At 41.8% G+C, this 144,179-nt stretch overlaps 5 protein-coding genes and 2 long non-coding RNA genes across 10 annotated transcripts; 4 read left to right on the plus strand and 3 right to left on the minus strand.

Annotated features, from left to right (window-relative positions):
* The first annotated feature begins 724 nt into the window (after positions 1-724).
* On the plus strand, positions 725-13,981 carry LOC128440430 (eukaryotic translation initiation factor 4 gamma 3). 2 transcript variants are annotated; one of them, XM_053423131.1, is made up of 26 exons: positions 725-1,076; positions 1,281-1,348; positions 1,570-1,731; positions 2,035-2,190; positions 2,487-2,684; positions 3,389-3,535; positions 3,623-3,856; positions 4,427-4,531; positions 4,995-5,133; positions 5,469-5,734; positions 6,466-6,550; positions 6,998-7,115; positions 7,416-7,519; positions 7,633-7,742; positions 7,861-8,033; positions 8,618-8,743; positions 8,868-8,949; positions 9,376-9,474; positions 9,675-9,756; positions 10,137-10,530; positions 10,842-11,071; positions 11,452-11,845; positions 12,038-12,350; positions 12,806-12,887; positions 13,003-13,146; positions 13,676-13,981. In XM_053423131.1, the coding sequence occupies exons 3-26, from the start codon at positions 1,684-1,686 to the stop codon at positions 13,834-13,836; spliced, it is 3,990 nt and encodes a 1,329-aa protein (XP_053279106.1). In that variant the 5' UTR covers positions 725-1,076; positions 1,281-1,348; positions 1,570-1,683; the 3' UTR covers positions 13,837-13,981. The 2 variants fall into 2 exon arrangements, with proteins under 2 accessions (XP_053279106.1, XP_053279105.1); XM_053423130.1 differs by having other exon boundaries at positions 6,995-7,115; positions 13,676-13,980.
* Positions 13,982-31,128: 17,147 nt separating this feature from the next.
* mmp13b (matrix metallopeptidase 13b) lies at positions 31,129-34,897 on the minus strand. Its single transcript, XM_053422889.1, has 11 exons — positions 34,792-34,897; positions 34,551-34,661; positions 34,240-34,367; positions 33,957-34,105; positions 33,694-33,819; positions 33,450-33,605; positions 33,236-33,356; positions 32,546-32,679; positions 32,099-32,258; positions 31,911-32,014; positions 31,129-31,805 (listed from the first exon to the last, which is right to left on the minus strand). The coding sequence occupies exons 1-11, from the start codon at positions 34,879-34,881 to the stop codon at positions 31,705-31,707; spliced, it is 1,380 nt and encodes a 459-aa protein (XP_053278864.1). The 5' UTR covers positions 34,882-34,897; the 3' UTR covers positions 31,129-31,704.
* A 7,365-nt stretch (positions 34,898-42,262) lies between these two features.
* On the plus strand, positions 42,263-49,016 carry LOC128440011 (matrix metalloproteinase-20). The gene is made up of 10 exons (XM_053422577.1): positions 42,263-42,397; positions 43,000-43,238; positions 43,686-43,834; positions 44,121-44,246; positions 44,536-44,694; positions 44,836-45,007; positions 46,214-46,347; positions 47,082-47,238; positions 48,298-48,401; positions 48,888-49,016. Exons 1-10 carry the CDS (start codon positions 42,263-42,265, stop codon positions 48,986-48,988), a joined length of 1,476 nt encoding a protein of 491 aa, XP_053278552.1. The 3' UTR covers positions 48,989-49,016.
* Positions 49,017-50,478: 1,462 nt separating this feature from the next.
* Positions 50,479-79,841, plus strand: tbrg1 (transforming growth factor beta regulator 1). The gene is given in 31 exon segments (XM_053422576.1): positions 50,479-50,660; positions 51,170-51,318; positions 51,445-51,570; positions 52,502-52,663; positions 52,769-52,880; positions 52,964-53,106; positions 53,323-53,479; positions 54,667-54,790; positions 57,230-57,283; positions 57,435-57,551; positions 57,867-57,994; positions 66,207-66,355; positions 66,566-66,691; positions 66,929-67,090; positions 67,645-67,831; positions 67,928-68,052; positions 68,155-68,320; positions 68,460-68,600; positions 72,452-72,577; positions 73,408-73,465; positions 73,579-73,661; positions 73,840-73,876; positions 74,829-75,065; positions 75,172-75,242; positions 75,497-75,738; positions 75,861-75,997; positions 76,157-76,303; positions 76,950-77,047; positions 77,420-77,530; positions 78,295-78,440; positions 79,338-79,841. Coding segments are annotated over 31 exon segments (4,083 nt in total). The 5' UTR covers positions 50,479-50,487; the 3' UTR covers positions 79,427-79,841.
* A 135-nt stretch (positions 79,842-79,976) lies between these two features.
* siae (sialic acid acetylesterase) lies at positions 79,977-87,696 on the minus strand. The gene is made up of 9 exons (XM_053422138.1): positions 86,939-87,696; positions 85,849-86,010; positions 85,357-85,511; positions 85,046-85,184; positions 82,739-82,916; positions 82,512-82,587; positions 82,026-82,180; positions 81,325-81,511; positions 79,977-80,478 (listed from the first exon to the last, which is right to left on the minus strand). The coding sequence occupies exons 1-9, from the start codon at positions 87,687-87,689 to the stop codon at positions 80,230-80,232; spliced, it is 2,052 nt and encodes a 683-aa protein (XP_053278113.1). The 5' UTR covers positions 87,690-87,696; the 3' UTR covers positions 79,977-80,229.
* Positions 87,697-111,515: 23,819 nt separating this feature from the next.
* On the plus strand, positions 111,516-113,778 carry LOC128440618 (uncharacterized). Of its 3 annotated transcripts, XR_008338545.1 has the most exons (5): positions 111,516-111,587; positions 111,996-112,175; positions 112,788-112,874; positions 113,002-113,066; positions 113,637-113,778. It is a non-coding gene; the product is annotated as an uncharacterized LOC128440618 (long non-coding RNA). The 3 variants fall into 3 exon arrangements; XR_008338544.1 differs by having other exon boundaries at positions 113,002-113,778; XR_008338546.1 differs by lacking the exon at positions 113,002-113,066.
* Positions 113,779-118,087: 4,309 nt separating this feature from the next.
* On the minus strand, positions 118,088-120,228 carry LOC128440592 (uncharacterized). Its single transcript, XR_008338543.1, has 3 exons — positions 119,595-120,228; positions 118,889-118,975; positions 118,088-118,761 (listed from the first exon to the last, which is right to left on the minus strand). It is a non-coding gene; the product is annotated as an uncharacterized LOC128440592 (long non-coding RNA).
* Positions 120,229-144,179: the final 23,951 nt, after the last annotated feature.

Genomic DNA, 144,179 nt, shown 5'->3' on the forward strand with positions numbered 1-144,179 from the left:
TAAGTTTATAGGCAGATATTTTTTCTCTCCAGAGTGATGCTCTCTGTTCTATAATGTGCTCTGTTATTCCTTTGACGTTTATTTGTCATCATTCCTTCTCTCCCTCATTGCTGGACATCTACTCACAACCCACCAGTTTGCTACAGTCACGACAGACGCATCATCTGGTAATTTACCCAACTGTAAGTTCCCTCCTGCTTCTCTTTTTCCACCATCATCATCATAACCATATCTTTTTCCAGTGTCAGAAGACAAAGATATAAGGGAATGTCTTTAGTTATTCAATTATTGATGAGAATTATATTACGATAATTATTGATATCATTTTTGTATCTAGCTCCCTGTACTATTTGCCAACTTTGGCTTTTGACTTTGCCCACTAAAGATCAAGGGCTAGGTGATATATCAGGAATTATCATGATAAATGACACAATTCATTTTTTTTTGTAAGTTTATTGGCAGATATTTTTTCTCTCCAGAGTGATGCTCTCTGTTCTATAATGTGCTCTGTTATTCCTTTGACGTTTATTTGTCATCATTCCTTCTCTCCCTCATTGCTGGACATCTACTCACAACCCACCAGTTTGCTACAATCACGACAGACGCATCATCTGGTAATTTACCCAACTGTAAGTTCCCTCCTGCTTCTCTTTTTCCACCATCATCATCATAACCATATCTTTTTCCAGTGTCAGAAGACAAAGATATAAGGGAATGTCTTTAGTTATTCAATTATTGATGAGAATTATATTACGATAATTATTGATATCATTTTTGTATCTAGCTCCCTGTACTATTTGCCAACTTTGGCTTTTGACTTTGCCCACTAAAGATCAAGGGCTAGGTGATATATCAGGAATTATCATGATAAATGACACAATTCATTTTTTTTTGTAAGTTTATTGGCAGATATTTTTTCTCTCCAGAGTGATGCTCTCTGTTCTATAATGTGCTCTGTTATTCCTTTGACGTTTATTTGTCATCATTCCTTCTCTCCCTCATTGCTGGACATCTACTCACAACCCACCAGTTTGCTACAATCACGACAGACGCATCATCTGGTAATTTACCCAACTGTAAGTTCCCTCCTGCTTCTCTTTTTCCACCATCATCATCATAACCATATCTTTTCCCAGTGTCAGAAGACAAAGATATAAGGGAATGTCTTTAGTTATTCAATTATTGATGAGAATTATATTACGATAATTATTGATATGGTTTTTGTGCCTAGCTCCCTGTACTATTTGCTAAACTTTGGCTTTTGACTTTGTCCACTAAAGATCAAGGGCTAGGTGATATATCAGAAACCCAACAGATTGCTACTGAGACGTGACAGACACATCATCAGGTAATTATTCCCTGGTTATTCGTAAAACTTTTTGGAATTGTATATAATGTTATTTAATAGATGTCCATCTGAACTTTGACTTAAACATAAGAAGAATAGTCGTCTAAAAAACTGAACTTGTTTGTACTTTAGATCAAAGCATGGCAGCCTGCAGAAATGAGTCAGCTGTCTCTGGGATCATTCTTAATGTCTTCTGTGTTTCTCTCCCATCTTACCTACAGTTTTTCCAGAGGACTCAGATACAGACTGCTAGGCCCACCATCCCGACAAACACGTCTTCCAAACAGCCTGTCTCACAGACTCCTCTAGCCGTCTACCCCACTAATCAGCCAATCATGAAGCCCATGGCACCCATGCCTTTCCCTTCCCTGCGGGCTGCACAGGTGAAAGAAACACACTGACCTGTTTACAGTTGATGGTTGCTCTCATTCAGGGGTAGGGGAACCTTTTTTTCTATCAAGGGCCATTTCAATATTTAGAATCTCCTTCAAGGGCCATGCTAAATATTGATCACATATCACCCTAGCCTTTCTCTCTTTTTCTATCTATTTTCGACCCTTTTATTTTTGTATCTACCCATTCTTCCGACCTTGGTCTTCATTCTCTCTGGCTCCCCCCTGTCTTTTTCTTTAAAAGATATTGAGTCATGGTAATAATACTGTTTTTCCCTTTTTTCCTGTGTTAAGCTTAAAAACCTTGGGGCCCGGCGACCACCACCCAGGAAGATCATCATGGGCCTGTCTTTGCACGACGATGTTCAGCTGAAGAAATCAGAGAATGCCTGGAAACCAGGCATGAAGAGGGAAAGCCTCCCAGCGGAACCAGAGTCCAACAAAACACAGGTACGACCAAATATACACAATCTGAAATCCACAAAGCAGTGGGCATATATAGAAATGACATATACAGAGTTTTCTGATAATAAATGTTAGTCTGCGTGATTGAAGATTTTCAAAGTATTGGGAATTCCAGTAAAAATGTTGTTTAAATCTGTAAATATAGGAAATCATTGCGAGTATTTAATTTCCGTATTACTAGTAGCTTTACAACAGGAGTAGTTTTTCATGTGGAGTGAGAGATTGGTGTTTGTGATCGATGACCTCAGAGTTTAAGTACCTGTTATGACCTACTCCCTCAGGACCTGTTCAAGAAGGTCCGCAGCATCCTAAACAAGCTGACGCCGGAGAAGTTCAGCCAGCTGGTGAAGCAGGTCTGGGACCTGACCATCGACACTGAGGAGCGGCTCAAAGGAGTCATCGACCTGGTGTTTGAAAAGGCCATCGACGAGCCCAGCTTCTCGGTGGCCTACGGGAAAATGTGCCGCTGCCTCGCCACGGTAAGCTGGTCGCTTAGTTGAGCAGAGAAGTGTGTCGACTTTGGAACGAGAGAGTCTTGTGTTTGCAATGTAATTGTTTGAATTGGATTTGGAGAAGTACTTAAATATAGCTTTTTCGTAAACTGCCGCATTCATCAGATGCAAAAACACGATGGAGGAATTAAGTGTAATCTTTAAACCATCTATTGGAGGGGTGTGCACACTGTGTCTCAATATATAGTCAACAATTTGCTAAATGTTTATGCAGCAAATGGATCAATTGGTTCATATTCAGCTCTGCCTTGATGCAGAATAATGCTGTGAAAAGCAACACAATTCAGTACAATGTGATGATGAGGTTTTATTGTTTTGATGCCTCTAGAGTGTACACCAGACGACACTATTTATTAAGGAGTTTGAAAATCAGTCACAAATAATCCTTTAAAACACAATTTATTAAACGTGCATATCCTTAATTATAGACACTATTAACAAGAGTTCTAGAGAAACTATTACATTTTCTGTCTTCCATCATTTGATAACATAACCTTAAAACTATATCACTCATTAAAATCTAAATAATCCAGATACGAAAATATTAATGTGCGAAATATAAAAAGAAATGTTAAACCGCTGAAAGCTTTTTTCACGGTTAGTTCATTACTTATTTTATTCTAATGCTTATGTTCTCTACTGAATTCATTCCACTTACTTTTCATGTGCAGCTCAAAGTGCCCATCACTGACGCTCCCAACAACACAGTGAACTTTCAAAAGCTGCTGCTAAGCCGCTGCCAGAAGGAATTTGAGAAAGACAAGGGGGATGATGTGGTGTTTGAGAGGAAGCAGAAGGAGCTGGACTCTGCTGCATCGGTAAGTGTGACACCGGATCTTTACCAAAACATGTTTTAGTTTCTGTTTCAACTCTGTTCAAGAGGTTTGTTTCCTTGGTCCCATTAGACGGATCGTGACCGACTTCAGGTAGAGCTGCAGGAGGCCAAGGACATTGCCCGGCGGCGATCCATCAGCAACATAAAGTTCATTGGTGAACTGTTCAAGCTAAAGATGCTAACGGAGGCCATCATGCATGACTGCGTGGTGAAGCTGCTGGGGAACCACGACGAAGATTCCCTGGAGTGTCTCTGCAGACTGCTCACCACCATCGGCAAGGACTTTGATTTAGTGAAGGCCAAGGTGAGCTGATGGTTGTACATTTTACATAAATCTTAAATTTCTTTTATTACGGTCTTAGAAAGGTCTGAGGGGCTACAGATTGAAAACTTTGAATATAATCTACAGGATAATATGCGGCTTGTTTCCCTTTCAAATTAAATATTAAGAGAAATGCATTGTTTGCAGGGATGAAGATATGATGAGAACTTTTTGTCAGCAGTGTTTTTGACATTAGGGCAGCCAAAGATCAGTTCATGTCTCTGCTTTCATCCCACTAAGATGTTTTCTTCTGGAAATGTCAAATAAGTGATTTAGTAGGTGATTCTGATTTACAATCCCACAGCAGCTGCTTACAAGTAGGTTGTGGTCGTTTCCTCAGCACGGAAGCTTTACGGCTTTTACGGCTGTTGATGAAATGTTCCTGTTTCATCTCAAGCGGTCAGGACTGTTCCAAGTGATAAACTGGACAATTGGTCAACTCTGTAGAATAATAGTATCTGCAACCTGCTGTCTGGTAGATTGAATGGAGACATGCTGAACATGACTTTCATGTCTCAAATTAACCATCTCTCTCCCTCTGTGTCTCACCAGCCTCGGATGGATCACTATTTTAAGCAGATGGAAAAAATCATCAGAGAGGGGAAGACGTCTTCACGGACAAGGTTCATGTTGCAGGATACCATAGACCTGAGATTGGTGAGTTGGTCTTCGTGATTTTTCTTTCATTTGCACAGTTGTAAAGAGTCCAAGAATCAAATTCTTAACCGTAAGATGCATTTTACCAGAGAGATTTATTTCATCGATCTCTCTGATGACCAGGAACAATATACAATATATTCTGGTCATATTCTGTTTAATGAATATCTACACTGCTGTTGTTAAGGAGATCTAATGCTTTTTAGAAGGACTGATATAGATAGATACATAGATAATGGCGAAGAAATGTAAGAAAATTCCATAGAAACAACGAACAGGGAAAAATGGTTGAAACCTGATGAATACGTGATAACTATTGATCTTTAATGAATTCATCAGTGTGTCCCCAGTCATTATAATTTTCCTCTGTGATTGACTGAGCTAAGACATCTGTTTAACACTACAGAATCTGTCTGATTCAGGTTTGAAGTCATTGTTGTTCTGTACATTTGTTTTTCTTCAGCACAAATGGGTGTCAAGAAGAGCCAACCAGGGTCCAAAGACAATTGATCAGATCCACGAGGAGGCAAAGCTTGAAGAGGAAGAGGAGCAGAGAAAAGTGCAGCAGCAACTGTACTTCAAGGACACCAGGAGACGGCCAGGTCAGGCCTGCAGTCTAAATCCTCTTTAAGGTTTAGAATTACATTGGCACAGCTATAGTGACTCAGGAAGACAGGCTGTAGACTTCCTGTCCCTATAGCCTGCAGAGATGCTATTGTGCCCAACAGCAGACAGAAAGCCCCCTAGCTCCCTCCCATCTGCTAGCTGACCTATAATATTTCATCTTGTAACGCAGCATGCCACTAAAACAGTCAGAAATGTCACTCTGTCTGCCACTTTCACAGCCGTTTGACTCCACTGTATTTCCTGTGAACTAATCTTAAACCTGTATTTCCCTGTTTGTTTCTTGTTTTTTTGTTTGGGTGTGTCTCCACAGATCCAAGGGAGCAGAGAGAGCAGAGAGAGCAGAGGGCGCAGAGGGAGCAGAGAGAGCAGAGACAGCAGAGAGAGCAGAGACAGCAGAGAGAGCAGAGAGAGCAGAGACAGCAGAGAGAGCAGAGGGATCAGAGGGAGCAGAGGGATCAGAGGGAGCAGAGAGAGCAGAGAGATCCGCAAGTACAGGGAGAGGAGACCTGGAACACTGTGCCCATGAGGAAGAATGGCAGGACCATCGACCCCAACAAGATCCCAAAGATCTCCAAGGTGAGACGAGCTTTCCGAGGCTTCGACACAGATCTTACCATTTTACCTTTTTCTTACCTTCTACTGTGAGGTTTGTACAAATGCACTGCTACAGGAGACATGAAGCTGCTATTTCCTTTCTGTCCCTCATAGTTGATTTGCTCATATCTCTACATTGGAATCACAAAAACAATGACAAACAATTACCATTCAGTAACTGGTCGTGTTCCATGGAAACTTAAGCCGTTGTCAGGCGTGACCTCCGGGTAAAATCTGGAGAATTGGCTACAGACTTTAAATATTTAAATAACTTAACTAATTTTGATTTAATGATAGTTTGATCTGAGAGATTTGAAATTTGAATTTGAATTAAAGCTGGAACCTAAAGCAGAGTCAGGACTTGTTAAGTTTCTCTTGTATAATCAGAAATATGTAATATTTTATGATTCATACAGATATTGGTAAACAAGTTTCTTAGATTTTCTACTTATTACTGATAAAAGATTCATAACAGGGGCATTTGTGTCGATTTGTTCCTGCTTCTCCCTTACGCCCACGATTTCAATATACAATATACATAATGATTTGTATAATGAGTTTAATAATGTAAAACAATTTCAAAACAAGAGAAGCTGAATAAAGTATATTTTGTGAAATCAGCAGTGACCTCTGAGTAGAAACTGATCACAGACAACGTGAAAAGTTGTAAGGCTCATTTTTTGGTGCCTGATGGTCTGTTTCTCTTTCTGCAGATGGACGAGAAGATCCAGCTGGGCCCCCGGGCTCAAGTCACATGGGTGAAGGGCAGCGGTGGAGGAGCCAAGGCCAGTGACTCAGGTGAGGTCACACCACATGACTTTTAAAGCTGTCGGATCACTGTGCAGTTCACACTACATGACCTGCTGATCAGGAGTCTTGTAACTGTTTGGAGTTCATACTACACTTAACGATGGAAGGGTGTCACACACTTCACAATGTTACGACTGTTCCGCTCTGTTTAGCTGTAGTTGTCACTGATTCATCTAAGATATTAAGCCTGTTAAAAATCTGGGAGTGTGATAGTCTTTCATATCTATTACATTTTACGAGAATTTCCTTCATTATGTTCTTAAAAAGGTTTTAAAATGTAACTTGATGAAACCCTGATATAAAACTGTAACTTACAATATATCCTGTATACAGGGTCAGGTGACGTATCTTCCTCTTAATGACTGGACCTTGACTCTGATCATCCACAATCGTTATTTTTCACTTATCTTTCTTATGATTTCATCTCTGTAGCAGAACTTTCACGCACAGCGGTCCTCAACCGCTTCTCGGTGCTGCAGTTCGACCCCTCACCTCAACCCTCCACCACTCCTCCACAGAACCCAGACTTCGACGCCGGGACAACTCACGGAAGGTATGAGATGACAACGCTGTCTGATTTGAAAGATCCTGTTGGTGTTAGGTTTCTCTGAAACATGAGGAGAGTGTCTCTGCGATCCTGATATTTATCTCTCCTGCTATCAGGATATTTATAACTCTGATTAACTAGTTTCCATTGACTTAAAAAATAAATCAGTTTTGTTATTAGGGTTTTGTTTCCTCTCTGTTTATGGCAGTGATAATAATTTGTAGTAGTTTCCAAATTGGTTAGAAAGCTTTATGTTCATTTACACTGACATCCTTCCTGACTCTTTGTTTATCCGTTCCCCACCAGTCGTAGCTGTACAGAAAAAAAGCGCAGCAACAAGCCACTGATCTCTGCACCGAATGTCACCGAGATCGAATCTGAGCCAGAGCGTAGCAGAGTCCGAGAGCCTGGTGAGACACACGTTGCTGCCCAACTCCGGAGTGACAAGACAATAACACTGACACATTCACTCTGTGCCATTAATCACACTGTTGTGACTGTGGTTGTTTATTTGCATCGACAGTGAAACCTGAGCCTGTCCAGACGATGGAGGAACCTGCTCGGTCTGAGGAGGAGATCAAGAGGAAGTGCAAGTCCATCATCAACGAGTTCCTGCACCTTAAAGATTTCAAGGTGCTGAGATCCAGTCAACTGATAACTGATTTTTTTCATTTCAATTTCATAGAATAAACCTTCTTAAAGGGAAAAATTTAAGTATAAGTCTTGAACATGTGTCTTTGTTTTGTTGCAGGAGGCTGTCCAGTGTGTGGTGGAACTTGATCTGGGCTCTCAGTTGCACATCTTCGTACGCGTGGGGGTGGAGTCGACTCTGGAGCGCAGTCAGATCACACGGGACCACTTGGGCCAGCTCCTCTTCCAGCTGGCGCAGAAGGGAATCCTGCCCAAACCCCAGTTCTACAAAGGGTCAGTTCCCCTGCTCAGTTCTACTTAGGGTTGCAAAATTCCGGGAATATTAAAAGCTGGAAACTTTCCATGGGAATATACAATAATATACGGGAATATACGGGATAAACTGGAAATTGTGTGGCTAATTTATACTAACTGTATTTACCTTGTCATATACAGACATAAATATAAACATTTTGTTTTGTCATAGGCTGATTTGAGCCCTGAGGAAACTTTTGGCACTTGACTATATGCTTCTGCATCTGTGTGTCATTCTTAACAGAGGTCTTTGCATAGTATTTGCAAATGTACACAGCCTTTCCTTCTACATTGGCTGGGGTGAAATAAAAAGATTTATTTGATGTTGTCCAGCCATTTATCTTCCTGCTAATTATTTTCAAAACATGTCGATACCAAAATAAGCGAGAATGACGGTCAATTTTCCGTGGTTTTGGGTTTTCTGAAAGACCATGTTGTCGTTCTTTTATTTCTTTGGGGAACATGTAAACATTTTCTGCTTCTTAACTTACTGAATTTATATTGACTATGTTTTTCGGAGCGGCTCTTTTTCCTAACCACAACGTCCTTGTTTCTTTTCCCAGGTTTGCAGACACGCTGGAGCAAGCGGACGACATGGCCATCGACGTTCCCCACATCTGGCTGTACCTGGCCGAGCTGCTCAGCCCTGTGCTGAAGGAGGGGGGCTTCTCTATGAGAGAGCTCTTTAGGTACGAGACCATAAACGTGTTGACTGTGATGAACTCTGCTCTAAACTAAGCTGTGTATGAAGTAAAGATCTGCTCAGACCTTCAAGATTTATTTAAATTTCTGTCATGTTCTGCTTGTTCACAGTGAATTAAGCAAACCTTTGCTTCCTGTGGGAAAAGCTGGGATCTTGATCTCTGAAATACTGCTCATACTATGCAAACAAATGGTAAGAAGCACTTCAGTCTGTTCTTCACTCTTTTTTCCTGGTACCTGTTCTCATTATGAAGCAGGTGGATTATAACCAGTGACTCAGCTGTAGATATAATTTAAATACACATAGATTATTGACTTGTATACAATCTATATTGAAATATTTTACTGTTGCACTGCACTGGAGTTCACTGTAGCATTTTTTTTGTATTATTCATTCGGTGTTATTATAATGATTCTGTTATAATTATTATAAACCAGTAAAATGAAAAATCTCATTGAAATCAACTAGGCTGATTTGATCTTTTGATTTAAAGCAAATATTTTCTAATTCATTAAGTAAGTTTATGAATGAAATATTTCTCCCTGCTGTAAATTAGACATAATAGAAAAGACATTTCAGAGCATAGGTTTGTGACGTTGTCCGGTCTCGTGTCCACAGGGCCATCGTACTGTGGCTTCTCTGTGGGAAGAATCCGGCCTCAACTGGACTCACCTTCTGCCGGAGGAAGAGGACGTCCAGGCTTTCATCTCACAACAGGTCAGTGATGAAGGTCAACACTCATCAAGGCTCAAGAAATATCAATGGCGGGAAACCCTCTGTTACCATCTATCAGCTGTTTGAAGACTTTTTAACTAATTGAGACAAATAAGAACTTTCTAATGTTTTTTGTATTGTTTCCACGCCGTCCTTCTCTTCTATACTTCCTCACCATATCAATGTTGTCTCCACTCGAACAGAAACTCCATTTTCTTCAGCCACAGAGTCCGAATGTCTCAGAGCACAAACCTGAGCCAGAGGGCAGCAGTGTCCGAGAGCCTGGTGAGACACACGTCACTGTCCAACACCGGACAGACAGGACGACAATACTGACACATTCACTCTCTGCCATTAATCACACTGTTGTGACTGTGGTTGTTTATTTCTCATGTTAAAGGAGATATGACCAGTCAAAGTCAGATTACCCCTAAATAATCATCTTGGAAAGCCCATATCTCCATTAATTAAGATCTGTGATATGACAAATTTCAGTTCCATGTGTTTCTCATGTGACCAAATCAGCACATTCAATTTAATTAAGATCTGTAACTGTTTGGCCCATTTCACATTACTTATATGTGAAGAACTATTAAGTGTAAATATTACCTTTTGCTGATTGAATTCTGAAGACATGTATTCATCTGTACTTTTCCTTCTTCCAGAGGATGCGCCAAACATGCAGGCCAACCCACCTGAAGCGGCCAACTCAAGTGAGCTTCCCTCAGCCAAGGAACCAGCCTCTTCTCACTTGTCCTCAGTCGAGGAGCTGAAACCCTCTTTGGTGCTACCTCAGACTCTGAACACAGACAAGCCTCTCTTAGACGCCCCTAGAACTCTGGCTGCCTTGTCTGGAGCAGCCCCCACGGCTTTGAACAGCCTTGCAGAGTCAGAGACTGAGCTGGAGACAGCCGCCGTTGAGCCTTCTCTCATGCCCCCCGCTTCACTACAGCCCCAAGCCTCTAGTCCTGCTTACAGAGAGGCCGCCTCTGAAACTTTGCCTGCTGACACCACTCCTCAACAGAACCCCAACTTCGATGCCGGGACAACTCTGGGAAGGTATGAGATGACAACGCTGTCTGATTTGAAAGATCCTGTTGGTGTTAGGTTTCTCTGAAGCATGAGGAGAGTGTCTGTGATTCTGATATTTATCTCTCCTGCTAGCAGGATATTTATAACTCTGATTAACTAGTTTCCTTTGACTTAAAAAAATCCGTTTTGTTATTAGGGTTTTATTTGGCTTCTGTTTAGGTCACTGATAATAATTTGTAGTATCTTCCAAATTGGTTGAAAAGCTTGATGTTCAGAGTTTCTCATTTACACTGACATCCTTCCTGACTCTTTGTTTATTCGTCCCCCACCACTCGTAGCCGTACAGGCAGGAAGCGCAGGAAGAACAGAAAGCGCAGCGCAAAGCCGCTGAGCTCTGCACCGTCTCAGCCTGATCTGTACACCAGGGGAAGCAGCTCAAAGGAGCTGCTGGAGAGTCCAACCCCGGAGGAGCCGCCAAGAGACAGCGAGCCAGAGGGAGCTGTGCCTAGGAGACCGAATGTCTCTGAGCACAAACCTGAGCCAGAGGGCAGCAGTGTCCGAGAGCCTGGTGAGACGCACGTCGCTGTCCAACACCGGACAGACAGGACGATAATACTGACACATTCACTCTCTGCCATTAATCACACTGTTGTGATTGTGGTTGTTTATTTCTCATGTTAAAGGAGATATGACCAGTCAAAGTCAGATTACCCCTAAATAATCATCTTGGAAAGCCCATATCTTCATTAGATAAGATCTGTGATATGACACATTTCAGTTCCATGTGTTTCTCATGTGACCAAATCAGCACATTCAATTTAATTAAGATCTGTAACTGTTTGGCCCATTTCACATTACTTATATGTGAAGAACTGTTAAGTGTAAATATTACCTTTTGCTGATTGAATTCTGAAGACATGTATTAATCTGTACTTTTCCTTCTTCCAGATGATGCGCCAAAACAGCAGGCCAACCCACCTGAAGCGGCCAACTCAAGTGAGCTTCCCTCAGCCAAGGAACCAGCCTCTTCTCACTTGTCCTCAGTCGAGGAGCTGAAACCCTCTTTGGTGCTACCTCAGACTCTGAACACAGACAAGCCTCTCTTAGACGCCCCTAGAACTCTGGCTGCCTTGTCTGGAGCAGCCCCCACGGCTTTGAACAGCCTTGCAGAGTCAGAGACTGAGCTGGAGACAGCCGCCGTTGAGCCTTCTCTCATGCCCCCCGCTTCACTACAGCCCCAAGCCTCTAGTCCTGCTTACAGAGAGGCCGCCTCTGAAACTTTGCCTGCTGACACCACTCCTCTACAGAACCCAGACATCGAAGCCAGGACAACTCTGGGAAGGTATGAGATGACAACGCTGTCTGATTTGAAAGATCCTGTTGGTGTTAGGTTTCTCTGAAGCATGAGGAGAGTGTCTGTGATTCTGATATTTATCTCTCCTGCTAGCAGGATATTTATAACTCTGATTAACTAGTTTCCATTGACTTAAAAAATATGCTTATGTTTTTTTTATTCGTCCCCCACCACTTGTAGCCGTACAGGCAGGAAGCGCAGGAAGAACAGAAAGCGCAGCGCAAAGCCGCTGAGCTCTGCATCGTCTCAGCCGGATCTCTTCACCGGGGGAAGCAGCTCAAAGGAGCTGCTGGAGAGTCCGACCCCGGAGGAGCCGCCAAGAGACAGCGAGCCAGACGGAGCCGTGCCTAGGAGACCGAATGTCTCTGAGGAAGAATCTGAGCCAGAGGGCAGCAGTGTCTCTAGTCCTGCTTACAGAGAGCCCGCCTCTGAAACTTTGCCTTCTGACACCACTCCTCAACAGGACCCCAACTTCGAAGCCAAATGTGTGAAGGTACGAAAAGTGAAATCAACCAGTCTCTGCGAGTTAGTAGTAAAAATCCTGAAGGGCAGACAGAGTGGGGCTAAGTTACACCTTGTTGTAAAGTAACTGAATATAATTATATTTCGGACCTTGAAGCTAATGTTGGTCCACGACTGTTGGTAAGATCTCATCAATACAATTCCTGGATCCACCTGTGCTCCAAAATTTTACGGTTTCCTCCCTGGGTCCACAAATATTCATCGAAATCATTTCAGTAGCTTTTGATGAATCCTGCTGACAAACTGACTAAACAAATGAAAACATAAGCTCCAGTTCTAGACCAGAAATCCGTTAGTTACACATCTACATACTTTGAACTCTGTGTTTACTGCTCTTCAGTGTCATCACTTCTGAGCTGATTCTTGTGAATTTGACAGACGCTGTGTTTTTACTCCTCCTCCTCCTCTGATCTCTCTGTTTCTCAGGAGAACCTGGCTGAATCTCACCTGAGCTCGTCTCCCTACCTGAGGGCGTTGATGACGGCTGTCTGTAAGGCAGCAGTGAAAAGTAAGCTCTCCACCAGCCGGAGCAAAGACTCCTCTGCTCAAATCGCACCGCTGATTACAATATTTATTGTCTGCCGAGCGAATGAATTTAATCTGCCTCCTTCTTCACTGTGCAGATAACACCAACTGTCGAGTGCACACGGCCCTCATTCAAAAGAGATTACCTGTATTGATCCAGTACCGGAACTCAGAGAGTGAGCGACAGCTGCATGCTCTTCAGGAACTTCAGTCGCTGATCGTCGCCCTCGATCATCCTCCAAGTAAGTTCTGCGTCAGAGTTCACTCCAAATGAAACTCACACATCATCCCTTTTCTTTGTTTCTTAAGAATAAACTGTGTAACAAGTTCTCAGTTGTGATCCAACCAGTGGAACAGTTCAATCTCACTACAAGGTCCATTTAGTAGCTTTTCTGGAGCTTTAGTTCTTGTCACATGATTCTCATCAGCAGAAGAACTTCGCCTTGTGATATGGAATTGGAGATTTTCATATTTCCGTCTATTTTTTAAGGACATTTGAAAAGTTTGGATTAAAACTTTGAATCTCAAATTTTTTCTGCACTGACATTAACTTGATTTGTTCATTTGAGGAACATCACTCCAAATAACTTTTGCCAAACACAATGCCGTCTTCAGTTATTTCTAATACATCAATTTTTGGTTTCTTATCTAGATACAAATCCCATTACTTGAATTGATAACATTAGGAATTGGTCTCACCTCACAGAAAAATGAGATTTATTTCAGTTTCGTCACAGCTGAAACGATGACTGACATGTATTTGTTCTCCAGACCTCCTCCAGATATTCTTCGAGTGTATGTACGAAGAGGACACATTCTGCAAGTCGGGGACGAGAAAAGACCCGGCTAATCAGCTGGATAAGGGCGTGGCCCTGAAGACCGTCACAGCCTTCTTCACCTGGCTTCGGGAGGCGGAGTCAGAAGACAATTGACGAGATTGGATTCCGAACTCGTCAATTTGGAATTTTTCTTTTTCTTTTGCAACGTTCCGCACTTTTTAATTTATTAATAATAAAAGGAAGTTAAAAATGCTCGTTCTCATGATTAGTTCTTTCCATGGTTTGGTGCTTAAAGGGGATACGACTCAGTGTGTGTGTGTGTGTGTGTCTGTGTGTGATGAACTGAGACAGTTGTGTTGTGTTGGAAGTTGCCATAGCATCGTCAGATGACCTGTGTGATCAGACCAGGAGAAGCAGCTGAGCGATGAGCTGCCGGCTCCTCAGGATCAATGACACAGGTTCCACTCGTTTGGTCTGTTTAGTCGTCGAAGCCCAAACAATCAAACAGCACCGTGTCTTTGAAAGTGTCTCAGCAGCTTTTCGCCTCATATATTTCTTATTTGTACTATCTTTTGTATGTGTGTATCTAGATTGTGTGTTTATGAAGCCATGACATGTTTGAGTGTTGCCCGGCATAATGTGGTCACGTGACCACCAGATCGCCCAAAACACACCCACTGTGAACATGGATACCGGAGACGTATTGGTTAACTGATGATTCAATTTATTGGCAATTATTTAGGTAATGTCCAAGCAATAATCCTGCACTGTTAAATATGACTGTATATAATTGTTTCACAGGTATTTTCAAGAACTGAAGATTAGACACAAAACCCTGAAATATTCACTTTACAGTTAAATACGACAAAAGTGGTAAAAGGCTGAAATATGAAAATATTGTACAAATGTTTTATATTATCACTGTTGCTTTTTCTCAGTGAAGGTTAAAGGCTCATGTTTCAGGATATGAGTTCTCTGTTCAGTGTGTGTGTGTTCTTAAGGGGTTTGTTTTTTTACTCTTGAAACAAGTGACTTATGTTTACAGATACAAAACGGTTTTCTACCACTGCTGATCACAAGAAGTTGTTTTGTTGTGTCATCATTAGACAGAGGTAACCAGATGTTTGTTCCACTTTATTTCCCATGAAGGTTTTCTTTTATCGGTTTTTACTGGAGTTGTAAGTCTATATTCACAGTTTATTAAGTTCAATATGTTGGTCTACCCATGGCTGGATTACCAACTGAGCAAAGTGGGAAACTAACACAAGGATCCCAAAAGCCAAAGGTTTTCCCTCCATGGCATCACTACATAATTTAATTCATTGAAGGTTTCTTTCCAGTTTGCACCAGTGAAGAAGAATATCATCTATGTAGGATCTTCCATAAACCATTTAATGGTGATATGTTTTTAAACTAGTTTTAAGACTAATATTGTTTCAGTTAATGTTTGTGTTGATTTTATTTTATCAAATTGCTTCAATTGTTTCTCTGTGACAAGAAGTTAAACACTCACCGAACCTCAGGCACAGTTGTATTAGTAACCAGCCAGTTTCAGTTTCAGTTAGTTATAGTTAGATAGTTAAATAATTTAAACTTGTCAACAAGCTGTCAAAAAACAAACTCCAAGAAAACTGAGAAACCAGCAAATTATCAGATTGAAGAAACAACGGTTTCTTTCCTTTTAACAAAGACCTTTATTCACTGATCATTGTCTACGAATTGATTAATCATCTAATCAGGGAGCTGGTTGGTTTCTGTGTGTCTGAGGAAATCAGTTAATGATTCTTCTATTGTAACAGATGAGGCCTCTCAGACTTCACCAAGGTTAAATTAGTTTGTATAGTTTTGGTGAAGAACTCCAGCTCCCATGAGTCTTAGCAGACAGGCATCCTATCAAAATGTATCAGAGGTAGATAGTTTCAGGGTTCAAGGGTTTTCATTATCTTCATATTCAATTACAATGAACCTGAAGGATGCTTCTCTCTCCAAGATATCTATATATACATGTAAAGATGTATAGACATTTTTTTTTTCATATTCATACATGTTTTGTAATTATGATATGGCTATATTTCATTAGATTTGTTTTAATTATTTTAAACCTAGGTTTTAATAGTTCAATTCATATATTTTTTATAAAATTTCACATTTTTAGATTTTTATTTTCTCTTAAAATATATACCTATATTTTTTATTAATTAGATGGTTAATTTTTTTATTAGATTCAATTGTATTATTGTATCATAGCAGCCCACAAATCCAAGATCATTAGATTATTCTTTAGACGCATTTGTTCCAGAAATGAGGAATAACTTAAAACCAAGATGACATTTGTCGAATCAGTTAATCGACACAAAGCTGCACATAGAATAAGATTCCTCGTATATTTATCTATATGTTTAATCAGGTGGTTTAAATAAGCATCTGTTGAATGACACATACACTGTGAGTTGAATTAAAAACGCATAAATATCAGTATTATATTGAAAATGGCTCCTCACACTTGCACCGTGTTTTTGAATACATTTTAAACTTTGGAGGGGAAACAGCGCCCCCCGGCGGCCGGCCGGCGCCACAACTATGGGACACCTGGTCGTAATGGGGCGGGGCCGCTGAGCAGGAATCTAAATAAAGGATCGTGCAGGATTCAAACTACAAACTCTTTCACTTTTCCACCGACTCTTGAGGTGAGTTCGTCCCGCGGTGTCGTTCGTTGTTCGCACAGATGCACGGAGCCGGTACCGGAGAACACGCAGGGGCCGCTGGGTGTCCGCTCCTTTCCCCCCACCCCCCTACTCCGGGCAAAGTGAAATAAATTTTATCTTTTATCCTTTTGGCTAATGCTAACGCTGGAGTCCTTGTGTAACAGAGTTAAGAATGCACTGTATTTATTTTATTTATAATTTGTATTTGTGAATTTTATTAAGTTATTATTTTATTTTGATAGTGCTACTTGTGGAGGTGATGTCGTTGTGCACCACCTTTTGTGCTCCCCAAAAGTTTGTTACTTCCTGTTAGCCCTTCTCTCCCTCAGTTTAGTTTTTCATCACTGAGGGTGAGTCACCTGTGTAGAAGCTCTGTGCTGTTTTGTAGTTTTCCTTGAAGGAATGACCGTTGGGGATTGTATGTTGCGTGTATGAGTACAGTGTGCTGTTGTTTTGAATGTTTATATGTTTTGACAATGTTGTGGTTTGAAATCCACGGAGATGTTATTTACATAATGCGGCCGCCATTTTGTTTTCGCTCCGCAGATTTCGGCAGCCTTTGATGTCAATTTGTTCTGTTTTGTAGACTTTTGTATGGAGAAAAAGGAGGTTTTAACAGCAAACCTATGTTGTTGTCTGCAGGTATGTGAGTTTCTTTTTGGATCTAATAACTGTTTCACCAATAATGTGTTACTGAGCAGTTTAGTTTTTCATCACTGAGGAGAGTTCGTCCCGCGGTGTCGTTCGTTGGAGAAAAAAGAGGTTTTAACAGCAAACCGATGTTGTTGTCTGCAGGTGTCTGCAGTTTTTGTAGGTGAATAAAGACCCAAAAACCAAGTCCTGAGTCACATTTCTACATCCGTTACACTGGTGCCGTGACCTTTCGGATCATCAGACCAGCTTGATGCTCGTCGCCGTGGATGCTGTGCTGCCATCCTGATCCACGTCTCAAGATTATAGTGCGGTCAGACCTGTAGAAGACCCTTGATTGGGGCATAGCGATTTATATATACATATATTTTTTTTTTTCTCTTCCCCTCCAGTGTGTTGACAACTGTTTTCATTTCTAAATATCTGTGTACTTCTTATTAACCTTTCTTTTTACATTTTTTTTTATATACATATATATATATTATTATTATTATTATTTTTTTATTTTTTTATACACAACGCAAGTACATTTCATGGTCAAGAGTTGTTTTAATTAACAATGGATGATTTTTCTAGTCCTATTCTGCCAAAAGGTAGAGGTGCATGGATAAGTGCTATTAATAACAGTAGGGATGTGGGACGCTCAACAGCAATGCCAGATGGCTATGCAGATACTGGGTTAGGTCAGATCCCAAGTTATACTCCCACTAGTGTGCCTACAGGGGGGGGTCCACATACTTCCACTCCTGGCAGTGATGTTGATGCCATTCACCATCTCACAGACATGGTAGGACAGTTAGGAGCTCAGATTGGTGAGTCTATTGTAGCAAAGCTGATGTCGGCTGGTGTTGTAAGCTTAAATAGTGGTAATCATACTGCTCCTATGACTGAGAACAGACCTAGTGACACTACCAGACATGATGTTCCACAAGTGACTGTACGTGTTAAGCCTGACAGAGAACCACAGACTTTCAGAGGTGACAGCACTGACAAAAACTCAGTCCAGGACTGGATTGACATGACTAAGACTTACCTCAGAAAGCAAGATGTTCCTATACAAGACCAGGCAGAGGAAATTATAAGTCACTTAATGGGCAAGGCCAGGGATGTTGTGAAAATCGCCCTACGCAGTAACCCAGCTCTTGACGTACGACAGAAACCAGAACCGGTGTATGACATTCTTCTCCAGTATTTTAGTGATGCTTCGTCATGTCTTCCTCTGGCAGACTTTTACGCCACTCTGCCAAAGCACAAAGAGAACCCAGTCGATTACTGGATAAGACTGAATAAGGCAGCAGATCAAGCCAATGAGGGCCTGCGCAGGCAAGGGAAGCAGACGGTGGACATGGCTGATGAAGTGGCCCTGATGTTTGTCAAGCATTGTCCAGACCCAGAGCTCACGAGCATCCTCAAGTGTAAACCAGTCCACGAGTGGAACTCGCGTGATGTTCAGCTGAGGATTGATGACTATCAGAGGGAGTTGAGAGCTAGTAGCAGAACCACCAGTGCTAGTCAGCTAAAAAGCCACACTGCCTCTGTAGCTCCTGAGCAATCCACATTAGCAGTGTCCGAGCAGCATCACACCCTTTGCCCCTCTTCAGCGTCGGAAACAATTCAAGGTGAATCCCGTCCGGCTCAGAATTATGCCCCTGTGCCAGCTGTGGCACAAAATCTACAACAGTCAGAAGATAGGCTCCTCACTCGCGTAGCGGACATGTTTCAGGAGATGATGGAGAGAATGCAGCAGCGCAGTATTAACCGCCCGACTCGAGGAAGTAAGTTTCAATATAACCCTCGCGACAGACGTTCCAGAGAGGCGTTTTGCAGAGTGTGTAACGACTCTAGCCACACCACCACTTCGCATTGCATGGCCGAGATACTGTGTTTTGGCTGCTACGCCCCTGGCCACACCCGACCAAATTGTCCTGTCAAAAGCTCCTCCCCTCCTCACGCTGAGGGAAACTAACTGGCCTGTATTTGGAGGGAGGCAGTACAGGTTTCACCAAAAACTTCCAAACTGAAGATATGTCTGATGCTGAGACTGTTTACATATCTGCGAAAGACTCATGTAATAACTCTACAGTTGTTTATCAAAATATTCACAGAATTGGCAATAGTGACAGTCTTTTCTACACACCTGCAGTGGTGAATGGATTAGTGATAGGTGGTATGTTGGACAGTGGTTCTATGGCCTGCAGTATTAATGAAAAGGCTGAGATGAAACTGAGAAATGCTGGGTCAATTACAGATCAGACGTGTGTTGACGTGAATGTAGTCCTTGTTGGTTGCGGCGGGCTTCGTGTTAAACCCAAATGTGCTTTTGATGTGGAGATGGAAGTGTATGGCTGTAGGATGTTGGTTCCCACACTAGTTGTTCCAGGACAGCATGACGAGTTGATCATAGGAACTAATGTCATAAAACACGTCATGCATCAGTCTAAGCAGCGTGAATTATATTGGGACACCATGTCTGGTCCCTGCTCAACCGTTGACTCAGAAACGGTAAATTTCCTGTCTATGCTCTCTGGTGTGAACCCTTGGAAAGGGGATGCAGTTCCTGACAAAGTTGGAATGGTGAGGTGTAACTCAGCCACATGTCTCGAGCCTGGTCGGGAATATCTCATCTGGGGAAAATTGCAGAAAAACACTGTTGTTTCACCTGGCAGTGCTGTCATGTCAGAGCCTACGTCATCACGATCAATTCCTAGAGGCATTATGGTTGTGAGCCTTGTAACTACACTCTGGGGAGACAGATGGGTCCCACTCAAGCTAGTCAACACAACAAGCAAGTCTATAGTGCTGAGGCGCAACGCAAAACTGGCTGACATCTTCTCCTGTGTAGCACTTGAGGATATAGATGTTGCTGATAGCCCTGAGGTTGCCCTCCCCAGTTACACTCAGTCAACTGTGCCACTTGCTCCTGAAGCAGATTCTGTCAAAGACCGGCTCATGTCAGTTAGACTCAGTAATGTTGACATTGAGTCATGTGAGGTGTCAGCGGATTGCAAGAGAAAAATTACCGATCTTGTCTTGCAGTATGAGGACATATTTTCAAAACACCACCTAGACTGTGGTGAGGCGAAAGGTTTTGTTCACCGTATATACCTGTCCGACAACAGACCATTTAGACTCCCATACAGAAGAGTGCCCCCTGGTCAATACCAGAAACTTCGCCAAGTGTTGAACGAGATGGAGGAGAAAGAAATCATTAGAAAGTCATCCAGTGAATATGCATCGCCTCTGGTGCTTGTGTGGAAGAAGAACAGAGATCTCCGCATCTGTACAGCCTTTCGGTGGTTGAATAGGAGAACCCTGAAGGACGCCCACCCTCTTCCTCATCAAGGGGACTGTTTGGCAGCGCTTGGAGGCAACTGCCTGTTCAGTACAATGGATCTGACCTCCGGCTTTTACAACATGCCCCTTCACGAGGATGATAGGAAGTATTCTGCCTTCACCACACCCATGGGCCTGTTCGAATACAACCGTTTGCCACAAGGTCTTTGTAACAGCCCAGGGAGCTTCATGCGCATGATGACCAGCATCTTTGGTGACCAAAATTATCTGAGTCTGCTGTGCTACTTGGATGATCTGCTGGTGTTTGCACCCGACGAGAAGACTGCCTTGCAACGGCTGGAGCTGGTGTTTAGTAGGTTGCGTGGTCATAACCTAAAGTTGTCCCCTAAGAAATGCTTCTTCCTCAGGAGATCCGTAAAATTTCTTGGTCACATTATAGACGAGAATGGCGTTTCAACAGACCCATCTAAGGTTGACAGCATCACAAGCATGACGAGCAAAGACTTGATGGAGCCTGATGGCAAGACACCTTCTCAGAAGAGAATTAGGTCCTTTTTAGGGATGGTGAATTACTACCAACACTTTGTGCCCAGGTTCTCCGCCATCGCCAAGCCGCTTTTTGATCTGCTGAAAGGTGGAAAAAGGAAAGGCAAACAGCTCAAGATCAAATTGTCAAGTAGGAAGCTACATGAAACTGACTGGACTAGAGAGCAGGACCGAGCTTTTGAAGACCTGAAGGACTTGCTAGTTGGAAGTGTCGCCTTGGCCCACCCTGACTTCACCCGACCCTTCATGCTGTCAACTGATGCATCACTGGATGGCTTGGGAGCTGTGTTGTCCCAAATCCAGGAAGGCGATACGCGTGCCAGACCTATTGCTTTTGCCAGTAAGTCATTGTCTCAGTCCCAAAAGAACTATCCAGCCCACCGGTTAGAGTTTCTCGCTTTGAAATGGTCAGTTTGTGACAAATTCAGTCACTGGCTAAAAGGCCACAAATTCACAGTTTGGACAGACAACAACCCGCTGACTCACATCCTGACTAAGCCGAAACTAGACTGTTGTGAGCAACGCTGGGTAGCAAAGCTGGCTAGTTATGAATTTGATATTAAGTACGTCCCGGGTCGGCAGAACATTGTAGCTGATGCTCTTAGCCGTATACCATTTGTCAGAGAGGATGTTGGTCACAGACTGCTTGCTGAGCCTTACGAAGGTCTTCTTAACGAGGTCTCAAATGTGTCTAGTGCTTCTGTTCAGAGAGCCTTCAAATCTTCCAGTGGTCACCATACATCCCATTTGGATAGGAATGACATTCAGTCCACGTGCACTCCAGTTCATATGCAAGTTCAGTCTGTTGTGATGTAGGACGTGTCTGCCGTGCTGCAGTCACACATTGAGTGGGACACATGTTCAAGGGTCCGTGCAGCTGAAGTGTTGCAGCATCTACCTCAGTTGATTCCGCCTGGGCTGGACGCCTTACCTGCTTACACCGAGAAAGAACTTCGCGATAAACAGTTGGAGGATGAGGCCCTCTCCCGTGTTTTGTTCTATGTTGAGAGGCATCGGAGGCCTTCCAGAAGAGAAAGGTTTAAAGAGTCTGTCTCTGTTACAAGGTACTTGAAGCATTGGGATAGGCTGAGTGTCAGTAACGGTGTGTTGTACAGGGTTTCTAAGGACCACAAAACTAAGGCAAAGCGTTTTCAGTACATTGTCCCTGATTCACTGAGGTCTGTGCTCCTGCAAGGTGTTCATGACAGAGCAGGTCACCAGGCTCAGTTCAGGACTCTAAGTCTGACTAGACATAGGTTTTTCTGGACAAATCTTGATAGAGACGTGAGAGATTATGTTCGTCATTGTCAGCGATGCATTGTTAGCAAGAAGGTTGAGCCTGAGGGTAGAGCCCAGTTAGAGAGCATCACATCTACAAGGCCGTTAGAATTAGTTTGTATTGACTTTTGGTCAGCCGAGGATTCCAAGAACAAGTCCATTGACGTCTTAGTGGTTACGGACCATTTCACAAAAATGGCTCAGGCATTTCCATGTAGGGATCAGACAGCCAAACAGGTCGGAAGAGTTCTCTGGGATCGTTACTTTTGTGTATTTGGTTTTCCCGAAAAGATCCACAGTGACCAGGGTGCTAACTTCGAGAGTCACCTGATTAGTGAGCTTCTCAGAGTCTCAGGCATCCGGAAATCACACACTACCCCCTACCATCCTATGGGAAATGGGAGTGTAGAACCGTACCTTGGGTGGCATGATCCGTGCATTGTCCCCTGATGAAAAAAGTGATTAGCCAAGGCGCTTGCAGACTCTGACGTTCATGTACAACTGCACTGCCCACGAAACAACGGGTTATGCACCCTTTTACCTAATGTTCGGACGTGTCCCCCGTCTGCCTGTTGATGTTCTTTTTCGTACTGTGCTCCATGACTCTGCAGTGACAAGCTATGAAAAGTACGTTACATGTCTCACTGAAGATCTGAAGGAAGCGATGGAGATTGCCAAAGACCATGCTGGTAGAGAGCAGTACAGGCATGCACAGTTGTACAACAGGAAAGTGAAAGGTTCCGACATTAACATCGGTGACAGAGTGCTCATGGCCAACAAGAAAGACAGGGGTAAAAAGAAGCTTGCTGATAGATGGGACTCAACCATTTATACTGTAGTGGACATGAATGAAGGGACACACACGTACAGGATCCGTGACAGGATCAGTGGTCAAGAGAAGGTTATCCATAGGAACTTACTGATGCCAGTCAATTTCCTCCCTGTTGGGGACACAAGTGAAACCTCTGAACCTGCCTCGTCTGAGTCTGTTATGGGATCGTCAGTGTCAGGAACTGTTAATGTGGAAGGAGCCGGAGAGACCCAGTTTGAGAGTGACAGTGTGTCTTTTATTGCCAGTGGCAGTCTTGATGCTGACGATGACAAAGATTCACCTGCATCTGATGTACTTAGTCAGGGTGTATCGACTGAACTAGAACCTGTAGATTCTGAGAGGAGGACCATAGATTGGATCACTCAACTGTCGACGCCATGTCCATCAGTAGTGGCTATTTCTGACCACCAGAGCGTGACCTTTGGTTCCCAAGAATCCTCGGTTTTACAAGAGGACAATCTGTTAGCTGACTCAGTTATTTGTAATGTCAGCCCTGTGACTGCTGTGGACAATTCAGCACATGTGAGGGAGTCGGACTGTGATATTGTGACAAAGACTTCTCATACTGACGTGGTACATACTGTAGACCAGACTTCACAAATACCCTGTGACCACTCTTTTGCACAAACTCAGGTTAGATCTAGATTTGGTCGGCTGGTTAAACCTGTTAACAGGTTCCTACAAACCATGTCTAGGCAGGATGTTGTTCAGGACAAGTTTGGTGTGTAGTCTATGTTCCAAGCTTTCAATGATTAGGGTTGTATTCAGCTAGTCTACGCCTTAATAAGTCTGAATGTTTTGTTTTGGTTTAATACTCCATTGTTTTTGTTTTCTGCTATGCACAAGTTGCATTACACAATGTGTTAGGGTCTTGTGGGGTGTACAAGGCACCCCGTTGCCAGTTGATGGACCTGCCAAAGACAATGATGGTGCACTTCTACACCTGCATCATCGAGTCCATCCTCACCTCCTCCATCTCCATCTGGTTCGCTGCTGCCACTGCCAACGACAAAAGGAGGCTGCAGCGGATCATCCGTTCTGCTGAGAAGGTGATCGGCTGCAATCTGCCATCTCTTCAGGACCTGTTTGCCTCTAGGACCCTGAGGCGGGCAGGTAAGATTGTGGCTGATCCCTCCCACCCGGGTCACAAACTATTTGAGGTTCTTCCCTCGGGCAGGAGGCTGCGGGCCATCAGGACCGAAACCTCCCGCCACAAGACCAGCTTCTTCCCGGCTGCAGTTGGCCTCATAAACAAGGCCCGGGACCCCCACCTGACTCAGACTTTTATTCCGCCCCCTCACCTTTAAGATGTGTTAAATTAACACATTACATCATATTATACTATACTGCATCACATTGCATATTGCAATCGCACACTGTTTACTGTTTTGCATTTTGCATATCACTTTTTACATTTTTTATCTTTTATATATTTTTATTCAGTAATGTTTATGTCGAAATAAATGTTACTTTGTATAGATATTGGAAAAAAATGAGTAAATAAGAAGTAAACAGTGAGTAAATATATACTGGTTTTCTATTTTTCATTGCTTACCTATGTATGTTGTATTTATTGCGTTTTTATGTTTCTATGTTAATTGTAAGCACCTATTACCATAGCAAATTCCTTGTAGGTGTAAACCTACTTGGCAATAAAATACTTCTGATTCTGATTCTGATTCTGAACCTGCCCTCATGCCACTTCATCCTTATGGGATACTTTTAATGATGGTTTTCTTTAAGATGTCCCTCAGATATTTGTTAAATTGTAGTGTATGATGGGTACGTACTGTGTAGTTGGTGCTTCACTTCGATAAAATTCAGTGGGGGTGGGTGTAACAGAGTTAAGAATGCACTGTATTTATTTTATTTATAATTTGTATTTGTGAATTTTATTAAGTTATTATTTTATTTTGATAGTGCTACTTGTGGAGATGATGTCGTTGTGCACCACCTTTTGTGCTCCCCAAAAGTTTGTTACTTCCTGTTAGCCCTTCCCTCCCTCAGTTTAGTTTTTCATCACTGAGGGTGAGTCACCTGTGTAGAAGCTCTGTGCTGTTTTGTAGTTTTCCTTGAAGGAATGACCGTTGTGGATTGTATGTTGCGTGTATGAGTACAGTGTGCTGTTGTTTTGAATGTTTATATGTTTTGACAATGTTGTGGTTTGAAATCCACGGAGATGTTATTTACATAATGCGGCCGCCATTTTGTTTTCGCTCCGCGGATTTCGGCAGCCTTTGATGTCAATTTGTTCTGTTTTGTAGACTTTTGTATGGAGAAAAAGGAGGTTTTAACAGCAAACCTATGTTGTTGTCTGCAGGTATGTGAGTTTCTTTTTGGATCTAATAACTGTTTCACCAATAATGTGTTACTGAGCAGTTTAGTTTTTCATCACTGAGGACTTTTGTATGGAGAAAAAGGAGGTTTTAACAGCAAACCTATGTTGTTGTCTGCAGGTGTCTGCAGTTTTTGTAGGTGAATAAAGACCCAAAAACCAAGTCCTGAGTCACATTTCTACATCCGTTACACTTGCACCGCCCGACCGCGCTCCCTGTTTCACCAGAAACAAACGCACCCCTTTGTTTGTGTTTTTCTCGTGTTTTCGTGCACTGGGCCTCAATGAATGAAACCCGGTCCGGGCAGCGTCACCGTGTTTCCGCCTCTCACGCTCACTTCAGCACCTACTCTAGACCCAGAGGTTTTAGCTAATTACAGACCAATATCAAATCTCCCCTTCATGTCTAAAATCTTAGAAAAAGTGCTAGCCAATCAGCTTTGTGAGTTTCTCCAGGAAAATAATATATATGAAAACTTTCAGTCGGGGTTTAGAGCCAATCACAGTACAGAGACAGCCTTGGCAAAAGTCACTAATGACCTTTTAATAGCCTCAGATCAGGGACTTGTGTCTGTCCTGGTTCTGTTAGATCTCAGTGCAGCATTCTACACAATTGACCATCAAATTCTATTACAAAGACTCAAACAGTCAATTAACATTAATGGAACCGCCCTTAACTGGTTTAAATCGTACTTTTCTGATCGCAACCAATTCGTGCAAATTAATGATGAGTCATCTGTGCGCACCAAAGTTAATCATGGTGTTCCACAGGGCTCTGTGCTCGGCCAAATTTTATTCTCATTATATACGCTTCCACTAGGAAACATTATCAGGACACACTCGGTAAATTTCCACTGCTATGTGGATAACACCCAGTTATACTTATCAATAAAGCCTGAACAAAGTAATCAATTAACTAAACTTCGAGCATGTCTCAAGGACATAAAAACCTGGATGACCCGCAATTTTCTCTTATCAAACTCAGACAAAACAGAGGTTATAATACTTGGCCCCAAACACCTTAGAGATACATTATCTAATGATATAGCTACGCTAGATGACATTGCCCTTGCTTCAAATGAAACAGTCAGGAACTTGGGAGTGATCTTCGATCCTGATTTATCCTTTAATAGTCACTTAAAACCAATTTCTAGAACCGCCTTTTTCCACTTGCGTTATATCTCAAAAATTAGACATGTCCTTTCGCAAAAAGATGCAGAAAAACTAGTCCACGCCTTTGTTACATCGAGACTGGACTATTGTAATTCATTATTATCAGGCTCCAGCAGGAAGTCGTTAAAGACTCTACAGCTTGTCCAAAATGCCGCAGCACGTATCCTAACGAGAACAAAGAGAAGAGGGCACATTTCTCCAGTATTAGCATCGCTACACTGGCTTCCAGTTAAATCTAGAATAGAATTTAAAGTTCTTCTCCTCACCTTCAAGGCCCTTAATAATATAGCGCCTTTTTACCTTAAAGAGCTGTTAGTACCTTATAAACCCACTAGAGCACTCCGCTCCCAGAGTTCAGGCCTTCTTGTCGTCACTAAAGTCTCTAAAAGTAGAGTAGGAGCCAGAGCTTTTAGCCATCAAGCCCCTCGGCTGTGGAATAATCTACCACTTTCAGTTCGGGAGGCAGACACCATCTGTTCGTTTAAGAGTAGGCTCAAAACCTTCCTTTTTGTTAAAGCTTATAGTTAGAGCTAATTAGCGCGTCAGAACGTTACTTGTTCTATTTTATGACACATGACACACAGAGCTTCTCTTTCCAGCTTCTCCTTCCTCTTCTCCATCCCTATCCCCCTTCCCCGGAATCCCTTTGCTTTATCACCCGCAGATCCAGGGCCTCTGTGGCCGCACCATGGATTGCAGTTTGTTGATCGCTCACCGGGGTCGTGGTGGTGGATTCAGTGTGGCGGATTCTATGTCATGTGGGCTGATCGTGGTGGCGGACCCTGTGTCGCGTTGGCATCGGGTACGGGCATTGGACCAGGACCGCGGTGGTGGCTCGTGGTGGGTGGCGGTGGACGGTGACTGAGGACTGGAGTTGCGTCTGGTCTGGATGGTGGATCGTGGTCCTGCTGGTTGCTGACCATGGACTGTGATCATAGCGGAACTACTTGGCATGTCATGTTGGGGTTGTCCTTCGGGATGTTTACCCTCATCAAATGCTGCTAGAGACTTTAGTCTTTAATCTTGAAAACTTTAATCTTGATGATGTTTTCCTGCACGTGGCATCTATTGTACTTCTGTCTGTCCTGGGAGAGGGATCCTTCACATGTGGCTCTCTCTGAGGTTTCTACGTATTTTTACCCTGTTAAAAGGGTTTTTAGTAGTTTTTCCTTACTCTTGCTGAGGGTTAAGGACAGAGGATGTCACACCCTGTTAAAGCCCTATGAGACGAATTGTAATTTGTGAATATGGGCTATACAAATAAAATTTGATTGATTGATTGATTGTTCTCCTCCATGCAGATTCATCTCGTGTGCGTGATCCCGATACGCCGAGCAGCAGCGCCTCCGACCCAGGAGAAGGCCTCCTCCGCTGCCGCAGAGAAAGGTGAGGCCCCCGGGGTCGAGCATCACCTGAGCTCCAGAGCTCTCCTTTCATCAACTTCCACGAGTTATCCCCTGAGAAAACACTAAGACTGCCAACAGATGAATATCTCGGGCTAGAGCGGTCGTCCTCTGACCAGAAGGTTACCAGTACAATCCCAGTCTTCCCCATTTGTATGCCTTAGTGTCCTTGGGCCAGGTGCTAAATCCCCAAATTTGCACCTTCTCATCTTGAAAGTGCTGCATGTTGATGTGTGAATTGTTGAATGGCAAGAACAGTACTAAAGCACTTTGAGAGGTCATCAAGACTAGAAAACAACTATACAGATATAGACCATAAAGAAAATGATCATAAATCAGTTTTTTCCATTGTTAGGGTTCAATTAAATGTTAATTTGCTCCAAATGTAATTGGTTCTTCTCTGACCCCATCTGCTTCTTTCCACTTAGTGTGCTGCTCCCCCTTTGCAGTTGTAATTTGACAGCGGTGAAAACATGGATGGTGTCTTTAATTATCTCATTTTGTCACAACTGAACATCTCTACCAGTGGATACAAAAATACTTAAAGGGTCCTCTGTTCACTATTAACTATAATTTAAGTTTAAAAAAAGAGGGCAGCTCATTCTTGTCTCCCCCTCAGAGCCCGAAGCCACGGAGGAGGAGCCGGCAGCATCTTCAACCAAGGAGGCTGAGACTAAGGAGGGTGACAGCAAGGCGGGGGCAGGCGATGCAGGGCCCACAAAGAACGGAGAGCAGAAGGCCGATGACGAAGCCGGGGAGGAGAAGGAAGGAAAGGGCACAGAGAAGAAAGAGTGAGTCTCAACCAGAGACAGGGCCGGGTCTAGGAAGGGGCAAGAGGGGGCCTGGCCCCCTCAAATAAATGTTGTGCCCCCTCAAACTAAATAGGGTTAGGGTTAGGGTTAGGCACAATGCCCCCTCAAGATTTGTGGCTGCCCCCTCATACATGCCTGTCTAGACCCGGCCCTGACCAGAGAACGAGTTTGTCAACTCTGAACACTGCGATATTTCACTTTGATATCACTTTTATATGTTTATATGATCCTTACCTTTGCTGGATAACTGCAGACTGCTCCTCATGGTCGCAGCGTTGCATTTCCACAAGATTACATTACATTACATTTAGCTGACGCTATTATCCAAACAGACTTACAATAAGTGCATTCAACCCTGAGGGTACAAACCTAGAACAACAAGAATCAAGAAAGTACAATTTCTTCAAAAATAAAGCAAAACTACAAAGTGCTATAAGTAAGTGCATTTTAAGTGCTACTAAATTGTTAGTTTCAAATTTTTATTCAAGGTATAGTCGGAAGAGGTTTTTAGTTTGCGGCAGATGTGTGAACTTTCTGGTGTCCGGATGTCGAGTGGGAGCTCATTCCACCATTTAGGAGCCAGGACAGCAAACAGTCGTGATTTTGATATATGACCTGTCACCGACACACTCATCCCCCTCTTTACAGTTTAGAAATGATTATAATCTGCACACACCGGTGTTGTAAACCGTTCTAATATTAAGTATATAATTATGTCTTCAGAGAGAAGTGGAGAGACTTGATGTGGACTGTTATCAACAGCTCTGTGGGAGATTATCACCTTGAATATTACAGATGAGGTAGAAAGACATTTTATCTATTTGTACAATGTTTTATTTCTTTCAATACGTTTATCCAAAGCGTCTTACAATATGTGCATTTAACCATGAGGGTACAAACCCAGAGCCCAGTACATCGGTTCTGTTTGAAAATCTGTGGTGCTTCCACCTGCTGAACACAGAATAAACTATAAGAACCAGATGGAACATACACAACACATAACATTATTTTATAGTGAGTTTCTCCTTTTCATTAACATGGGAATTGACCCCTTCTTGGAGCCAGCCACTAGTGGCCACCCAGTGAACTGCAGCTTGTCCAAGATGCGCCTCGGCTTAAAGGCAGATTTTTCTTTGTCCTATAATGTGCTATGTTATTCCTTTGACGTTTATTTGTCATCATTCCTTCTCTCCCTCATTGCTGGACATCTACTCACAAACCACAAGGTAGTCACGACAGACGCATCATCAGGTAATTTACTAGGGATGCACCGATTTATCGGCCGAACATCGGTAGTCGCCGATATACGCCTCGTTTACTGATATCGGCTTATCGGTAATAAACTTGACTTGACGTCGCCCTCCTCTCCGCGGCCAGAGGCTCAGTGTGCGGCACCGGGAGGTCCTAATCCGGTGGCGCCTAACGGCGTCGCTGGTGCGGGGGCTTTCTTTCTCTTGGACCGCGGGGCGGGGTCCATCGCCGGCGCGGAAGGCGGGCCGCTGGAGGGGACCGGGTACGGCGGTCAGCGGCGGCCACTCTGGACGCGTGTCGGGCCCTTCTCGCGGATCACCTCAGCTACGGCGACCGCTGGGGGAACCCTCCGGCTGGCGCCTAGCAGCTCACTGAGAACTGGTGCGGACCAGGGGAATCCGACTGTTTAATTAAAACAAGCATCGCGAAGGGCCACGGTCGGTGTTGACGCGATGTGATTTCTGCCCGACACTAAAAACAGGTCAAACTGAGGAGGGCTTGTTAAGTTATCTTGACTCACGCAGTGTAACTTGGCGTAAAAAGTATGAGCGTAGCGTCTGTTTAAGTATTTTATTCTCATGTGCATCGGCTCTATTCATCCGTCTCATGCACAGGTAACAAGGGAATTGACAACATATGTCATACACACAGAAGCCGTAACACCTCTAATAAACGGGCAATACTGCTACCGTAAAAGAATGAGAAGAGCGTTCTCTATAATGATACTTTAACAGGGCTGTTTTAGACAGGGTAAAAAGGTGCTGTTTTAAATAATCCTTGTGGTATTTTGACCAAAATATGTTAGTCATTTCATTAATATCCCAAGAAACCATTTCAACTTGCGGAAAAATGGTCATTATATGTCTCTGTTAAATGCCACAATCCTCTGCAGGGGTTGTAGTTTCCATGAAGGCTCCATCTAACTTCCTATACAAAACAATAGTACCTACATTAGCAGAATAAGGCCGATATTAAAGTTAACACATTTATTAAATAATAATTATGATTATTATTAACGTTAAATTATTATTAGCAGTAGCATATTTGATCACCATATTGAATTATGATCGCATACTTATAACGTGTACACAGAAATCATTAAACACAGGAAAATATGCTTTCTCTGATGTAGCTGGAAAGAATATTGACTCAGTTTCACATGCAGCATTTTTATTTATACATACACTTTTGAAATTACTGACAATAAAATTCACAGAAATATTTCAGTGCTACTTCAAATTCAATCTTTTAAATGACAACACAAGCTCTTTAACAGTGACGTCATTATTACCCAGGACAAGTACGGTTTGTATTCACCTGCTGAGCTCTATCTGTTAAAATAACAGTGTATTAGTCTAACAAAAATTCTAATATGGACTTCACAAGTCAGATTAGCCAGACCCACATTCACTGATGAACCCTGTCCAGTGTGGCATCCGTTGTACAGATAGATTTTTTAAATAAATAGTAAATATTAGGAAATATACATACAAAATTAATATTCCATGAGTCTTTCTGACACTTTACATGAGCTGACTTATGTCCAGCACTAGTGGAAATAAAGAATTATCATGTGTTCCCTGCACGTGTCCATTTCCCTGCTCACTCCCTGGACTCCGTCCTCCTACGTCTCATTTCAACATGTCTGAATGTTTGTGTATGTTGTGTTGTTTCTTGCCATATAGCCAGCTATATTGATAGATATTTCTATGCCATGGTAGGTCAGTCACACACCGCCTCATCAGCAGTTGAGAATGGAGTTGGTCCACATGATGCGTACGACCTTCCTCGAGGTGTAGCTGTATTCATACTGCACGTGTTCATGGAAGAAATACAAGTATCCTGAAGGGCAGAGGGGGAGCAGTGTTAGAAATAAACTCAATACAGACATGGAAAATAATCTTTTTGTATATTGATGAAAATTTGATATTAAAGGCTTCACAGTACCGTGTTGATAAAGAGCAGCATCAACCTCGTCATCCATTCCAGGAAAATCGTCCTCAATGGTTCGTGGGTAGCCGCTGTCCATGGTGCCTGTTGCTTCATCGTAGCTGTTGGTAAAGAATAACAGGAAAAGTTCTACAGGAATTCTGTACTGTGCAGGTTTATCAACTCTTACATTAATCTGTACATACCTCCAGTATTCCTCGTCAGTGAAGAACAGAGTCTTGCCGGTGTCTTTGATGTGCACGGCCGCATCCACTTTCCTCACGGTTTTGGGGAGGCCGAGTTTGTGGATGTATTTAGGGTAACCATCCACGAGGTTGTATCCGTTCAAAGCCCACATTCGGATCCCTGTTGAAGAAAAAGTAACAACAATAGCGCCTAAAACAACAACAATAACTAGAAATCCACTCAGTAGAGCACATACTTCCACCAAGGCCCAACAATCCCCTGACAAAACTTTCCATCTGGATTTCTATTTGGATCTACACCAAATTGAACACATAATTTTTCACCAAGATCCGTGAAATATTGTCAAGGGAAATGCCACCAAGTGTTGTGGTAATCCGTCCAGTAGTTTTAATGTAATCCTGCTAACTGACAGTCAAAAACATTCCTTGGTCGAGGTCATGACCCACCACTGAATATGATGACCAGGTCCTTCTCTGGGTTCTCGTAAGCTGCGTCCACCTTGTTGGGGAGGGAGGGCCACGTGAACTTGATCAGAGTCTGTTCAGGCTCAGGCATCTGAGGATGGAGACGCCAGTAGAATCTGGAACAAGATAAAGCATAGAGTTAATGTGGTCTCTCTCTCTCTTCTCTCCCCTCTTTTCCACCCATCTCTCTCCTCTCCCTTTTTTCTCCTCAACCCAACCAGTCGCCCACATTGAGTCTGGTTGTGCTAGAGGTCTCTTCCAGTTGATAAGTTTTATCTCTCCACAGTTGCCAGAGTGCTGCTCATTAAAACTGTTGGGTTTATCTATATTTAAAGGTCTTGACCCCACTAGGTAAAGTAACTTGAGATAATGTATATTAGGATTTGGCGCTATACAGATACAATTTAATAATGTATAATATTAACTGATATACTGATTACTACTAATACTAATTATTCCCTAAAATATTTTGCTCTCTCTCTCTCTCTCTCTTTAATGTATGTTATGATTACACAAACAAAATTGAATTGGGTTATGATGTATAGTGAATTTAAAGGTGTGGATTTTGGGTGGAACGTGGACACATGGTGTTTAGGAATCACATGTTAAGTTTCGTCATTGATGATAAAGATCTGAAGTTTGGGTATGACTGTGTGTGTATGAACCATGTACCTGTCTTTGAAGATTATGGTCTCCCCCCTGAGTTCTGTGGCAGCATCAAAACTCAACTTGGGGTCACACTTGTCTGGGGCATCAGGCTTTGGCTTCACCTTCTTGTCGTCTGGGTTTGGACCTGAGATTGAACATCTGGCATTAATGCACCGTTCACAGTAATGTTTCCATGATGTTATTAATAGCATTTATAGGTGAGATTTGTCTGAATCACCGTAGAGAGCTTGAATGCCTTCGATGTCATCCTCAGCCAGAACGAAGCCGGTGCTGTATGAATAGATGGGAAACATCAGGGCCCCGGCGTCTGTGGAGTGGGACATACCGAGGGCGTGGCCCAACTCGTGGGCTGCCACTATAAACAGGTTGTAGGCTGTGGAGAAAAGATATATCCTGTCCAATATATATATATTTTGTTCAGATAAGAGGTGTTTAATGTCGATCGTGCGCCTAAGTCTTACCGGATGAATCTTTGGTCCAGTGTTCATCCTCATCAAAGTGAGTGTCTCCTCCGATGCCTTGGCCCGGTGGGTAGGCGTGAGCCAGCAGACCATCAGGCCCATCAAACGGGTTGAAGTCTCCATGCTCTGCAGGATTCAGGTGTCCGTTTAAATATACTGAGCAGAATGTTCACAGTCTCCCCTTTAGAGCATGCAATTACCCTTCCAGCCAAAGTCAAGCATGCTTACTGTATATCACAATTAATGCCGTAGGTTTTTTCTACCTTTTGACCCAAAACTGATCATAATGTCAGCGATGCCATTGTGCAGCTTCTTGAAGGTCAGAGGCGTGACATCAGACCAAACGTTCAGCGCAGTGCGAATGGCTCTGTCCACGTCAGACTTCTTCAGATCTGGAGTGTAATTTAGGATCCTGAAACATCCGAGGACAAATAAAAATTGTGAATATGAAAAGTAAATCAGTAAAAAATCTTAATCCTGCTCAATAACAAACAAACACAGACAAAAACATGAACTTCCTTAGTGGAGGTAATTTTTAATGCCAACCTGAATGTGACGTCGTTATTTGGCCATTTGAGGTCTCGAGGGAAGTGGTTGTACTCCCCGATGTCAGGGACGCCACATCGGGGAAGATTCATAAACTCCAGCGTGTTGTCATCCAGATTCCCTGTCACCTGGAAATGAACACCATGAATAAGTAAGTCATTTTTGATAAGAGCATTTTATAGCATTAACATAATTAATAAATAAAAGACCTCCATCACTTGAAATACATTTTTCTTTTAAGTGTATGACTTCGAAGAGAAACTCTCCTCCCTTAATCCAGGTATAATAAGTTATTCCCTTCATCGGGTCACCTTGAGTTTGAAGAAACTCTGCATCTCCTTGATCTTGGTCTTGAAGGCGCCTGATGTCCCCTGTCTCCCCTGAAGACCGGCTGGAAGACCATAGAAGCGACGGAGGTATTTCTATTTCAGAGAGAAAAATCAAAGAGGCATGAAAAGTGCTCCATATTAGATTGTGAGCACTGTGATGATTCTTGTCATGATTACATTTAATATGCCATTTAAAGCCAGTTTAAAAGGTGTCAGATCTTACCTCTGCTTTAAGCCAGTTGTCTTTGTTCTCAGACGGCAGAGGCAGTGCAGAGGTGTGAGCGACCAGCGCCAGCAGCAGCAAAGCTATCATTGTTGCTGTCCTTGTGTTTTCCTAAGCAGTCATTGGGCTCAAGGAGTGCTAAAGGGTATTTATAGTGTTTTGGGAACGTGTTTTTTTCTTCTCTCAAAGGGTCCCTGTGATTCATGTAAAAGTACCTAGCCACTTCCTCCTGCAGCCATCGAGAATGTGCTTGTATGTGTAAAATGTGCAGTGACTGTGGTTTGAGTGTTCTCCTTTGACCCCATTGGAAATGCTTTGATGAAACATTTTGCCAAATTGCAATGTCTTGAGGAGTTTGCCAACATATTCACTGAAAATGTCCAAGAGGCAAAAACGAATAGGAGTCTTTTTTTCATGTCAGCAGATTTACAAGAATGAACAGGTCAGGTTTAATATGTGATGTCGCATCATTACTGATCTGCCAATCTTCTTTAGGTTAAAAAAAGAAAATAAATGCTGCTCTATGCGAAAAAAGTCGGGGATTTGGGGAATGGTTTCATGCTGTTGCTTGTCTCATGATAGTGATTCTGTGTCTTGCTATTTTAGGTGAAGACGTTTTAGGAGACGTGACTAACAGACACACATCATAGTTAACAAGGAGAAGATGAAAACATCAAATCTAAAACATGTGATTTCCACTTGGTTCAATGTTGTATATGACTGTGGTCCCCCCCGCCCCCATTACTGCATCTACATCTATCTATCTGTCTATCTATTTATCTATCTATCTATCTATTCTATCTATCTATCTATCTATCTATCTATCTATCTATCTATCTATCTATCTATCTATCTATCTACCTATCTGCCTACCTACCTACCTACCTATCTATCTATCTATCTATCTATCTATCTATCTATGTATAAAATAAATATATATATATATAGATATATATAAAACCCTGACAGTATTGCTCCAGAGATTTGCTGAGTGGGTTTTGAATCAGTCAGTGGAGCCAAGGCAGGTGAAGACATGCTTCTTAATACTGCGTCTACTCCGTCACTGTCTGTGTCTGACAACAATGCTGTATAATTATTACCTCCTGACACATCACTGGAATTCCTTCACTTCCACACACTCAGAGAAGACTCTGCTCAGAGGCCCCTAGAACAGTACTTTTACAAATGTTTCTGCAATTACCTTAAATCAAGTAAATCACATAATGGTATTGTTTACACATCTGGAAACAGTTCAACTTAACAACGCTGCCCTGACGACAATTACATACCAAAGATTTGATAGGACGATTTGACAGTGACATGATACTAGTGTTTATCAGCATACCTTTAGAAATATGTCTCATAATAACATGATGACAGTGTTTTGATGAATATGAGACTGTCCGTGTCACGTTTTGCAGTCTAAGTAGCAGGCTGCTGTGCTGCCGGAGAAATCAGACACTGTATTAAGTCAGTGAGGGGGAGGCAGCGTGCTAACAGACAGTCTGTGGACCGGGATGAACTTCTTCCTCTTCTGTATCCTCTGATGAACTACAGCAGTGTATAATTTTTATATTTAGATTTTTTTTTATTTCACCATATCAGACTGAGACCGACATAGACAGACTGACCTGTGACAGGGACAGATTCTTCATCATGGCAGCAACATTCATAGAATCACGTCAAAGCACCACCAAAATGTTTGTTTGGTCTCTGCGATGCTTTATATCGATCTGAATTACAGAGCTATTTATTTGAAAATTTGTGAACTTGTGTCTGAAGATTGTGTCGATTGCTTAACAGACATCTGAAATAGCCGACATGTGATATTTAAAAGTAACAGCCGTTAAGTAAATCATTCAAACTCATATATAAACCACACATGTGAACAGTAATGTAATGCTTTATTAAATTTAAGCATTGACTATAAAATCTTCAGTACAAATAAACATGGTATGATAAACACAAAGTCCAGCACGCAAACAATAAATAGTTACAGTATATTGTAGAATTGAGGAGGACTCACTAATGACAAAGAAGAATTCTGAAGTAGCTCCAGAGCTTTAACATAGAACATGACAGCAGACAGATCCAGAACAGGCATTGCTGTAGTCAAGGTTAATAAAGGATTCCTAGATACAGTGGCAGCGATGTGTGGATTAAAAACGTTTAATTACTCCTACACTTTGCTCTTGACAAATACAAATATGTTAATTGCTGTGTATAATACGTTTGTTTATGATTTTAATTATTCTACACAAACATCACAGATGTTAGTGATGTGTACATGTAACGTGTAACAAACTTTGTATCCAAACACTTCAGCAGCCTGTGTTGACAAATATTTTAGGAGTAACATCATCAAGGTTTAGACAGTGGTGAGCACGGTGCTCCTGAGTCATGACCGGGGGAAGTTGGCAGTTTGGGGGATTTTTTATGCTATTTTAAAATGGTCAATGAAACACCCAAACACACACTGGATCACAACACACACACAAAGTGTGTGTGTTGTGATCCAGTTGTTGTATACAGACAGTCAAATTTCCTAAAGATTGTATTGTATCTACATTATGGCATCTGAAGACTCAAAGACTCAAACCTGTCAGGCTGATAATCTCCTTGTGTTTTGAGTAGTTTTGTATATTTGGAATTATGTTTGCAATATTGAGTTTGTTGTTTCCTGTTTTATTTTGAAACTTGTGTGTCCCTCTTCATTTGCTTCCTGTTTTTGCCTACGACAAGCTCCGCCTTCATTATCTTCACCTGTGGCATGTCAAATTTGACTACTTATTCTCTGTGTTTCTTTGTTCTGTTTCAGTGTGTTTGTGAGTTCTCCAGTATTTTGAATCATCATCATAATTTATACTACCAACATTTATGTTTAACCAACTTAAATGTTATGACTTTTCTTTCCAAGGTTTTGGATTCTAATGTCGGCCTGTTGACCTACTCGTGAGTCTGAATACTGACTGCTCATTGGTCTGTGCTGATTTGGCATCTGCATTTGGGCCCTCACCTCATTCTATACACAAGAGTTTTTCACATTAGACTAGCTAGGCACTTGATGTTTCCTTTCCATTTGTTTGTTTGTTTGTATGTTTGTTTGTAAGCAAGATTACGCAGAAGCTACAGGACAGATTGCCACAAACACAAGGCTGGGTTATCGGTCACATAAGAACACATTCAATATTGGTGCAGATGCAGATCCAGGATATGTCTTCACCTTCTTTAACATAGTGAGATGAGGTGTTTTTCCACAGAATAACTGCAAAAAAACAAATGTGTCATGTTTATGGGAATAATGTGAGTGTGTAATATGGTGATGCTTGATTTAATTTAAAGGGACTTTTGGGCCTTGATGGAGGTTTGTGCTTCTGGGTCTATGGTTTTAGTTGTTGGTATACAAAAATCTCAACGTACCTAAATGTCTTATACAAATGAATTGACACAGTGCATATGATGTAACACTTTTTAAGAGACACAAAACTCATTTAAATCAGATTGTTTATTCACAACTATTTGGTTACATTTCTTATGCTATGATCCTTCTACATTTCCTTTGTGGATGACCAATCACAACAACGTCAAAGATTGAGTATATTTTATTATCTTTCCCATGTGAACAAACCTACTACAAATGAGTATTTTGAATACAGAGCTTCTGTACCTCCCTCAGCCAACAGGAAAGTGGCGGATGTCTTTGCTGGAGCATGACTCTGCCACTTTGTGGGTTATTGTCTTGATTCCCTCTTTGGTCATTCTCCACACAGATCAGCACTTTAATGATGTACAACCCAAAGCCTTTTTTGGGGTTTGGTTGTTGAAACTGCCATGAAGCAGCTGCCCACTACTGGTCAGGAAATCATTCACTTTCTAAATTGTCACTGTTGTGCTGCTTGGTCATACTCTTTAGGTATTGGACATGGGGCAGGGTTCGTTGAGGGACCACACAACCACCCTGCTGTGTCTGGACGTAGTGAGAACAACAGATCTGCTGTGGAAGCAATGATTTAAAGCCTTATCTGAAACTGCTTTCATACCTTTCACATAAGATGCTGGTTTAGTTTCACTTGGTTTCTACTGGGGAAATAATTGTATTTGTATTGAGACCAGATCCATAAATGTTCATGTTTTAGAATCTGCAGTCATTGATTTATGGTTTGGTCATAGCCGTCGTCCTTTCATATATATAGTACAATCATACTTAACATGCTATAACATTCTCAATAGCTGAGAGTGGGGAAATGATCAGCTCATATTTGGAAGAAGTTTACTTTTAATGATCTGTGGGGGGGACCTGTGCTGGGGTATTAAATGTATGATGTGGATGTTGCCTGGATAATGAAATGTCATGGGTATAATATACTGTTTGCAGTGTATTTTATCAACATCTCTAACTGATGTAGCTCAGCTTTTTCTTTGACTGTTTAGTCTTAAAGAAAGTGATCATAATTAAGCGATCTCTACTTTTACATGTTTTGTGAATGGGTGTTTTTTAAAAACACAATAGAAAATTGAATTACAAAAAAGACAGAAACTAATTCTGAGTGTTAGAATTCACTGGATAAGACAAATAGTGTGTGTGCAATAATGATACAGAAGCACCCAGCTGAACTGCTGACCATGATGACTCACTAGAGGGCACAAGTACACTCTTTGTGATTCTACAGTCAATTCTGGGCAGTTGAAAAAAACTAAAAATATCCAGTGTAGTGACCCAGTTATGAAGCTTTCCTACTTTTGATCTCCCTACAAATGTACGAATCTACACTTTAAGCTTTATTCTGTCCATCAGTATTGATTTGACTGGTTATTAACGGAATTTATGTTGTTTCTACATCAGACAAGCTTTATAATAAATTTCCTCTTGGAGAAGCAATACAAGAGATGTTCTAAGAGACGATTCAAGTGTTTTGCTTTTAATATTCATACTTATTACACTCATTTCTTTTTGGAATATGTTAAGTCTACATTCAAATTATTTACAATGAGGGATATACATGTAGCATAAATTGTTTTAACGAGTATGTCTGTTTCCATTGAATGCATAAGTTGTATTGCTTCATCATCGCTTCAGAAGTGGAATAGCTAAATATCATCGTATTCAGTGTGACAGTGGGCAGCTGCTGTGTGAATGTGTGTCAGGAGACGCCAGAGTCACTGTGGCGTTATTTAGCTGAAAAGACTTAAATGAGTCTGTATATACGGACTATAGAGCAACTGGATCATAAAACACAGTAAGACATATTAACATAAGTGCCGGCTACATACCGTGGACATACCAACATTTTGATCGATTTAATATGAACACATGGGAAGTTCACAAATAAAGTACGAAAAACATCAGTGACTGGAGAAGCTAAGATCAGGCCCATGTTTAGGAAAGACACAGGGCGAAGAGCTGCCACAAGGGGGCAGCAGAGGCTCTAACAGGAGAGCCTCTGCTGCTATCTTGTATTGCTATCTTGTATTGTCTATTAGTTTGCAAGTCTTCCATTTTTTTTTCTGTCTATCTTGTAGTGGCCACTAAATCTGTCTGTACGTTAAAGCTTAATTAATATTCCTACACCCAAAATATGAATTGCAGAACTGTAGTAAAGTGTCTTCTCAGAGAAAATGTACTGACAATGCTAATAAATGTGTATAATATGATCTACAGGCCATAAATAAGGTTTAAAAATGCACACTGATTTATGCTAAACTTGTGGGTGCTCACAAATGCATGTTCAAATCCACACACAACTACAGAGCAGATTGTGCACATGTTAAACAGTTAAACAAGGACGTATATCCAAACTATATGATAACAATATTTTTGACATTCTTTGTATTCATACACAGATACATTGCATTCACTCTCATCCAGGTCAGGGCTGGAGGAGTTGGGAGGTAAAACACTTCAGTCTACCACAGTCACTTTTTGATTGTACCACTAGAAGGGGCCAAAGTCAGATATTATTCAAGTCGACACCTGGGGGCTTTAAAGGCACCTTCACGTGTTTCCGTTTGGTTTAATTTATTGTTAGAGGTTATGGTTAAATAGTGGATGTGCCCTTTCAAAAGAAAACATCATGCAATATTTGTGATGATTTAAAAAATAAGAGCAGTGATCAAGTAATGATGGATTTTCATGTTTGATGACTGAGAAAGATTTTTTTCTGAGTGAACCATGAAATTAAGTTGATATATTATTGCTTTGATATCATTGATTAATGCAATTGATAGCATTTTTTGGTTTAGCATTAAAAATAAACTTGAGTTTTCTCATCTCACTTTTGCCTCACAGTTGCTGCCTGAGTCCATTTTGTACTTTAAAGATGTTCACTGTCTTGAAGAACATTGTTCCAGAGACAGATCTGATCTTAAGTTGCCTCTCTGGCACATTTCCAGTGTGAAAATTTGTTTGGTAAACTGAGGTGTTCCCGTAGGTCCAATTCTGCCGGAGCGGTCTTCCCCCCACTTGTAATCCTGCAGATCCAAACTAAACTCTTACTCATCATCCCGACTTCATTACCTCGTCTGTACTCGGACCATAAAACCAGAATGACGTAAATTCTTCAAATCGCTCTGCGAAAGAACGCAACATTTCCTGAAAACCGGCTCATGTTGCCCCCGCAGAGGAATGCCGTCGCTTCTATAAAGCGCCACAGTGACCAATCAACCATAATTGCAGCTTGAATTTAGCACAGCACCCCCCTTGCCAGTCTCGGTGTCCTGGCTGACGGCCATTTTTTCTAGGGCCTTAAATCAACCCCTGCAATTTAGAGCAAACCGTCTCATCGAAAGGTCTCACATGTGTTTGCTAAATCGGGACAAGAATGGACTTGGATGGCGTTATTTCGGGAGAGCTTGCAGAATGCGTGGGACAGAGAAGTGGCACCCAGCTGACTGTGTTGCTCAAGTCTGGAGGGAGTTAGACTGAGGAAATCATTGCCTCATTATCTGCTTGGTTTTTAATCATGGAAAAATCTATATGTTTTTACCAAGCACACACATAGAGCAGAAGGATTTGTTTTCTGCTGCCTCTTGTCTCCTGTTGTAATTTCCCTGCTTGAAAAATAAAAAAATGTGTTTTCATCTCGTTACATGAACATCACAACAACTGATTTCAGACCTAAATTTGCATTCAATTTATCTAATTGAACTGATTTAAGATGTTGAAAATAAAACTATACTCTTCATTTCTTCCAGTTACCATTGCAGTAGGCAAGAAAAAAACCCTCATTGAACGTTATTTCTTTCTTTCTTTCGTTATTTCTGTTTCCTTCTGTTTCTCTTTTTTTTTTTTGTGCTGTCCGTGGTTGTCTCCAAACCCCTCCCTAATTCCATGGTACTCTTTGAGGCTTTCCTTGGATTTGCAACGGGCATGAGTCACAATAACCATTTAAAAGGCTTTCTCATTAACCAGAACTCCCAACTCCATGTGTTTAAACCTCGGCCTCTACAATCCATGTAGTGTTACGTCTGTGAAATGCATGTCATGCTGCTCCCCTGCTGTGTCCTGGTACTTCTGCTGCCCCGTCCATGTTTTACGGCGCCCACATTTATCTCGGAGGCATTGAGCTCTCCCTCCGCAGAACCACAGGTTGACTTGAAGCTGGCCACAGTAAGTGCATAATTGCATGAGCTGCATGTCAAATGTAGCTGTGTGACAAATGTTTGATGATTGGACTGCATGTGATTTAATCTCTTGTACAATTCCCCAAATCAGGGCAGTTTCAAAGCGTCTCTTCTGCTGGGGTTAACTGCGATGCACGGAGCCGTTCTCTCCCGTGCTTGTGGGATGTTAAGATATTGTATTTATTTATTTTGTCTTAGTGTGGGTGGAGGGCGGAGATAAATTGCTGCACTGCCCTCTGAGTCCTCCAACATGTTGCAGTGTACGCTTTTTCAGATTCTTTTATCATCGTCTCATCCAGAATGATAAAAAAAATGTCTAGTTTTTTTTGGAAGAAAAGAGTCGTTGAAGACAACCAGCATGAGGATTGATTTCCATTGTTGCTCGCTAAGGCTTAAGTCAGTTTACTTTTCGTCACTGTGATTAGAGAAGGTGTAATTCATAGATTCTCATCCAAAGGCTGTAGATTCATTCATACATGTGGAAATGCATGAACGAAATGTGCAATCTGATGGATACAGGGCCCTTTCATTTGCCTGGCTCTTTAGTGCTAAAAGATAACTGATGTGGATTTTCAAATCCACTCGTAGGAATACCTTCAGCAGTATTACAACCTACAACAAGAACCCATGGGGCGCATGAAGCGGAGCGGGCCCACCTTCACCTCCAAAGTGAAAGACATGCAGATGTTCTTTGGGCTCAATGTGACGGGTGTGCTAGACGTAGACACCGTGGAGGTGATGAAGAGCCCTCGATGTGGCGTTCCAGATGTGGAAGAGTACAGCCACATTCAGCCAACACGCTGGAACAAGAACGTCATCACCTACAGGTATCTATGTGGTCTTTTAATGATATGGAGTAGGACAAAACTGCAAAAGAGTTATCACTGAAGAAAAAGGCATGTCTGACCCAGACTGAACTTGAAACCCAAACAAAATTTAAACTGTCTGATGGTTCCGAACATGCAAACCACGCCAAATATGTGGGAAACAATTTGAGAAAGCAGGCAATTAAACTTTTGGCAGAAAATTGGAAAAGCTTCTGTTCCAAAACATTTTTAAACTGATTTTATGTTTGGGACTTGGAATATTATTATGGGATAGTTAGTGCCAGGTTCAGGATACGTGTTTGAGCTCATATAACACATCCAAATCCACGAATACATGTACCACAAAATTGAAGAGAACATAAGGAACATGGCTACTGTCGTCATCAGATTTGATATACGTGTCCTGATCTTTATACTAACCAACAGAATGACACATTTACTTTGCAGCATCGGCAGGTACACCAGGGATTTGCCTCGTAGCACTGTGGACTCTCTGGTTGAGTCAGCGTTCAGCATCTGGGCCAGAGCCAGCGGCCTGACGTTTGTAAAGTCAAACACCCGCAACGCTGACATCATGGTGGAGTTTGTGACCTACGGTGGGTTTGTCTTGCTGCCTGAGGTTGCACTGGGTAGTTTAACCCCTGCTCCCATACAGAAATACGTACATCTTTTGCATGTACAAATCGAATGACAGTTAAAAGGAGAACCTGAGTAGTAATTAAGCGGCTCATCGAGGCAGCGTTTTCACGCACTTGGCTGCTGAACATGTAAGAATCATTCGGATGAGGCGAGCAGAGGCCTGTAATTTTCCAGTGTCATGAAAGAAAATGTTTTTCCCTGTGGTTTCTGTGTTTCATGTGTGACCTGGTTTGTATCATGAAGCGCATGGTGACTTGTATCCATTCGACGGACCCAGTGGCACGCTGGCTCATGCCTTTGGTCCAGGGTCGGGTGTTGGGGGCGACACCCACTTTGATGATGATGAGCACTGGACTGCAGGAGGAACAGGTGCCGAACTGAATCACACCAATACGTTCAGGCTAAAAGAACTGTTTATTGCATAATTCTTCAAATGTTATTGTGCTTTTCTAGTCTTGATGACCACTCAAAGCACTTTACAGCATTGTTCCATACAGTGCATCTATGTGCAGCACTTTCTCTTTCATACAGTCAGCCATCAGGGGCAATGTGGTGTTCACTATCTTGCCCTAGGACACTTCGGCAAGCAGAATGGGGAAGACCGGGATCGAACCGCCTGAGCCACAGCCGCATGTTCAGTGCATTTTTTCTGTTGCAGGCTTTAATCTTTTCGTGGTAGCTGCACATGAATTTGGCCACGCTTTGGGACTAAAGCACTCCAGAAACCCAGACTCACTGATGTACCCGACCTACAAGTCCTCCCATCCTGCCAACCTCCTATCCAGAGAAGATGTAGCAAATATCAACACACTTTACAGTAAAGAGTTTTAATTTATCTGCCGATTGATTAACAACCCAACCCCGAATACTGATACAGCGGTTATAGTTACTGTGTATTTCACTTTGTATTTCCTTCGAAGTTGAACCTGATACATAAGTGTGTCCTGATGTACGTTAGGCCGAGCCCGAGGTCGTCAGAGTCACTTTCCGAGGTACGACTGGAGCTCTCAGTATAACCAGTGGATGTCAGGATCTCTGTTCCCTCGACTCCTGCAGAACAAATGTTCTCCAGACATGACCTTTGACGCAGTGTCCACTCTCGGGGACGCCACTTTCTTTTTCAGAGAAAGGTATGTGCATGATTTTTTGATTTCAACGACAAGAGGACAATATGTGTATTCTATTGTAAAGAAAAATGAAAACAACAATTTCTGACACATGTCTTCATTTTATTAGATATATTATTAGAGTGTAGATTTATTCCATCAATCAATCCAGTTTTATTGTATAGCCAATATTTACAAATTACAATAACTATTTAATAAAGGTAAGGGCATAGATAGTGCATTTATCTTAAAAAGTACATATCTATTTTGGTCATTTTATTTAACAGTGTTTGACACTAGCCTGGATGCCAGACGAACTTAGCCCCGCCCACAACATTTTTGGTCGGGCAGTTCGGTCTGGAGTCGCTCCATTGGGAAAAAATGATGGCCCGACCGGGCCAATCAGATTGTCAGGGCGGGCTTTATACGATGATTGACAGATGATCAACGGTGACGTAATCAACCACGTCATCAAAGTGCCCTTGTGTTGAATTCGTTTTCAACAAACATGCCTGCCGCTGGCGAGCTGAGATGTGTAGATGCTGTCATTGAGTCTGTTTTAGAAGACATCGACAGCGCATTCATTTTGAAAGAGGAACACAGAACGTGGAGGCGACGCCAAAGCACCGCGCTAATCCCTATCGCCCCGGCGCTTGGCTGTTCACAACGGACACTGAAGCGACGCTGAACCGCCGGGCAGCGCTAATAATATCACCCGTTGATCCAGTAGATCGCTGCAAGGCTTTGTGCCAGTCACACCGGAGGCTGAAGCACCGCGCTGCGCCAAGGCTGCCTCGCGGTGCTTCAGCCTCCGGTGTGACCGGCACAAAGTTTTAACATGGGAGTGGATGGGAGCCAGCTGTTATTTAAGGCTTGGCGCTGCGCTGAAGCGTCCGGTGTGAACCCGGCGTTAGTAAATAACTCACAATGCGTTGCTTAGCATACATCACATACTACGTTGCTCTGATTGGTCGTAGGTCTATCCAATTGAGCGAAGAGGAATTTTACTTCCTGGTCAGTTGAAACACGCCCCATAATTTTTTCCCAATGGAGCGACTCCAGACCGAACTGCCCGACCAAAAATGTTGTGGGCGGGGCTAAGTTCGTCTGGCATCCAGGCTAGTTTGACACAAAAGTCCATTTGGAAATCTCGATTTTAATATATTTTGAAAAAATACAACAATCAAAATATGTGTTGGCCTTACTGACATCCCCCCCCCCTCCCACAAGATACCTCTGGATTAAACACAACGAACAGTTCGACATCAAAGAAGGTCCCATCACCAACTTTATGCCAAAGATTGAAACGAGCATCGATGCTGCTTTCTGGGTACCTCGCAGATCCACTGCTTATCTTATTCATGGTAACTATCTTTACTTCAGTGAACATTAACGGCATCAATCACAACAACTTTGTCTCAATTCAGCGGCTGCATCCTTGGTAGACTGCATTTGAAGAGCGATTGCTTCGCACCCGCTGCGTCTAGACTGTCCTAATTCGAAGGCTCCCCAAAATGCCGATGAGTCATTCTACCCCGGGGCAACGGGGGCTCCACCAGGTGGATCTGTCCTAGCCCGACATATCACATTATTTATTTTTTGATTCTGTGGCAAATGTTTTCAAAGAGGTAATGGCAAGTGAGGCTACTCATTATTAGTAATATTAATAATATTATCTATATTATAACATTCCTTTTTAAATATCAACTGAACAGCTCACGATACAAAAACATATTTTCAACAATATGTGTTAGGGCGAGTCAAGCTGGTGGTGCATTAAGAAGACCAGACCGTTTCGTATTATTTTGGCCGAGCTGCATCCTTCCTCGGCCGCAGAGACTGGGTCGTCCGAAGGATGTGGCCCTTGAATTGAAACACAGCTTTTGTCCTCTTATTCCACTGAAACTAGTATTTGTCCCAGAACTCTAAATGTCTAAATTTCTCGATCTGAAGGTAGAATCATTTGGACAGTAATCAAATTAGTAAGAGCCTGTGGAACAGTGGAATAAATAAATGTAACCATAGCGCGAAAGTGAACAATGCAGCATCTTATTTGAGGAGGAATCTAATACTTCCACTGATATTAATCCTTTGACAGAGACCATGTTCTGGACAGTGAAAGGTTCTCTTGTGAAGGGGAAGCCCAGAGCACTCAGCCACTTTGGATTTCCAGTCTGGGTTCAGGAAGTTGACGCAGCCGTGCACATAGTGAAAACAGGACGCACACTTTTCTTCATGCATGACATCTACTGGAGGTAAGGCAATAAATCAACAACAACACAGATACAAATATTCCAAATTTGTATATACTCAACAGGTTGTTAGCCCTGCTGCCTCAAAGCAGGAATTTCCCACTGGCTTCCTCCCAAAGGCATGCAGGTTGGGGTTAGGTTTATTGAAGACTCTAAATTATGCATAGGTGTAAATGTGAGTGTGAATGGTTGTTGTTTGTCTCTGTATGTCGGCCCTGCGATATGCCGCCTCTCGCCCAATACCAGCTGGGATTGTCTCCAGATAGCAACCTGCAACCCTCAAAGGATAGGCAATATAGATACAGTTTGAATGAATGGATGTTTAACACAGCAGGGAGTTTGGTTGGCTATGTCTAATTATGTGAAACTATGTAAGCCAAACTGCTTACCTTTATTATGCTCTGCAAGTACAAGGATGTCATATGTAAACCACCGCCAAGGCCAAATAGTCCTCTGGAACTTTACCAAGATGCACGAAGTTTGACAGAATCATAAATATCAGTTCTTTAAATAGCCACATTTTTTCATCCTGATCCATACATTTCTACAAAATGTAAAAAAAATCTTATCTTGCAATATTGATGAAAAGAAAAAGGATTCCTGGATCTGGATCTGGATCCGAGCCAACATTTTATTGGATTTTCTCTGACCAATATCACACCCTTCCACCCAGGTTTGTGATAATCTGTTCCGTAGTTTTTGTGTAAAGTAAAACAAAGTAAAGGACAGGGGTGAAATCATAACCTCCTTGGCTCAAGTAATAGTTGAATCAGGTAGCACCCCTCATTTTAACCTATATTACATATTATTACCAAATTGTGTTATGTTAATAAAAAATGTTCATACAGCACTGATTCATATGGACCTGGACATTCAAAAAGTTTACTCACATCTGACTGTAACAGTTCCTCAGTCGGGCCTCAAGCAGTGCTCATAGGCCTCAGTGTGACCTCGGAGGTTTGATGATGTGATCATAAAGTCACAGCTGAACATAAACTTTGTGTATTAATTTTTTAGAACAAGCAGGTGCTCCTGGGTCACAGCTTTTCTTTTTCTTCTCAGTTACAATGAAAACCGGAGGGTTATGGACTTCGGTTATCCAAAGTACATCAACGAGGATTTCCCAGGAATCAACTCGACAATAAATGCTGCTGTTTATAAAGATGGTGAGAAAAACATTGTCATAGTTTCCCTGTATGTTGTATATGTGCAGCTGATGGAAGCTACGAATGTATTTACAGCAAAACATAGAGATGGAGGAAAATGCAAAAGACTAAAAATATACGACTGGGTGTTGCTGGAAAAGTGCAGTAATCTTCTTTATGTTCAGCTGGCAGTATACTTCTGTTTGTAGCTTTAAGGGCTTTTGCGAGTTGCATTGCTATTAGTAGTATAGGTATGTTAATTGACATGCAGTGTAGTTTTTACAGAGCTTTTCCCCTCTATCATTTAAACTGTATAATTTAACAATTAAAGTCCTTCATGCAATATACTGTAATTTTAACTGCAAGCAACAGTGGAGAAAATATGCTCATCATCATCATCATCATGATCATCAGATATTAAAAACAACATTCCAGAGGGCACAATATGAAATATGTGAATCACTTTGTTTGCTTCTCAATTGTCAGATTAATGTTTTCATCTTCAAGGTTTCATCTACTTTTTTCTCGGACCACAAGTCTACAAATACGACTACACCCAGAAACTTGTTGTCGCAGTTGAGAAAGCTAATTCCTGGCTCGGATGTTGAAAGATTCTGCTGTAAATCCACGAACAGGCCAGATGGAAGTTACCTGAAAGCAATGATTTTAAATAAAAAAAAATAAGAAACACTATGAATTTTTTGAGTGAAGTTTTATTTATCATTCGAAAGAATAAACAATGACAACTGTTTTTGCATCATAGTAGAAATAAGTATTTAAATTTTTTGCTTTTTATTAAATCTTCACTTCACTTGACAGCAGAAGGTGTCCCTCAGTAATTAACACAATTTCCTTGCTTCTGGTTTCCTTACTACAAAACACACACACAGCTTTCATCATTACAGACAGTGAGCCCAGACATGTATGTAGACGTTTCATTGGGAGGTTTTAACCACAAAACCTCAAGACAATTGGGGCAGGTAAACCCAGCTGTAATCACCAGGACTGTGCATGTTTTGACCATGTGATTGCCCGACAATCCCTGGGAAATGCTCCCATATAAAAAATGTGAAGCCTGCTGAGAATGTGCATTTCAAACATGGAGCCGCTCCGGCTGTGGATACTTGTTTTGGGCTCTCTGATTTTTGCTGAAACCTCGTGGACACGGGCCAATGATCTGGATCAGCAGCTCAGACCAGAGGATTTGGAGCTGGCTGAGGTTAGTGGGTAGAGGGCGGTTGTATAGTTTATATAAGAAAAATATTCAACAGATTTCTGAAACCCAGTACAACGTTTATGATAGTGATTTTTATTTCTAGGGAGCCAGTGAAGAACTACTCAAATATATTTGAAACTGTTACTGTATTCATGATAAAAAATCTGATTTGGTTCCACTATGAAGGTGAAAATGCTTATGAGTCATAAGTTACAGCACTGAGACTGTATGTTATTATCAGAAATTCATTAAAACATAACAACAACTACAAATACTGAATAATTTTTTTCCCAAAGTGGAAGATTGTGAAGATTTTCACCCTATTGCATTACGAGAGATAAATTCCATTTATAGTTTGATTACTATATAACTATTGCTGAATACAGACAAGCATATATTTAGATCTAATCTTTGTCCACAATTAAGACCTCAATAATTTTAACTGAGCTGGGCATGTGAGTTCATAATCTACATGACTTTGTAATATGCATTTAATTGTATTTAAAGTCAAAATGGTTAAAATCATTGCATCTCATCTCATCACAGTTCATCTCATTTGCCTCCACCGGATTAAAAAATACAAAATATTTCATAGATATTTCCACTTAGTTTTTTTAATATTTTGCAGAAAAGTATAGTATACATGTCGGTGCATCTGCTGTAGCCTCTCATCATAGATACATTACAGTCATACTCTGTACAGTGTGACACAGTAAACATACACAACACAATTTAAAGTATAAATGTATTTGTAGCCATTCATAAAAAATATGTACCTGAGTCACTAAGACTGCACTCCTCTCACCACAGGGCTACCTCAGGAGGTTTTACAACCTGAATCACAGAAGCAGAGACAGAATGCCAGTGAGGCGGATTCGCTCTACTCCTGTCATGGAGGAGAAGGTTAGAGAGATGCAACACTTCTTCGGTTTGAGAGAGACGGGACAACTGGACCCCCCCACCCTGGATGTAATGAGGGAGTCGAGGTGTGGAGTTCCAGATGTGGACAACTTCAGCTTTTACCCAGAGAAGCCAAAATGGAGAAACCACACAATCACATACATGTGAGATGTTTTGCGTCAACTCTGAAACATGTGCTTTCTAATTCATATCGTCAGTTTTAGTACTCCAATAATGAAAGAATGAGGTATGTTTTTTGGGTCGTCCGCCAGTCCTTACCATTTTGTGAACGTGATATCTCAAGAACGCCTTGGGCAGATTTAGTAGAAACAATAGCTTGGACCTAAGAATGAAGTGATAACATTTTTGTCTTTAAAGGTCAAAGTCAATGTGGCCTCACAAAACAGAAAATTGTTAAGCCTTGTGAATGCTTATACTCCAGAATAATTTGAGGGAATCTTTTCACATTTGGCACAAACATTCTCTTGGACTCAAAGATGAACTGATTCGATTTTGTTGGTCAAAGGTGAACGTTTATGATTCTGGATTAAAAGAACCTGGAAACTGCAGCGTAGTATTTTTAGTTCTAATGTGAGCTTTCAGTTCCATTTGGAGGTAGCTGCAGCTGTTGCTTATGATGACATATTGCACCATGTTTTTCCACTGCATGCAGGATTGCCAAATACACTCCGGACTTGAAGAGAGAGGACGTGGAAAAGTCCTTTCGCTCAGCGCTGAAGATGTGGAGTGATGCCGCACCACTGAGGTTCATTAGAGTCAACCACGGCAAAGCTGATATTGTCTTCTCCTTTGCCCGCAGAAGTAAATATGCAAAACACTTCTCATAATCAAAAGTAATTCTGGTGATAATGTGATATTTTATTGAAACAGAGAACAGTCAGTCAGATTTTCCTCTAAACCCTGAATCATTCGCTCTGCCTGCTGTAGCTCATGGAGATTTCTTTCCCTTTGACGGGCCCCGTGGTGTGCTGGCTCACGCCTTTCAGCCTGGAGAGGGGATAGGAGGAGACGTGCACTTTGATGAGGATGAAATGTGGACAACAGGGAAACAAGGTTTGTCTCTCAAACCCTGTTAGTGATTCTGGTGACATAGTTTCCACAGGTAATAAGGCTAAAGGCTGATCCTAAGGCATGAATCTCAAATGTTTCAGACTTTCACCAACATGAAAATCTTTAAGCACTCGTACCCCCCAACTGTACATAAAAGGGATACACTTCAACTCCCTGTAAGTCACTTTGGACAACAGCAACTGCTAAGTTAAATTGATGTAATTTTTTTTATGTGTTGAGGTCAATATTTTCTCATGCCTCCACGCTGGAGACAGCCAGTGCCCAGAGGTGTTATGTTTTCAGGTTGTCCATCCGTCCAATCGCATTGTTATGAACACAATATCTAAAGAACGCATTGATAAGATCTCTACAAATCTTGTGCAAATGTTCACATGGACTCATGGATTAACAAACTAGAATGTGATGGTCAAATGGCAAACGTCAAATTGGCCGCACATGTGTTTTACAGTATTGTCACACTTTAATGCTCAGAGCATGGTGCATACGACAAAGGTTAGTTTGTAATATGCACACCGATGTAAAGTAGTTCTATGTCTACATTGCATTTGGCTCATCACTCCCACTCTGGTTGGGGTTGCTACATAGTCAAAGGTCAGGATCTTCTGATGACATCAAGGCAACAATGCCTTAGTTAAAGCAAACAGGCCAAGATTCATTCAGTTGTACAAGATACAGCATGATCAAGGTTACATTGTATGAGATTCAATCATGATCAATCAAAGGGGAAATGAACCTGAACATATTGTGGTCAAAATGTTACATTTCCCTTACAGACATGACTGGTGAGGGTGTGTTCAATAGTACATGTGATGCTGTACAACCCACAGGCAGCAGTGTGTCAGCCGTCCCCAGTGTAATTCTGTGCTAATTGACCCTTTAAAGGGATTAATGGGTCTTCGATGCTATATTTCAGGTTACAGCCTGTTTGCAGTTGCAGCTCATGAACTTGGCCACTCACTGGGTCTGACTCACTCGAGGGACCCCTCTGCGATCATGTACCCCAATTACAGGCATCACAGCAGTACACAGTACTCGCTGTCCAAAGATGACGAGCTTGGTATACAAACATTGTACGGTGAGGAACGAGTTAACATTGTTAAACATATTATTTGCTCAAAACTTCACTCACAGAGAATATTACCGTTTAGTAAGTAAAGTCTTCTTTAATAATATTTCTTAGGAAAACCCACCAAAACTCTGGAAACTCAACAGGTTCCCAAAAAGTGTGACCAGAATTTTTCTTTCGATGCAGCTACTATGATTGGAAATGATATTGTTTTCTTTAAAAACAGGTAGGTTAGGGTTTGATTATGATCACTAGATTAACTTTGGTCTGGTTGCACTGTTATTGAGGCTTCTTTTTGTTTCAATCCAGGTACATGTGGATGAGGACAACGAGGGCGACCTACTGGAATCGCCTAAGCGAGGGCCACAGCAGCTCATATTTGCCCAGCATCAGTTCTCACGTCGATGCTGCTTATGACATCCCAGCCAAAGGCGTCGCATACATATTCACTGGTAGAGTAATGGGCAGTCTGCAAGGCATCACTTAGGTCATGTCAGCATGACAAGGCTTGATTTACAGGAGAGCACAATGTTGCACCCAAATTACAGCCTTGTGCAACCTAAGTGTTGCAGTTCATGCAAGAGGGGAATTGAGTTTGGCAGAGCTTGTGGTTTGTTGCTGTTTTTCATAGCATCCCAAAATGCAGTGACACGGCTGTGTTTTTCCAGGTCATAAGTATTGGGTGGTTCAACGGCTTAAGATGAAAAGTCATGCTGGCTCTATCTACGAGTTCGGCCTCCCCACCAGAATCAGGCAGGTCGACGCTGCCGTACATATCAGTGAATACGGGAAAACTGTTTTCTTCACTGGAGAGTTTTATTACAGGTAATGTGTTAAAATTTTCATGGTTTTTCACAATAACAAAAAGCTCAATGACATTTGAAAAAAAGTTTTAACCATGAAACGACTAAAAATACAAAATGCTTTACTTGCCATTTTTTTCATTATAATATGAATCATTGTCTATAAAATGTCACAACATTGTAAAGATGTCCTTCAAATTTCAGATGGCATCCCCAAATATCATCCAAAAACTATAAACTGTAAAATTTCAGAGAATTAACTCGTTAATTAATGTCCCCCCCCCCCCCCCCCCCCCCCCCCCCCGATTTTGTTAAAGAGAATGGCCTACAGTTTGAGGGCAGGTTTATTGATTTCACATTCAGGTGTTCTAATACTTTCATTCAAAACCCTGCGCTCATTCTCCGTTGGTGCTTAGATTTGCTCTGCTTTTGCTCAAACTTGGTGCTTGCACTCAGATAGTTTGTTGTTTGGACAGATTTCCTGTGCTCTATTCTTTGAGGGTAACTCCACAGCTTTATTATTATACCAGCTTCCGATCAGAAGCAAAGTTAATGGACCGATAACAAGGGTAGGTGAGTTAATACGCTATCTCAACAACATTGGTTGGGGGAAATCTACAGACTAGTTACCGAAGTATAGAATAACAAATCCAAGAGCAGATGATAAACCCGAGAGTTGATGTTTCAAGCACACTCAGGAGCAGCGTGAGTGCGAGAGAAGAGCTGAAGCTGCAAGAAATCTGTTCAAGCAACAATATTCTTGAGCATGAGTAGATCAAATCTAAGCACAAGCAGTGGCTATTTGAGTGCAAGCGCAGGGTTTTGAGTGAAAGCATCAGAAAACCTGAATTTGAAATCATAAAGTCAAACCATGAAGTACAAGAATAAAGATAGAACTAAATATTTTTGATTGATTATCAATATAGAAAATCAATGTAATTAATCAATCAGAAATTAAGTAAATCAAGTACCAATATGTTTGCATTTATAGTGCCCATATACATGAAGTAATTAACAACATTTGCTACTTTGTATTTATCCACTAGACATTTGACTCAGATGTTTACACTACAGCTGAAATACTTTAATCCTGGCACAACAGTTTAATCAAGGAACACCAGTTTAATCAGGGAGCATCATACCCCAAAACAACAAATTAATTATTGTGTGACCCGGCATACAAATAAATTTGAATTATGCCACATTCAGGTTCGATGAAAGCAAGAGACGAATGGATCCTGGATTCCCCAGACTCATCCAAACAGATTGGCCTGGAATCCCGAGAAGGGTTGATGCTGCATTCAAGTTACAAGGTAAAAAAACCTAAAACACAGTGTGGTCATGAGCTCTATATAATGTGGACCTGAGCAGCAGGACTCAAATGGAATACAGCTGAAATAGAAGCTGTAATTTCTTCGTTTTCACCGTGCTTAGGTGGCAGATGGGTGGGGTTTACCACTATGCACAAACTTTCCTAAGGAAAACACCACTTTTTACCAGTTTTATAACAATGTATCAGTGAAGCAGAACTTGTCTGTTTACATCTGAACTTGCTGCTCACATTTGCATCATATTGAGGGGACGACACACACTCAACAAAGACAAGAAATAAAGATAGTTCAGAAAGTCCCTCTTTGCTTGTGTGATCTGAAACGCTCTTTCTATGATTTTCTGTTCACAGGCAGCATCTTCCTCCTCAGTGGGATAAAGTCCTACCAGTATGACTTCAAGCAAAAACGGGTGGTGAAAATTATATCAGCTAATTCTTGGCTGGGATGTTGATACATCAACTTCAGGGCTGGTTAAAAAATGTCTACATATAACCAAGAAGGAAAAGTTAAATTGATGACATGTCAGAAAACATCATTGTCTCATTAAAGTGAACTAATCAAAGCGTTTTGTTTAATAAAGTTCTCCAATGGTTTTTTTGCAACATACCTTTGCTCTACAGCAGGGGTCTTCCACGTTTTTCAGGCCAAGGACCCCCAAACTGGTGGAGAGATGGAGCAAGGACCCCCTACTATATATATTGTGTAAAATTGTGTTTTATATTAAACTGGGCCTAGTGCCATACATAAACATAGCCACCCTCTTATTGTGCATTCAATACTAAGCCAGTCAAATATTACACGGGTTTATATGTTCATGTTTTTAATTTAAACATGTGCAAGGTACAGGGTGGCCATGCCACTGCTTTTTATAAACATACATCTTGCATACAACACTGAGCTATTAAAGTAATTCACAGATTCATGTTTTTATTTTTAACATACATGTAGAAGAGACAGTGAATCCTCAAGCCATCTGTGGATGCCACACATACGCCCACATTAGTGAGATATCGGACTCTGATGGGTAGCACACAACTTATCTAACCTTGGACTGATGGAGGTTGTCAGGCAGAGGTTCAAATCAGCCTCTCAATATGTTGGATGCATGTTAATGTGTATTTACACACATTTCAAATTTGTTGGAAAAAAATTGGTTCGAAAATGAATAAAAAATTATGAAAATTATAAGAAATTGTCTACTCAACCAAACATTTTGCGACCCCCCTGCAGTACCTCCGCGGACCCCCTAGGGGTCGCGGACCCCCTGTTGAAGACCTCTGCTCTACAGGGTAGTTGTGCAAGATTGTGTTCAAATTTTCCTGATATTCAATATCCTAGTTTAAAAATACCACCTCAAGTATAAGTCCACTGAAGTAAGTTAAAAATGCACTTTAATTTAAAAACTCAAATTTCTAGTGCTGAGGGAAAACAGATGCTGTTATTAAACCTGTTTTGAATCATATAAATTTAGTATAAATACCTCAAAACTGTACTGTAATCAGTGAATGTAGTTAACTTCCTCCAGTGCTGAATGTTTTTCTCTTTGCAAGCGAGGAGGCCTGTGTTTTTCACATTGTACAAGATAAACAAACACATCAAACCAATCAAACATAACCTTAAGTGCTGTCGAATGGTTCCGGAAATTTGTGCTAATCAACATTGGCAATATCAGCAGCCCCAAATGCCAGGGAACGGTATGGTTGCAGCCTCCATCTGTGTTGAGCTGAGTGCTTGGAGGTTGAGCCTTGTAACATTGGGTAACACTGTTTGTACAGAGCCCTCATGTTTACCACAAAAATGAACTGTGGTCAGTGTACATGAGAGGTTATCGAAAGGCACAAGAGAGCACTGTAAACAAGAAGAGAAACACTGGCAAAGTGGTTGTTTTCTGGACAGACTTCATGTTTGCTGCTGTTAAAGAAACACCTTTAGCTCATATTTCAGTTCGATTGACAGTTTGTAGATGTAGGTTTCTGTTGTTTTACACAGAATACAAAATGAGCAAATTAAGCACATCTATAATATTGATCTCAGTATTTCATTATTTCAATATTTGATTTTCAGCTACATGTATCATTGATAAATTATGCAAAACTTTTAAATAAAAGACAAAAGAGGATACGATGCAAGTTGATTAAAAGCCTCAGGATAACAGAACCTACCACAATCTAACAGCTTTGCAAATATTTTTTAAACATGGAGTTAAACAAATGGTATCATCTCCTCCCACTGTGTTATCTCAGGGGCCACTCTTTACTCCCCCCTCTGGCACAGGGGCTTATCTTAGCATATCCTGGAATGCTCTTATTCAGCTTTTATCAGAACAAGACGTCGAAGCTGCTCTTACAAGAGGAGAGCGGATGGAGAGAAAGGATCAACTTAACAAGATGTCCCTCACTGATTTTTGGATTGTACTGCTGGCTTGTTTGACGCTTTGTCAGTCGGCACCTACCATCCCTCCAACCGTTTCACCGGAGGATGAGAACCTGGCTCAGGTAACGCAGTGGATGATTTGTGTATTTGAGCTGCCTGGATCTGTCAGTCATTGGGAAGACACACTGTAGGGGAGACTACTCTGCCTTATCATCATCACAACTGTCATTATCACCTTTTGTTGACTATCATCTTTTCCTCTCTGTTTGTCAGGGATATGTCTCTCGGTTTTATGGCGATGTTGGAACAAGAAACTCGACACTTCGAAGTCTCATCAATGATACATTCAGTGAAGACCTGGAGTCAATGCAGGCTTTCTTTGGCCTAGAGGTGATTTCAACATATTGAATAATTTTTATATTCAATAACAAGAAGAAACGCTGATCTCTGTGGAAATTTTAAGCAATTACTTGTCATGCCGTATTCTTTCTTAAAAATATAAAATACTTTCTATTTTGTTCTCAAATGATTAAACACAATAATCAGTCCTCGGCTTTCTTGGAATTATGACTCTTAATAATGTCACTACTGACCAAGGATTCATAAAAAGAATCGTATGGTAGATGGCAAAATGTTACCATATTTCAAGCTGCAGTTTAAAAAGTTCTATGCTGTTCTTGCCTCATGTCATTATCTGACCACCAGGTGACTGGCGTCTTGAATAAAGAGACAGTGGAGGTGATGAAAGCACCGAGGTGCGGCGTGTCAGACATCAGCCGATATGGACACTTCCATGGGAAACCCAAATGGGAGAAAAGAGTAATCACATACAGGTAAGAAGGTCTGAGGTCAGTGCTGCAGTTACATCATTTGATTTAATTTGATGAAAAGAGTGCCTATCTCCTCGAAGGCTCAACAGTCACCTCATTGAAAATGAATTTCAATTTACTACAGATCAAGATTTTTATCTGGATCCACTTTAACCGAACTTCATACACTCTTAAATATTATTTCCCTAACATGTCTTTTTTCTGCAAAATCCGTGAAATATTCTAAAAAGAAATTTAGGAAAATGTTAAAGAAAACAAAATCCGGATTTGGTCCGCCCCATCCTTGATCTTCACCAAACTCGAATGGCTTCTTCTCTGACCCACAACACATCCTTACACTGAGTTTCATGCTAATCTATCAAGTAATTGTTTGCGTAATCCTGCTAACCAAGAAAAAGATGGACAAACAAATGCAGATAAGAATATAACCATGGCAGAGGTAATTTCCAAACACTGAATATGATGACCAGGTCCTTCTCTGGGCTCTTGTAAGTGGCCCCCTTGTTGGCTACTGAGGGATCTGCACTTCTCTGACCAATACCACATCCTTCCAACAAGTTTTGTGGTAATTTGTCAGTTTTGACATAACCTTATTTACAAACAAACAAACAAACAAACAAACCAACAGACAGGGGTGAAACCTCCTTGGTGGAGGTATATATATAAATATGACCCTGGAGTGACAATATTGATAGGGGAGAGCGGGGTAATGTGGGACATCGGGTAATGTGAGATACCCACTGTATCTAGGCAACGGAATACATTTGTGGTCATGTGACCATTATGTTTTCAAGCCCCTCCCATTCCCCCCCTTGCCATGAAGGAGAAGTTGGTGCTGGTGCTGTGGAAAGTATGTTTTTTCACAAAAATGTGTTTTTTGCATGTAAAAGTAAATTTTCTTGCATCAATTTCTTGTCAAAACAAATTGAATCAGGTAGAAAAACTTATATCATACATGTTGATGAACTTCCAACATATAAAACCATGTGATTGATGCTAGCTGAATATTAGCCTGAATTGCTAAGAGATGTTGTTTTTTCTAAAACGGTGGCTGTGGGGTAAAGTGGGACAAATGCTGTGGGGTAAAGTGGGACAGTGTCTCTCTTTACCCCACCATGAAGCACAAGTTAAGTTTAGTCTTTAACATATTTGAGTGTTGTATTACATTATATATGTTTTATTTTTAATGTCATAAACATTGTAGAAAAGCCATCATGCCAAGAAACTATACACCAGGAAGACAACAATGGGCCAAACACCCCTCGCAGAGATGGAGAGTGCAGCCGCTGAGGTCATGCAAGGAAAGAAGTCCTTAAGAAAAGCTGGAAGGGATAGAAATATTGATAAGACAACCCTCAAACGATTCATAAAGAAAAAAGAGAAAGGGAAAGTAAAATCAGTAGCCTGGGGTGCAGTAGCTGAGGTAAAGAGAATATTCACAGATGAGATGGAGGAGGAGCTTGCCAAACACTTGAAACAACTAGCTGACCAGTTCCATAGCCTTGCTCCAGTTAAGTGCCCTGAACTGGTATTTGAAAACGCAGAGAAAAACAATATCCCTGTCCCTGCCAATTGGACAGAGAAACAATGTGTAGGTACGCTAGGGTGTGCAAGAGATCACATGAATCATAATAATCATAAATGTGCTTAATTGACCAATCCCCATGATTCTGTTACTAGTCCGATATTAGTGTTTGTCAATCTAGCTGTCAGGATTTTAACTATTACAACATGTGTTGTTATGGTAGTTTTAAAGTGGAAAAAGTAAGTGGACCACTTTACCCCGTAGCTGGGGTGAAATGGGACACAAGACAACTTTTGTTAAAACAATCATATTTTCACTGCTCCTGAAGACATTCTGATTATTTCCATATCTAGAAAACAGCCTGAATTAATGGGAAATGTGTAAATTTTACTGATATATCATTTTAGCTCGCCTAGAGGGGAGCAAACGTAAAAAATTGTCCACATTACCCCGCTCTCCCCTACCAACCATTGGGATTTGTATTTATATAGAGCTTCTCTAGTCTGGAAGACCACTCAGATTTCTTTATAGTTCAGTTAGTCATTCACCTATTCACACACACACATTCTTACAGTGCATCTATTAGCATCACTTTTTTGTTCTATGTGGGGCATTTCGGGATTCTGCCACTTGCCAAAGGACACTACGTTCTACAAATAGGGAAGACTGGGGATCGAACTGCCGACCTTCTGGTTGGAGGATGACCGCTTTACCCATCAGACACAGCCGCCCCAGATAATAATAATAATAATAATAATAACTAGGGCTACGTTGTAGCATTAACGGGCCAGAGCACAGGCGATTTCAAGTCTGTTGCGGTCGGTGAAGAAAGAGCGTTCGATGACCAAGCGCTCGTTTCCGTGTTACATGCGTTTGGGCACTGCAGCAAGGATAAACGCCTCACTTTCTGTAGCCAGCAGGTGGTGCTATCGTTTTAAATCATTGTGTCTTTGTAGATGTCATCAGTTCGTGACTCTTGTCTTACATGTCTGGTTTGGACTGGATTGGACCAAATATGTCCAAGATACAGAAGCTCATGTTTTAATGGCGTGTTATGGCAAGACAAGGAAAGGCAGAGACGCAGGTACTGTTTACTGTGGTTTATTCAGTAGCAAGGAAGAACTGGCACATGTTCCCCATACGGGAAGTATATATAGCTACAGCCTCTAACATTACCCATCAACCCACTGGGTGAGAGGACACACCCCTGAGTGCACGCCACACAACCCCCCCCCCGAACACCCAGAGGGTGAAAAAAAATGGGACAAAAGTCAGTACCTCTCAGGGGGTTTAACGAGGCGACCATAAAGGCTACGCCGACCCCCGTCCGCAAACGCAGGGGTGGAACAGGCAGAAGGGACATCATTTACAACAGGCACAGGATCAGGAGGCACAACTGGAGAAAACAACACAGGGGTCTTAGAAGGGGGGCGACCACGACGGGGAACCCGGGCCGGTAGCACCTCTTCGCCGGCCAACAGATGAGCTGGCTTAAGCCTGTCTAACGAAACGCGCTCCCTGCGCCCGCCCATGTCCAGAATGAAACTTTTAGAACCCGCCTCTAACACTCTAAACGGGCCGTCATACGGGGGCTGGAGGGGAAACCGGTGAGCATCGTGACGCACGAAATCAAACCGAGTGGTCGCGAGATCCGTTGGCACGAAAGACCGAGGAGAAAAATGATGCAAGGGCACCGGTGCACAAGCGGCCTGTGACGCAGGACGCGCAACAGGAACCGGAAAGGGGGCCGAGCTCTGAGGCAGAAACTCCCCTGGGACGCGGAGCGGCTGACCGAGCACCAACTCTGCAGGCGAGGCATCCAGGTCAGCCTTAGGAGCCGAGCGCAACCCGAGCATCACCCACGGCAACCGATCCAACCAGTTCGCGTCTGAGAGCGCAGCCCGCAATGACGCCTTAAGCAACCGGTGAAAACGTTCACACAAACCGTTAGCCTGGGGGTGGTAGGCAGTGGTACGGTGAACCTGTGTGCCCAAAGACTTTGCTAGCGCCGACCAGAGATCCGAAATGAACTGCGGGCCTCTGTCAGAGGTGATATCAGACGGTGCACCAAAACGTGAGACCCAAGCTGAAAGAAAAGCGCGTGCCACGTCCGCAGATGTCGTGGAAGACAGAGGAACCGCCTCTGGCCACCTAGTGGTCCGATCTACCATGGTAAGGAGATGTGTAAAACCCTTGGAAGGGGGAAGAGGCCCCACAAGGTCGATATGCATATGATCAAAACGCTTGGCCGGAATCAAAAATGGCTCGAGGGGCGCCCTAGTGTGCTGGTGAACTTTTGCGCGCTGACACGCCACACATGTGGCCGCCCACTCTTTGACTTCTTTGCGAAGGCCAGGCCACACAAACTTCGAAGACACCAACTTCACCGACGCCCGGACACCCGGATGAGAAAGAGAGTGCACCATATCAAAGACCCGACGGCGCCAAGCAACCGGCACCACCGGGCGGGGGCGGCCCGTGGAGACGTCGCAAAGGAGGGCAGGCCCACCATTTTGCACCACTGCCTCCTCCAGCTCCAGACCGGTACTCGCAGCTCTCAGTGCAACGATACCCGGGTCCCCAGGTTGATCGGCAGCCAGTGCTGAAAAATCAACCCCAAGATGCACAGGGCACACCAGCACCCGCGACAGGCAGTCTGCCACCGGGTTCGCTTTACCCGCCACATGTTGGATGTCCGTTGTGAATTCGGAGATCACCGCTAGATGGCGCTGCTGGCGAGCAGACCATGGCTCTGTCACCTTCGCCATAGCAAACGTCAATGGTTTGTGGTCAACATAGGCTGTGAAAGGGCGGCCTTCCAGCAGGAAACGGAAATGACGCGTAGCCAGGTACAACGCTAACAGTTCCCGGTCAAACACGCTGTATTTTCGCTCACTGTCTCGCAAACCGCGGCTAAAAAATGCAAGGGGCTGCCACGCACCCGCAACACGTTGTTCAACAACTGCACCGACAGCCACATCCGAAGCATCGGTCGTGAGGGCGATGGGCGCCCGAGACGCGGGGTGCGCCAGAAGCGCCGCGTTAGCCAGGGCAGCCTTAGCCCCCTCAAAAGCCTGGATCCTCACAGGGGTCCAGTCAACCTGGTCCTTGGCTTTCTTAAGCTTCAAAGCACCATACAATGGTTGCAGGAGTTGGGCCGCACGAGGCAAGAAACGATTGTAAAAGTTTACCATGCCCAAAAACTCCTGTAGCGACCTGACCGAGACCGGACGGGGAAAATCCGCAACTGCATGCACCTTCGAGGGCAAAGGAACCGCACCCTGCGACGAAATGCGATGGCCCAAAAAGTCTATGACAGACAGCCCAAACTGGCACTTGGCTGTGTTGACAATGAGACCATGTCCATCAAGGCGCTGGAAAACCTGCCTAAGGTGCGACAAATGCTCATCAACCGACGGGCTGGCCACCAAGATGTCGTCCAAATAGACGAAAACAAACGCGAGGTCACGTAACACCGAGTCCCTCAAGCGCTGAAACGTCTGCGCTGCGCCTTTAAGGCCGAACGGCATTCGCAGGAACTCGAAAAGCCCAAACGGTGTAATGACTGCAGTCTTGGGCACGTCCTCTGCCCGCACAGGCACCTGATGATAACCTCGCACCAAATCGATTTTAGAAAAAATTGTCATGCCCGCCAGACGAATCGAAAAATCCTGAACATGCGGAATGGGATAACGGTCATGGGCCGTAATGTTATTTAAACGGCGGAAGTCACCGCACGGCCGCCAAGACCCGTCCGCCTTGGGCACCATGTGGAGCGGCGAAGCCCACGGGCTGTTGGACCGCCTAACGATCCCCAAACGCTCCATGGTAGCAAACTCCTCCTTCGCAGTGGCTAACTTCACGGTGTCGAGGCGACGCGAACGTGCGAAAACGGGCGTACCCGCAGTGGGAATGGAATGTTCCACGCCGTGTTTAGTAACCGCGGCAGAAAATGCGGGCGTTGTCAGCGAAGGATATTCCGCCAGTAAGCGCTGGAAGACATCCTTTGACGCCGCGAAATTAGCGTGTGTTAACGGCCCGGGTCCCCCTGTCTGACACGGAAAAGACGCAAAAGACACAGCATCAATGAGCCTGCGATTAGCTACATCCACTAACAACCCATTAGTGCACAGAAAATCTGCTCCGATAATAGGAACCATAATGGAGGCTACAACAAAGTCACACAGAAATTTGCGTCCATTGAAACACACAGTCACAGACTTTGTACCAAACGTCTCTATAGCCGAACCGTTAGCCGCTGTCAGACGCGGACCACTGCCACAGGCCGAGAGGTCCGTAGCTGCAGGAGGGAGAAGGCTCTTCTGCGAGCCGGAGTCCACCAGGGAACTGATTACCTGATATGGAGTCATGAACGAACAGCAGCTCCTCTTGCTCGCCAGCGCCCACGGCTGCTACCGAGCGCCGGCTCTTCCGTTTCCCGGTGCCTAGAACGCGCACGGAGGAACGCAGCAGCGCGCCTTGGTGCCGAAGCGCTGATGGAAGAAACACAGCTGGCCGCGCTGTCTGCGGGTGGAAACTGCAGCCGTCAATGCCGGAACCTCGTCCTCCAACGTCGGCTGCAAGGACTCCACGGCCACACTCTGCACGGAGACGTTCCTCGAAGTCAGCAGGATCCGGTCCGCCTGCTCAGCCAATCCACGGAAGTCGCCGGCCGCCAAACAAGAAGAGTTGGCGAGGGCTGCGCGCACCTGCAGCGGAAGCTGGCGCAGAAAGATGTGCGGGAACAGGAAACCATCATCCTCGGAGCCCAGCAACGACAGCATCTCGTCCATCAAGTCCACTGCCGAACCATCGCCCAAACCGGGAAGCGACAGTAGCTTGTCCGCTCTCTCCGCGGCTGACAAGCTGTAGCGCCGGAGGAGAAGCTGCTTGAGGGCGGCGTACTTTCCGCGCAGCGGCGGGGCTCGCAGGAGCTGCATCACGCGCCGGGTGGATTGCTGGTCCAAAGCCGCGACCACCAAAAAATACCTGGAGTCGTCTGCCGTTACTCCTCGCAGATGGAAAAGAGCCTCGACGTGCAGAAACCACGGCGCGGGGTCGTTCTGCCAAAACTCCGGCAGTTTAACGTGCTCCGCGGAGCTGGTCGGTCGCGGAAGCTGCGGCGCCATGGTCGTTGTGGAGACACGGTCCACGGGCGCCGGGGAAGAAAATACGTCTTCCCCCGATGAGGAAGGGACACTATCCTCCTCTACCTCGAACATGTCCAAAAAACGGGGTCACCAATATGGCAAGACAAGGAAAGGCAGAGACGCAGGTACTGTTTACTGTGGTTTATTCAGTAGCAAGGAAGAACTGGCACATGTTCCCCATACGGGAAGTATATATAGCTACAGCCTCTAACATTACCCATCAACCCACTGGGTGAGAGGACACACCCCTGAATGCACGCCACAGTGTAATCAAACTTTGACGTCACGCCAAGGTCACACGGTGAGACAAGAAATAGATCTTTTAATAACTTTTCATCACCATCTTGTTGTGATGACACTCAACTAAATTTCACGTTGATCTGATGAAAGCTCTACAACAAGTACATCAAAGTAAAAGTGTGGAATATGGCCAAAATGGCTACCAAATCCAAAATGGCGGGCTTCCTGTGTGGTTTAGCATATCTTTCCAAGAGACTTATTTCTTTGTCATGAAAAGACACCTGTCCCTATCGATTTTTGTAGATGTAGACCAATCGTAGTGCCGGGGCTGCCCTTTAGGGGGCGCTAGTCAGTTATTTGGACACGCCCATTCCTTAAAACTCTCTCTATATCTTCAGGGGTGGGCTGTTGATACACACATGTAGTTTGAGGGAGCTGGACCCATGAACACGGAAGTTACAGCAATTTCATGTGTCATGGCGAGTTGAACTTTGATGACACGCCATTAATAATCCGCATGATGAAAAGTCACAGTAATCGTAAGCCTACATTATCAATGTCTTGAGACCCATTTGACACAGTTTGTCATGGTTTCACAAAGTGGATGAGGAGAAATACATCCAAGTGTAAAATGTACTAAAAACAAGACATTTCCTGCTGCCACCAGGAGGCGCTGTGATTTTAAGTCACGATTTCTGTGTAGATGTCTTCAGGTCGCGACTCTTGTCTTACATGTATAGTTTGGAGTTGATTGGACCAAACATGTCTGAGATAGAAAAGCTCGTGTTTTGATGGCGTTTCATCAAACTTTGAACGGTCAGACGGTATGACGAAAAGTTGATCTTTCAATAACTTTTGATCTCCATTTTGTAGTGATGACACTCGTCTACATTTTAAGTTGGTATGGTGAAAACTCTACGAGAAGTACATCAAAGTAAAAATATGGAATATGACCAAAATGGCCACTTAATGGCGGGCTTCCTGTTAATTTTTTCATAATGGTCCTTGAGGCTTTTTTGTGCATCTGGTCATGATACACAACTGTCTTGATTTTCGTGAGGATCGGTGAATGCTAAATGAGGGGCTTTTCTGTAGGTGGCGCTGTTGAGCCATTTTGCCACGCCCATTTCCAAATACTCCAGAATACGTAAATTTAAACCACTTTCTAATTTACTGCAAACTTTTACAACTTTTTGAGCATGTTTAAAAATTCTCAGAATAATCCTTTCAATTTCAATAGGGCCTCTCACCAGAGGTGCTCGGGCCTAATAATAATAATAATGATATATGGTCTGAACAGGATCACCATGTACACTCCAGATCTGACGCAGAGGCAGGTGGATGCAACCATCGCTCAGGCCTTCCAACTTTACAGTGACATCATCCCTCTGGACTTCAAACAGATCTACACCGGCAACGCCGACATCATGATCCTCTTCAAGGGCGGATGTGAGTCTAGATGAAATAAGAGTATTTTGAGAAAATCTCTCTAACTTCTAACATTAGACGAAGAAAAAAAAAAAAAAGATTGCTGAATTCATCACAGTTTTGGAGCAATCTGACAGACATTTCATCAGTGACAGCTGATTATGGAAATCTTGTGCAGACAGTGCAAACTCTTAAACTAAAGATTACATTATCTCCTTCGTGCTTCTGCAGATCACGGCGATTTTTACCCTTTTGACGGAGCGAGTGGCGTCCTGGCTCATGCTAACTCTCCCGGACAAGGCCAGGGGGGAGACACACACTTTGACGATGATGAAACCTGGACTCTTACCCAGAGAGGTAAACCTTGTCCACTGACGCAGAAGTGCATAATCTGTGTAGTTTTCTGTTTGTCAGATGAGAGGTGACTGGGACAGGAACTGTTCAGTCTGTGAGGGCAAAAAAGTCCAGATTTGATATTCTCAACTTTTCTTTCACCACGAAAGTTAATCAAAAAATAAAAATGTGCATGAAAAATCAAATGTAGTGTTTATCTACTAAAAACTGTCAGACTTATTTCCTTGCTGTTGTACACAGATGTGAATCTGCTGTTGGTGGCGGCCCACGAGTTCGGCCACGCCCTGGGTCTGGATCACTCCAGGGACAGACGTGCACTCATGTACCCCACCTATCGGTATGTCAACACAAACGGGTACAGGCTACCAGACGATGACAAGCGTGGGGTTCAAGCCCTCTATGGTAAGAAAAAAAAAAAAAAGCTGAACATTTGATCTTCAAATGGCTTCATCCTCAAATCTGTACCACATAACAGAAAACACTGTTTAACAGCTATTAAAAGAATGAATACCAATTCGTAGTATCTGTTTCAATATTCTGAACTGATCTTTTTTGTATTCATTACAGTTTGTATGTTTGACAGCCAGACTGAACGAAATGTAATTTTCTTTAACTTAGATTGGGCTCTATATATTTCAAGACTTTATATTTACATGAGGAGCGGGTCCTCTCTATGGAGGCCACCATGTTTTTACAGTAGTCCGAAACTGGACAAACTAAAAACCTTTTGAGTTTTTATGATAACCACAGGTTCTCTTTCATGTTTGGAAGGGGAGGCTGAGGTTAGGGGTTTTCAGCTGCAACATTAAACTTCACAACTAAACATTTCTACACGTTGCCTTTTAATAAATGTTTGTAAAAAGTTCATATTATAATTTCTTTATGTCAGTGTTTTTTTTTTATCGTAGCGTAAGAGCTTTTCTGTCACTCTTGATTTTTGCCACTCCTTGTCCCAGGAAGCCGTACACCAGTGCCCACAACCGCCCCAAAACCAAATCCTCATCCTGAACCTGAACCAGAGCCGGAGGAGCCAACAGAAGGACCTGACCCTCTGCCAAACCCCCGAGACGAGCAGTGCAGCCGCGGGCTGGTCTTTGACGCAGCTACCCCCGTGAGGGGAGAGCTGTTCTTCTTTAAAAATGGGTAATTTCTGAAAATATTATAATCTGTGTATTTATGCGGCGTATGAATATCCCATGTTGGATTTTCTTTAACAGTTCAATTAAAATCCATTGACAGATATTATTGGAGAAAGTCTTCAAATGGAATCCGTTTCACTAAAGTGGTGACAAAATGGCGTGGGATCAACTATGTGGACGCTGCGTTTGAAGTCCCACACAGTGATGCGTTTTATCTGTTTGAAGGTAATTTTCAAAGGGTTTTGTTCAGTTAAATGATGAATGTAGTCATTCAATAAGTACTGTGAAGCTGTACAGGTGATAATAAGATCCATCTGTTCTCTCCAGGTCGTCAATACTGGGGCATAAGGGCTTATGCAAAGACAATAATCTCAGGTTATCCAAAGTCTATCACCAGCCTCGGCCTCCCCTCCTCAGTCAATAAAGTGGATGCAGCTGTTTATGTGCCAACTACTAGGAAAACACTCATATTTGTGAAAACACAGTATTGGAGGTGAGTGTTAGTCATGGTCACATATAATTTCGGTTTAAACACGACATGTACCTGTTCGCTAAACAACTGAGACAATTGATCACTGAAATATTAATTGGGTTAGATCATTTACAAAGCATCTATGTGTTCTGTTTTGCAGCTATGATGAGAGCAGAAACCAAATGGACTCTGGATACCCGCGAACTATCACTTGGGATTTTCCAGGCATTGGCTCCAAAGTAGATGCAGCCTTTGAGAATTGGGGTGAGAAATATTAGTTAACAATAAACCTGTTTCATATATGAGCCGAGAATTACCTTTGATTAGAATGACAGTAGGTATGAGCACATACCTCAGCCAAGGCCCAAGAGTTGCTTAAATTCCAGATATTTCTCATGAGGATTCATGAATTATTCTCTGGGAAATCTCTTAAAATGTTCATTGATCTCACAATTTGTCAATGAGTCATATTGCATCCTTCCACCAAATTTTGTGGAAATTAGTTTGTTTGGAATACTGCTTACTAACAGACGAATCCCAGTGAAAACATAACCAGAATATGTATGTGTTTCATGTCAGTCTGTTTGTGCCTTTTATTGGACTCTATATTATTATATGATATAATATAATATATCATATAATATAATATAATATAGTATGATATGATATAATATAATATAGTATAGTATAGTATAATATAATATAATATTGTATAATATAATATAATATTAAATTACATTATATTATATTATATTATATTAAATTATATTACATTACATGACATTACATTACATTACATTATATCTGACTGTATGTGTGTTTGTTTGTTTCTCTGTTTTTAACTTATTGGCCCTGAAAAGCACTTTCTGACTGTGACTGTGAAAAACGCAGCATGAATATATATTTTTTTTATTAGATCATATCTGCTCGATGTTTAAACAGGCATCTGTTTGCTTTCATATAATCATGTCTTTTTATAAGGCAATTGTGATAAACATCATTTTTTCTACCAAAGTCAAAGTAATTCTGTTATTTTACTGTAACTTCGGATTGATACTTGGATATAAAGTGAATATTCCCTTCCACAGGTTATCTATACTTCTCAAGTGGACCCAGACAGAGCGAGTACGACCTGACAAACAAAAGGGTGGTGCGTGTACTGCTCAACTACGGCTGGCTCAACTGCTACTGACACACAACTGCAGAATCCCATGAATGAGTCAAGTGAATAACAGTGTTTTATTCTATCATTCATCTTCTCATCGTTAGATGGAACATTTCTTGTGTTACAAATAAATATTAAAATGGATTCATGCAAACTCTTCTCTTCAGTTTCACTGCTCCCCGTAGCCCTGTTTGTGGCTTTGCTTGCAGGGTGTTTTCATTTAAGTACCATATCAACACAATTACACGGTGAAACAAACATAAACAATTTAAGCCATTAGTTGTTCTCAGGTGTGTCTGGACTTTTATGTTGTGAAATAAACCAGTTATTTCCTGGATGCATGCAGCAATTTTAGAATTAGGACCAGAGGGTTTCTTTAAGCCTCATAAGAGGAGATTTGATATTGAAAGAGAGCTGAGTCACTTCTGTGTCATGAACATGGATCAATTAAGGATTTCATAATTTGCTGTTTCATGTGAGGATGCAGTAACATCCAGGTTAACCAGGTTAACATCCAGGTTAGGGCACACAACGGAGAGGCGGTGGACTAGTGGCAGAAACTTGGACTATGGGCAGAAAAGGTCTCTGGTTCGTCTCTGGTTCGACTCCACGGAGAAACAACAAAAAGACGAACCTGGATTGATCTGTCCAAAAATCCAAGAGGATTCTCCCTACCCTGTCTAGTGCCCCTGAGCAAGGCACCTTACTCCCCCAACATCTGCTCCCCAGGCGCCGTACATGGTCGCTCACTGCTCTGTGTGTCCTGCACCAGATGGGTCAAAAGCAGAGGTTAAATTTCCCTACCTGCATGAGTGTGCCTGTGCATGTCTGTGCATGTGTTTGGGACTAATAAATGCATCTTAATCTTAATAAACCCAGACCAGCGACGTAATAGAGAGCACAAGCAATCAGACTATAGGAGCTTCAAAGGCTTGGTTTACCAAAATTACAACAATACATTTTCGATAGCTTGGGTTTTATTTGCCTAGAGGTTATAAGAACTTATCTTTGACATTTCTGCTGCCTCTCCAATGCAGTGGTGGTGAATGGAATTGTATTTGTCAGAAAACCTGGCTCCCATACTCCTGGATGTGCTGTCAACCTGTATGATTTAGATTATAACCATCGAAGAATGCAGTTCCACTGGAAACTGTCCATTGTGAGGTCTATGAATTATCCCGTTCAGGACACATCCTTAAATTGGTCATGATCGGTGCTAGTCCTAAAAAAGCCTTCCTGGAAATAACTAATCAAAGAAGGGGATGCTATAGTACTTGTATGGCCTTGCACAGTGAAAGAAAGGTGCAGTAAAGCCAAAAAGTAAAATGTTATTTAATTTGGAGACATGGATTTCTCAGTACACAGCAAATGGACTAAGTTTGTCCCTCTGACATTCACTCATGAATTTAAAGGAATGTACTGTAAGTAAGCTAAAGGTGTGTCATATTAACCTTCTAGTTGTTTTCAACACATCGAAACAACCACAAAAACATTGAGGTCTGTAAAACATTTCAGGGGTTATTTGGCAATAATGAAGGATATGAGGAAAGTCGTGATTGGGAAACACTAATGATGCTGGTGAGAAAAAAGAAAATCAAGGTAAACAGAATATTGAGAATTATACTGAGTTTAAAATGTGGAGCTGCAAGAGCAGAAACACATGTGTGTGGTGTACATTCTGAGACATGTGGAAGGTATGTCCTTATAAAACCTTGACAGAGAAACATGAACCTTTCTTTGGTGCTTTATGTCACGTGACCGGGATAAGAGCAGATTAAAAGAAACATTGTACGTATGGACGCCAGGTAGTAGAGGAGAGAAAGAAAAGGAAAGGTAGCTGGGAAGTAATATCCTGGTAATTGGGTTTATTCACATTATACTTAAGAACACTGAAAAAGTGATTACAAACAAAATAATCCAAGTACTTCAGTAAAGTGAAACTTATGTTAACATATTTCATTGGTTTGGTTTCATTAAGATATTTGTCAGAAAATGTCACACCTATCACTGCACTTTTATAAATTTTGGTAAACAGATTAAAGCACACAATTTATTATAACCTATTTTTATGTTCTTGTTAACATTACGTTTATTAAACATGTCAGCCTATAAGTATTTGTATATGTATAGTAATATTATGTGTGTAGTTTTGTGTACAGAAGTTATATCATTATCATGTATTTTAAGTGTTTCATGTTATTAAATACATTGAATACAAATACATATTTATCAACATTTCAAAACTAATACTGGTGTTAATCGGGTTTTAAGGACAGAGATGACATAAAAAAAAAAATTTAAATAAATAAACACACTGAAGGCCTTCACCAAGCAGCATTAACAGGTTCTACTTTTCTAAATATAATCTCGTTTTAACATTTTCTCAAGCTACAAAATAAACACCTCAAACCGAATATCCGGTGCAGGTCCCCTCAGTAATTATGTCCGGTAGAAACAACTAATCTCTATAGCCTCAACAATATTTTCGAAACGGCGATAGCCGCGCTTTTATCGATATCACTGAATTATTTTATTGTGAAAACAACTCCATAGTATCCCCGTGTTTATAATGGAGTCTGACTGCTAGCTGGTTAACGTTAGCCTTTAGCTTTTATCGTAACCACTGCGCTGGAGACGACTGAAGGTTCCGGTTGACACACGGACACAAACAATCCGGAGCACGAAGCGAGACGTTTTATTTTGCTGCACTTTTATTCTGGTGTGTGGTCTCTGACTTCCACATAGCATGCACTCTTGTGTTGTATGTCACTAGCAGCCGTGAGCAGTTAGCTCGTCTTAGCTCTACTATAGCATAGTATGCTAGCTTCTGTGTTAGCATTGCCTGGCTCACAGTCCCACTGTTGTTAGTGTTGTCTACAGCTGAATGTGTGAGGCACGATTACACAGGTAGCACTATGTAAACACCAGTTTGTTAAAACGTCTCATTGAGGTTTCCTGTCTCCACCGGACAGAGGCTCGTCCCTGACTCACATGGAGTCCCTCAACACGTTTGAATCTGAGATGGAGGCTGATGGACAGGGGAACTACTCTCTGTTTCCTGCTCTGGACAGCATTGCAAGTCTGTCAGGGACTGCAGAAACTCTGGAGAGGTAGTTGTATACATTTACATATCGACACACGTATTTCTATTGCGCTTTTCTAGTCTTGATGACAACTTAAAGGCAAAGCAAGGTAGTTTGATTTCTAAAGCACATTTCATACACAGAGGTAGACTAAACGGGCTGAACAGGGATATTCAAAACAACAGAGATGCAATAGAAATATATCAATTTTAAATCAGAAGTTTTGAACCAATTTTAAAGAGATTAAAAGAAGTAAAATAAACAATAAAGATAAGAACAAATAATAGGTTGAATGAGTTAAAATAATACACATAAGCTAGATTTGATAAAATGACAAAATGTAACACCGTTATGGTATGACCATTCTTAAAACAGTTCAGTCATAAGCACTTTACAGTACAGTTTTGCCAAGCTCCCATTCATACACACATTCTAACAGTGCATCTTTGTGCCACACTTTAATCACACACTAAGCCCAAGTCACATGGAAATTGCTAGACAGACCGACCTTCTGGTTAGTAGATGACCCGCTCTACCTCCTGAGAATCAGTAGTTAGTGGGTATAGTTTTATGCTCACAGGGAATTAAATCAGTTTTGTTACTCCGATTTTATACCATCTGTTTCGAAACAGCAGCAAAGAAATGCTTTGCATGGACGACTCCGACGTTCAATTTTTTTATTTTATCTGTTAGTAGTAGCAGACATTTAATTGTAGGATTAAAACATGGGATAACAAAACCTCCTATGCTTACTTTCCTGATGCAACTCTACAATTTTTCACTTAGGTATGGAGTATTTTCTCAAATGCGTGGAGATTTTATGTTTGTTTCCCTGAATGATACAGAACTTTTCTTTGCAGTGAACCACCTGGTGAAATTTCAGAGAAGCCTAACCTCACATGGCTGGATGCTGCACAGGTGCCTTTTATTTATCATATTTCATTGTGGTGTTATTAGAACTATGATCAACTGCTTTGCAAGGTTTTGTTTGATCCTTTGTTGTCCTTGACTTAAACATGTCTCTCATGTAGATTGTCTTGGAGGAAGCGGGACGTCCCATGCACATAAAGGAGATCAAACAGAGGATCATTGACAGAGGACTTGTTCAATCAAAGTACAGCAATCCTCTCAATTAACTGTGCATCTTTTTGCCCAAGTTAAGCCAAATCAGGAAACTGTGACAATGGCTTTCTTTAAAAATGTTCACTGAATATTTAAATCTATTGTCAGATCAAAGTTGTTACTAAATCTACATTTTGAGTCTGCTTATCTTGTCCCTATCTCTTCTGCAGTGCAAAGTCAAGCCTGGAGGCGGTCATGTACCGTGAGGTAAGGAGGGTGTTTATCAGTCTGACAGCAGCCTCTGCTGTTGAGTACAACAACTTGCACCTCCACTTCACATGTGTGTTAGTTCAGTTGATATAGCACAGGGGTCCTCTGTATTTCTGTCACTATTTTTTCTTTCTCCATGTTTTTCCATCCTGCTCCTATGAACTTATTTAACTATTTTCAAGAGAAGCCCTGCGCTCAAACGCACAAGCCTTTCAACTGGCTATATCTAGTCATGATGGAACTAATCTAAATTGGGAGGCATATTGGACTTTTCCAGCGCCATGTATTATGGCCTCAGTCTATCATATGTTTCAGACACAAAAAGGAAGCAGGAGATTCAAGAGGATTGAGAACAGAAATGGAGTCTTTGCTCTGCTGGTGAGTTAACTGGGATACTAATGCAAATTTCACAAAAGCCCTGAATATCTTATGTGATGCTGAAATGCACTTGACCTTTTATGCCAGGCTATTTGTCATGGATATATACCAAGGCGTTGCCGTCGACACAAGACCTAGGTCCAGCAAAGTGGTTGATTAAACGTGACCTCCTGCTATAAATGGACTGTACAGACAGTACTAATTGATGTTGAAAATTGCATTTCAGTATCATTCAAATTGACAGGCAAAATGTTTTTTGCATTGGAGATTCAATACTATCTGGCAATCTGATAATCTGATATCATGTGGATATATGATGATAATTTAATTTTCAGATTATACCAGAGTAGAAATAATTTGTTAAATTTTAAATAGCTCATGCACATTTTGATTTCAGTAACTTTCATCGTCATTCAGCAATTAGATTAGAAAAGTACAGGCTACATCCATGTTCATTTTGTTGTCTATATTTTCATCTGTATTTCATTCATCCTCCTGAAGGCAACACAAGCGCGAGCCTCAGTTGCTTCCCAGCACTTAAGAAGAGATCTGTGTCTTTGTCTTCTCACAGACGGATGAGGAGCGGCAGCAGGCCCTGCAGACCTTCACCTCCCAGTCTTTCCTCAGCTCTCCTCAGCAGAATACAGTCAGCAGCTCTGGCTCAGGTGCCTCGGCAGGCGGCTTTCCATCCCCTGCCAGTTCCTCTGAGCACAAGACCAAGGCGAAGAGAGTTTCTCGAAAAACCCAGAATGAAAAGTACCGGCTCAAGTACCTCAGGCTGCGCAAAGCAGCTCGGGCCATGATATTTGTGAGTGAACTGCCGATTGATAAGACTTAGTTCCTGTAGGTTTTCATTTATGTCTTGCATTTGCAGCTCTTAAATTATTAATGTTATGAAACTGCTTTACCCACAGGAGAATGCAGCTGTCTGCGATGAAGTTGCCCACTTGGAAGAGAGGTTTCTGAGAGCGAAGGAGGAGCGAAGGTGAGTGGACATGATTCAGCTTTGCTTTTGATTTCCATAATGTTCTAAAAACATGCGATTGACCATCTGGGGTGTGTCAATCATTCTACATTGTCCTGTTGTTTTCATCGTTCTGTTATTCTGATTACACTGTATGATGGATCTGTTTTTTTGATGCCATCTGGTGAGGATTTATGATGGTGCTATTTCTCTTACAGTTAACACTTTGTGTGATATTCAGATCTCCAACTAATTTATATAATTTTAAATTGCAGGTTTTTACTGAAATCATTGTCGCAGTACCAGTCCTTGTCAGAGGGGGACATTCTTTCCACACCCAGCTCAAGCGCTCATCCACCTGTTCCACCTGTGGCACTAACTTCAGTACCCGCAGGGGCTTCAGGCCTGTCTGGGGGACACAGCCTGGCATCGGTGGTGTCAACAGGGGAAGAAGGTCCTCTTAAAAAACCCAAGAAGGAAAGGAAAGAGAGGGGGAGGGAGAATGGCAAGGAAGAACGTGAGTGTTCTGTGGTCGAGTATAAGTTTTACTGCAGATAATTACTAATAATGAATTTAATATGAATGGATTGTGTTCGGCTTGTTGACCTCTGGTTATTCTACCCCGTTATGTTTGATCAGTGCCGAAGAAGATGACTAAGAAAAGAAAGCTAATGGACGGGTCTCGGAAGCTGGTGCAGCCCATCTCCCTGGACTCATGTGGTCGCCCCGTCTTTCCCATCGTCCTGGGAGGTTTAACAGTCTACAGTCTTGGGGAGGTCAGTATCTGAGATGTCTGACATGTTTTAGCTTTATTGTCACCATGGTACAGTTATGGTAAACCTCGAAAATGTAGTTTTCTTGCTGTGACAACTTCAACTGACTATTGTTAGTGCAGATGAATGGTTGAAAGAAACTAATATCTGACTGCTCTCCAGATCATCACAGACAGAATGTTGTTCCATGATGAGTGTGCCATCTACCCAGTGGGCTTCTGCAGCACACGAGTCTTTGCCAGCATGAAGAACCCTGACCAGCAGTGCCTTTACACCTGCCAAATCAAGGATGGGGGGACAGGTCCAAAGGTACAAACACACACACACACACACACACACACACACACACACACACACACACACATAACCACAGTTGCAATTGTCTTCAGTTTTTCCATATGTACATAATTTCCCTGAATCATATATGTAGATGTCAATACAAGTTTTTATAAAAAATTCATTTTGGTTTCAGTCATTGGTTTCATGGTAAGTTGTACCTTTTCAATCTTTAATTACCGTGGTCCCCATGGTGGTTTGGTTTGTTCTGTATCAGCATGAGCTGCTAGTTCTTTAGTCTTGTTGCGGGTGTTTAACAAAAAAAAAGCTGCTTTTGCAAGTTACAGCCTATCTTCTTCAATGTTGCACATTTTGATATGGATTTGGTGCTATATTATTTTATTAATAATAACCATATTGTTTAAGTACACTATGTACACTTAAACTATAAACTTCGTGAAATTACTTCCATTTGTATCAGCACTTTTTGAAAATTTTCATCACATTTTAACATTAGCGTAAAAATACTGCTAACTGTGATCAGGATGGGTTTTTGTCCAGTTGAAATGGTATGATTTAAAAAAGAAAAAGATTTTATGTAAATTACTTTAAGTCACTCAAACTGGTGGCTGTATTGCAGTAGGGCTCACTTAAAACATTTTCAACTTTGACTCCCCAGTTTGAGATTGTGCCTGAAGAAGACCCTCAGAATGCCATCATGGCCTCCTCTGCCCTGACGTGCCACTCCAACCTCCTGAAGGCCATCGCTTCTGTCAGGTACAGAGGTCGACCACAAAGACTTGGATTCAATTGATTGTTGCTATTCTGAATAAATTATTTTACAGACATCCACTTGATTTTGTTTCTGCAATGGTCTGGCAAATCTCAACTGTATGTCCAATATTTTTTTTCTATAGGCTCTTTATTTTCAGCACGTTCCACTTGAAACCAGATTTTCACTAAGTAGAACACATACAGTCCCCTTAAATTCAATCGAGGTGCACTAAATTGCAAACACTTAAAGAAATCAGTCCTCTATATATATATATATATATATATATATTTTTTTTAATGTGTAACTGAACTAATCAATATGGTCTTTACTTCCCTGACCTTTAATACAGTTCATTCAAAATGTCCTTCCCCTAGTTCCAAGTGTGTGGTGCCCATCGTGCCATCAGGAGCAGACTTCTTTGGTTTCTCTCACCCCACCATCCAGAATCTCATCCAGAGCTGTCCTGGAGCACGCAAATGTACCAAGTAAGTTCCCTTTGCTTATCTGTGGTCAGTAAAGGCTGAATTCTTCTGTGTCTGCTGTCATTTTTCATCAGTAACATGAGTGCATACTGTCGGTAATATTCCTGTCAACAATCTATTCCAGGGTCTTAAAAAGCATAAAGATTCAATCATTCTAATTTTATGCAAGGATTATGTTCAGTCGTGGACAAGTGTAAGTGCTTCTGGGACTCCAATATTCCATAATGTCTGTTGTACTTGACTTAGGTCTTTAATTTAATTAATTATGATATTTAAAAGTCTTAAATTAAACTTGTTGAAACCTGCAGGAACTCTTCAACTCTGAATAATACGGGTTCAGTTGTCTAAAACATGGCCGACCAACTTCCTAACTTGAGTCAAAAACGAACAAACAATTAGAGTTTATTTTTTAATTATAATAAATACAGATAGGAATTTAACTTTCCACATTGAGGGGACAACAGATGAAATGTAGAGCAGTGAATTTTGTGGACAGGTTGCCCAATCAAAGTAATTATATTAGACTGAAACACATTTTTCAACCTGGTGGATTATTATGTGATGATAATGATGTTTGAATGTAATATGGAAACAAAACTAAATGATCACTTACAGTTAAATGAGTAGCAGCAATACTGGGAACTTTAAAATATTAACAAGCCAGGGCACAGTTTTTTTAAGGCTGACATAGTTGTGCAAACTTTATGTATGATTTCTCAGCGCTAGGTCATCTTGTATTTATTTATTATTAAATCTTGTTTATGTAGCTACAGATGGATCCGTTTCGAGGTGTGTCGCCCAGGTGATGGCCAGGTCCCTCACATCCTTTCAGAGGACGATGCCTCTGTCAACTTTGAGGCCTACCAGAGACACCAGTGCTTTGAAGAGAACAACAAGACTGAACACGTCGAAGGTTGCTCCAATTAACCTTTACCTTTTTTTTTTAACTTGGCTGTAGTGTACACTGTTTTATCTACACAACCTTGAATATTGACTCTGTGATGAACAAGGCAAACATTTCACAGGCAATAATTTATCAGACAAACAGAGTCAGGAGGGTCTAGGTCTAACTGCTCCAGTGGAGCCACTCAGCTCTACTTTGCACTGCAGGAGTTTCTGTCAATAACACAAGCAAGCCCAACCGCTTCTCTAAGCCTCCACTGTTAACAATATATTTGGATACACAATCAACGTTCAGTATTAGTAAACTTTCAAATAAAGATTACCTGGATGTCAGTGGAGGCAGGACAGCGTGCCAACACGAGTCTGCTGACCAAGTTGAACCTGTCTTTCAAGTCCTTGCAGCCTGCAGGCCGAAGCTGGCAGCAATAATATCTGGCCCACCACATCAATTTGATTGTTTTTATTGAACCATATCAGTTTGAACTAGACATTCACAGCAGTAGCTTATCTCCATCATGGCAACAGCATTAATAGAATTGCTTCTTCTTAAGCAATCTGCCTACAAAGTAATATCCCAATGTTTCTGTTGTTGCTGTACACTATGTGCAGCTTCATATTGAGCTGAATCACAGAGCTTTTATTTTGAAAAGTTGACATCACAGGTATAAAGACTATGTTGGTTGCGTAAAACATCTCTGATATAGCTGACATGTTATTTATTAAAAGATAACAGCAGTTAAGTAAGTCATTCAAACTTCTGCCCATTACCATTCAAAGGTCTGTCCAATTATTTCATAGTCCCTCTATTTTTACCATTTCTTGCATTTTTGTAATGCTGACATGACGATTGCTTAGCCTCACTGACATTGACTCTTCCTCCTCTTTTTATCCAACTTGTCTTCCTCAGGACAGACACCGCAGTCTCCTAGTTCCTCTCATCAGCACCACCTGACTTCCCCAACTATGAAGCCCTCAACCTCATATTTCACCTCCTGATTCTGGTAGTGCTACTGAAGTATTACTCGATGGTGAACATTACTTTTGTATTTTCAACACTATTTCAAAAATACCTTCCTGTTTAAGTCATTCTTGAAATAGCACCATCACGATAAAAAAATACAGTTGAAGATAATGTACTGGAAATGGATGGTGAATTAGCTCTGTGCTTAATGTGATATTCCAACACCTCTTAGTAGAAATTACATTCTATATTCTCTGTACAAACATACATGGTTTTTATATTCCTAGTTTACTTTATATTTAAAAAGTAATTAACTATTTTACAAATTGGGAGTCTCAGGAAAATCTAAATGGCTGGTTATTATTCTGTCCCATGTGCACACTTTGGTTCAAAGCATACTATTGGCTTTCTATTTAATGTTTTGAAATTAAAGTGTACATTTTTCTTAAACTCTGTTGCATTTTTTTGTGTTTTTGTGCTTTACACGCTGTAGCTTTGAATGTAACACATTCACTTTAAAATAGTTGTTAGTTTGTTATTTATTTGTGTCAATCATAGTCAAAGGGGGCTTATTTCAGTCTGAGTTTTGGTAAACATTTTTTTATTCATACAGTCCAGCATTTATTGGCAGTGGTTTTAACAGCATAGATTGCATGTAAACAGTCCAACTAAATAGCCACAATAATTTCTGAGCTTTGAAAAGCCCTGTACAAAATGATGGTGATCTTTCTGCCACACTGACATATAGGACGTTTATAGATGCAGCATCTGCCCATTCGAAGAACCAAATGTGATTCTGCATCACATCTTTTTACATTTTCTGGTTCTATGACTTTTTCTAATTGATTACTGGGTGGCAATTTGAAATAAATGGAGGGCCAGGTAAAATGCCGCTGAGGCTGTAGATTGGACAAGCTTTATGGTCACAAGGCCAATCTTTCCATGCATAACGAACAGCAGCTGCTTCTTCAGTTGGGGAACACAAACTGGTGGATAACTGGACAGTTGTCGGACCCCAGTTTGTGATAGGAGCTGGAACCCAGAGGGACTTCGGCCCGCATTGAGCTTGATTCGCAGAGCAACAGATCTTTATTAAAGAAAAAAGAAGGAAACACAGATGGCACAATCATTTACTGAGCAAGACATTAGTTTGAGAAATAACATAAAATAACCCGTAGTTATTTAATAAAGACAGGTTAAAGGGTTTGTTCACTGAAAATGTTTAATTCACTCATTATCCACCCACCACTATGCAGATGGAGGGGTGGATGAGGTGTTTGAGTTCACAAAACACTTCTGTTACACCAAGTTTCAAGCCGAAATATCCACTGGAAGTGGCTTGACAAATCTAAATTCAGTCTCAGCTGTCAATCGTGATGTTTTTTTTATAGCCTCAAATAACTAATTAAAAACAAACTTACTGGAAAAATAAGCACTTGAACAAACATCATTGTAATAAGTACTACTTAAAATGACAAAAAACGTCTGATTCAAAAAAAATGTAACATGTGCTTTGACTTTTTAGTTTGATCCATGTCCTATACTCTAACGGTAGGACAGGATTTGCCAGCCACTAGGGGTTGATCAAAACACTTTGGCATCACTTTTGGGGAGCCTTCGTCCTCAAAACACATGGGTCTGTGAGGCAAAGGGAGCATAAAACAAAAAAGATCCAGGATTTGCTTTTCTCATTCTGTTTTTTTTTTAAATTTAATTTTCATCGAATTCCCATCAGCAGTTGAGCTTGATGGATAAACCTTCTGCCTCACTGGAGATCATGATTTTTTGATGTATGATGTTGTTGGCTTGGCTGTCAGACTTGATTGAGTTTAAGAGGATTGTTGGGCTACCTTGTGTGGACCTCTAAATACCTTTGCTAATGAAACTAGTGGATAAATGTTTGACAAAAGTTTTGAATCACCCGGACTCCTACCTCAAAGACATCATAAGATGATGTGACAGACACTGCCTGGTCGTAAGTTATGTTGACATGCCTTCCTGAGCACAGGGTTTGGTTGGGGAAAGGTCCAAGGAAGTTCACATCTGTTTCATTATAAGCCACTGCCCTTGCGCCCAGTGACAGCCTGTAAGCTATGTCTCTCTTGTACCGCGGATGGATCCTGAAAAAATGAAGACATCATCTTTAAACAGAACTTCAGGTATTCCAAGTAAGGAAAGTGCCAGGGGCTTGTGTTTCTTGGCAGCATGTCAGGGGCTGGTCCATTAAACGCTTTATAGATGTTTATAAGGATCATACAATTTATCAGTGGAATAAATGGAATCTACAGCTCTTTAATCCATTTAAAAACTCTCACAGGTAAACATACTCTGAAGTGACAGAAGGATAAAACCAGAATTGGTAGAATATAGCCCTGACCATACCTCTACAATTTTTGTTAGTGTTACGTAAAAGTCTAACGTGCAAGACTGAATTGAACCTATGTGAAGTGAATGCACAACACTGATTTTAAATGTATATGTATCTTTTAGAAAGTATATATTTCTGTCTACCAACTAGTGTTGATCAAGGCCTCTATCGCCAAATGATACCTGTATGATTCCAGTATCTACTAAACGCGAAATCACAAGTACAGTAAGAGTTCATTTTAATGCTTTTCGGGACATCCTCCTTACGTGTGATAGGGAGAGGATTCGTCAGGTAAATCCAAAGCCACGGCCATGAAGGTTCGCGGCATCCGTGGATTTGGGACAAAACCCACGTCTGCCGACTGGTGCCAGCGGATGTTTGGAAAGCCATCACTTGTGGAGGTCTTTATTGAAGTGGACAGCTGCACACAAGGAGAAACCATGGATCAAATCTTCAGTCATGCAAACGCTTACTATGTTTTTATTTCTTTGGCGAAAGTGTAAAGACATTCAAAAGTCAACTTAGATTAAAAATCGTACCCATGGTAGGTTTAACAGACTGTATATAAAGGTTGACGACATGACGGCTCCACTAAAGTGAAGCCAAAATACTTTGATCGCACACTCTGGTGGCTGGCTGCATTATAGGTCATAAATCCCACCTCCTTCATGTGAGCTGATTGGACCTCAATATCGCAAGATAGCAGCACCCATATCAGTGATAATTGTTCCATCTTTATAAACACTACATGCCATTCTCGAACAGTGTCCTTGGGCATGATACGTGTATGAGTAAGGTGTGACAGAAAAGGTGCGGCACATAGATGCACTGTAGGGATGAATGGGGTAATGGCAAACACTTTTAAGGGCTTTGAGTGGTCATTAAGACGACAAAAGCACTATGTAAATACAGACCATTTACTCTGCATTTCAGAGGTAATGCATAGGAAAGCTGAATTGTGTTGTCTTTGCATCCTTACATGGCTTTCTCTGTTGTGCTTTGGGCTAATCCACACTGCTGCAGTACCCGTGTAGATGACCACCTTTCAATAGGCGTGCTAGATTTACAGGACTCCACCAGTCCTATGGGGTACTTCAGAATGTCATGCATGTAATGTCCAAAGAGCCAGCACAGCGCAGAGAAGTCAGCCACAATGTCTGGAAATACACTTCCATCAATCAACCAGTAGAATGCATGCTTTGGTACACACATAAACAAATAGCATCATGGTCATATTTATATATATATTGAGTTTTTAATACGTATATGCTGACTGATGTCGTAACCATAAAAAAGCAGTTGCTCAGACTAAAGATTACGTGTAATAGAGCCTGACTGATTTATCGGTCAGCCAATACGAAAACTTTTGTTTCACAGATAAAAAAACGCAGAAATACACATTGGCTGATGGTAAATGGATCAGCAGAACGTGCTCCGGCCGCATAGTATAGGATGGATACTATAAGTTCTCCCTGGGAAGTACAGGAGCGATTGACCGCAGTGAACAGTGTTGCAGGTTCTCAGCAGTGTCGTCAAAGTGAACACTGAAGTGCATAATGTTAATAATAACCAGCGTCAGGCAGCGTCATTTCTCCTATAAACACCAACCCACTCTTATCACTATGGTGGCCCTGAGAGCTCAACGAACAGCAACTTAAGAAAACAAATGCAAGTTGACAAAACACAAGCAAAGTAAGAAAACATCTTCATCAATTTCACAACACAACACAACACATTACAGAAACGCGCTGCAAATAGAGAAACGCGCTGCAAATAGAGGAGAAAACACAACGGAAGTGTTTCCAGAGGACAGCTAAAAGGGATGGACACTGCTGCCACAGGAGAAACAAAAACGTCCAATACACCATACAAATTCGGTTCCGCACAGGGGTCGGCAACCCGCGGCTCTGGAGCCGAATGCGGCACTTCAGCCCCTCTTACAGAAACGCGCTGCAAATAGACAAACGCGCTGCAAATAGAGGAGAAAACATATTATTATCTGTGAAACAAAAGTTTTCGTATTGGCTGACCGAGTACAGTGTTGTGCATATTTTTCGCGGACGCTGAAATTAACGAATCAGTTTTCCTATTATTAACGTGAACGTAATGATGAACGTGAGTGAACGTCACGTTCATTTTTTTAAATCATCATCGTATCAGCAGGTGTGTGGCGGTGTGTGTGTGTGTTTAGCCAGCTCACCGGGGCTCCGACCCCGCCCACCTGCTCGGACAGACCCACAGTGAGCTCTGAGCTCTGAAGATGGTCCGATCTAGAGACATGCCGTCTTCTCCTGTTAAACTGAATAAGCAGCGCTAACAAGCAAGCCCCTTTTTGTCAGGCCATGTATTGTCCATAGTGTGCAGGGGCAGGAAACCTTAAGTATCAGAAGAGACATTTTGCCCCCTCTTCTGAGCAAGTGGGCGGGGTCAGAGCCCTGCGACCCATGCGCTTGCCACACACACACACACATACACTCGCCCGCTCCTGGTATTTCATGAGGGCCTGATACGATGATGATTTAAAAAATGAACGTGACGTTCACTCACGTTCATCGTTACGTTCACGTTAATAATATGAAAACTGATTCGTTAATTTCAGCGTCCGCGAAAAATATGCACAACACTGTACTGTACAGCCACTGCAGAGGGGCTGAAGAGCCGCGGGTTGCCGACCCCTGTGTGGAACCGAATTTGTATGATGTATTGGACGTTTTAGTGTCTCCTGTGGCAGCAGTGTCAATCCCTTTTAGCTGTCCTCTGGAAACACTTCCGTTGTGTTTTCTCCTCTATTTGCAGCGCGTTTGTCTATTTGCAGCGCGTTTGTGTAATGTGTTGTGTTGTGAAATTGATGAAGATGTTTTCTAACTTTGCTTGTGTTTTGTCAACTTGCATGTGTTTTCTTAAGTTGCTGTTCGTTGAGCTCTCAGGGACATCGTATATCCCTCTTCCTGACCAGCGCCATTAGCTTATTTCATTTGACAGCTGTAGTCCAGTCAGTATTTAATTCATTATTAGTTGTTATTATTGTTTAAATGTTTATCAATACAATGTTTACAAAGATGTTTATGATGCAGAACAGATTTGTTTTTACATTTAGCATAGAAAGAATATATGCTTAGTTTCTTACTTAGTACATTTATACTTGGTTGTATGTGTGTTTTGTTTTTATTGATGTTATTTATAAAAAAAGTCTGGTTAAATCAATATACGTATACATCAGAAACTTGTTTACTTGATATCATTATCGGCATTGATTAATGAATAGATACATAAATCCTTAACTTACCAGCTGTAGGCACAGTCCAGGGAAGTTTCACTTCTATCAGATCCATCAGCTCAGTTTGATTCTCTTTCAAGGCTACCATGAAAGGTCGCACTTGAGAATAGTTTGGTACGAGGGCCAGCTCATCTGACGCATTAAAAATCTGTTGGACAATGAATAAATAATAGCTTGAAATGAAAAATGTGAATAAATTAATATCACACAGAGCATTATTTTTTCATCAACTATGTTGCACTAAACAAGAAGTACTAAAATACTAATCCACTATGTTTGGTGTGCATTACAATCCAAAGTGTTCAACCAGCTCAGCCGACCTTATTTGTTTCAAAGAACATGTTGTTCTGCCCTCCACACAGCCAAACATCTCCAAACAGCACACCTGTGAGAGTGGCCGTGCTGCCCTCAGTTGCTGCCGTCACATTGTAGGGACCGCCAGCATCGACAGGGTTCATGGTGACTTGCCAGACACCTATTTACAAAATAGATGTTAGATAAACCAAAAAAAGGTGTCTGGACTCTCCACTGCCAATGGGTACGAACTGCATTTGGCCGAAGAACAATGTCTGACAAACATTTCAAAAGTAAGTGGTAATTTTATTAGTTATGCTGTAAGGATGATACAGTTAACTTCAACCATCTAGTAAGACATATACTCATGTTGCACTGACAATTATGAGACGACCTTGTTTTCATGCAGGACTGAGGAGGACTCAGGTCGTAGCTGCGAACACTTGACCTCTGATGCCATCACTTCCCTGCAGATGTCAGGATGCGGATCCCATCTGACAGCAGCTGGCTGTATTTACCTTCTATCACAGGGACCGGTGAGGTTTTCTGATTTACTGGTCCTGACAAGGAGACGGTGACATGTCCACCGTCAGGGCCGTACCCCCACATCACAGCTCTCTCTGGAGACCTCTGCAGCACCATGTGCTCTCCATAGTAGGAGGCGAAGCGCAGACACCCATCTAAACACACACACACACACACAGAATGTGCTGTGACCCACTTGTTTGACTTGTATGCAAGAAGTTACAACATTATATTTTCTGAAGACTAAAACTGTTAAGATCCTTCTTTTAAGCGGACCCAAAAAGAGTGCAGACCAGGAACACGGCAGATTGAAGGTAGAAAAAAGGTTTATTTGGGAAGTCCAAAAAGTTGGGCAGGCAGGAAGGCAGGTAAACAGGCAGGCAGGCAGGCAGGCAGAACTCAGTGGTAGGAGACAAACCAGGAAGGTGTGCAGCATAATCACACTGGTGAACGGACGATCTGGCAAAGACAGGGTGAATGAGCTGAGGCTTTATGGAGTGGAATTGATGAGATGAGTCTCAGCTGTGAAGGTCTCCCACAGGAGGCCCCTCCCAGCTCCAGGTTGAGCCATCTGTGGGAGGAGCACAGTGGGGGAAGGGAAGACAAGAGGTGGAGAGCCTGGTCCTGACAGTACCCCCCCCTTAACGGACGCCTCCAGGCGACCCCCCGGTTTGTCAGGATGGGCACGATGGAAGGCCCTGATCATTGGGGGGTCCAGAATGAATGACCGGGGCAACCAGGAGCGCTCTTCGGGACCATGACCCTCCCAGTCGACCAGATATTGCAGTCCTCTGCCACGCCGACGGACGTCCAGAAGGCGGCGCACGGAGAAAGCTGGGTGATCGTCAATTACCCGGGCGGGTGGAGGGGGTTTGGCTGGAGGGCAGAGAGGACTAGAAGAAACTAGTTTTAACTGTGAAACGTGAAAAGTGGGATGTACTCTCAAGGTATTGGGCAGCTTCAATCTGACCGCAGAGGGATTGATTACCCTTTCAATTACAAAAGGTCCTAAGAAACGAGGGGCTAACTTCTTTGATACTGACTTTAATGGAATGTTTCTGGAAGAAAGCCACACGGACTGACCTGGTTCATAAGCTGGAGCAGGAATCCTGTGTTTGTCAGCGATGCGTTTGTTGGTCTCCACAGAGCAAAGGAGCGCTGAGCGAGTGTCGTTCCAGACCTTCCTACAGCGACGAAGGTGATGCTGAACGGAGGGGACTGCCAAATCGCTCTCCTGGGAGGGAAACAGAGGTGGTTGATAGCCAAGAGAAGCCTTAAAGGGGGACATACCTGTGGCCGCGTTGGTTAATGAGTTATGGGCATATTCGATCCAGGTCAGATGAGAGCTCCAGGTTGAATGATTGAGTTCAGAGATGCAGCGCAGGGCAGAGCCCAGGTCCTGATTAGCCCTTTCTGCTTGTCCATTGGTCTGTGGGTGGAATCCAGACGATAGGCTGACCTTGGCGCCAAGTGCTTGGCAAAAAGCCTTCCACACATGAGAGGTGAACTGGGGGCCCCTGTCAGAAACGATGTCAACTGGTATGCCGTGTAGCCAGAAAACATGGTCAGTTAATAGTTTCGCAGTCTCCTGAGCAGATGGTAACTTGGGTAGGGCAAGAAAATTAACAGTCTTTGAAAATCTATCCACAATGGTGAGAATAACTGTGTTACCTTGTGAGGGCGGCAACCCAGTAACGAAGTCCAAGGCAATGTGTGACCAGGGACGGTTAGGAACAAAAAGTGGATGCAGAAGGCCGGCTGGAGGACGATGGGACGCCTTGCTCCTCGCACACACAGAACAGGCATCAACATAAGAGCGTGTATCAGCATCCATTGTGGACCACCAGAAGTGTCTCTTCAGGAGAGAGAGAGTGCGGCTAATTCCAGGGTGGCATGCAAACCTCGAGGTGTGAGCCCACTGTAGGACCTGGGAACGAACAGAATCTGGAACGAAAAGACGGTTAGGTGGGCCTGTACCTGGATCAGGATGGTTCTGTTGTGCCCGTCTTATCTCCTCTTAAATCTCCCATGTGACTGCTGCCACAACGCAGGAGGGAGGCAAGATGGTTTCAGAACTTGTATCGGACATCTCACCCATATGCTGCCGGGAGAGGGCATCCGGCTTGATGTTACGCTTACCTGGGCGGTAAGTTAATACAAAATTGAAACGACAGAAAAACAAAGCCCGCCGTGCTTGTCTGGAATTTAGCCTTTTAGCTGACTGAATGTATTGTAAGTTCTTGTGATCAGTCCAGACTACGAAAGGTTGCTCCGCCCCCTCCAACCAATGTCTCCACTCTTCTAAAGCTAACTTGACCGCTAATAACTCCCTGTTCCCAACATCGTAATTCCTCTCAGCAGGTGACAAGCGACGTGAATAATAAGCACATGGGTGAAGCTTGTGATCTGGACCAGAACGTTGAGATAGGACTGCTCCTACACCAGTATCCGAGGCATCCACCTCTACTACAAACTGCAGAGAGGGATCTGGTTGAATTAACACCGGAGCTGAGATGAAGAGATCCTTGAGCTTGCAAAATGCTGCCTCTGCCTCCGGTGTCCAGAAAAACTGAATAGAGGAAGAGGTCAGTTTACAGAGGGGAGCTGCCACTTGACTGAAGCCTTTGATGAATTTGCGATAGAAGTTAGCAAAACCAAGAAAACTCTGCAATCTCTTGCGAGTAGTGGGTGTGGGCCATTCCGATACAGCTTTAATCTTTTCAGGGTCCGTCTTCACCTGCCCACCCTCGATGATGTACCCCAGGAAACTGACAGAGCTGGTGTGAAACTCGCACTTCTCCGCTTTGACAAAAAGCTTATTCTCTAGTAGTCTCTGGAGAACTAGCCGGACATGGGACACATGTTCACTGAGTTCCTTGGAAAAAATCAGGATGTCATCTAAGTAAACAAAAACAAAACGGTTAAGGAAGTCACGAAGGACATCATTCACCAGTCCCTGAAAAACTGCTGGAGCGTTGGTCAACCCAAAAGGCATAACGAGATATTCAAAATGACCTAGGGGTGTGTTAAAAGCCGTCTTCCATTCATCCCCATCCCGAATCCGCACAAGATGGTAGGCATTGCGGAGGTCCAGTTTGGAGAAGACAGAGGCTCCCTGAAGAGGTTCAAAAGCAGAGCTGATTAGCGGAAGGGGGTATCTGTTCTTGATAGTGATGTTATTTAGACCACGGTAGTCAATACAGGGTCGGAGAGTCTTATCCTTCTTCCCAACAAAGAAAAACCCAGCACCAAGAGGGGAAGAGGATGGGCGGATTATCCCAGCAGGATAGGTCCTGAGCCTGGTCCTGACAAAAACCTTTGAAGCAGAAAGGACACAATCAGAATAATATCGTCAGTGTTTAGAGGATGTAATGCTCAAACAATGATATTGTTCCCTTTGCTGCATGGTTAAAAAAAACAATAAACCCCTGTTCCATAACGATTCAGAGCAGTTCAATGCTCACATGTGATTCAGCAGAGTCTACTCACCACAGCTGTCAACAGAGGCTGAAAGTGTCAAAACAACACACAGCGTTAGAGCCACAATGGGAAGGCAGGTCATGATAATAACGAGCTGATTATGAGCTAGTTTTTCATCAGCTGGTTGGTGGAGTTCAGCTCATGGTCCTTATCAGTCACTGGAGTTCAGCTCATGGTCCTTATCAGTCACGGGAGCTCAGCTCAGTGACTGTGTGCACATACTGCTGGTCTGAGGGCATGTGCTGTCAGTGATTACTTCTTCAGGTGATAGAACACAGTGTATCGTAAACAACCTGTGGATACTCTGTCATTGTTCATTAGATTCCTTTTTTTGTGTATTGGTAAAAAAATAAGAATTTCGCCACCTGTCATTTCACATTTACCCATGAAAAAAAATAATATTTACAAAAATTACACAAGTTAAGTTGTTATAGCTATTTATATAGCCCACAGGACCCAGAGTAGAAATGAAAAATTAAAACTTGAACTACACAAAAATGGTTAATGTGCCCTCTAGTGGCCCAATAAGTACATAACAAATAATCAGGGAAGGGCTCTCAGCCCAACAGTCCCTATCCATGATTTTTTTCTGGAAATTTGCTGAAAATACAAAAAAACTCTTTTATACAACGTTAAAGACTTTGAAAAAAAAATCCAGAATCTGCTGCTCTGTCCAGATTCATGTCAAAATGTCATTCATTGTTTTGCTGAAATCTGTTTGGTGTTTTTTCTAAATCCTGCTGACAAACAAACAAACAAACCAACCAACAAAGACCATAATGGACAGCTATAAAAGCACAACATTTGATGGGCTTGGACGAACCTTTTAAATATAGACACCTGTTCACTTCTGTCAGTTACAAAACCAACAGCAAAAAATGAGAAAAGAGGGAAGTCAATTCTAACGCCTGGTCACATATCCGCCGATGTTTCAGGGGCGAACCTGTGGCTAACTTTCACTTCCAATCTTCGTAAGACAAGTGGCGATTAAAACATTTTTCTTCGGCACGTCACTGCGTGGCTTTGTGTGGCGCTCAAATTTGATCAACTTTGACCCACACATGTGACCATGTCCTTACCCAACTAAACTACAAAACTATTAAAGCAAGTGCTTATAAAACTTTTAAACAAACTAGCATAAATGCATCGTTTTTCAAATCTACAATTTTCTAAGCAGCACACTGCTGTGAGGTGAATCTCTATTAAGGCCAAAGTCATTAACATCTATAGCCTGAGACAACAGCATGAAAAATGAAAGGAGGTGCAACATTAATAACCCCACAGTTAACCAGCCAGGTGCATTTACCGAAGCATTTTACACTTTTGCTTGTGGTAAGGACAAACGACCATACCACTTTCTGTTGGCATGTTATCTAACACAGAACTTACGCATGGAAATAAAGCCGATACAGTTGGCTGCTGGCTGGGGCGTATGAGAGAACTGTCAAGTAAGGAATAGAAATGTGGGGCACCTGGGGGCCCTACATTGAACCAAAGCAAGAACAGCCTCCCAAAATAATTATCAACAAAGAGCATACTGCACATACACATTAATAACAGTAAAGTAAAAAAAAAACACTACCCTCTGACATGAACTGAATTCTAGACATTTGCTGAATTTTTCCAGAGGGGCTGCATTTTATAACACAAATGTCAGTTTTCCCTGACACTTTCAGGATCTCTTCTTTCTTTCTGCCCCAAAGATGTCAGAGTGAGCCCACGTGAGAATACAGCAGGAAAATATCAGGAAAATATCAGGGAGTGAGCCGGTGTGTCGATGACGTTGCTAGCACGTGATGCATGTGAAACTGAAGCAAAAAAAGAAATAACAATAAAAAATAGGTGTCATTCATGTGGACTATGCCAACTAAGATAATAACTTGAAATGAAAATAAGATATGACGGTTAGAACTGATGCTGGTGTCGATGTGCTGCCAGTTTGCTGCAGCAGAAATGATGCGTCATTTCCTGCCTCCTGAATGCTCTGGCTCCCAGGCTCCATCCCGTGTCAGACTGCTACGTTCTTCATATGTGAAGGTCAAACTCTAATTTGTGTCTGAAAACAGCTTTTTAAATATTCTAATCTTAATTTAACCCAAAAAGTGATGAAACCATAGTGACGCCTAACATTATCAGCAGTTCTCGGGGACCCAGTCTCACCTTGTGGCCTTTTCTTTTCCTACCCTGCTGAACAGCCCAGGTGAGATGTGAGTCATTTACACACCTCTTCAAAGGTCAGTGATAATAATTTGAAACATGAAATTGCACATTGAATTCGAGCCATACCTATTATAATGGTTGGATTTTTTGTATAATATATCAAATAAAATGTTATTTTGTTTTTCTTCTTTGTATTTATTAAACTCTTCTTTTTTAATTTCAGCAAAAAATTATAATTCAAACACCTTCAATGTGACTCAATATGGTTGCTAAGCATTTTGTATTTCTAGAGGAGAAATGGCTTTAGAAATACAGACGATAGTGGTCTCTCCATTAATAAGATCCCAATTTAACTAATTATACACACACATGCGTGCACACACACAAAACACACACAAACACACACACACACACACACACACACACACACACACACACACACACACACCAAAACACGCACACATCACAGCAGAGATCAATAGAGAAACACACTTCTCTTGAGTTTCTTTCTGAATGAAATTTGAATCATTTTTCATTATCAGCACTTTCAGATCTGCAATTAACTTATCACGTTTCTGGACATGTAGACCAAGACAGTATCAAACCTGTGTGACTGTGAATTGTATTATGAGTAATGCGTCAATGTCTCCACTTCACGTCAGAGTCCGAACCAGCGGTGAAATTGGATTTCAGATATCGGGATTAAAACGTCTGTCCCTCCGTAGGTAGTGGTGTTCCGTAGGTATGGGCCCTGGTTCATTCCATCACATTTTACAGATAATTTCATGCAATGAAATGAGAGATGCAAATGTGTTTGTGATTTCATGCATGAACTCCGATTTATGGCTGCTGTCTGGGGCCCTCATCGGTCTCTCAACACATCATCTCCCTTCCGTCGTGTGATAAATCCCTTGAATTAGTCACTCAGCAGTTATTAGGTGCATGAGAGGAGCCCGAGCATCATCTCCTGTAGCCTTCACTCCACTGAGCTCTTACACTTTCACACTCACTGCCACTCAAATCAGTTCAAACATGAGAACACCTTTGCCCTATTTGTGCCAAAACCGCCTGGTGAAGAGCAGATGCTCCAGCTGTAAATTTACTTTCAATACACTCGAACTGATTCAGGAAACAAACTGTGCCTACACTTTGTAATGTATGTTTAAAAAAGGTTAGTCACGGATGAGGTATTAAAGTTTTATTCATGTTACGCAGCAGTCAGCAATGAATAATCATGATCCATTATGACTGGAAAGATGATGGCGCCACGAACGGCTGCCACGGTGTGTTGGTGCGCACTTCTGTGTTTGTTTTTAGTATTTAATTCTGTTAATTGCGACCCAACTCGGATTACTTTCACGATGGACGAGCTTCTTAACATCAGGGACACAACACCATCTGATTTATGTCCCAACTTTCTCGCATCTTCCGTGGATTTAGTTGATTTACTGGTCAAAGGTGCGGTGCTCCTCGGCCACGCAGCGAGACTGAGGCGGAGACGGAGAGGAAAGCGCGCTGGGGCTCTGGTGCGCTTCAGGGAGAGAGGATTTCGCTCATCACTCCCGTGCATTCTCCTCTCTAATGTCCGCTCGCTGTGCAATAAGATGGACGAACTGCGCCTTCTCATCCGGACAAATAGAGACTTCTCCCTCTCTTCTGTATTCTGTTTTACTGAATCGTGGCTGACCGAAGCCACACCGGACTCCGCCGCACAGCTGACCGGCTTTCAGCTGTTACGCGCGGACCGCGACCCGATCCTCTCACGCAAGGCAAAAGGCGGAGGGATTTGTTTTTATATAAACCAGGGCTGGTGCAGCGACGTGAAAGTCATTTTACAGTCCTGTTCTCCGGACCTGGAAACTTTTTTCATCACCTGCAGACCGTTCTACTCTCCCCGGGAATTCACCTCTTTCATCCTGGCTGGAGTCTACATCCCCCCGCAAGCTGACGTGCGCGAGGCTCAACGACAACTCGCTGAGCAGATACTGGGAGTGGAGAGAAGGAGAGAGAACACATATTCCCCCGTTATTGTCCTTGGGGACTTTAATAAGGGGAACTTATCTCAGGAGCTCCCAAAATATAAACAGTTAATTAAATGCCCGACCAGGGGGGAGAACACCCTGGATCACTGCTACAGCAACATCAGCAAGGCTTATCATGCAGTCTCCCGCGCTGCCCTGGGTCTGTCCGACCACGCTCTCATTCACCTGATCCCGGCTTACAGACAGAAACTCAAGATTTCTAAACCTGCTGTGCTGAGATCAAAGAACTGGAGCAGCAGAGAAGCTGTGGAGGAGCTGCGTGACTGCCTTGAAAACACAGACTGGGACATTTTTAGAACTGCCACTTACAGCCTGGACGAATATACAGATGCTGTGACGTCCTACATCAGCTTCTGTGAAGACCGATGTATTCCAACACGCACCAGGGTGTGTTATAACAACGACAAGCCCTGGTTCACAGCAAAACTCAAACAGCTTCGTTTGGAGAAAGAGGTGGCCTTCAAGAGTGGGGACATGGATAGGTTCAGACTAATTAAATACTCGTTTGGCAAGGAGATTAAGGAGGCCAAACGACTGTATTCAAAGAAGCTGGAACAACAGTTTGCAGCCAACGACTCCTCGTCAGTCTGGAAAGGCCTTCGGGTGATCACCGGCTGCAAGACCAAATCCCCCCACTCTGTGGAAGACTTGAGACTTGCCAACGATCTGAATGACTTTTATTGTAGATTCGATAGACCCTCTCAAACCCCCCCCGCATCTATCACACCTCTTCTCCCCAGCCTGGACAAAGACACTAGCCCCCCCCACAAAATGGCCCCAGACTGCCCCATCACCTCCATCCCCCCCTTCACACCTCTCTCAATTCAGGAGAGAGATGTAAATAAGCTCCTGAAGAAACTGAACCCCCGCAAGGCAGCTGGACCAGACGCTGTCTCCCCCTCTACACTGAGGCACTGTGCGGATCAGCTTTCTCCATTGTTCACGGACATTTTCAACACCTCACTGGCTGAATGTGTTGTACCCGCCTGCCTGAAAACATCCACCATCATCCCCGTTCCCAAGAAGCAGAGGATCACAGGCCTTAATGACTACAGACCAGTCGCCCTGACCTCTGTAGTAATGAAGACCTTCGAGCGACTCGTGCTGACCCACCTCAAAACTATAACCAACCACCTCCTCGACCCGCTGCAGTTTGCCTACAGAGCCAACAGGTCCGTAGACGATGCAGTCAACATGGGACTCCACTTCATCCTCCAGCACCTCGACTCCCCCAGCACCTACGCCAGGATCTTGTTTGTGGACTTCAGCTCCGCATTCAACACCATCTCTCCAGCTCTTCTCCGGGACAAGCTGACCCAGCTGAGCGTGCCTGACCCCACCTGCAGGTGGATCACCAACTTCCTGACCGACAGGAAGCAGCGCGTGAGGCTGGGGAAGCTTGTCTCTGACACCCGGACCATCAGCACTGGAGCCCCTCAAGGTTGTGTGCTCTCTCCTCTCCTCTTCTCCCTCTACACCAACAACTGCACCTCCAGCCATCCCTCTGTCAAACTCCTGAAGTTTGCCGACGACACCACCCTTATTGGATTAATTTCCAATGGGGACGAGGCCGCCTACAGAGAGGAAGTTAACAGCCTGGCTTCCTGGTGCAGCCAGAACCACCTGGAGCTGAACGCTTCAAAAACTGTAGAGATGGTGGCAGACTTCAGGAGGAGCCCAGCCCAAACCGCCCCCCTCACCATGTGCGACTCCCCAGTTAAAACAGTGGAGTCATTCAGATTCCTGGGGACGATCATAGCACAGGACCTGAGGTGGACGGAGAACATCACCTCCATCACCAAGAAGGCCCAGCAGAGGATGTTCTTCCTGCGGCAACTGAGGAAATTCAGCATGCCGCGGAAAGTGATGGTTGAGTTCTACACAGCCATCATTGAGTCCATCCTCACCTCATCCATCACCGTTTGGTTCGCTGCCTCCACTGCCAAGGACAAGGGCAGACTGCAGCGGATCATTCGGTCAGCTGAGAAGGTCATCGGCTGTGACCTGCCGGCTCTCCTAGACCTGTTCCACTCCAGGACCAGAAAGAGAGCAGGCAAGATCATCGCTGATCCTTCCCATCCCGGTCACCACCTGTTCCAGAGACTTCCATCTGGGAAAAGGTTCCGGGCCGTCAGGACTAAAACCTCGCGTCACCTGAACAGCTTTTTCCCCATGGCAGTGGGGCTCACAAACAAGCCCCCCCCATCACACTGACTCTGCTGACCCCCCCCCCCCCCACCCTCGCACATAATTTATAACACTACATTATTGGCACTACCACCAATCTTTGCACCTTAAAACCGCACAAAACACATTTACTGTATATATTATTTTTTCGTTATTGTTGTTTTTTATATTGATGTTTATATTGCTCTATATTGTTGTTTTTATATTGTTGTTTGTAAAGTGCACCAACCACACCAAGGCAATTTCCTGTATGTGAAAATATACAAGGCAATAAAAAGAATTCTGATTCTGATTCTGATTCTGAAAGAAAAAACAGCCGACTGGATAGCAGTGTGTTTTTACTACTACTTTTACCTTTAAATACAAATTTGATGGACATGTGGTGCATTCAAATTATATTGTATGTTTGTAATATATTGTTAATATAACAATATATTATATGTTTGTCACCCTAACCCTAACCCTTAACCCTACCATTAGAATGTGTTCAGAGTGGTATTAATTGTGAATTATTTTCCACAGGTAGAGCTGAGAAGGCAAAATGTGACTCAGGGAACCCAGTTCATCATAATAGCAATAGCAATCCTGTGTTTCAGCTCTTGTGAGGTAAATAGTAGAGTAATGTAGCACATAGCTACATGCTACACACTTCAAGGTATCTTTACCTCTTCTGCTTCAGCACAGTGAGAAATTATCTTTCCACACAGCTTCCCCGAAAAATATTTATAGCAAATGAGGTGTTTATTAAAAGTAGCACAGTTGTCAATAGGTGGTTGGGGTTGTCTCAACCCCAATAATTACTTCTGTTATGTCAGTGCAACATGAGTATATGTCTTACTAGATGGTTGAAGTTAACTGTATCATCCTTACAGCATAACTAATAAAATTACCACCAGAGACCTTCTGAGTCCTGTTTGTGGTTTACGAGACAAAAAGGTGAGAGATTGTGGATTGCGGGCCGTCGGACTGTTAAGCTGCACGTGCCAGTAATCAAAGATAACAGTGTTTGGACACAGTTAACAGAATGCTTGGCAGGTTCACGTCGGGCTCAGCTTATTTTCTATCAGCTCGGTCAGGTTTTGTGCAGACAATCGTTTTTTCAATAAACAATTGTTGCATATTATGTAAAAATGCTGATGTATTTTTGTTGAAAACAACTAGAGTGTATATGTATATACTACACAATACTGTTATATCGATAAAGTCTATTCAACAATTCAATTGAACAGAAATTCATATGGTTTAGTTTTAAGATTTCCAAAGTTCCAGCCTTGCACTGTGCCGCATAACCACTTAAATTAAGCCGGAGTTAAAACTCCAGTCACACTAAGACTAAACCACTCCAACACTCCAGCCTACAGAGAGGGAAATTGGTTTCAGCATCATTGTGGTCTGGGGTGTAATGCAGCATTACTTAAAAATGTTGTTGCAGGAGGAAATAGGACTTATTACTGATCTCAGTAAGTGCACATGACAGTGTGTCCAGCCCGAGGCAATTGACTCATTCAACCAAAATAGAATGAAGCAATTACCTCATGTGCTGTGTTGCATTCAATACAGCTTGTTAAGAACCAGCTGCAGGTGGTAAAGAACACTGACATACATCAGCTATGTCTCTCTCTGAAGGCGTGCAAGTCCACACAAACTCTTCAGTGGAGCGAGGACTCTTCACGCTCTTGTCATTATTTATACCCATTGTGCCGACGGGGATACACAAACACAGAGGTGGAATCATTGAGAGAATAACCAGAGGGACTTAAGAAAACAATTGCAAAGTGAAAATGTAAATTTTATAATGTTTCTAATGACCTTTTCTATTTGAGTGGCAAGCCATTCGATCTAGGGACCATAATCATAAAAGCCTGGGAGGAACAAATCCTGCCTGAGTGTCACTTTAATAAGTGATCATATTAAATGATAATAATAACTCACTAGCTATTGGGATCTTTACTTTGAAACACATGGCACAGGTCACTATTCTCAGCAACAAGTAGCAGTGGGTGCAATCTGACAGCATTGTTAAATGTACATGTTTGATGTTTATGTGATACAAAATAAACATACAGTATATTTAATAAATAAAAACAATGAAGCTAAATCACTGACATGCATTTTTTAATATTTTAATTGACTACATCTGGTGACAAAGGTTCCACTGCACAAATATGATTAAAAAAAAACACATCTGATTAAAATGAAGATGAAAACATTTCTTATCATCGTGTTCATTATTATTGTTATTGGTTCACTTTGTTTGTTAAATTTCCAGACATGCTGTGTTGCTAAGCGACAAGCCCTCCCATCCTTATGAAAACAAAGATAGCTTTTCTATTACCAGCAGAGCAATATAATAAAAAGGGACAGACAAACACATACACACACAACTACTGTTATTCAAGCCTACACATTTGGCAATTAGCTTTACATTGACATTCATTGCAAAAGTATAATTTTATCTTAAATACCTGCTGCTCCACATTCTGTGCTGGAATATATGAAGCTTATGAACTGAGTGATACATTTGCATTATAAATGTACTTATAAAAGTGTAAGTGTTGCTATGTGTTTATTGATAAGAATACACCTTATAAAAGTCTAATATCTTGTGTGTTTTGTTCGTTTTTGTAGTTGTTGTTTTTTTGTCTGTGTGTGATGTGAATAATTATAATAGTCTGCTATTGAAAATCAACATTTCAAGAATGTATGAGTGAGAAATGGATGATTTTCTGCCAGTGTTTTTCATGACATCTGTTTGCACAACATTAATCTCTCCTGCATCTGTTTTCTGCAAAAATGGAACAATCTGCTCCTTCCTCATTTACAAGCTGCATCAAAGACACTTTGTGCATTCAGTACCTTTCGCCTTTAACATCACAGTTCCCTTGACATGTGTAAGTAGCTCAAGAATAAATAATGAATAATAGTAATTAAACAGCTAACACACAGTAAAACTAGCTGAAGCTGCTGTTTTCCTTTGACAGATGAGCAGTGTTTTCATCTTGACAGGAGAAATTAAAGAAGAAATGTCAAATGGACGGTGGTCATGATTCAGATCAGCAGGGGGCACTCTTATGAAAGGAAAGAATGCCCCTGTGACTTTCAACAGGGATGTAATGATGAATTTAGGTGGTGGAAATGTGCTAGGCCTAGGGAGCTGATGTGTTTGCCTTTCGTAGTCCTAAGGTTTTCAGAGAGAATAACTGAATTGCGTCAAACGCTTGTTTGACGCTTATGCGTCAAACAGAATTGTTTGACGCATAAGCAGGCCCACTAAGATTTAGAGTTAGTGCATTTCATGCCGCTGGCTGGGAAGCTTCCAAACTTAAAACAGAACGAAACTGCTTAGACAATGATTCTTGAATATGGTGACATAAACTGAGATCCCGAATGTCTGTGTGATAAAAACAGTATGATTTGATCTCTTCTAGTCTTCCCCCTGGCCTTCACATATAAATAGATGAATAGCATTTAATGAGGTTAGTCGAGCGAGATGTCTAATGAATGTAGCAGCGATCAAAACATTCCTTTCTCTTTATACAATGTGAAGTACATGCAGGAAGAGAATGCCTAGACTGCTGACACTCTTGAATTAATGATTTTATCATTTATATAAAAAATAACAATAAAGTATAAACAAACAATAGCAGTTCATAACCCTTTATTAGGGCCCGAGCACTGACAGGCACTGACAGACTATTGAAATTGTAAAGATTATTATTATTATTTTTTTCAGGCAAATTAATACCAAATTAATTACCAAAATGTGCAGAAAATTAGAAAGTTGTGAAAAATGGAAGAATTTTCAATGGGCGTGGCAAAATGGCTCAATGGTACCCCCGAGACCCCCGGAACATGTTCACATTGACAGATCTCACAAAAATCGATACACATGTGTATCATGACCAGACAAACCAAAAAGTCTATAGGTGCAATTGGAAAAACTTAACAGGAAGCCTGCTATTTTGCATTTAGTGGCCATTTTCCACATTTTTACTTTGAGGTACTTGTACCAGGGCTTACATCAGATCAACTTAAAATTGAGATGAGTGTCATCACAACAAGATGGAGATACAAACTAACTCAAAGATCGATTGTCTGGCATACAGTGTGACCGTGGCGTGTCGTCAAAGTTTGATTACATGCCATTAAAACCGATGTTCTGTTTCTCGGACATACATGGACCATGAATCCTTTTATGCTGACCCGTAATGGAGAGTGGGGATCCTTGCTCTGAGAACGAGAGTGAATTAAATGTTGAAGGAGATTCTGCTATTGATGAAAAGCCTGATGAAGATGAAGAAAACTGTACATCTTTCACCTCTGTGGCCTTCCGCTTCCGAAAGGCGAGGTTTTTATTCACTGCTGTTGGAGAGAAGTTGAAACTATCTCTAACTATTAGATACTCACTGATTAAAAATGACTGAGAAAAATGTAACTGTTGAGTGTAAATGTTTACTTTGAAACTTTCAGGCGTATGACAGACCTACACCGCTCAAGCACTCGTCCTCAAAGGTAAACCTCAATGAAGGAAATATCCAGGAGGCTGCTGAAAGCCTTGATGAGGAGCAAGTCATGCCCTACAATGAAAGAAATGTTGAGGAGGCTGCTGAAGACCTGCCCCATACTACCAACACCATGAGGTTCATTTTCCAGAGAGAGAATGTGACAGCTGGAGAACGAACTGGAGAAGCTTCTCGATGAGGTTGGAATAATTATCAAAGTGGTTTTTTTTAACCATGCTTTCATTTGTTAAGTAGTTTCTAACTAAGAGTGTTTAGTGGAATTACATTCCATGTATGACCTCCTTTCAAATTCCGTTGTATAAAATGAAAGGAAAATTGCCGGGCTGTCAGAATAAAAACGGCTTTCCCTTTCTTCAGCAGATTTATGAATTTGTTTATGTATAGCTCTGGTGGACTACAGGGAAGCTGCAATGTATCAGCAGTAATCGTTCTGCTTATTGACCTTCTCATGTGAGCAGATATTTGTCTTCGGACTTTCAGAGGAAGCTTGAGTACCCAGAAAAAAACCGTCCAGACATGGTGGGAACATGCAGACTCTACACAGAAAGACCAGGTGAACTGGGAATTACCTTCTTGTTGAAAAGCAGCAGTGTCATTTTAAATAATAATAATAAAAAAAAAAGCATAAATAAATAAATGCAATAATGCTGCAACTCCCCATGCTGCCGTGCGGCAGCAAAGAACTGACATCAACAAATATAACTGCCTCCAACCCCGAATTAAGGGCAATACAGTCCGACAGTCGGGGAGGTCATGCACTGGATGAAATTAGCTGAGTATTTCCAATTTTACCTTAGACCTGAACTCCCTTTGTTAAGAGTCGGGGTCGTATATGGTCCTGCCCCCTTTGCAGTTTCTCCTTGGCTGAATGCTCGAGAGGCTTTTGAAGCAGTTTCCTTCATATTCAATCAAATGTGAATGAGGTGTTAACAGTAGCAGAAAGAAAATAAACACCAACTTGTCGTGCCCAGACACCTCGAGATTAATAAAGTCTGTGAACATGCAGCCCACTGTCGTTCTATTGTGAACAAAATGCGCCTCTTAAAAATCTGGTCAAACCCTGTCAACCTTGCATACTATCAGTATGACAAAGTGCAAAAATAAGTCCAGGAATAAATGCTTTCTAAAGAGATTCAAATTTAATACCATGCAGCGCGAAGAGAGAGACATTTTTAAGGCTTCACAGTGAAAGCCTGTCTCCCTTAATTTACAAAGTGAAAGATTCACTCCCTGCACGCACACATTTCTTACTGTACACCCATTTCTGGTGAGATGAGATGGGAGCACTATGCAGAGCAAGAGAGGAGAGTGGCGATGCTAATAGCTTTATCTCAGAGACTGAAGCAGCATCTTACTACTCGCACTGAAGAGGTTTTTTACTTTCCTGGCAGTTCCTGGCAAGGTTCAATATTTCTTTATATTCCAACTAAAGCCATCGGTGAGGAGAGGACCCTATAAATTAAATTAAATGAAAATTGATGGAAATGGTCACCAGGTGAGCTAATTATCAGTTTGGCTGAGTGAAGGTGCATCTTGTGGTAATTAGTTGATGAGTGTAGCCTATCTAGACCTCCTGTCGAGCCGCAATCAGCAAGTCTAAACCACATGGAAAACATCAGTCAGTCCCATGCTAGTTGTGTGAGCCCAACTTCCTTCCTAATGTGAATCTAGTGAGAAGGGTGATGTTGAAATGTAATTCAGAGAGCAATAAGACTTGGTCATTTTAAATTCTGTGGATTAACATAGTGATGCATTACTTGCCTTAATCCCAATCTACACGTGGCCTTAAAATGCATTATGGGTGATCACATCGTGTTTAGGTAACGCTTGACCATATGAATATAAATGTATAAATGCATCCGAGATACCCAGAAGACGGATTTTTTTTCCAGTCACCAAAGCTGGGGTGGTCAGGGAGATAAGACGTTTTCAGATTTCACCCAGAGAATTGGGTCCAGACTTTCTGTGGAATTTGTCTTTCACACATGAACAATGTGGCAGGACATTCTCTGCTCAGACAAGTTCACAACAACACAGCAATCTCCAGAGTTATCGGTTGAGGGCTGGAGCAGCAGGTAGAGGCAGGATGTAACGTATAAGTGTTTTTTTGTTTACGACGTCAGCGGCTTCAGCCCTTATCACCAGAGGCTCTCTTGATGTCTTTGTCTGTGTGTTCTATGTGTTTTTATCCTGAGATTTGTGTGTCTGTGTGTGTGTAATCAGAACAACCGTTTAGAGAGCAATTTTATGTCCCAATCTGACTAAGCGAGAACTAACTGAGCCCGACCCACACGCAGTGATAGTGGCCCAAACTTTGCCAAGCCGGAAGTTTTCAGTGCCTTTCAACAAAATGAAATAGATAGCCCAGCCTATAGTTTGAACTTTTTTTTTATCAGAAGCCATTCTCAATGAATCAGGCCCGGTACACACATGCTAATCTTGATACAATCTGGGTACACAGTTCACAGCAGCTTCAGTTAGTGTCTACATGACCTCACAGGACATTAAAGGGATAGTTAATCCAAAAATGAAAATTCACATATTATCTACTCACCACTGTGCCAATTGGGGGTTAGGGTGAAAGTGTTTGAGTCCACGAAACACCTTTCCTTTCGGGGTGAACTATCCCTTTAAGCTTATTTCATTATGAACTTTTAGTTAGGGTTGGTAATCTTGAAAACATGCAACAGACACATGGCACATGGGCGCGCTCGTCAATGCTGCGCCCCCAAAACACAGGAACGTGCACTGACTTAGAAATGTTTTCAACCACTACCCCTTGTGACTCTGTTTCAAGCGGCAAGATAAGCCTCGAAAACAAGGGCTTGGGTTAGGGGTATGGCCAAGGCGTGAAATGGGATTGGGCCTAAGACTATGTGAACAGATATAGGTCCCTACAACATATGACATGTTGTCTGTTGTGTGTTCTGTCTAATACAGAAGTCTTCAACAGGGGTTTCGCGGAGGCACTGTGGAGGGGTCGCAAAATTTTAATATAAAACAAAATCTTATACAATATATATAGTATGGGGGTCCCTGCTCCATCTCTCCACCAGTTTGGGGGTCCTTGGCCTGAAAAACGTTGTGGACCCCTGGTCTAATACAAAGACAGACCACACACACATACACACACACACACACACACACACACACACACACACACACACACACTGCTACTGCTACTGCTGTGACACTCGATTTAAAACAACCTCCTCTTACTCTAATAAAAGTGTCACTCTCTCTGTTAATAAAGCCTTGTGCTGGTAAACACACAGCCTCCATCACTGCTACTGGGTTTGAGTCGTTCCCAGGATTGGCTTCTTTTTCCATTTGATACAATTCAGTTCAATCCGAAGTAAAGTCACAATAAAAAAAATGAAAATAAAGGAAAGTAACCAGACAGTAAGGACTGATATGGAAAATTAACACACACACACACACACACACACACAAACACACAACATGAAACTGTCATACAATTCTGTCCAGTCTGTCTACTAACATTGCCAGCTGACCAACAGACAGTTAGGCACCTACACTGCATCTGTTTGGACTTTGGGAGGAACATATTTACATCCCATCTCAGTCAAAGATGTGTGTGTTTTTTTTATCTAACAATCTTGTCATTACATTTTCTATCGCATGCAAATGTGTGATCACGATGTTCAGCAGTATGAATATTTAAGAGGAAATATTTCAAATCAAATTCTCTCTTTTTAAATTCAAAAGGGAAGTTAAACCTTGTTTGACAGCACTAAGCTTGACACTTCACACCTGGCATTAGAATGTGTCTCTGCTGCCGTCTCCAGTCATCACCTGTGATTGGATCTCACTTCAACACTCTGTATGCACATAGACACAAAGATTAAGATTAAGATGCATTTATTAGTCCCAAACACATGCACAGGCACACTCATGCAGGTAGGGAAACTTAACCTCTGCTTTTGACCCATCTGGTGCAGGACACACAGAGCAGTGAGCAACCATGTACGGCGCTCGGGGAGCAGATGTTGGGGGAGTAAGGTGCCTTGCTCAGGGGCACTAAACAGGGTAGGGAGACTGTTGGATTTTTGGACAGATATATCTAGGTTCGTCTTTTGTTGTCTCTCCGTGGAGTCGAACCAGAGACGAACCAGAGACCTTCTCTGCCCATAGTCCAAGTTTCTGCCACTAGACCACAGCCGTTTGTGAAGATACGCTGTTGTTTTGAGTTAATTTAACGCAACAGTTTTACTCTATTGCATACACGAACAGCTGTGGACACCACAGACTCCAATAATATACGTAATAGTAATATACTCAGATTGGTCCGCTAGGAGGACACACATTCCGTACATGCACTTTGTGATTGGTGTATATATTTGGGCTGCCTTTTTCTGTCCGAACCTGTCCAAGTACGAGAGGAAACTACCCGAGCCCGATCCAAACCTGACTGGCATTCTGTTTTTAGTTTTTCTTTCTGAATCCCACGCACACCTGATGCAGTTAATGCTGCTGAAATGAGTTTGTGTTAGAGAACCTGAGCCAGAGTAGGCCTTTCTGGGGAAAATATCACCCTCACTGATATCCGGCCGGTTCTGCTCTGCTTTCCAATAACCCCTCCCTCGTCAGAGAGGATGCTGATTGTGAAATGGCCAAACCTTCTAAATTAGATTAATAGCATGTAGAGAAGCTGTTTATGTGGTAATATGTATAATATCTGCAAACAAATAATGTAAATTTGATAATGGTGGCATACTGTTCCAAGTGACTAAAAAATAAACTACTGGCCAATAGACTTTGGCAAGAGGAGAGAATAATCATTTATATAAATGTGTGGATGAAATAAGGAATAGTTGACTGAAAATGTAATATAATGTAGTTGTGTCAGTCTATAGATGGCGGACCAATGTTGATGCAAATCAGAAATTCATTGACAATGTACAGATACTATTCACATGTCACTGTTAATAACATGCCACATTTATTGTTCGCTTGACAGGCTTCTTTAAATAAAAGGTTATGGAATAAAATAAGAGCATGATCACTTCTCCTGCATCGCTGCACCACCGCCTATAGCCTGAACCTTTACTTTAATGTTGTCACATCATAAATTTGATTAACCCAAATGATTGTTGTCCTTCTTATAAACTGGCATCAGAAATCTTTATCAATCAGGTCACAGACTCAGGATGGGTTTTGTTGCTCCATTTAAAAAAATGACTGTATGTTTTTCTTATCTGAAGAAAAACACCATGCTTGGGAGAACAATAACAAAACAGTCGCAGAGATCACAGGGGATTTGAAGTTACCCCTCGACTTGAATAAATGATTCATGTGTTTTAGCTTTTCTCATATCTCTCATTAGTTTATCATACATAACTAATTCAGTTAAGTTTCCAGAGTTTGGAGTTACAAGAGGATAAAGTCAGTGGCTGGGTACATATAGAAAGGAAACATGATTTAGCCATATACACACTGAGAGAGTCCCTGTGGATACGCTCGACACAGCACTGTCACTTTGTCTTGGTTATGTCTGACAGCACTACCATGTAGACAAATTCCACCAGCATGGATAGGCCATTGTAAATCAAATGAGGGGGAATAAGCTGGTTGATCCCCATCTAATGAGTCCTATCCAGTTTGAGAGCCAGACTGTGATACCTGAGGAAAACTCTACACAGATAAAAAAATAAGACAAGCTCTGTTTTTGTAATAGCTTTCCATGCATCACCTGCTTTTATTAAAGAATAATGATGACATATCTCTGCAGATGCCACACAGGAAATGAACCATTTTAAAAATTCACAATATATTCTACAAATGTGCCTGTGGATCTCAACAACTTCTCTCCGTAATTGGCGTTCCGGATTCTCTGCACTCACCCAGCGTTATGAATAAAATGTTTCTCGCTTTAGATAAAAGAACACACTAGACTAGTGCTGTTCATATTTCTTAACTGGGAAATTGTTTTGGTCAACCTGAAATCAAATTTCACAAATATGTATTTTTAAACCGAAAACAGCTATTGTCATGATCAACATCACTTATGTTGATGAATGATGGTGATTATTCAAAGCTTATTAATATTGAACATATCATGTGTCTAAGTTGTCCCACAACTTTTTAGATTTTAACATATACTGGTTACATTACGTTTAGTTAGCATTGCTAGAGAGATAAGCTTGAGCATGACTGCATCATATTATTTTCATTCACAGGCGTCTGCCTCACCCAATATTAGTTAGACAACAGCGTTTTTCTCTGGTATTTGACAAATTGTTGATGTAGACTTTTCAGAGATATTTTGATTTTTAGTTTTTTTTAAACATAGGGGAAAATAAAAGTCTGCAGTAGTGCATACAAGCCATAAAACACATTTGTCCCTTCAATAGAAAACTATCATTCCCAGGACTAGTATTATAAGTTTTGATCAGATCTTACACATCTTGCTTTTGATGCAAATCATCAAATCATCACACTGTCACTGAACAATGTTGTTGCACAGCCATGTGTCTAATTTGATTATTACAATAACCAGTGTGTTGAGAGGAGTCTATTTTAAGCTTCTGTGTCATTTCCCTGGCTTCTGGTTCAGTGTGAGTAAGAAGCACTTGGAAGACTGAAAATCCACATATTGATATTATCTCTTCTGTGCTTTCGCCTCCCTGTGCAGAGTAAAATATTGATCCCGCTGGACCAATACTGACCACACTTTTTTAAAATGTAAGGTTCAGTGTCAAAATATCTACCAATTACATTGAATCTCATTATTATTTCACCTAGAACCTTAATGATGATGTATTTGCAACATGTATCATCACTGTGTGGTGCAACATAATGCAACGTTTTACTGCTCAGAAAATAGGATTATTTGAGTAGCTGCCATTAGTGGAGACCATTCATGCTCATGCTATCAGCAGCTGATAAGCAGATTAGTGGAGGGGGTAGGGGAGACGTTGAAAGTGGTTGCTTGCTTAGATAATGTGCCAGCTACTCTGAGAAGTGTGAGCCACCAAGGCTGATAATGAAAAGCAGCTGAGCAAGAGGTACCATATCAATTTACAGATTTAGGCACATTTGGGAGCGGGCGGTGAAAAGGCAAATTACTGGCTCTCTGAGCAGATCAGGAGAGGAGATGAGCAAGCTTGATACCTAACAGTCAGGAAAAATACATGTCTTTACCTGCTCTAGCTGGCCACTCATAAGCATTTTCACAATACCACACAGCAAAACTGGTCAAGTATATTCAGTAATAAGTCTGTATTTTTTTTCCACACGGGCGAACCTCCCAAGTGTCATCATTCCTCCTGGTATGTGGGCTGGATGTTGTGTGGCAGTGTCGGCCCAATCTGGGCAAAAGCAATTTGCTATGTGGGTTGTTAAATATATTTTTCAGTTCATCAGCCAATGGTGGAAAACCAAAAAAATTACTTTGGAGCCTGTTTGATATTTTCTGTTTGTGACAGTTAACTCCAAGTTGTTTGTCTTTATGCTGTCAACGTCTGAACAACAATGCTGACACAACATACTGTACACACTGCATGCAGTGAGACAGTACTATAAGGAATGTCTGCATTAACGTGCAGATGTTTCAATTGCCAGGTTGCTGAATCTCTCTAATGACCGAGAAACTGACTGGATCTCAGTAGAATACCGAGAGAGAACACATGGTCCTTTCAGCCATCTGGAGTCACCTTGAAAGGTAAAGATGGTAACACACACACACACACACACACACATACACAGAGAATAACCATCCTGATCTCCAGAACACTCACAATTATTCATGTGTAAATGCTACTACATATATAAATGTTTTGAATGTCATCGGGTACTGTATCAACAGAGCATCAAAATCTTTTCTTTCTACCAGTAACTTTAAGACATTTCAGTCAGACCACTCACGTTCGAACATTTATTGCAACATTACAACAGATTCAGTATTTGGCGTCTAGGCTCCAACTTAATCACTCCCCCATATGATTCCACAGGAATTATGGGAGTGATGAGCAAATACTTGTAACCCCCCCGTTGGAGCCTACAGGTGGATGCTGGGGTGGTGGAGGGACTGAAGCAACTGGTGGCAATACTGCAGCAGCAGTGCGAGCAATAGGGGTTGATGGGAAATGTCTCTCTAGTTAAATAGTCCACCTGATAAGGTGGGTGTGTATTATAGATGGTTGTGGAGAGTGAGGTAAGTCACATGATGTATGTAACATTATTGGCGCAGCACAGCTCGATTTGCCTGCCAGAACTAGCTCGCTGGCGTCGCCACATTTGGGACATTTCAGTCGTAATTTAAAGAAAATAATGACTGTAAAATCGAAAGCTTTTACATAAGGCCATATTAAAAAAAATTATGTTTTTGTTAAAGTGCACTGCTCTTTAACAAAGTTAAAGTACAACTGCTCAACTCTGATGCTGCAACTCACAAATATCCAAGTGAAAAAAACTATTTTTGAGAAAATATTCTTCATGTATGCAACTCTCAGCAACATATTCAGATTTGTGGATGTGTACAATGTTGTCCATGACTTAAAATTCTTTGTTGAAGGTGTGTGAAAGTGTCTTTGCACCTTACTTGTTGCAGAAACTGCAGCAAAATGTATTTCTTCTCTGAATCCTGACAGAGGATTTGTACCCACAGTGAGGCAGATTTAGAAAATGTGTAACCGAACCATGTAACCATTTGTAATAATTTTTCTCTGGCTTAAAATATCCTTACATTATTATTAAACTACAAATTATTTTCCTAAAGGTAAAAATTAAATTGTGAGAGGGGTTTTGCCCAAAGATAAGTCGGGGACCTCTGATATATCAACTGCACTTAAAGTAAAATTTTTAATTAATTTACTTTACTTAATTAACTAAAAGAACTTTGAGCTATAACTTTTCTCTATCATCATTGAGTTAGAGTTATGAAAAGTGGTCTTGGCAGAAGTTTATATGTTGTGACAAATGAATAGGAATTATAATTAATTTTATTTTATTATATTTTAAAAAAAATCTGACAGAGACATCTTCTAGAGGGTAATCACATTTCCTGCTATGATGACTATATTTGTAGAAAATTATTTTCAGCAGGAACTCAAACTAATCACAGACAGCTAGTGTTAGATGAGACTGTTTTTTAGTGAGCTATCACCCAACTTAAAAAAAGGATCTCTCAGTCAGACCCTTTCCTGCTGGTGGGTTGTTAATCTTTCATTTAACAAACTAGAAAACTAAAATACATCATTTGAAAATCATGCGATCTCTTAAGTTTAGTGAAATTTGACCAATGGCCACATGCCACCAACTTTCATAGTTTAAACCATAGACCAGGGTGGCCCAACTTTTATACCCGAAGGCCACATACAGAAAAATATACGAAGGACTGGGCCACTCGCTTGACGTGATCCGCCGCCACCGTGCCCCACGACTGTCGACCGGGACGGACTGTTGATAGTGCCCCTGTACGGGGCGGCGGGGTCTGCGGCGATATCACCAGAGAAACCAAAGAATCTAATGTGCGCGCGAGTCAGAGGGCTTGTTTCGAAACCCGTGGCCAAATGAATAGGAGAGGGCCGGCGCATGCTGGCTGAGGTGGGATCCCGGCCCCCCGGGGCTCCATGCACACCACCGGCCCGTCTCGCCCACACCGTCGGGGAGGTGGAGCGCATGCTGGATGAGGAACTATGGAAAATGCAAATCAAATTTTCTCCCCGCGTACCGCCTGAACTACTCCCCGTACCCCCCCAGTTTGGGAACCGATGGTCTGAGAGACAGCTGGCAGGTAAGGAGTAAGGTGGGCACCAGCTGGTGTTTAAACTAAGAAGTGCAATACAGTAGGCCGTAGTCCATTATATTTTAAGACTTTGATATGGGCCGCAGTTTGGACACCCCTTCCATAGACTGTAAATAAAGATGGACGACACCTCGCCACATCCTCCCACTATCCAAAAGTGAAGCGTATATTATATATCCGCCATCTTGCCCATTTGGAGTCAGAGTGTGCACAGTAAAGTAATCGGGGGATAGAGTTGTTGAGTGAGGTCCCATCGATCAGTCTCAGATGTCAATCATGATATTTCACCCCATTTTTATAGCATCAAATAAGTAATTAAAGCCAAACTTACTGGAAAATTAACGTCAATGTAATAACCTAAAATGACAGAAACCATCTTCCATCTTTTTTTGGTACATATCCCACACATCAATATGGAGGAGGGGGAATATATATACCTCCACTGCAGCAGGCCACCAGGTGGCGATCACAACGCTTTTCTTTCCTTTCTAGGAAGCTATCATGAGCTTTCATTATCTACGGTCTGTGATTCAAACACAATACGGCAACAAAACACAAAACAGGCCTTTTATGAATGTCCCATGTTACCAAGAGAAAGGTACATCTCCTCTTGGGGATAGAAACCCCCTATTGGCATCTGTGCTGTTGCTTTGTTCTATTGCTGTTTCATGTAGAGCATGACTCAGGCAAAGGGTCATCAGGAGCGTATTCTTCAGCATCATGTGCCGAGCTCAGGTTATTTAGCAGGATTTACGAGCTTTGACGGTGACCTTTGAAAAATTCACCGACGTATGCATGTAGGGTCTGACGCAGCCACTGGTGAAAGCATCCATTCGTCTCACAATAGTCCTTCCCACTGTTCACTGCCTGATGGACAGACAACCCAGTCTCATCAGAAAACGTTCAATGGCAACGTTGGTCCACTTGGAACGACGTTACCATCTCACAATCTGGACTCTCAGATTGTGAGATGGTAACATTTAGTCCTCCCATTGTTTTGCATTGGCGTGTTCTCACGTCACGTGACTCTCAAGCTCCCGTCTGCGGAGAGGAAAAGATGGCAGAGATTCCCTGTTTTTTCAGATAAAAATATAATTTTGTAACTTAGTTTGGGCATAAAAATACATTCTGACACCATTTCTAGCGAGAAATGTGCTCTTTGCTTCCACAGTCTTCAGCCAGTTCGTGCTTATGATAAATATTTTAATAGTTATCACGCATGTTTTTATCGTTGCTATGATGGTTGCCATGCCACCACGGCGCAGCTTGGTGTTTAAATCACAGTCCCTGCGTGGTGTCCTTCAGTGAACGTGAATGTTATTCATGTTATATAATAGTAATATTTGAGGATAGATTACATCTCTAAGGAGAAGGATCCTGCGAGTATGTTCATACCGAGGCCGGCCCGAGTGCGCGGCCGGACCGAGTGCGCGAGCGGACCGAGTGCGCGAGCGGACATGACGTGTGGCTGTCGTAAAAACCCTATTTGTAAACAACCAGTCCTTTAACTCAGCGCTGCGTCATAAACACGGAGCGCTTGGAAGACCACGATGTCATCTTCCTTCTGTCAGGTAAGTAGTTTATTGTTTTTAAAGATCGTTACGATCTAGGTTTACAGTCCGAGTGCGGAGAGACTCCGTCAATCCACACTATGGACGCTGTTCATCAGCTAATACGCCATTGTTAGCCACATGCTTCAGCCCACGGTAGCCTGTGCTACCTGGGAGGTGAATACATGGTTGTTGAAACCAGTTCAAGACGCTTAGCTCATCATTGAGGGACGCTACAATATAAATATAAACATGAATTTGATTTATGAATGCTTTAGATTAATAAGGAGTGTATTTGTCTACCATTACTCCACAATATCAGATCAATTTGGTTTAATGTATAGTATGCAATATGACAATGTTTTCATGTTATGGAGTTGCGATTCATTTTATAAAACAATTGCTATGTTCTGTTTTTTAATCAAGCAGGATCAAAGTGAAGCTACAGGAGTTTCATTAACGTCAACAACTTGGACCGAACAGTTTGTTTTGCTTGATGAAGAGCAGGAAGGGCAGCCTGGAGAGAAAGAGAAGCCGGGTTGAGCCCACTACCATCATCCACGTACCACGAGGAAGATGAGGGAGAGAAATGATCCTACCATTAAAGAGGTACTTTTAAGTTATATACCAGAAAAACCATTTTATATAATTTGCCAAATATACATTTTTATTAAATCCCCGCTTGCTGAAATACAAGTTAATATCACACTGAAAGAATTTTGATCAATCATGCTTCCCTGCTGTGATTGTTTAACTGGGAAAACAACTTTTTCCACAGGAAGGCAAGTAAATTTAAGGAATACATGTGCAAAGTTTTCCTCTGTTATGTATAATGATGACCCCCATCAAACATAATGTTAGCAATATTTACACCTTTTAATTTATACTGTTTATTTCTGTCTACATGTGTGAATTTGCCGTCATTAGTTTCAGAAAAGAGCGATGATGTATCGGTCAGTGGGCGGCAGCACGAGACTCCGCAAACTAGTCTGTAAGCAAAGTAGACGAAGGCATCGAGGTTGCGGCCTGCCATCATTGTTATTTTGCATAAGGGACTGAATATGTTTCATGCAGAAATATTAGCATTTCCCTTATATCTACCAAAACTGCTTGTTTCACAGACTGCAGTTTTGTTTTGATCCGATGTGGTGTGCAAATACAACCGTATCGGCAATGGGTTGTGGGGCATTAACATTTGTAACTCTAATTTTGTTTTGACAGACTGTGAAAAGAACGTTGAGAACATCACCACTCTACAGGAAGACACAGTCCAGTAATGGGTGTCAGAAGTTCAGTAGTGAACGACAGGTACTGTGGGAAAATGTGTGTCATTGTTGTACAATGTCCTTTGACTCTGTTTAAACAAGGTCAACACAAAAAGGTTTGATTGTAAACTGATATCGGTACGAATTCACGTTATTCTCCTCTTCAAAAGAAACAAACAATCAAAATTACCTGCAGAAAGCCCTTGATGGACGCTTCAGCTGCATCGTCAGACTGGTGAGACAGCAAGATGCCAACTTTAATGCCAATTTATTTGTGTAACATTCTGTGACCAAATGTATAGATAACTTTTTGTAGATTGTAAAAATAGATAACCCATTTATTACAAAAAAACGACACCAGAATTACCGCACTGCGTTGTATGACTCCGCTAACCAGAGCAGTGTCCGTCTACATATTTCTACATATTTTCTCTCATATAAATGACACTGTATCTCTTGACAACTGAAACCATAAGATGAGGTCAGTGTGGCCTTGACCTTTTTACTTTAAGACAAATACAAAGTTAGACAATCCGAAAACATGCAGTTATGCCTCCGTCGACTCGCTATTGCAGAGGCATTAAAACCGTAGTGTAGTAGATTGGATTTTATTGGTGTTACATTGGACATCTTGTATGGGTACACCAAAAAATATATTTGGTTTCACATTCTAGATGGCAATAAGCAGAGTCATCAACTCAGGAAAAATATTTCTGTAGAAAAGAAAGCCTTGTATGTGTGTGTATGTATACATACACACAAACGCACAATTGAGACGTTTTTGTCTTTTATCATATATTCTCAGGCAGTACTGATGCATTTACTGAGACGGGACGTGAGGGCCTACTCTGCGTGCTCAGAGTTCAAGCCCAGCAGGCTGCAGCGGGCCTGACATATTCTGGAACAGCAGCACAGTCTTTGGATGACTCCTCTGAAGATGAAAACATGGCGAGGTACTTCTCCAATGCTGAAGAACTGTGAGGGCTGTGATTAGCTACACTCTCTTGCTACAATGCTACTCATGCTACTCCCTGGCAGCCTTAGGAAGGCATTAGCTTGCTGTGTGGTAGCTGTTAGCTTCAGCATTTCTAGTTTTTAGTGGCCTGTCTGACGTTTATGTTTAAAAAAAAAAATCAGAGGGAACCATCTTCATAATTTAACACTATGGTTTGTTTGTGTCCTTCAGTTCTTCTCAAAAGAAGCAGTACAGGTGTGCTTCAGCTCCACGGTCCCTCCTGCAACCTCCGCTCCTGATGCTAACCTCATGTCTCCATCACACCAAGCAGCAGACCTGGATTGACAGACCTTTCTCCAGAGCTGCCCCCTCCCTCTTGTAGCAGGATGGGCCTTTAATTAGTGCTGCAGTACCGGCCTATCACGGTTGGTTGCGCTGTCTATAAAGGTGAGTGGTTGTGCACTGGGAGCCCTCTTGCCTTGGAGCTCCAGACTGCCCCGCCTCCTGTTATCACCGCACCTGGCCGCCTCACCTGATCGCCTTTTTTTAGCTGGGTCGTGCAGCTCGCCGTTGTTTGGTATGTACTAGTTGTTTGCGTCTGTGTACCTTCTAAACTTTGCACAAGTCCTCAACATTGGCTTCTATCCCTCAGGCAGTTCATTGGCCGGGTCTTCCTTCTCCCGTATCGGCCCCAATTGTAGGGCATGCGAGTGTTTTCCTCCTCTGCCGGTTGCAGCGGGGAGCGATCAGCTGATCGATCGAGTTGCACGTAATTGTGCTGCTCGATGCGAGTGATCCCCTTCCTCCCCTTTGATGTTCATTCAACTCCTGACGGTATGTGGATAAGATGACGCTAACTCAAGTTACCACAGTTGTTGTTCAGCTTCTAGAACAAATGTATTTTTCTATGGCAGGGTTGACGTGTGTGTGGGCGGTTTCTGCCAGCACGTTTCCCCCCCTCTTCACGCTGCTGTTGGCCGGCTGCTGTTTTGCCCACTGGCTTATATAGCCAACACATCCATCCTACTCTGCATCTCCTACTGTGCTGTACCTGCCACCGAGTATGGTGACTGCTGCCTCATCCTCAGTCTCATCTTAATCTATTCAGTTAACCGACTTCTAACTGATCTTATTGATGATATTATTTGTGTTTTGTGGTTTGCTTTGCATGTTTTTGGTTTAATTCCTTTTCTTAGTTATTTTGGTTTGGCTTAATTGCTTTACCTATTTATTTGGATTTATCAGTTTGGATAAATCTCCATTACTTTTGATTTAATTTCTTTGTTAGTTTTCTTTTGTTTGCATTTATTGAGTTTGTTTAAGTTGCGGGTTGAAGTGATTTAACCCTGATTTAAACCCCATTTAGTTATTTGCCCTCCCTTTTTTGTATTTTGTGTGTGTGTGTTCGCTTTAGTGTGGTTGGGTGAACATATTTTATTGCGAAGTCATGTTTAAAGATTGTATATATTAATTAAAAGGAATTGAAATTGTATGCTGGACCCAGTCTCAAGCTTTCATTAGTAATGAACTTGTGTGCTTTAACTTTAAGGTTAATCTAACTCTCCAGGTGAAATTCCTGGGGTGGCGTTGCTGGCAACTTGTCACTAGTTCAACTAAAACTTCATCTTATTGGTCCCTCGAACGTCGAATGCCACACTCTGAAACCCCCCTCTCCAAAACACTATTTGTGTAGTTTTTAAAGTATTTTTTGCATGAGAATTGTTGATCATATCATTTCCAGCAGATGCCTTAATATAATGTTTGTGCACAATAAATGACATTGATCATAACATAATGGTATTTCCTTGCACTTCTACACCATGATATTGGCAGATAAGATGCTGATTATATTAAAGCAGTGAATGCTCTTCTTTAAGCAACATAAACAAACAATGATCCAATGGATCTGAAGTAGAATGGGCACATTACATTCTGTAGAGAATGCCTCAGTTATGGAAGTCAGAAAATAACTTTCTTTATCTGAGGTTCCAGTCATTTATAGTCACAGCAAAGCACACAGGTCTGGTTGTCTAAGTGTTGCCCATATCATATTGTTTAAGATGTGTAACATCAAGTTTGTGTTTCAGTGCAAAATTAGTCATTAGTCAAGAGTTCACCCTCTTGTTTACACTAAAATTAGGTGACCCAGATGTTTCACAATGCAATCTGATAAGGTCTTATGAGAAACATTCTTAACATTAAAGAAATCAACACAGAGGATAGCAATAGATGTTTGACTTTAATCCGTAGCTGATAATCAGCGGCCTGACTTATTCAAACACATTAATACTACAATGAATGAGGCAGGGGTTTTCCATCAGAAATCATTTCTGGGACATTAATTTAAAAGATCTCCAGTATAAGCAAATGTGTTCTAAAATTGGTTTACATCCAAGTGTGAGGCTGTCCTGGCACATGGAAATAAGATATATATATATTGTTTGTATTAGCTTTCCCTCAGTTTAGTACTTGCACTTCTTGAAAAGCTCTATATAAATAAGATGTATTAATGTTTATACATTGCCCTCTAGTATATGTTTTCCTAAAAGTCACTGTAGATACAGAAATAACAGTATGGTTCAGGTGACAGTAAGTGGAAGCTGAAGGTAATTTCCATGTGCTCAAGAGAAACATAACGTGAAGATATAGTTGATTTCTGATAGAAGGCCCTGCCTCATTCATTGTAGTATTAATGTGTTTGAATAAGTCAGGCTGCCGATTACCAGCTACTGATTAAAGTGAAACAGTTATTGCTATCCTCTGTGTGGATTTCTTTAATGTTAAGAATGTTTCTCATAAGACCTTATCAGATTGCATTGTGAAACATCTGGGTCACCTAATTTTAGTGTAAACAAGAGGGTGAACTCTTGACTAATGACTAATTTTGCACTGAAACACAAACTTGATGTTACACATCTTAAACAATGATATGGGCGCCACTTAGACAACCAGACCTGTGTGCTTTGCGGTGACTATAAATGACTGGAACCTCAGATAAAGAAAGTTATTTTCTGACTTCCATAACTGAGGCATTCTCTACAGAATGTAATGTGCCCATTCTACTTCAGATCCATTGGATCATTGTTTGTTTATGTTGCTTAAAGAAGAGCATTCACTGCTTTAATGTAATCAGCATCTGCCAATATCATGGTGTAGAAGTGCAAGGAAATACCATTATGTTATGATCAATGTCATTTATTGTGCACACACATTATATTAAGGCATCTGCTGGAAATGATATGATCAACAATTCTCATGCAAAAAATACTTTAAAAACTACACAAAGTGTTTTGGAGAGGGGGGTTTCAGAGGGAGGGGGCAGCTCTGGAGAAAGGTCTGTCAATCCAGGTCTACTGCTTGGTGTGATGGAGACATGAGGTTAGCATCAGGAGCGGAGGTTGCAGGAGGGACCGTGGAGCTGAGGCACACCTGTACTGCTTCTCTTGAGAAGAACTGAAGGACACAAACAAACCATAGTGTTAAATTATGAAGATGGTTCCCTCTGATTTTTTTTTTTTAAACATAAACGTCAGACAGGCCACTAAAAACTAAAAATGCTGAAGCTAACAGCTACCACACAGCAAGCTAATGCCTTCCTAAGGCTGCCAGGGAGTAGCATGAGTAGCATTGTAGCAAGAGAGTGTAGCTAATCACAGCCCTCACAGTTCTTCATCAGTGAAGAAGTACCTCGCCATGTTTTCATCTTCAGAGGAGTCATCCAAAGACTGTGCTGCTGTTCCAGAATATGTCAGGACCGCTGCAGCCTGCTGGGCTTGAACTCTGAGCACGTGTGACGGTCTCTGTTTTGCTCTGCTGCTATTTCTATGTATTTCACTGGAGTCAGGTTTAATGGAAGCAGTGTAACTTTATTCTGCAACCTGCAACATATATGGGACAAACAGCCACAGTCATCGATAGCGAGAGCACCTGCTTCTCCGTAACACGTGGTCGTATAGTGGTAGACAATTTATACTTTACAACATACCTGCAACATATATGGGACAAACAGCCACAGTCATCTACAAAAGAAAGTTGCATATTACTTTACAGGTTTCATACACTAAATTAACCATAAGCAACTAACTAAAACACTAACACGAAAGAAAGACAAGCTACCGATGAGAGCACCTGCTTCTGAGATAAAAACAAAGTGCGCCAGACTTAATCCCCCAGAAGCTCCCGCGATAGGTTTTCAAAATAAAAGACACGGCAAAATAAAAGAAATACATAATAACAGTGACTGCTGTCCCACATTGAACAGGATTTAACAAACAACATATTTACACCGTTACACACGCAGAGTAGGCCCTCACGTCCCCTCTCAGTAAATGCATCAGTACTGCCTGAGAATATATGATAAAAGACAAAAACGTCTCAATTGTGCGTTTGTGTGTATGTATACATACACACATACAAGGCTTTCTTTTCTACAGAAATATTTTTCCTGAGTTGATGACTCTGCTTATTGCCATCTAGAATGTGAAACCAAATATATTTTTTGGTGTACCCATACAAGATGTCCAATGTAACACCAATAAAATCCAATCTACTACACTACGGTTTTAATGCCTCTGCAATAGCGAGTCGCCGGAGGCATAACTGCATGTTTTTGGATTGTCTAACTTTGTATTTGTCTTAAAGTAAAAAGGTCAAGGCCACACTGACCTCATCTTATGGTTTCAGTTGTCAAGAGATACAGTGTCATTTATATGAGAGAAAATATGTAGAAATATGTAGACGGACACTGCTCTGGTTAGCGGAGTCATACAACGCAGTGCGGTAATTCTAGTGTAGTTTTTTGTAATAAATGGGTTATCTATTTTTACAATCTACAAAAAGTTATCTATACATTTGGTCACAGAATGTTACACAAATAAATTGGCATTAAAGTTGGCATCTTGCGGTCTCACCAGTCTGACGATGCAGCTGAAGCGTCCATCAAGGGCTTTCTGCAGGTAATTTTGATTGTTTGTTTCTTTTGAAGAAGAGAATAACGTGAATTCGTACCGATATCAGTTTACAATCAAACCTTTTTGTGTTGACCTTGTTTAAACAGAGTCAAAGGACATTGTACAACAATGACACACATTTTCCCACAGTACCTGTTGTTCACTACTGAACTTCTGACACCCATTACTGGACTGTGTCTTCCTGTAGAGTGGTGATGTTCTCAACGTTCTTTTCACAGTCTGTCAAAACAAAATTAGAGTTACAAATGTTAATGCCCCACAACCCATTGCCGATACGGTTGTATTTGCACACCACATCGGATCAAAACAAAACTGCAGTCTGTGAAACAAGCAGTTTTGGTAGATATAAGGGAAATGCTAATATTTCTGCATGAAACATATTCAGTCCCTTATGCAAAATAACAATGATGGCAGGCCGCAACCTCGATGCCTTCGTCTACTTTGCTTACAGACTAGTTTGCGGAGTCTCGTGCTGCCGCCCACTGACCGATACATCATCGCTCTTTTCTGAAACTAATGAAGGCAAATTCACACATGTAGACAGAAATAAACAGTATAAATTAAAAGGTGTAAATATTGCTAACATTATGTTTGATGGGGGTCATCATTATACATAACAGAGGAAAACTTTGCACATGTATTCCTTAAATTTACTTGCCTTCCTGTGGAAAAAGTTGTTTTCCCAGTTAAACAATCACAGCAGGGAAGCATGATTGATCAAAATTCTTTCAGTGTGATATTAACTTGTATTTCAGCAAGCGTACTTTGGGGATTTAATAAAAATGTATATTTGGCAAATTATATAAAATGGTTTTTCTGGTATATAACTTAAAAGTACCTCTTTAATGGTAGGATCATTTCTCTCCCTCATCTTCCTCGTGGTACGTGGATGATGGTAGTGGGCTCAACCCGGCTTCTCTTTCTCTCCAGGCTGCCCTTCCTGCTCTTCATCAAGCAAAACAAACTGTTCGGTCCAAGTTATTGACGTTAATGAAACTCCTGTAGCTTCACTTTGATCCTGCTTGATTAAAAAACAGAACATAGCAATTGTTTTATAAAATGAATCGCAACTCCATAACATGAAAACATTGTCATATTGCATACTATACATTAAACCAAATTGATCTGATATTGTGGAGTAATGGTAGACAAATACACTCCTTATTAATCTAAAGCATTCATAAATCAAATTCATGTTTATATTTATATTGTAGCGTCCCTCAATGATGAGCTAAGCGTCTTGAACTGGTTTCAACAACCATGTATTCACCTCCCAGGTAGCACAGGCTACCGTGGGCTGAAGCATGTGGCTAACAATGGCGTATTAGCTGATGAACAGCGTCCATAGTGTGGATTGACGGAGTCTCTCCGCACTCGGACTGTAAACCTAGATCGTAACGATCTTTAAAAACAATAAACTACTTACCTGACAGAAGGAAGATGACATCGTGGTCTTCCAAGCGCTCCGTGTTTATGACGCAGCGCTGAGTTAAAGGACTGGTTTGTTACAAATAGGGTTTTTACGACAGCCACACGTCATGTCCGCTCACGCACTCGGTCCGGTCGCGCACTCGGGCCGGCCTCGGTATGAACAAACTCGCAGGATCCTTCTCATTAGAGATGTAATCTATCCTCAAATATTACTATTATATAACATGAATAACATTCACGATCACTGAAGGACACCACGCAGGGACTGTGATTTAAACACCAAGCTGCGCCGTGGTGGCATGGCAACCATCATAGCAACGATAAAAACATGCGTGATAACTATTCAAATATAGATCATAAGCACGAACTGGCTGAAGACTGTGTGTGACAGTTTAGACCACTGTCCCTGTTTGGCTGCCTGTCGGCGGCGCGCATTGATGGATGGTGTGAGCGGCAAGGCCCTCAAGCATACATTCTCTTTGTTCAAACACTCACAAACAATCTTACCCGCTCACCACGGCTCTGTACTGCAGACTAAAAGAGTCAGGGTGGGGCTGAGGGCTTTAAATATGGTGTCAGGAAATACCTGCTGCAACTGATTGGACTGATTGGCCATGTTTGGGCCAAACCATTTTCCCTTGTGTCAAAGGGGGACACTGGACATTGACATTGGACATTAATGAGTGACAATTTTAAATGTACTAGTGAAAATCACTAATCTGCTAAATGAAAGTAACATTAACATGCATGCTGTATTTTTTGATGAGTGTATTCATGGTTGGTTGGCAAAATGCTCAGTATTATAATCCCCCTGTTGATTGGGCCTGTCTAGTGGGAGGGGCCATGGGGTATATAAGGGGTGAGCTGCTGTCCTTCTGACAGTCTGCTGCATGCTGTTGCCGGAGGAGGTTGTCGGTGTTGTGCAGGGTGCTCAGCTCTCAGCTCTCCACGGAATATCTACTGAGATGTTTGGGTTTTGGCCTCCTATGTATGTTGTGCACTTATTTTGACACTTTGGGAGAATAAATGTTGTTATAAACCAATTTGCAACTGTGTGCCTTGCCATCTTTGGGTTTGAAAGTCCAGTCTTTTTAAGGTTACATTACCTTCACCCGAGGCGGGGTGTGACACTGTGGAAGCAAAGAGCACATTTCTCGCTAGAAATGGTGTCAGAATGTATTTTTATGCCCAAACTAAGTTACAAAATTATATTTTTATCTGAAAAAACAGGGAATCTCCGCCATGTTTTCCTCTCCGCAGACGGGAGCTTGAGAGTCACGTGACCTGAGAACACGCCAATGCAAAACAATGGGAGGACTAAATGTTACCATCTCACAATCTGGCCTCTCAGATTGTGAGATGGTAACGTCGTTCCAAGTGGACCAACGTTGCCATTGAACGTTTTCTGATGAGACTGGGTTGGTTCAGATACCACAAACCCATCAAACAGTTAAGCTTTGGGCTGACACCAATGATGACACACTTGAGTGTTTTATAATGTGTCACAGCCTGTTTCCTGGGAAGAAAGTATTCAGTATTTCGACTGTTTGAAACACTGTCTAGAATTATACCACACAGAGAGGAGTGTGGACGGCTCACTTGATCAATTTGGAATGAAAATTGAAAAAAATGATTTGTTTGTACATCGAACATACATGGAAAAAATGCATTTCCTGCCCTAAACTTGTTTGTATGGAAATGGAGATTTCAGTAAATTAAGCCTGCATCAAAACATCAGTTTGAACCACAGCACATTTTAATCATCTTCCTGAAATGACAAATATCTGGCAGCCATATTGAGAAAAGTGTTTTGCTGATTTTCCTTGTAATCCGATTCTTAGATAAACACAAGAATTGAAACTCGTGACTCACAGGCTTCTGACCACTGAGGCCTCAGGTAGGGCCTGCTGAAGCCTAAAGAGGCCAGCTCTCCTCCTTCTTGCAATAACCAGCTGTTGTTGATTGAACCGCGGTGTCTAGAGGAGTGTGCAGGCAGATGCTCTGGTGACACCGACAATGAAGAACACCGTCTGCAATCATCTGCGTGCATCCACACACACACACACACACACACACACGAACACACACACACACACACACACTCACATCAAACGAATGCAGACAAGTAATACAGAGACTCATCAAGAGCACCTCTTGTCTTATTCTGTGGAGTACAAGGACCAGTCTGCTGTGCATCACAGAGTGACACAATAATGAGCGATCTGAAGAGGTTTGTTTGATTTGATTTGAAGCTGCTTCATGTGCCTGAGTGGAGCCTCTGCCTTTGCTGTATTAATAAAGTGTTCTTTAAAGCTGACCGTCGAACCAAACTTGAAATCAGCTCTGCAATAATGTTGATGTATCGTGTTCAAATTTCAAATATGTCAAGTCAATCATTGTGACCCCATCGCATATATTCAGTCTGAACCACTGCCGCTAGCAGGGAGCTCAAAAACGGTTAACACTCACCGAGCTTCGATCGTGAGTGAATTACATAGGTCAGACCGTGATCAGATGAAACCAGAGCCTCACAGCAGGGGGGGCTATGAGCTGGGCCGCATGGTAAATACCCATCAGCTGCTGCACTTGAATTTGGGATGGCTAGCTGAGGACTGTGATGAAGGAATCTGAATAAATTCTCTTTGATTCTGGTAAGCTTTATAGACGATAAGATCAAACATGAGTATATATAGATACCTTTGTAATTGCTGCAACACGCTTATATTAAACCAGCGAATAAGTTTGGTGCTCAGAAAAATGTGACCTGGTGGTCACATGCAACAAGGATGCAACAGTGTTTCTTTTTTAGTGTAGCAGTTAACGATGATTGGGTCGTGTCCACTGCTTGCTCCATATAGCACTGGCCCCTCTAAGTTCTTAGTGGTTAGTTGGTGAGGTATGGTAACATGGACTTAAGAATATTTATATATGTGTGATGAACTAATGGTTTGCTGTCATTACCTGAAAGATGCTTAGAGCTCCAGGGGGCATGGTCCTGGACTGGTCCATTTTTGTCAACCTGCGCGGCTCCATACAGATCCTGAACCATTACCTGCTATTATCTCCAAGTCAAATTCAGACCCGCCCAGACCAGGTTACATATGAGCCGCGACCCGTCCTGTCACTCTTGATTACACAAACATGCTACAATTGTGTTCAAACACAGTCATTTACATCAAATGCAGGTGGTTGAGTTGCGTTCTTGGATTAGTATTTGTCAGTTATCGCAGAACCAGTGCTCCTGCAGCTAAAGCTTATGCTGTTTGGTACTTTTACAAGCAGCGAAGCCAATGAAAAGACATTCCCCATTGGCTATTTCTGTTTTACTGTGATCCATTTTGATGTCATAGCTAGTTCGCTGTCGGCACTGACAGTTATTTGGTGGAAGAGCAGTGGTCAAAAGTGGTGTCCCAGGCTTTAAAACAACTTGAGAATGATATAATTCATATAGGCTGATTAAGATGTTCAGTTCCTTCTAGCTTGACCTTGTATTGGGTTGTTCCTGAGCCTGTACCTGTGAATCTATATATAAATTTGTTTTCCTGTTACACAATGACTTTGATGTGGGGTGTTGCATCTCAGTGGTGTTGCCATTGATTTTCACGTCTAAGGAAATTTAAGGATTTAGTGTTAACATCAAAATTGTCACTCAGTGGAACTTTGTGTGATAGTGCAATAGTGAATTCAAACCATGGATTTGTCCACCAATATTACATTTTAAAACCATAGTCTGATAGCTAATGGGTGAATCAGCATCCTATCGTGTCTCTTAGTCTTCAATAATTGAAATCGCTGCAGGTTTGATAGCTATCTCTAAACAAATTGCTTTGCTTGGGAGTTCCCCAACATATCTACAGTGCAACACACCAATATCATCCCAAATGACAAACCTTATGAAAAAGATAACATGATAAAGATGAGGGCCTGTACCTCTTTTTAAACTTTAATAATGTTCTGCCTGACAGCGCTGTGGCTGGTTTGCAGTTTCCATGACGAGGGGACCATTGTTAATATGCTCAAACTCATATGGATTCATTCATATAGATTGTACTTTTTACAGCACATCCATTATTTAAATCCTTTAATTTTAAATAATTAGATTTCAAACCACTGATCAAATGATATTCTAATGATATTCACAACACAAAATGAAGTGGAATAATTCATGTCATCTCTGCCTGTGATGACAGGAGAGAACAGTGTGTACAGTACATCAACCCCACACTGAACGCACAACAGACAGGGAAAGTTTGATTCCCGTTTATTTGGCACCTTGCTGCTCAAAAGTCTATAAACTCTATGAGCAGATCAACATCAAAGGTGTGATTATTGCTGCTGCACCGCAAATCCTTGCTGCATAGTGGAGCATATCTACGTGTATGTTAATATGTTAATGGTCTGTATTTATAAAACTGTTCTAGTGTTGATAACCACTCAAAGTGCTTCAGTACAGTTTTGCATCTCACCCAGTGTGTCTCTGTCACTAATCACTCATAGGGGCAATTTGGGGTTTAGTATCTTGCACAAGGACACTTCAGCACGAGGAATGGGAGAGATCGGAATCAAACCGCCAACCCTTTTGTTAGTGGACCCCCTGCTCTACCTAATGAGAAACAGCTGCCTCCAATGCATCATGTACATGTTTATCAACTTAAAACGTTATCAAAATGTGTGATTGTTAAGCCTTATTTTTTAATTGTTAATAGGTCTAAGCTGTACTAAACTCCAGTTAAAAAAATTACCTTAATTTTATAAAAACATCTCCATCCAGAGGAGAACACAATAACACTACCAGCACTGAAACATGCCGGGCAGGTAGGCAGGGATAAAGTCTACATTAACGATATATCAAATCCCTGAGGAAGAACGTGAGCATGCTCAGTAAGCCTATTCTCCTGTGGTGGTATTGACTTCTAAACCAAAACTGTAGTAGCTCATCATAGCAGCTCTGACTTTGCACCTTGGATGGGTTAGGGGTTAAGAGGAAAACCTGCCCCTTTTTTAGCTGAGGCTGAACTTTTGAAAACATTTCACCTTCATGGATCAAAACTTAATATACAGTGCCTTGCATAAGTATTCACCCCCTTTGGACTTTTCTACATTTTTTCATGGTATAACCACAGATTAAAATTTATTTCATCGTGAGTTTATGTAATGGACCAACACAAAATAGTGCATCATTTGGAAGTGGGGGGAAATATTACATGGATTTCACAATTATTTATAAATAAAAATCTGAAAAGTGTTGAGTGCATATGTATTCACCCCCTTTACTGTGAAACCCCTAACAAAGATCTGGTGCGACCAATTGCATTCACAAGTCACATAATTAGTAAATAGGGTCCACCTGTCTGCAATTTAATCTCAGTTTAAATACACCTGTTCTGTGACGGACTCAGAGTTTGTTGGAGATCATTACTGAACAAACAGCATCATGAAGACCAAGGAGCTCACCAAACAGGTCAGGGATAAAGTTGTGGAGAAATATGAAAGAGGGTTAGGTTATAAAAAAATATCCAGAGCTTTGAACATCTCTCTGAGCACCATAAAATCCATCATAAGAAAATGTAAAGAATATGGCACAACCGCAAACCTACCAAGAGGAGGCCGTCCACCCAAACTGAAGAATCGGACAAGGAGAAAATTAATCAGAGAAGCAACCAGGAGGCCCATGGTTACTCTGGAGGAGTTGCAGAGATCCACAGCTGAGGTGGGAGAATCTGTCCACAGGACAACTATTAGTCGTCTACTCCACAAATCTGGCCTTTATGGAAGAGTGGCAAGAAGAAAGCCATTGTTGAAAGGGATCCATAAAAAATCCCGTTTGGAGTTTGCCAGAAGCCATGTGGGAGACACAGTAAACATGTGGAAGAAGGTGCTCTGGTCAGATGAGACCAAAATTGAACTTTTTGGCCTCAATGCAAAACGTTATGTGTGGCGAAAACCCAACACTGCCCATCACCCTGAGCACACCATCCCAACAGTGAAACGTGGTGGTAGCATCATCCTGTGGGGATGCTTCTCTTCAGCAGGTACAGGGAAACTGGTCAGAATAGAGGGAAAGATGGATGGAGCCAAATACAGGGAAATCCTTGAAGAAAATCTGATGCAGTCTGCAAAAGACTTGAGACTGGGGTGGAGGTTCATCTTCCAGCAGGACAATGACCCTAAACATACAGCCAGAGCTACAAAGGAATGGTTTGGATTAAAGAATGTTAATGTCTTAAAATGGCCCAGTCAAAGCCCAGACCTCAATCCAATAGAGAATCTATGGCAAGACTTGAAGATTGCGGTTCACAGACGGTCTCCATCCAATCTGACTGAGCTTCATCTTTTTTGCCAAGAAGAATGGACAAACCTTTCCATCTCTAGATGTGCAAAGCTCTTAGAGACATACCCCAAAAGACTTGCAGCTGTAATTGCAGCGAAAGGGGGTTCTACCAAGTATTGACACAGGGGGGTGAATACTTATGCACCCAACAGATGTCAACTTTTTTGTTCTCATTATTGTTTGTGTCACAATAAAATTTATTTTGCACCTCCAAAGTACTATGCATGTTTTGTTGATCAAACGGGAAAAAGTTTATTTAAGTCTATTTGAATTCCAGTTAGTAACAGTACATAATGGGAAAAAGTCCAAGGGGGGTGAATACTTATGCAAGGCACTGTATTCATGGTTATTTTGCAGCTCATTACACAAACTTTCAATCACTTTGTGTAATGAGCTGCACTTCTTCTCCATTTTTCAAAGCTTCAAAAATTAAAATTTGACATTTACTTGTAAGATATAATTGAATAATTTATCAAATCCACATATTCTATAACTGAAATGTTTGACATATGGCGTCTGTATTTGTCTGTCGTGGTCTTGAGTGTGACATAGTAGGTAGAATAGTCTTCAATTCTGGTAGAATCAGAGCATCCCTAAGTGCCATCTAACAGCTTGGACAGTATCAATACAACTGCAAAAGTCGACAAACAACTTTCAAGTAAACTCATATTCTCCACTGACTACCAATGCAGCCCATTTTCTATTAAACAAATGGGAACAAAGACCTCGTCCTCCACACCGACAACCACTTTTGGAAAAGAACCTTTCATAACATCTTCAGTATTTGTAGATATTCAGACTTAAGGCCAAACTAAATTATTCATGGCACACAAAATTGGCAGAATTGGATTTTTCAATTCATATGTACACTAATGCAACTGACGACCACCTCTACGACAGTTATCAACGCACTGTCTCAGAAGATGTCAAGATGGTGTCGGATGATCTACGCAGTGGAGTTACTACGTCACTTCCTGTCTCTGTCTGCTGCACCCTGCTGCTTCACCTCTCGCCACAATAATGCGGAGGATTTGATGCTGTGGTGAACCCGTCTGTGCAGAAACCCGTCTCTGCTTTGTTGTGCATGTGTGAAAGCCAAACTCTGGGTATACTCCATAGCCAATTCTCAGGATTTTACCCAGAGGTCATGTCTGAAAACGGCTCATCATGTAAGTATGAGGATGTTTGTATGATGGCTGATGTATGTTCATGAGTGTATCTCGAAGCCAAACCAAACAAATCATGCTCTCTTTCTCTCTGATTGATTTTCTATTTAAATAATGTTTGATTGTCGTTTTGTCTTCTGGGTTTTGATTTTTCTGTTATTTCTGTTCCATGTATCCTGGTGGTGCTCTTTCTCCTTTTCTGTATTAGTTTGTGTGTTCATATTGTCTGTATCCACACATTGGTGAATAAAAGGGCAACATTCCACATTTGAACTCTTTATTTGATTTGTTTAATCACTCACTAACCACTCTGCAAAATCTGTTACACAAGTGATGATCTCATTCTCTTTTACTTAATGAAAAATAATGCCTATATAATTTTAATACGTTATCCCTATGTTTTCATTACAGAAACCTATATAACTGTCTTGGGTCTTTAATGAAGTGCTTTAGTTTTGTGATTTGCATTTATGTTATACTACATCACACCCTTTTCGAGGAATATGTTTGAAGGTTTACATCATATCTCACAAGGCTGTGATGTTGGAGGATATTAAGATCATTATCGGATCCAATATCAGAGACGGAGCACGATGGCATGTTACCACCATCTGTTTCAGTCAGAGAGCATGGTATTGCTTTTACCTTGAAGATACCCCTCCAGAATCTATATTTTCCATCTATCTGTCTGTATATGAAGAGCAGTCCCTCTGGAAACTCCTCTGCCATATCCTGGGACAGTTTCACCTTCAGCAGAGTCACAGAAGTATGTAAAACCATTGGTTGTTTACCAGTAGGACTGAGAATAATACAGTGCAGCAGATTCTATTTTCAGCCTCAGCACACACGCTCCGATTGCAGGGAGGGGTGAGGAAACACGAAGCTGGCTGAAGGTGGAACAGCTCTGTTACACACTTGGCTAGAATCCAAAACTCAGTTTAACTAATCAGCGTGCCGGTTAATGAGGAGAGATGACACAGCAGTCCCTTAACACAACATAGCGCTTCCAATCTCTTCACCAGACGGTAATGGGAAAAGTATAAGAGACAGCAGTGGGAGGTTGTGTCAGCAAAGCGAGATAGTGACTAACTGCAGGAACAAGGGCGATCTGCAAAGAGGAGAGGAATGGTCAAGGCATGACAGAGCAGTCTAAGAATAGGAGCGGACAGGACAAGGTGATAAAGGACAGGACAGTGGAAGGAGAGCTGGCAGAGGAGGGGAGGAGACGGGGGTAACGAGAGCAGAGGGCTGAGACGGGATTGGACAGGACGGGGTGGGAGAGAACAGGACTGAGTCATCATTATGGTAATAGAGAACTGTGGAGAGCAGCCGAGCCACGCTGACTCACTCAAATGCACTTTCAGTGAAACATGGAATGTCATAGCGCACCCCAGGGAGAGGATTATCAGTCCAAGGTTAGGAAATATACTCTGCACTTCATTTGCCTTTGGACCAGTTTCAGGCCAGCCCGGTTGTTAGAGTCTAGAAAGTGATCCTGTAAACAGTCATGTGCAGTAATGCAACAGTTTTTTCTGAAGAATTAAACTTTCAGTTATAATGTTGTTCTATGATCCTAAAAGGGGCATTATGTAGGTGTAGAGTGGTGGCAGATTTACTACTCAAAATTCATTATAGCAATACCTTGTCCTTGACAGAGGCCGACAAAAGCAGGCCTCTCCCTGAGATAGTTGAAACCACTCTTTTCTATATGGGAACCCTGTATAAGAGTTAATATGTTCAAATATGACATCAATGGACTTAAATATGTTGAGATTCATTTAAAGGTTCAGTGTGTAAGATTTAGGTGAAAGGGATCTTTTGGCAGAAATTGAACATAAAATAATTCTAGTGATGTTTTCACTGACTGTTTCATCTAAATTGTACATGTTTTCTTTAACCTAAAATGGGCCCTTATGATACATACTTTAAATTTACATCAGGAGCGGGTCTTAGTAGCCCAAAATGGACAAACTAAACACCTTTTGAGTTTTTATGACAACTCAAGGCTACAATAGTTCTCTTTCATGTTTGGAAGGGGATTCAAGGTTCAAGAGGCCGAGGTGAAGGGTGTTCAGCTGCAACATGCAACTTCAACACTAGATTTCACTAAATTCTACACACTGAACCTTTAACACAATGTCTGCTGTGCTTGTACCATTACTTTATTATCCTTTCTCCCCTGTCCGTTTGTTCAATGGCTGGTTTGTTCATTTATAGGCAAGATTGCGCAAAAGAAACAACTGATTCCCGCAAAATTGGGTAAAAGGATACGGTATAGGTAAGAAAAGAACTCAATCGATATTATAATAAAACAGATATTAACAAGATGTAACTAAACTAATACAATCTAACAAAACTGATAATTGATACAAACACCCGGGTTAGAATTTGTAATATTACACAGTAAACTTGGCATTTCAAAGGATAAGCTCTACCAGGCTTCTTCACCTAATCTTAAATTTTGAGGAAGTGAGAGTAATTCTCGGATTCTGATATTCTTCATATCTGGTCTTTATTCAATATGATTTCAAATAGTTCTTCAAAAGTCGCAAATTTAACTTTTTGGAACATGTTGTAATCCTGTTCGGCAAAATGTACGGTTAGATAATGTTGGTTTACTGCTGCAGCTACTGAAATAGTTGGAGTGGACCGCCGACATTTGCAGAGTGCATTAGAGTAAATGCATTATTTAATCGATTCCACACTCTGTGTTTTGGGATTTGAAAAAGGCTAAAAGACAAGGCACCATCCTCCACCACACTGCTCTCATGACAGCCCCTCATTAACAACGTCAACACTTGGAAACATCCAACACCGGACAGGTCTGCTGTCTCTCGTGACAGTTGCTGTTTCAGGGAAGGTTATTACAAAATTAATCTGATTATCTGCTTTTTTCTTTGAGATAACGTCCTGTTCCAATTTTTTTTAAACATCTACGAATATTTAAGTTCATTTTTGAAAACTATTGCAGTTCAAAACCTGCCTGTTTGGAATGGCCTGTTCTCTTGTCCTTTGATAAAGCTCTAGAGCTGCATCAAAATAATTCCTTGTCATTAGTGAGTCCTCCTCAAACAGTCACTTTTTATTTTTTTGTGCTGGATGTTGTGTGCTGCACTTTTTATAAACAGTCCATGATGCACAGTGAAGTCAGAAAACCATGACCTGTCCCAATTCTCATCCCTTGACCAAACCCCTAGATATAAAGTGCCCTTTACTGGTAGTGTTCCCTTCAAACGGAGCAACTGGGAAGTGGACTAGAAAATCTTTCCCTAGAAATTGGGACACCACTCAAGGTCCAAGATTTTATTATCAAATGCACAACAATAACATTAAGCAGTCGCTGGCAGTGAAATGCTTGAGTCACAGGCTCTCTTCTAGCAATGCTCAAGTAATTACAAACTAAAAAATAAAATAGAAATAGTATAAAATAGAATAAAATAGAATATCAAAATTTAAAATAGAAAATAAAGTATATATATCTAAATATATATAAAAACAGCTGAAGAAAAAATAAAACAACAATAGTGCAATTTGTGAAATGGTGCAAATATGCAAATATGTCACGGTGCTAGTTTGGTGGAGTTATTGCAGTTCACAGGAGTTTAAAAGTCTTATGACCTGGGGGATGAAACTTTCCCTGAGCCTGGTGGTGCGGGCCCGGATGCTGCGGTACCGTCGGCCAGACGTCAGCAGGCAAAAATGTTTATGGCTGGGGTGAAAGGGGTCTTTAATAATCCGGCTGCTCTTCTTCCTGCACCGCTGGGTGTAGAGGTCCTCTATGGATGGTAGCTCCGACCTGGTGATGTGCTGGGCAGACTTCACCACCCGCTGTAGAGCCTTACGGCAGGTGGTGATGCAGCCAGTCAGGATGCTCTCTATGGTGCACCTGTAGAAGTTGCAGAGAATCCTGTCATCCTTGTGGAGCTTCCGCAGCCTGCGGAGGAAGAAGAGTCGCTGCCTGGCCGTCTTCCTGATGGAGTCTGTGTGATGGGTCCAGGTCAGGTCATCACTGATTCGGACCCCGAGGAACTTGAAGCTGCTGACTCGCTCCACCGTGGTCCCGTTGATGGAGAGGGGGGCGTGTTCCACTCCTTGTCTCTTCCTGTAGTCCACGATCAGCTCCTTCGTTTTGCTGACGTTGAGATGGAGGTTGTTGTCCTGGCATCAAGATGTCAGGGCTCTGACCTCCTCTCTGTAGTCCTTCTCATCGTCGCCGGTGATCAGGCCTATGACAGTGGTGTCATCAGCAAACGTAACGATGGTGTTGGAGCTGTGGGTGGCCACGCAGTCATGCGTGAACAGGGAGTACAGGAGAGGACTGAGCACACAACCCTGCGGGGCACCGGTTATGAGAGTCAGGGTGGAGGATGTGGTGCTGCCGATCCGCACCGCCTGTGGTCTGCCCGTCAGGAAGTTCAGTATCCACTCACGGAGGGCGATGTTGAGCCCAAGGTCTCTGAGCTTGGTGACGAGCTTCAGGAGCACGATGGTGTTGAATGCTGAACTGTAGTCGATGAACAGCATTCTCACATATGTGTCCCTCTGGTCCAGGTAGGAGAGGGCAGTGTGGAGGGTGAGGGAGATGCTATCTGCAGTCGACCTATTTGACCTGTAGGCGAACTGAAGAGGGTCCAGAGAGTCAGGGAGGGAGGAGGTGAAGTGAATGCTACTAGGCGTTAGTCGTTCAGGCAGAGGATTTTAGTTTTCACTCGCCACAACATCAGCAGCCAACCAACATTCAGTGACACACAATATCAACCAACATTATGACAGAGACACATCTGACAACTGCAGGACAGACGGGATCGATTGATCTATTGATCACTACACAGTAAGTCTTGTATATAGAAACTTCTGCCTGCACTGGAAACGATTTAACGTCAGTGGTGAAGTTTACAAAATTTGCAGCCTGACAATTTTTCAAACTTCATATTCGTAACTCACATGCCTATTACCATTTTGCCTGAATGTTCGCCATGTTGATTCGCTTCACAAAGCATTCAGGAATTTCTGCCTTCCCCTTTATTTTTAGTGGGTCCTGAATACATTACGGTTGAAGGGATGTTTGAAGGACTACATAGCCCCTCCCCCTACATCACATAAACAGATGGGACAGCACTTCCCCTTTACGCCACTCACAAAATGAAAGGGCCAGTTGAGGAATGGTAAGGTGAATGGGGACAGGGCTTTGTGTGCATTTTACCTGGTTTGTCTGCAGGGATTCTTTTTTACAGTCGATGTTTTTCATCAAATGAAAGTTGTGTGATTTATATTTATTAGGGATGCACCGATTTATCGGCCGAACATCGGTAGCGGCCGATATTCGCCTCATTTATTGATATCAGGTTATCGGTAATAAACTTGACTTTCACCGATATCATTGGCCGATGTTCATATTTGTTGTAAAACCGCTGGGCACGTGCCGCAGCTGGGGGAGCAGTCCCTCCGTCGCCCTCCTCTCCGCGGCCAGAGGCTCAGTGTGCGGCACCGGGAGATCCTAATCCGGTGGCGCCTAAAGGCGTCACTGGTGCAGGGGCTTTCTTTCTCTTGGTGCGCGGGCGGTGTCCATCGCCGGCGCGGAAGGCGGGCCGTTGGAGGGGACCGGGTACGGCGGTCGGCGGCGGCCACTCTGGACGCGTGTCGGGCCCTTCTCGCGGATCACCTCAGCTACGGCGACCGCTGGGGGAACCCTCCGGCTGGCGCCTAGCAGCTGACTGAGAACTGGTGCGGACCAGGGGAATCCGACTGTTTAATTAAAACAAGCATCGCGAAGGGCCACGGTGGGTGTTGACACAATGTGATTTCTGCCCGACACTAAAAACAGGTCAAACTGAGGAGGGCTTGTTAAGTTATCTTGACTCACGCAGTGTAACTTGGTGTAAAAAGTATGAGCGTAGCGTCTGTTTAAGTACTTTATGATCATGTGCACCGGCTCTATTCATCCGTCTCATGCACAGGTAACAAGGGAACTGACAACATACGTCATACACACAGAAGCCGTAACACCTCTAATAAACGGGCAATACTGCTACCGTAGAAGAATGAGAAGAGCGTTCTCTATAATGATACTTTAACAGGGCTGTTTTAGACAGGGTAAAATGGTGCTGTTTTAAATAATCCTTGTGGTATTTTGACCAAAATATGTTGGTCATTTCATTAAGATACCAAGGAACCATTTCAACTTGCGGAAAAATGGTCATTATATGTCTCTGTTAAATAAAGTTTAGTTAAATCAAAGATTGTTTCATAAATCTGATTCAATTTGTGTCATTAAAAGATAAGAGTGATGAAGGGCTGAACACTTTTTAAATAGTGCTTTTTAAATAATGATTTAATTATTTTTCTGGCACAAAAGGGTGAATGAATAACAACAAAAAGAAAATAAACAAATATCGGTATCGGCTATCGGCCAGATTGTTATTTTAAATATCGGTATCGGTATCGGCCAAGAATTTCCATATCGGTGCATCCCTAATATTTATATTCACTCAAATTATTTAGTTTTCGATACATTGCATAACAGTTATTTCAGAGGACTGTCAATCAATCGACACAATCCGATCGACAACTTTCATAATAAAGCTCTGTAATTCTGCTCTGTATAATGCATTGCAGTAACAAAACAAACATTGTGCTTTTACTTTGGAAGCGACTTGATGGAGATCAGTACCTGTCTGTCAGTCTGATATGTGGAAATATGCTGTCTAGTCGATAAGATCAACGTTACGTGAGATATGCATTCCACATACCGACAGAGAGATGTTTGTGGAATTAGTTGGTAGATGTATTTTCAGACATGCCATTAATCATCTGCAGCGGCCTGGTGTCTGTTCAACAAGAAGGCTGTATGTCAAGTTTTTATAAATCATCTGTCAGAGCACAAATACTGTGCAAAAGTCAGACTTTTGGCAAATGGTGAAAGGCCAGATGAACACAGTGAAACTGGATAGGCAGCGGAGCCTTGACTCAGATCATCTGTGTGCAACAGCAGTTACAGAGATATTTTCATATTTCTGCAATCTCAGCTGAACCATCAGCACTCTCTAATGAGATGCTAATGAGTGTGAAACCGAGTGTGGAGTGCCAGATGCAGTGCCCCTTTAACCTAATAACTCATAATTGTTGTTCATACTGTAAATTACTACATTGCACAAACTGATGATATGTACAGTGCCTTGAATAAGTATTCACCCCCCTTGGACTTTTTCCCATTATGTACTGTTACTAACTGGAATTCAAATAGACTTAAATAAACTTTTTCCCGTTTGATCGACAAAACATGCATAGTACTTTGGAGGTGCAAAATAAATTTTATTGTGACACAAACAGTAATGAGAACAAAAAAGTTGACATCTGTTGGGTGCATAAGTATTCACCCCCCTGTGTCAATACTTGGTAGAACCCCCTTTCGCTGCAATTACAGCTGCAAGTCTTTTGGGGTATGTCTCTACCAGCTTTGCACATCTAGAGATGGAAAGGTTTGTCCATTCTTCTTGGCAAAAAAGATGAAGCTCAGTCAGATTGGATGGAGACCGTCTGTGAACCGCAATCTTCAAGTCTTGCCATAGATTCTCTATTGGATTGAGGTCTGGGCTTTGACTGGGCCATTTTAAGACATTAACATTCTTTAATCCAAACCATTCCTTTGTAGCTCTGGCTGTATGTTTAGGGTCATTGTCCTGCTGGAAGATGAACCTCCGCCCCAGTCTCAAGTCTTTTGCAGACTGCATCAGATTTTCTTCAAGGATTTCCCTGTATTTGGCTCCATCCATCTTTCCCTCTATTCTGACCAGTTTCCCTGTACCTGCTGAAGAGAAGCATCCCCACAGCATGATGCTACCACCACCATGTTTCACTGTTGGGATGGTGTGCTCAGGGTGATGGGCAGTGTTGGGTTTTCGCCACACATAGCGTTTTGCATTGAGGCCAAAAAGTTCAATTTTGGTCTCATCTGACCAGAGCACCTTCTTCCACATGTTTGCTGTGTCTCCCACATGGCTTCTGGCAAACTCCAAACGGGATTTTTTATGGATCCCTTTCAACAATGGCTTTCTTCTTGCCACTCTTCCATAAAGGCCAGATTTGTGGAGTAGACGACTAATAGTTGTCCTGTGGACAGATTCTCCCACCTCAGCTGTGGATCTCTGCAACTCCTCCAGAGTAACCATGGGCCTCCTGGTTGCTTCTCTGATTCATTTTCTCCTTGTCCGACTCTGCAGTTTGGGTGGACGGCCTCCTCTTGGTAGGTTTGCGGTTGTGCCATATTCTTTCCATTTTCTTATGATGGATTTTATGGTGCTCAGAGAGATGTTCAAAGCTCTGGATATTTTTTTATAACCTAACCCTGCTTCATATTTCTCCACAACTTTATCCCTGACCTGTTTGGTGAGCTCCTTGGTCTTCATGATGCTGTTTGTTCAGTAATGATCTCCAACAAACTCTGAGTCCGTCACAGAACAGCTGTATTTATACTGAGATTAAATTGCAGACAGGTGGACCCTATTTACTAATTATGTGACTTGCAAATGTGACTTGTGAATGCAATTGGTCGCACCAGATCTTTGTTAGGGGTTTCACAGTAAAGGGGGTGAATACATATGCACTCAACACTTTTCAGATTTTTATTTGTAAATAATTGTGAAATCCATGTAATATTTCCCCCCACTTCCAAATGATGCACTATTTTGTGTTGGTCCATTACATAAACTCACGATGAAATACATTTTAATCTGTGGTTATACCATGACAAAATGTAGAAAAGTCCAAAGGGGGTGAATACTTATGCAAGGCACTGTATCAATAAGATGCCTTAAGGAGTTTTGTAGCCCACTTAGGGTATTAGCATACCTGATTTCTCAAGTGGTTCGGCATCAGTGTGCTGCCCTGCACAGGAATAATGTAAATGCAAAGACATGTATTAGGCTAAATGTAAATCCAGGGATCATGCTACAAACACACAACAGTAAACATACAATATGAAACCTATGGCCACTAGGGGTCTTTTAATCAAAATAAAGTGGTTTGATAAAGTCATATAGAAGCATGGGATCATGGGATTTGATTTCTTCACCGACGTGGCCGATTTACCTGATGTGAATCAGGAGTAAATCAGGTTCACAGATGAGGTAATGCAGGCACGTGCACAGGCATTTTGGGGGGCAGGTGCTCAAACCAAAAAAAAGGGCACCCATCGCCAACATTATTTATGAAATTACAAATAATAATAATAAATAAATAGAAAAACACAGTTTCAACTTATATATTTATTTTTGTTAACAAACTAACTCAAATAATCAATTTGAATAAATAAATGAATAACAGGCAAAAACAGACAAAACAAGGCCATATTGAATAACCAAATAATATGTTAGGGTTAGGGTTAAAGATGTGATGGGCTCCTCTGGACCAGGTAGGGTTACTGATTCTCCCTCATTTGTTTTACAAGTTGATGGCCTGATCCAAGATAAAAGAGAGCTGCTACCCTGAGCTGCTTGCTGCAGCTCCCTGTCCTTCTGCTTTTGGACTCTCTCTTTTCTTGGCATTATGCTGCAAATTTTGTAAATGAGATAAATCAATGTTGTGCATAATTATCAAGAGTGACTTACATAATCTCTATAAAGCTGACACCACAGTACATACAATTTTTTTTTACTGTTTTCTGACAGAGTTGAAGCATAAGCAGCAATACACTAATAATATACCACAATTTACCTTACCAGACTGTCATGTAGCTCAACTTAACCTTACCTTTCATTTCAATAATTACGATTTTAAATGAAACGAAACTAGTGAACTTGTGAGCGCCACGGAGCATGTCGGGGCAAAATTCTGACAAGAACTCAAATAAATGCCCCGTCAGATATCAAAACACATTTGGGGGGAATTGATGACAGAGAGAGTAATTTTTATTATTAAATATTGATGAATGAAGAAAAAATTGGGCTGCAGCAGGAGGACACTTTTCTCATCCAGGGCAAAAAGGCCAGTGCTTAAGCACCACTAGGGGTCTATCTGTGCATGTGCCTGAGGTAATGTATCAAAGTTGTATTCATATTATTCAGCAAACAACAATGGATAATGGTCGGGTTCATTCACGTTGGTTGGGCTTTCGCATTTAACTCTTGTGTACTAAGGAGAAATTAAGGCCTTGGGTCGAGCTTTGCTAATCTTCTTTCGGATGGGGCAGGTTGGGTCAGAACAGTCGAACAAGCCGTGGTAGTTCAGTCTCTTTTATTTGGATTCAGATACACTATCTGACATGTAAAATATGTTTTTAAAGGTCTTTTAATTTTTTGCAGCTGTTGTTAAAGACAACATTACAACATATAAGTGGAAAAAATGTCCAGCTGGTTCACAGTGGCACTGTGCATTGGATGCACACAGAGTAGAACCACTGACCGAGCCCAGATATGCAACAGACTTTCAACGATGTCGAGCACTGATAAACTCTTCAGCCTGGTGTTGAATTTCTCTTATACTGGGACAATATATGTGGATTACTACTGGTGTTTGAATGCACCCATTTGATCCCTTCAGTGCAATAGGATAAACCCAACAGGGTCTCTAAGTATGACCCGTCGTGTTGACGGTCATTACAGCTGTCGGGCTGGCGGCTGTTGACCTTTTCAGAAATAACTTTGATCAAACCCTTCTGTGTGAGTCACTTCAGGACATTTAGTGGGATTTAACTCTGCTGGTGCTGTCATTTGCAGATGGAAGCCTCTTCAGTGAGAGCGTTAAGCTGCTGCGAGGTAAACATCGGCACAGACGCAGGCGATGGGGGAAATACGGGACTGCTTACATCAGGGGTGTCCAAACTTTTTATCCTGAGGGCCACATATTGAAAAAAATACGAAGGTCCGGGCCACTCACGGCGCTACGCCCCCCTGCCCCTGGAGCGGACTGTTGACAGTTGGGGGGGGGGTGGCTGCATTCTGAGGGACAGCTGCAATACAGTGGGCCATAGTCCATCACATTACCTTTCATTTAGCTGACGCTTTTATCCAAAGCAACTTACAATAAGTGCATTCAAGAGTACAAACCCAGAACAACATGAATCAAGAAAGTACAATATATTCAAAATTAGAGCTAAACTACAAAGTGCTATAAGTAAGTGCCATTAAAGTACTATTAAATTGTTAGTTTGAAAATAAAAAAATTATATATTTTTTTTTTTTAAATTTAAATTTTTTTTTTGAGGCGGGCCAATTTAAAATGGATGGCGGGCCGCAGATGGCCCGCGGGCCGTAGTTTGGACACCCCTGGCTTACATGTACATAGTGCAAGGATTTGATGGGAGTCATGTCCTAACCTTATTATTTTTGACCTGGGCGCTTTTCTGGAATAAAAGGCGATGCAGGGGTCCCCATGGTGATGTCATGTTGATGCTTACACCAATGGGAAGGCTACATCTTTATGTTCCATTAAGATGATACCCTCTTTAGAAAAAGCACATTTGACCTTAAACCTGATTCCAGTTATCCTGGGAGAAAGGTGAGCGCTGAGTTTTGCCACTTAAGACCAGAAGCTGTTAATGCCCCAAAAAATTTAAAAAATCTACTTGTGAGCCGCTCTGGCCAAGCAACTGCAAACCTCTGATAAACCTTAATGGCCTTTGTGTTGGTGTGACTGCCATTGGAGACAGCACCACCAGTGCATCCACCCACATTAATGAGCATTTTGAGTGTTTACTTTGGATGATAACGGTCGTGCAGTCTGAATAGTGCTCAAAAGCAGACTTCTTTCTGCTGTTTACTCTTTTGCCCCTTTGCCCTCTCATTTCGCTCCTGATATATACGGCGAACATGTCGGGGCTATTAATGTCACGACCTAACGACGAGATTGAGATTCAAGGTCAGGAGAAGAATATGGAAGCAAACAAGAGTAACACTAGAGGACATTTGAAAGTATCAAGTCTAGACCCTTTATGGTTTGATAAGATACAGCACTAATTGTGGTATAAATTTGGAAAAGTGTGTTACATATGCTATTCATTGCCTTTTCTCCACTACTACAGATATTTTTTTGACGTATATTTCCCCCTCTGTTCTTCCGTGTCCACACGTTTTACAATATATCACAGTCACAGTAGGAGTACAAACAAGCATGCTTAGCCACTAGGTAGCTATAAACTATAGCAAGCTGGAAGAGATACTCACAAATGTTTTATTTTTTCCATTTCTAAGGATTTAAAACTTACGAAAACAATTAATATCTTAGCTTCATATTGTTTCAATGTATTATGGTCATTTTTTTCATAATAACATAGAAAGAAATTGCTAGCATTTTAGCATTTATGCATGATAATATAATCCCCTTTTTTACATAATTTTATGTTGCATCTCCCCCCCCCCCCCCCCCCCCCCCTCTTGGAAGTTACACAATGCACTTGATTTAACCAGCGTATAGCAACTATGTTACTGAACTGCTTTTCTTATGTCAAAACATCCTGGCAGGGTTCTATACAGACCACTGCTAGTAGACTGAAGCTGTTCTTTTGATTAATACGTGAAATAATTCCGAACATCAAAACTTTTCAAGTTTCACCTGCATTAGTATAGAAGTTATTTCGATACTATAGGTTTGTCAGTTTAGTAACTGGTTTATTCAAGATCTAAAAAATGTTATGACAATGACATCCCAGGTAAAACTGTCTCGTCTGTTTAGATCGACGACTACTGACGATGTAACAGCTTCTTGAAGGGCTGTCCCAATTCGTAGGGGAAGATTTCGACCACTACTCCTTGTGACTCTTTTTCAAGGGTCAAGATAACCCACGAAAACAAGGGGTCGGGGTAGGGCCAAGGGCTGAAATGGGATTCGGCCTAAATGGCGGCTGTGTGTGGATGAGAGGCCCAAACACCGAGGAAAAAGTGTGTTACTGTATGTAAAATCTCTACATTAGTGTGGACAGGGTATACGGTGCACCACACACTTAACTTTTATATTTCTTTGTAAGAGTCATATCTCATTGTTTGTTGCTCTACATTAATCTTACAGATGACAGATGATTCTATTGTTGACATGGGCAGGATGTCAACTTGACACTTTTTCAATTTCTGTCTTCAGCCGGCGAGAAACTCCACTGAAGCAGTTTCTGTGTCAGGATATCTGTAAGTTATTTCACCACAAGTTTAATGCAACTATTTTTTCTAATCAGACGAGTCATGTTAGCTCCACTTGACAAAGCACACAGTCCAACATTCCAATTTGTGTTTAATTTACTCAACAGAATGGCAGAGCATAATTCACCTGCACATCTACTGAGTATTCTATCATATGGTGATGTTACCAATGTATAATCAGTACGTTGACATGCGCTTCAGCAGGAGACCTGTCTCCCTTAACTGAGGGTAGAGGAGTTACAGAAATCTGTTCTCCTGTATAGATCTGATCAGTAGAAGGACAGAAATTACAATCAACACCCAACAAAAACTGAAAGTTACACAAAGTTACCTCTGAGTCCGTTTTAGCTGCTTAACATCTTTTGGGAGACACTAGTAAAGTATGGGTCTGTTCCGACACACACTTGTACATGGAAAATTGTTTAACTACATAACTACATCTCTGACGTTTATAAAAAACCAAACCGTTTAAAAATCAGTTGAAAATTGAGCAAGTTATGGTTATTTAAAAAGTATGTACCACTACAACACAATGTTATGGGTGAGCGAGCAACCTGTGGCAAGATGGCCGCCATGTGCGGATGTTCGACATATATATATAAAGACATCTAGCCTTTATATATATATCTATGGCTCGAGCTGCCAGTTCCTGTGATAGCCAGTTATTCAAGTGGGGTGTCTGTGTGTGTGTCTGAGAGACAGCCGAGTGGCTGGAGAGGAAGGGGCACGTCTCTAAATGGTGACGTTATGGTGGTTTTGAGGTTTACTTTTTAGCATTTATTTGAGAATGAGTGCAGCTACCCACCTTTTAAATAGAGGGTGTTGACCTTTTCAAATATATATAAAAATACATCTTTACCAAGGGATATCCCAAATAGTTGACCTTATGTAAAGTTGAAACACTTGGTGGCGTTATGAGCCATGATCAACTCATAAATGCAGATTTTTTTATTGATAAAATAAATGTGATATCAAAACCAGCATTTATGTTTTTCATCAAAGAACACTCATATTATTTACATATGAACACATTTAAGTGTGGAGTATCTCTTAATACAAATTAGGTTGGGAAGAAGGTAGCAGGGATGCAAAAAAGCGAACGATACATAGATTTACAGGGAACCAGGTTACTACATTGCGCATGAACAGCGAATACCAATGTAACCTGGAATCCTAAGTACATGCAATTAATTTGTAGAATGGAATAATTGGAAAACCGTGTGTTTCTGTTGATTAAAATGTATTGAAACCTGATAATAATTTGTTGTAGTATAAGTATATATTGTATAAGAGATCTAAAGTAACCAGCCTCAAATCTGAACCTCAGCCCTGTGTCCTCAAAGAGCTCTCAAAAAGCCAAGCCATTAAGCATGAAGAAGAGAAAAAGCACCCATCACCTTCAAGAAAGGCAAGCGTGACAAGAGGCGATCAATATGAGACAAATGGCGTTGGAGAAGGCCACTCAGATCACCCTCCTTTTTAACAAATGAGCCCGGCTTTGTGGAACAGACAGTGAAAACAAATACTCCACCTTCTGCCTCGGGGTCTGCAATTTTGGAGGTAAGTGACATTCTGACGAATGAGCGGAGACAAAACAAAAGAACAGGATAAATGTGTTGCTGCATCCAAGAGAGAGCGTGGCATGCTCTCAGCTGGATGTAGCTGCACACAGGAGGTGGTAATGTCGAAGAGAAGAGGGCTTTTTAGATGCAATATCTACAGTGAAGAATTTCACTCACTCTGGGCAGAAAAAAACACAATAATCCCCTGAGTTATCGGTGCTTTAGTATTAGGGCCATAAAGAAGATTTCAAGAAAAGAGTCACAGTATTACAAGAATGAAGTTGTAATAGCACATGATTAATATTGTTTTATTACATGAATAAAGTCGTAATATGAGAATGAAGTTGTGATATGAGAAAAAAAAGTCATAATAATCCAAGATTAACATTGTTTTAATGTTAGTTTTTTTTAGGACACAATTAGCAAGGAAAACTTCTGCTCACCAGAGTTCCAATCCTTCAGGATCTAAAATATTGATCACCAATCGAATTGTTTCTGAAAAACTATGAATCCCCTCCGATCACATAGATGAATCCAACAATAACCACACAGTCGACCCTACCCAACATTTACCTCTACCACAACAAAGTTTCCAGTTTGTGTAGGTCTTATGCTGATAGTTATGATAATGTTATAGTGCATAATGTGAAGAAAGATCTAGTATTTTATTTGTGAAATTTTATAGTTTTTTAGAAACTACGAGTTAAACAGATGCTACACATTCCTTATTTTTGCCTTCTGAGACCCGAGTTTTTGTTTGAGAAGCCTTCTTTATTTCTCATAGTTATTTGGGCCTAGAAGTCCTGTTGACTATGGAAACAAAGCATTGTCCTCAAACAGGAAGTAGTTTATAAAAAAAATGATGTCCTTATTTGGGGACAGTAGGATTATTTTGCTATACGACACAAAAAAACACCAGTATATAACAAATTATATAAAAAAAATTGAATGCGTGAACATGTCTGTTACATCTCATCAATATCCCTGGGCTGTAAGAACAGTCTGTAATAACTTCTGGCCTTTGTGAAAGGCTGAATAAACTGCTGCGTTCAATTTGAAAGCATGGAAAAACCATAACAACTGTTCAACTGGCTGCTGATAAACATCCGTCCAATATTATGTAACGATGATTTGCTCCATAATCCTAACTAAGAAAGTATTTTTTGTCTGTAGGAACCATTTGTCACACCAATTGACCGCTGTGAATAGCAATTGCGTTCACTTTACAAGCACAGGAACAAATTACACGTCATGCACAAGGCTTCCCAGAGCAACCTTTTTCTTTGCAATGCACTGGATTCTTCAAGTTGACCATCTCTGGAAGATATGCAGCAGAAGTTGTGCCAACTGAGACCGGTGGTACTGGAGTGACGTGATGCTTTTTGCAGGTGAGGTGTTTCCTCTCTTCCTGTAATTGTTTGACATCAGTGGTACACTTGGTCAAGTATGCTTAGGCCAACCCATGCGAAACTCAAGGAACTGCATTTTGCACTTTCTTGGTGTACCACTTTCAGTGTTGTCTTTACAATACAATAGCCAGCTGTTGGCTAAAGCTAGATCAGTGAAGTACATCAGCATCCGAATTGCCCCCCTCTTGGTTCGGACGCTCATTCTGTAGTCAACACAACCTATCTTGTGGTTGTACTCATGCACAATACAATGCTGCAGTACAGTCAAATATTGTTTATCTTTCTTGGACCATCGCTGGCAGTTATTTTCTGGCTGTTCAACATGGACAGCAGAAAGCATCAAATCTGGTTTGTTGTCATACCACTTCACTACACATACTTTCCCATCTCCCCGGTAACT

The sequence above is a fragment of the Pleuronectes platessa genome, chromosome 5 (genome assembly GCF_947347685.1).
Source record: "Pleuronectes platessa chromosome 5, fPlePla1.1, whole genome shotgun sequence".
Taxonomy (NCBI): domain Eukaryota; kingdom Metazoa; phylum Chordata; class Actinopteri; order Pleuronectiformes; family Pleuronectidae; genus Pleuronectes; species Pleuronectes platessa.

Bases quoted from the DNA above. Each gene is read 5' to 3' on its own strand.
- LOC128440430 (XM_053423130.1), top strand. From the start codon at position 1,684: ATGAAGCCCATGGCACCCATGCCTTTCCCTTCCCTGCGGGCTGCACAG. The intron at 1,732-2,034 runs GTGAAAGAAACA...TCCTGTGTTAAG, and splicing joins CTTCCCTGCGGGCTGCACAG to CTTAAAAACCTTGGGGCCCG. The intron at 8,744-8,867 runs GTACGAGACCAT...GCTTGTTCACAG, and splicing joins TCTATGAGAGAGCTCTTTAG to TGAATTAAGCAAACCTTTGC.
- mmp13b (XM_053422889.1), bottom strand. From the start codon at position 34,881: ATGATAGCTTTGCTGCTGCTGGCGCTGGTCGCTCACACCTCTGCACTG. The intron at 34,662-34,791 runs GTAAGATCTGAC...TCTCTGAAATAG, and splicing joins ACAACTGGCTTAAAGCAGAG to AAATACCTCCGTCGCTTCTA. The intron at 33,820-33,956 runs GTAGAAAAAACC...TGAATCCTGCAG, and splicing joins GATCAGTTTTGGGTCAAAAG to AGCATGGAGACTTCAACCCG.
- LOC128440011 (XM_053422577.1), top strand. From the start codon at position 42,263: ATGCATGTCATGCTGCTCCCCTGCTGTGTCCTGGTACTTCTGCTGCCC. The intron at 43,239-43,685 runs GTATCTATGTGG...TTTACTTTGCAG, and splicing joins AAGAACGTCATCACCTACAG to CATCGGCAGGTACACCAGGG. The intron at 47,239-48,297 runs GTAAGGCAATAA...TTTTCTTCTCAG, and splicing joins ATGCATGACATCTACTGGAG to TTACAATGAAAACCGGAGGG.
- siae (XM_053422138.1), bottom strand. From the start codon at position 87,689: ATGGATGCTGATACACGCTCTTATGTTGATGCCTGTTCTGTGTGTGCG. The intron at 85,185-85,356 runs GTCGGCTGAGCT...ATTGTCCAACAG, and splicing joins TGTTCTTTGAAACAAATAAG to ATTTTTAATGCGTCAGATGA. The intron at 80,479-81,324 runs GTAGGAGTCCGG...TCTTTAATAAAG, and splicing joins CATCTTATGATGTCTTTGAG to ATCTGTTGCTCTGCGAATCA.